This window comes from Tyto alba, unplaced genomic scaffold, assembly GCF_018691265.1.
Source record: "Tyto alba isolate M040663 unplaced genomic scaffold, T.alba_DEE_v4.0 Super-Scaffold_38, whole genome shotgun sequence".
Lineage (NCBI taxonomy): Eukaryota > Metazoa > Chordata > Aves > Strigiformes > Tytonidae > Tyto > Tyto alba.
In genome coordinates, this window is record NW_024881313.1 from 13526199 (window position 1) to 13642539 (window position 116341).

The 116341-nt window shown below is 37.9% G+C and overlaps 3 protein-coding genes across 10 annotated transcripts in view; 1 reads left to right on the forward strand and 2 right to left on the reverse strand.

Moving 5' to 3' along the window:
- Positions 1-12829: 12829 nt before the first annotated feature.
- Positions 12830-98492, reverse strand: UMAD1 (UBAP1-MVB12-associated (UMA) domain containing 1). Of its 5 annotated transcripts, XM_032991754.2 has the most exons (5): positions 93506-93571; positions 92540-92757; positions 90077-90190; positions 33236-33321; positions 12830-14427 (listed from the first exon to the last, which is right to left on the reverse strand). In XM_032991754.2, the coding sequence occupies exons 3-5, from the start codon at positions 90156-90158 to the stop codon at positions 14170-14172; spliced, it is 426 nt and encodes a 141-aa protein (XP_032847645.1). In that variant the 5' UTR covers positions 90159-90190; positions 92540-92757; positions 93506-93571; the 3' UTR covers positions 12830-14169. The 5 variants fall into 5 exon arrangements, with proteins under 5 accessions (XP_032847645.1, XP_042658173.1, XP_042658175.1 ...); XM_042802239.1 differs by lacking the exons at positions 92540-92757; positions 93506-93571 and adding an exon at positions 98318-98492; XM_042802241.1 differs by lacking the exons at positions 92540-92757; positions 93506-93571 and adding an exon at positions 97977-98034.
- On the forward strand, positions 98046-101822 carry RPA3 (replication protein A3). Its single transcript, XM_042802242.1, has 4 exons — positions 98046-98234; positions 98527-98601; positions 100673-100781; positions 101296-101822. The coding sequence occupies exons 1-4, from the start codon at positions 98136-98138 to the stop codon at positions 101370-101372; spliced, it is 360 nt and encodes a 119-aa protein (XP_042658176.1). The 5' UTR covers positions 98046-98135; the 3' UTR covers positions 101373-101822.
- Positions 101823-104556: 2734 nt separating this feature from the next.
- MIOS (meiosis regulator for oocyte development) overlaps positions 104557-116341 on the reverse strand; it is a 14128-nt gene continuing 2343 nt past the window's right edge. For all 4 annotated transcript variants that reach the window (XM_032991750.2, XM_032991749.2, XM_032991752.2 and 1 more), the window contains exons 2-11: positions 116261-116341; positions 115947-116045; positions 114734-114991; positions 113349-113518; positions 111638-111703; positions 110887-111045; positions 109991-110143; positions 108483-108687; positions 107267-107396; positions 104557-107019 (exon numbers count right to left, since the gene is read on the reverse strand). The exon at positions 116261-116341 is cut by the window's right edge. In XM_032991750.2, the coding sequence (XP_032847641.1) occupies positions 106923-107019; positions 107267-107396; positions 108483-108687; positions 109991-110143; positions 110887-111045; positions 111638-111703; positions 113349-113518; positions 114734-114991; positions 115947-116045; positions 116261-116341 (1418 nt within the window). In that variant the 3' untranslated portion in view covers positions 104557-106922. The remainder of the gene's footprint in view (positions 107020-107266; positions 107397-108482; positions 108688-109990; positions 110144-110886; positions 111046-111637; positions 111704-113348; positions 113519-114733; positions 114992-115946; positions 116046-116260) is intronic.

Here is a 116341-nt window from a genome sequence, read left to right on the forward strand (position 1 = left end):
ACATAATAATTGCCGTAACAAATCCCTGGTTTTTGACTTCACAAGAACATTCAGCATCTCTTCAGCTCGAGTCCGTGCTTGCTGAGCTCTTGCAGTGAAGTCCTATTTAAAAACACAAGGGGTGCATATATGTTAGCATTTCAGCTTGGGGCCCTGTCTCCAGAAAATTCCAACTTAACTGTATTTCTATTTGAATCACAGAGCCATCTCAGAGTACGCAGGCTGGTTTTGTTTTGAATGAACTTAAAGCAGAAGTTATGCTTTGGAGTCCAGGGGACTTCTGGCTCATAAGGCAAGAGCAACAGTAGTCTAAACTAGAAAGCTTGTAAGAGCGCGTGTTAAGCCTTCAGTCTTGTTTGATTTTTTTACTCTATGCGTCCACTCCTTGGGCTGCACTACTTGCTGTAGTATGGACATGGCTAATGATGAGAACCATTACTACTCAGAGTATTAACAAAGCATCATACCCAGAGTATCTTAAACTGATATCTGTTTAAGAGGATGGATAGGGCTTAGATTTTCTGAAAACCTCCAGTCCTCCACTGATGTGACCATCCTGTATGAATTTAAAACTGCTGTTCCATTGCTCACTGCTCCCACTGCATCCTTGCTCAGTGGGTTAAGAAACCATGATTACACTGTGTCCGCCCTGAGACAGCTTACAAGTTCCCCTAGTAAGCAGCAACTTCACTTTAAGTTGGCTCTGCTGGCTTTCGAAGTGCCGAATGGAGTTGGCCCTAGCAGGATGTGAATGTTTGCCCACGCGCCTCCCGCTGAGGAGCGGTACTTCTACAGCGTGCAGAGATCACGCCGGTCCGCCCACAGCACGGAGGGCGCCGCGGTGTTGCTGTGGTGAGCCCAGGCGTGTAGAAGTTGTTTGCCCATGACATCAGGCTTAGTTCATCCTTCACTCCAAGCAACACCTGGAAACATTTGTTTTCCAACGGTGTTTTATTTTGACTATGAACAGGCTGTACTCAAATGATCTTTCTCACGTTGTTTTTCTTAAAACCTTCTGTTCGTTACAGCCAGCCTTTAAAGGTAGAACACACACCCCTCTGCTTGAAACAGAGGAGGAAGGCAAGGATTTAACCCTGAGGATCAAGAGCCCCGCTTGAAAGCCATCAGACTGCGGCTGAATTTGAACTTTGGGAAAGGATGCTCTGGGATGTGAGATGCTGTGTCCTGCAGGCCTGGATCTCTGATGGTCCAGATGGGGATCTGCTGAAATGCACCACAGCTCCTCCTCTACCCACACACATTCCTTCCAAATGAAGGCAATGTGGGGAAAAAATAGCAGACTCCATGGCCTTGTCTTGATGTGCACCCAGGATACCATCTGAGTGAGTATCTGAGGCAAGAAGTAAGTCTTGCTGACCCTTGAATTAGATGTAGAATTACTAACAACTGTGAAGTAAGGGTCCATGTCTGTGAGAAGCAGGGTTCAGATGCAGCAGGAGCTTGGAAATGGGAGCAACAACCAGTCACAGGAGCAAAATTTTGCCTTCATAAGAAAAAAAAGCTCCTGGCTCCCAATTGATCTCCTTGCTTGCACTGAGATCAATGATCACTCTGTCTCCAGGATCAGCAGGTGAACCCAGCGAGGGGCTACAGGCTCCAAGTAAGTCAGCGAGACTGGTAATTAGCTGAATGTGCTGGCCTACAAAGCACAGCTCCCACTTCAGCTGCCTTTTAGGAATCCTGCAGTAACAGCCACTTTGCTGAGCTTCTAGAAATACTCCAGATACTGACTATTCCCCTCAAAGCAGCAGAACTCCTATGCTTAGCTTTGCAATCTAATACTCTTTTAGATTATAATTAAATGTCTGAAATTGTCTAGATTAAAGAGAAAAAAAAAATACAACAACAACCAGACAACAGCCCTAGGACAACATGAACCCATCTCTTGTCTTGTCCCCAAATCCATCATGTTGGCTCGCATTGCCACCCCACCTGGGCTACAAACAGCACTGGGGTTCAGCTGCCTCACCAGCCTGACAGTGGAAACCATCATGAAAAAGGTGCAGAAGACTGTACTGGCAAATTTCTCAGATATTTGCTAAGAGCAGAAAAAAGGTGAGACAGAGTTGCCCGAAAATGGAGATGAGATGCAATTGCAGGGTGTGCGCTGTTGACTGGAACACACAAAGAGCAGACAGGCTCCTTGGCAGGCATTGCACACGCAAACAGCAGGTTTTTAAAAAGCATGGAAGGCAGCCACATTTTAATAGACTTTCTCCCTGTCCTTTTTTTAATCTTACTTCAAAGAAGAGGTCACCACAATTCCTTTTCCCCAAGCCTCATTCTTGGAAATATCTAAGTCACTTAGACTCAGAAGAAAAAGTAGGAAAATGTAGACTACAAAAAATGAGCTGGATGTGATCCCCTACCAAGAGGCATCACTGTTCTTGACCAGATTCTGCAAACTCTTTCATTAGGATGATTTTCTCCACATTTGACACTTAAAATCAATCACTAGGATAGGGATGAGAAGGAGGAATGAAGGGAAGGCAGCAATCAAAATAATAAATAATTCCGTGCCTGCTAGAGAATGTGTCCTTCTTTAACTGACAAGAAAAATATAATAATGTGTTTTCTTTTGTGTTCATGAAATCAAGTATTTTCACACTAAGTCAGTATTAACTTTTTAAAAAAGCTTTAAAACATACAACTAGGTTTTGTAGTTAAGATGGGAAAACATTTTAAACTGGAAATGTGAATTTAATCCCCTCAATTAAATGTAAAATATTTAAATACTTAACCTGATTGCTGCCAACTGCAATTTCATATAATAAGGAATTATGAGGATAGAGTACTTCTTAAAGGCACATGGTTCACATTAAACCAGCAAACATTCAGGTCTACAAACTGCAACTTCATCTATGTATATAGCCTCTTCACCTCTTCACACAAGTTACAACTGGGAAAATTTCAAGTACTATATTTACGGGGCATTAATAAAAAAATCTTTTTTTTTTTTTTTTTTCTTTTCTTCATGTGGACTAGCTGGTATCTGTGTTATTAAAAGCAGATACGGCAAAACGACACAGGTTTCCAGCCTGCAGATCATATGAAGCATCTGACATCTGAATTAAGGACATAAGAAAATTCTTCTGGAGAAACTGAAGACCGATGTCACACAATGTATCTCTTTTTTTGAATAATCATATTTTATATCTATCTATACCTACATAGATACACACATACATAATATATATCTACATTCTCTGTATAGGTACCTGAGTTTATGATACATTTCTGTTGGCCTAAAGTTTTACATTAATTTTGCTATAACCCTTAGGACAAATCCTGTTCTCAGTTAGGATGATGTAAATTATAACTTTGCTGAAATCCAAGTTGGTGCAAAAATCTTTTTCCTTTCAGAACTTCTTTTTTTGTGTATGTGCATAAAATATCTCTACACCAAGAACAAGATGTAGGCACCAACTGGCAACTAAGCTTCATGAAAGTTACGTTAACTCACAAGGCCATTTTCTCACACATTTGGAGAAAGCAGCAGATTAAAAAATGGTTTCTGGCCTAAAACTAAGCAGTATATCCTGAATTCCACCTCAATCCATTTTAGGAAGTGGTCATTATAGATTAACTTCCTCTTCATCTCTCTACTTTGAACTGCTGTTCACTTCGTAACAAAAACTGTATGTACAGAATGAAGTTCTATTTCTATCTTTTTCCTTAAATGCTGCATATTCTAATTTCTTCCTCCTCCCTCCATGGCTGGCAACAGACCAGCTCTTTCATTATATTTGGAGCAAAGAAACAGCCCACTGAATCTTTCCCAGACCACATTGTCAAGACTTAAACACTTTGAACAAATCAAAACACTTATTTAAAAGTAAATATATTCCCATTTGTAATACAGCCTTCCATTGCTAATGACAGGTTTGATCTCTGCAGAAATAATTAATCGGGAGGGAATTAGGACAAAAAGGCTGAGATAGATAAATTTGTCCCATTTCCAGGCACTTTACTGAAGCCACCTCTGGCAGCAGCAGTCGTGCTCAGCTCCCTGTACAGACGGCCAAAGGAAGAGAGGACAAGCCAGAAGGTGATTCTCATCTTAACACTGTCTGAAGAGCTCCTCTTTCTCTCCTTTCCTGCAAGCAGATGGAAACTAGGATGACTGGGATTGTAATTAAGCACATCAGCATGAAGGAAGCAGAGAAGAGAGATTTGTATCTCAGAGATTTCCCATTTGGACCTTCTGGCCTGGCCTGAGCCAGCATACCATCAAGCACTTACAAAAGGCACCTACAAGTCCAGGTTGGATGTATATGGGACAAAAGGTTCAAGGGAGGAAATTCTCAGATAAGAATTGTCTCTCTTCTCTGTTTACCTCAAATTTCATCATCTTAATAATGTAATAGACACTGTAGAAGAGGATTTCTCTAGGTCAGAGGAGTTTAAGATCAATGGATATACACAGGGGGAAAAGGTAAATGGCGTAAACCAAGTGTTGTTGAGTTACAGTGTTCTCAAAAACATTTCTGTCAGCTATTACAAAGTAGACTCTCAGTACTTGCAAAAATAAGAGCAAAGTGCCAAGCTGCCACCTCTCGTTTTTCTCTTTTTCTTTTTTTTTTTTTTTTCCCCTGATGAAAAGCATAGGATATTCTAATTCCTGATGTCACAACTCCTCTACATTAAATCCCATTGTGGGGATGTCTTCTCTCATCTTTTAGTGCTCTGGCAAGGCCTACAATGATCTGCTTTGCTGAGATGGTTTTGCGCAGATTACCTGTTCTGATACCAGTTTTTGAATAAGTCCTAAAAGAGAGTGGACTGTTCTCTTAGAGACTGATAAATTCCTAAGTCACAATTTCCAAACCAAAGTGATATATTAGAAGTGAATGGTGTTTCAAATGAGAAGTTTTTCAGCAGTATCTTCACAGTTTGTTTCTCTGGGGAAGCAGAATATTAGTCTGTGTACAAGCCAGGATAACTATTTGAAGCAAGATGAGGCAGTAGGTGCCAGAAAGGCCTTGTTCAGTTAATTGCAATTAATCTAAAACCACAATAATCTATTTGCAAATTTCCAATTAAGATTTTATCCTTCGCTTCAATCACCTCATTTATTTAAGAAGGGTGTACTAGTTGGCTTTTATTCTTCCTAACTAACAATTATTTTTATTTTGGAGAAAGCCTTTGTACAGCTAGGTTGCTGTTGCAATGGACCCACTAGGAACACTTTTCCTACTCTGTGCCACGAAGACAAGGATGTACAAACCCACCCACTACCAAAAAATTATTTTTTTTTTAGTCACTGTGCACATATTCTTATAAATGCCAGAGACTTCCATTACTAGAGGAGATCCTCACAAAGAAAGTCTTACCTGACTTTTTTTTTGATGTCTGTGGTGAACAGATCAGTCTTGGGATGACTTCCTCTTCTAGGAGATAGATTTTAGCATCTTGGCCTAAACCTCTCCTTTTGATCTGATCAGGGTGAGTTGGCTCAGGCAATCTGATAAAATTGGTGGATTACCAGAAGATGATCTTCCTCAGTTTGAAGTTTTTAAAAGGTACGTAGTTTTACAAGAAGATAGAGTAGGACTTCAGCACTCACCTTGTATGCTTAGAGGAATTGTGTCAGGTCTCTGTCATTGCGGGGCTAGTCATGTAGGAGATAGGAATGGAAGTCAGTCAAGTCTGCATTACTTTTACGCACAGGGTATCGATGTGCAACATCATTTTCTTTAAGGACTACCACCCTGGAGATGCCCGTCTACCAGGAAATGCCTCATCCCAGAAACAAACCATTTGTCCAAATCCAGTTGGATAGAGTAGCGTATCCCCCAGGAGGCATTGGACTGATGTTTCTAAAACAGGGTGCAACTTTCTTCTGTGGGAGAGACAGCCATTGGAGGTAGCAGTGAAGAGGGTTAGTTTGAAAAGACTTAGAGGTCTTAAATATGAAGGTGATCAGTCTTGGACAAAACCTATCATCCTGGAAAACAGCTTTATTCCTAGCAATTCTCTTGGATTTGTACAAATAACTAGCTAGAACAACAGTCTGCCATACAAAATTTTTGATGGAAATAACTGCAACATGAATAGAGATAATTTCGCTAGCTAGCCCCTAAGTAAACAAATATACATCAGCCATCTTTGTTCATTCACTCTATTTTTACAGCTGTCCTAAGATTTAAAATTTGTCTTCAATTTCATTTGTGATATTAAGATTCAAGATGAATCTTAATACTGATTTCTACTGTAAAGCATTTGAGAGATCTACAGCAAAACACTGCATTTCCATTTCTCAATCAAGAGCCTCTTATTTGATGCCATTTAAAAACCCGATGGCAAGTTCCAGCTTTGAAGCAGTTATTTTATCATTGAGTGGATGCATATACTGCACACTACATGCAGTAAACACATAAAAAGAATTTTAAGTCCTCTATTAATCCAGTATCAGTTGCCTTTATGACACCTTCCTACTTTGCCTGCCTCCAAAACACAAGTTAAATTACATGAATTGAACTACAACAAAAGATACAGAATATGCTAATCCTGTGTGTCTTATTTTAGCCATAATTATACCAAGATTGATATGTAATATCTGCAAGTACTGTAATAATACTGGAAATAAAATTTGGCAGTCCTTTCTGGGATAAATTTAATGCATATGTTCTCTTCCATCCTATTAAGTAGAGGGAGAAGTATAAATGTTTTTTATTTGAGAGACAACAGAAGGTGAACTAGTCAAACTACAGAAGACATACAAGTCAAATAACAACAAAAAGCTCCTTTGAATCAACTGGTAAGTGTCGTGGTTTGAGCCTGGTCAGCAGCCAACCACCACACAGCTGCTCTCTCTCCCTTCTCTTCCAGCAATAAGGAGGGACAGAGAGCCAGGCTTGGGGTTTGCGATAGGACTGGGATGGGGAAAAAAAAAATATCCCCCTTTATGGGCACGAGCAAAAGACAGACTCGTTAGGGGAAGAGAAAAAAATAACATACATTTATTACAAACACTAACAACACTTAGCAGAGTAGGACAGTGAGAAACATTGCCACATCTTGAGAACACCTTCCCCCAACCTCTCCCTTCTTCCCGGGCTCAGCTCTGCTCCCGATATTTCCACCTCCTCCCCCAGCAGCGCAGGGGCAGGGAATGGGGGGTGCAGTCAGTGCTGCCACTTTCTCCATCTTTGGTAGGGGAAGCTTCTGGAACTTCTTCTCCCTGCTCCATTGTGGTCCCCCTCTCACAGGAGACAGTCCTCCACAAACTTTCTCAGATGTGAGTCCCTACCATGGGCTGCAGCGTTCCCCACACTGGCCCATCATGGGTCACCAACTTTCTCCAAGTGGAGTCCCTCCCACGGCAGCAGCCCTTCCCGAGCTGCTCCAGTGTGGAACACCCCCGCATGCTGCAATCCTCCCAGTGCTGAATTACAGCAGCGGGGCTGCCTTTTCCCACAAGATCCCGGCCTTCTTCGGGCACAGCACCTTGATCAACGAGGTGGAAGCCACAGGCCATAAATCAGTGTCTGCTCCACCGTAGATCTTCATGGGTGGCAGGGGGGAGCCACCCTGCCGTCTCCCCACAGGATACAGGGGGGTCTCTGCTCTGGCACACCTCCCCCATCCTTTCTTCCTCCGTTCTTCCACTGACCTTGGTGTTCATGCAGCTGCTGCAGCTCCTCCTCACAAGTCCCACTGCACATCACCACATCCCTTCTTAAATATGTTATCGCAGAGGCGCAGCTGATTGTCTCAGTTTCCAAACAGAAGTGGAGCTGACTTGGAGCTGGGGGAGCTTCGAGAAGCTTCTCACAGGGGGCCGCCCCTATAGTCCCCTCTCTTGCCACCAAAAAACCCCCACCACTCACTCAAACCAGGACACTAAGAAAAACATTGTCTTTGACAAAAGCACTATCTAAACATAAAATAGACAAAATCGGAGTTACAGGAAGCTAAAGAAGTCTTCAAGAGCAGAATAAGCCAAGCAGATGCACCAGTAGTTTCTAAAAACAGCTGAAAAAGGAAATTACAGTACAGTTTCCAAAACATCACACACTGCTTAATTTTCTTCAGGCAAATAGACAAATAGCAGATCTCTTCATAAAAAGGGTGACACAGTGGTCAGACTAAAGTCTCAAAGTCTTTTTCAGTTCTAACAAGTATCAGTTGCTTTAAGTAACTCCTTTTTCACTGTGATGATCCATTTCACCTGAGTCTTTGTTTTCTGAGCTCATCTGCTTCAGACTTCTTTTCCAGTGAGATTTAGATGGATGCCCAAAGCTGACCTCCTAGAACATTTGGATGTGAGTGGCTACTCTAACCATAACACTGATATCCACAAACAGTTGGATAAGGGATGTTTATAATTGAGGCTCATCTTTTTCTTTGTTTGATTGTGAGCAGTTTCTTTTATGTTCTGTTACTGAAGTACATGTGTTGACTGACTTAAGAGGACAGCCTTGTAAATGAGACCTTTGATCTCAAGAGTTTATTTTATCTTTGCAGCAAGGAAAAGTGAATTGAATTGCCTGGCAGAACTAAGCCCTCTCTTGTCTCTGTTCTACAGCTGCTGCATCCTTCTGGGGTCATCAAAACTTCCACTTCCACCACTCGATACTCTCTTTTGCTACAGAATTTAAAAAAGGCTTCTCCAACATCTCATAACCTGCAGTACAATGCTGAAAGCTGTACAACTCCTAGTTTATTATACAAACCATGCAGCATGCTCAGACTGTTTTGCTTCTGTAGAAGGGATATATTTGACAAACTACTGTGCTGTGATACAGCAAAGCTTTTTGAACTACACTGATACTCAATGGAAAGTAAACTTTATAGAATTTATTTATATAGAAATTACTTTTCTTTTTTTTTTTTTTTTTGAGTAAAGCACAGTCTAGAAAGTCTACTGCATGTAAGGCTACAGATTAAAAAGAAGTATCTGCTCTGAGATGTTGAAAGGAGTATGTGATCCATCATTACTCTCACATTATTTATGTTAATGCACAGATGCATTAGCATCAGGGACCATTGTGCTATCTACTACATGTACAAAAAAAAAGCCTATGGGGCATAATATTGATTTACTTCCTGACTCAGATCACCAATACAATAGTTTCATCATATTCTTACCAACTGCACTTCATTTAGTTTCCATACTTTCATTATGGCCAGTGTTAGCTACTACAGAAATAATGTTCAATGAAAATAGCTTTACATGTCCTTTCCTTCTCCCCTTCCTTAGTTTGATGTAATTTTACTATGCATTTTTTCCATCTATACTACTGAAAGAAGTAATGAACACATGAGAACCTTGCCATTCCATAGTAGGTAGATATCTGTGAAAAACTAATAATTTTTAATGGCCTCAAAGTAATTGTATGTAGAATAGCCAGGCTTAGTCAAGATCTATTGCACTCACCATAAAGGTAAAAAAGCTTTCCATCAATACGTTTCAGAAAATAAATTTCAAAGCATTATTTTTTAGGAGTTCTACTGAATGCTTAAAACCATTTATACATGGAGGAAAACAAATTTCTCTACACAGCCTTGTCTTATGAGAGACTGCATCCACAGAGGTTAAAGTAGTGTTTTGGATCTTACTGCTTTTTAGATCATTCAGCTGGCCCAGCAGCATGTGGAGGAGAATTAAAACAGTCTTACTCAACAGCATCACATAGTGCAAAGAAAAACTTTACATACCTGTACATAGAACCTAAAATGTGTGCTCCAGAAATAAAGAGACAGTGAGAAGCCATACCTAGAAGATTAAGTTTACTTCTTACACACCTGGCATCTGAAAATGATGAAATTCTAAACTGACATAAATCTCAGTTTCATTCTATGGGCAGTAATGCTTCCCAGTTAACTGACTGTCAACACAACGGGAACAAGGTAGCAACTTTTCTCCCCTTCTAGTAAGAATGAATACTTAGATTTCTTCTTTTGGATGGCTGTGATTCAGACAGATGGAAGGCTAAGAAACTGTCTATGGTGACAGATCCCTTTTGCAGAATGAAGCCCAGGTCTCTTTTCAGAAACCAGTCTCATCGCTGTGAAGGATGTTGAAAAGAGTTAGTTCCTCTAGGAGACTGAAAGGATGTAAATATCTAACTGGTAAAGAAAGAACGTGGTCTCAATGGAAGATACAGGGAGATCAATAATTTTCCTTAGTTTATGGAATTTGACATATTGATGGGAAGAAACCAGGCCTAACATACCTCCTTCTAACTTTGTGAGCTCGTTACAGAATGCCAAGCTTAAGGCTGATGAAGAGCTGCAGCACGGCAGGTGGGATTAACCAACCCAACTTGGCTTACTAAACGTTCTTCTTCCTACAGCACCAAACTGCAGCCTACCTTTGGAATTTAAGGAAGATTTTCTGCTTCTCTGTTGCTGTAACAGACACTATCCAGCTTTGAATCAGGTTAATCTGGAATTGCCATGTCATCAGTAGAAGAGTTGCAGTTAGCTAAGAAGGGAAGGACTTACCCCTAGGAGTTGCACTTCTGGTTCCTCTCCATACTCACTAGGCTTAGGCTAAGCAGAGAAAACCCAAAGCAAGATGAGTCGTCATGTCATAACAAAAGGGTGGTTGTGGGGAGGAGAGCAGTTTCTCAAGCACAAGTTTCATGCTATTGTTCAGGACAACCCACTCAGCTTGCCCAGGAGGCTGCTTTAGTGCTTTTGTGAACTTAACAGGTTCTCCAGCTAAAAATGCAATAAACTGTGTTATTTTGAGATACTGCAATTACCGTGGTAAATATGCTCTTTGCCTTTTTCCTATATTTGCTCTAGGGTCAAAACCTCCCATCTGCGACCACACAAGTGTACATCTGCCAGCTGCAGTACTGTAGTATCAGGGTTTGGATCATACTTTACAGAAAACATCAGAAACTGGATCTTAACCACCTCCTTGACTGACCTGCTGGACACGGTGTTGTCTGGTTCCACTTCTGAATTTGCCACCAGGGAGTTGTCTGTAGGGACCAGCTCCCAGTCAGCCTTCTGTTGGGCTGCTCTGGATGCAATTATTCTTTGATTTACCTTTGAACATGTGGGCTTTGCTCCCCTTTTTCTATGTTTAAAATTAGACTTTTCCAGAGCCTGTATTTACAACTTTTCCAGAGGAAATAAAAAGTGTCTTGTTATGTTTGATTTATTAGAAAGTTCCATAAGGAAGCTATCACACAATGCAGAGTACATCTCTTGCAAGGAAAATGTGGAGAACTGCAAACGGAACTCAGAATCTCCCAGGAACTAAAGTAACTCCAAATAAACTTATTTAATAAAGGAGTGCAGGCTGAGTAATATGTTCACTAATGGCAGTGACAAAGCTCCTATTTACAGCATGTCACAGGATCACACCTCGGTCTTTCATTTTTAGTTCTAGAGTTGGCAATCTGTTTCAATTCTGATGTTAATGACATCAGCTATGAAATAACCTCCAGTTCTGTCTAAACAATTTACATATATATGCAAAACACAAAGCAAACAGTTCTATTCAAGTTCTCATTATTATATACAGAATATACAGAAAGGACAGGGCAGTTTACTGTTTTGATATCAATATTGATTATATTTTAATAGTTTTTAAATTTTTAAAAATTAACTATATTCCTTAATCAGTGGTCAAATGCTTTAATGACAATATATAGAACTATCCAGTATTTGCTGACAGTGACAGATACATGTATATTCTTATATACTCTATGCAATAATCACACTTAGCTTATAGTGTTAAACATATCTTACACAGGCAATTCATTTTTTTAAATGAACTAAGCCTCTTTGAAATCTTTAGTTTTCTGAAGATTTTGTGCCATCTTCATGTTATTAGTGGGAAAACAGTAATAACCATAAATCTTACTAATTTATAACAGTTTAAGTATATTTTTTTCTTATCTCAGTGGGAAGAAATTCACCTTTGCTGTCTGGATACCATTAGGCTTCAATCCACTTTTTACAGATGATCTCTAGCAAGGGAGAGGTTTGAGCCCCAGCCCTTGCTAAAGAGGGGGCAGTCAGAAGGCACATTCCCAGTATACTTGCGCATTACTAGTACTCTTGCTAGGTGTAAATTTTACCCTTTACGGAACATGATTAAGGATGAAGGCCAAATGTTTAACCTACCATCCACATTTTTCATCATGGGTGAACACAACCTCCTCCCTACTCTCCTTTGCCTCTCCTTTTCTTTTGAAAGGATGCTTGTGAGTGTAACAGAGCACAATTCTGACAAGATGTAATTATTTTAGATAAATTATCTAGCTTTAAGAAACAAATGAATGGAAAAATTATATGCCAAGCCAGCTAACAAATAAAGAACAAGTATTGTGAGTTTGTTCAGTCTTCAGCAGTGTTTTGCAGTTCTGCTTCTAGACCAGCTGAGCTGCAGAAACATTGCAGATTCAAAATGGACAACTTGAATGGCAACATGCTATTTGCAGAATGATTATTTTTTAAACTATTAAATATAAAACAGCCCTGAAAATTAAGTTTAGTGCTGCAGGTACGTGTTAACTAGAAAACCCAGCACAAAGAACAATTCTAAACAACTCAGTAAAATTAATTCCTCCTTCAAAGCAGTCTGAGTCCTTTTCAGCTCACAAACATACTATCCTCAGAGCAGTGTCATGGATGCTACCTAAATCACCACAAGTCACCAACATAGCACCAGATCAAAGTGTGACATATTTGATTAGAAGGACCCTGATTTTTAAATGATACAGAAAAGATTTCCAAATTTAATTTCCAAGTTCAAAGCTCTGATGAAGTCTGAATGATCACACCTATAGTAAACATTACAAGTGAAGCTGAGTAATAACTCTCACACATAAAAAATAACTCACTCTTATTCAGCATTTTTTTATTGGAGTGCAGCACAGATACTTACCCTGAAACAATAACTTCAAAACATTTATGAACATAGCTGTCAACAATATTAAATACATACATTTAAAAAATCTGAAACATGAGTAACAATCTAAGACATATTCACAATGTAATCTCTCCATCAGTTATAGTATTTATCTCAAATACTGTGAGAGGATGCAAGTCTGAAAATATATGTATTTTAAGCTATCACAGAGCATAGAAAATATATGAAAATATCCACTAACATTTGGCACAATATAAATATTCTACCCCGAGAGAGAAAACAAGTGTAGTCTTTTGTGTGACACAGATCATTATTCATCACAAATCATGATGTTACATCAGAGAGCTGTTGCTCATGCAACAGCAGCTCTGGTTTTAGTCGGGAAAAACATGCTCAAAGCTTGTGAACGGGAGACACAGTGGTCTGTGAGAATGCATGTTTAGGTACTTAGCCATTTAATTTAGCTGAATAAGAAACAATGTAATGTTTTCCTGTTGTTAAACATTGCCATCTGTATCTCTGGCACACAAATTAAAAAAAGAAGGGTGTGACCATTAAAAGTACGTGTCCTGATATTTCCTTCTTCAGGGGGCAAAGAGGTTAAAATGGAAAAGCTGATCTGTGTATAAATCAGGAACACATGTGGTAATGAGAACAAACAGCAGCCAACAGGCAGGCGGGGAGGACTTCTCCAGGCACAAAAAGAGATGGTCAAAAATACCATCTACTGGAAAGGGAGGAGAGATTTTCACTTTGAAATTGGTAAGTTTAACCAATTCTATTAAGTCTTCATAGTTTTTTAAGTACTCATAAATAATTCTAAGTTTTAAAACTTGATTTAAGTGAAAAGCTGTCTGTCCGGTAGTACAAAGCAGCTTTGCTTTAGCATTAATATTGGTTTCTATCTGTAGAAAAACAGAGGTGATCTTAACATGTGTAACAGGATCTATGTGTTTAGTATCTGAGTGAAATAACAAAACAGTGCAGACGTGCATAGACTTCACCTTAAAGTTATGAAATGTTTGTGTCTGCAGCCTACCTACTAGAAGTAGATACTAACAGCCAGTCTGCTACTCAGGCTGAAACAGTTTTGTTTGATTTCTTTGGAAATAAACATAATATTTGACATAGGAAGTTACAGTTCACTTAAAGCTAAGAAATATAACACAGTTGTGAATAATAATCCTTTTGATGCAATGCATCTGATATACCAGTGGCAGGACCCCAAATATTAGTCAATTAAAATAAGTCTTTATCTTTACCTTACGACTTGTTCCTTTACACAGACAGAAAAAATAAAGAAAACATTACGGATCACAAAGCACTGAATTTTCAAGTGTAAAGTCATACCAAAATCTTGATAAATGATCATTGATGTCGTAGGTGAGCAATCGGTCAGGAACATCATTATGGGTGCCCTGTACTGCTAACACATGTGGTGCCAGGGCAAAGGGTACGTCACTCAGAAGATCTGACATAAAAGGGCTGCTTTCCAAATTTTGACTCCTTTCATTTCCCATCTCTGCACTTGATACAGTCAACTGCGATTGGTGCCCCGTATTTATCTAAAGAGAAGAACAGAAATTCAGACACTACAAACCAAGCAGCTAAGGCTTTGTACTTAGAACCATCATGATCTACTAATAAATGAAAATAAAAAATAAAATAATAAATAAAATCAGTTTTAGAGTTTGGTTCAGGTAGATCTAAAATAGCAATTCTTAATACATGTTGATATAATCATTTGACTTGAATTAAGGCTAGAACAACAACAGATTTTCTTTGAACCATTAGTGAGATTTCTCCACCTAATGTTACTCTTCATTTATGAAACCCATAAGTCTGGTGGGACTTTTTGTCATTATGTCCAGCCTTGTTTAGGGGAAATTACCTCATATAAGTCTTTTCATAAACGGATTAAGCTCCATCTTTTGTTCACTCTGTGCCTCATCAGAAGTTGTCCAATAAAGGCACAACTTTGATGATTAAAAACCACTCCTATTCCAGTTATTTCAAAGTATTAATAATGTTGCTTTCCAATTTGAAATGGAATTGCATGACTGTCTGGTGAGGTCTATTATATATGGCAATATATGCACTGCTAAATATGTGCTTTATAGAAAAACACAGTTAACAAAACTTAAAAAAAAAACAAAAACAAAACAAATCAAAAACCAAACCAACCAACCAAGAGCAAAAAAACAAACCACCAAACCAAACCCAACAATGAAATAGAAAACCCCTGCTGTACAGAAGTCAATATAATTTACAATGCCTGCAGATAGGATGCTAGATCCAATAGACTTGCAAGCTTAATATTGGCTTACCAATACGACCTTATTAAGTGTCTATCCTAAAAATTCTACTGTTTAAAAAACAAAGAAATAATATTTACACTGCCTCTAGAAATCAAATCTAATTTATTTTACTCTTTATAGCAATAACAATGCAAACTGACCGCTCTCACATCATCCCAAGAAGTAAGATGTTTATTGTATGGATTTCTATTTTGTATAAGCACGCATACAGAAATATTTAGTATTTGTTCAAAAGTGGTTGACAAGTTATGTCAGAGCCAAGAACATTAAACATGAATTTCTGACTGAAGTCCTGACTTCTTCATTTCAACCCCCCATACTCAGCACACAGATAGAAAAATCCAAAGCTTACACTGTTATTAAGGAAGGGAGAGCACTGAAAGCTTTAACACTAATTTGGTGTTCCACTGATCGTAAGAGCTAAATGGATCTAGTTGTATGGAAGCTGCTGTCATCCTAAATTTTTCCATGATTTTTAGGGGAGCTGTGCTGCTCAGGATCTGACCTATGCTGGAGTTGAATGTTACAGAGAATCTGAGGTTGTGGCTGTTTGACAGGATGACAGTTTGGGTGGTGGGGTGGCGGTGGGGTTGTTTGTTTTCTAGCATGGAAGTATGTAACACAGCTAAGGTAAAAGGCACTCCATCTCCTTCTCAAAGGAAGGACTGGATATGACTTGAACACAACCTGAGCACTAATCATTCCTTACACAACCCAACATTCCATCTAGTAGGACAGATAAATAAACATTAAGCCTTCTATTAAACTGTCAACAATGAAAAAGGTAATCTTGCCCATCTAAGCCAGTTCACAGTCAGTACCTGTCTTAGGTGACAGAGGAAGCTCGCTCCTCCATAAGCTACTGGGACAGAAGGGGTTAGTGATGCTGCACGCTTTGAAATGGATCCTCATTTGGAAGCTTTTGTTTATACTCAGAATGACTAGAAACTTAAAGCCTAAGATAAACTTCCCAAGATTCGTTACTATTATGTCACAGGATAATAAAGTAAAATTTCTTAAGGTTAAGAAGTTTTATTAAAAGGAATGACTGCTAGATCTAGCTACTAACCTTACTGGTTACTCCAATACAAAAGAAGAGCAAATGAGCTCCAAAGGAGGCAAGTGATGAAAGCACCCTTCTGCTGAACTGCTGGGTTTCACTTCCCAGTATAAATCCTATTTGATTTTTTCCCCCTCTCTTCCAGATCACTTTCTGGCTAATACTTATAAAACATTTTATTTTATAGGTATCAAAAAGGAAAGAGTAGTCCCATCTTTGTCTATTCATCTAGGCTACTTCAGAGCCTTCTGGAGTTAGACAGGGTATGTTACTGGATTTCTCCTGCTTTAACAGTATTCTCTAAGCTATTGTAATACTAACATGTTTGTACTACATAATTCCTACAGCTGCAGTTTACAGCTGTTTCTTCATGTTCTTTATTTTCCCTAGCTTTCCTTTTCCAAGTTCTCTACTCTTACGAGTAGCTAACAGTTCTTCAGAAAGCTACATGCAACATCAGAGGCAAGAGTTGATACAGATTTCTTTTGGCTTTCTTTACTGATTCTGGTACCTTCAGAGGGTTGGGAAAATAGGAAAGCTAGTGGAGAAGTCAGGAAGATAGCCTGCATAGTTCTCCTACTACAGCTTTCCAAGTTCTGAGCAAAAAACCAGGGGCAATAGTGCTGTAAGTCTGCAAATTCAGTAAAACCCCTAAAACCTCTTGTACTTGTCTGTTCTAATCAGCACAGTTATCTTCAAGTCAACGATCAGCAGCTCTCACTTTAAAAGGAAGCTTAGCTTCTATAGCTGCTGATAACACTTACAGGAAAGTATTCCTTCTTGTCATGGCCAAATAGGCTCAAGGTGTGCATCATAACAAAATTCATAAACATCTTCTGATGTAGAAATATGCTAAGAACACTGCCAAACACACAGAACATCCACTTATATTAATGATATTTATCTGAAAAAAAACCCCACATTACTTCAAATAAGTACTTAAATTTGTAGCTGCTCTAAAGTTAAAAACTTCCCTTAATTTTCACTCTGCACAAATTTGTTACATTCCCTTTTGAAAGAAATAACCTGTGGAGCATTTACTGAGGTGCTGGTATTTCCTTGTATTACATAAATCCCATATTCTGAAGGGGAGAGCAGAGCCAGAAAGCCCCAAATGAAAAACAGGAAAAGGTTACATCTAGGAATCAATTAAACAAGATCTTCAAAGACCCTTCTGCCTTCCCCCATTCCAGGGAAAAATGAACCCTCACTCACCGTCCTATTCCCATAGCTCAGATGATAATCAGAAATCCCTAGAATCTAATGTTTATTTTGTTTGGCAAATTATACTTTTATGAACACTTGTTTATATCTTAATTGTCCCACAAACTAGATGGATTCAGTGTACAATTCAAATTAGACCATCATGTGACAAAACTAACTTCAAAGAGAAAAAATAAACCAGAGAGAGCACAAAGCACCTTGGATCTTCTTTTTTCCTCCGGAAACCTTACATTTGTTAGAAGCGTGCCAAATGGGCAGCCCCAGAAATTAAAACCCTTTCAGCACCCAGCAGATACCATGCATTGACAATGATAGAGCAAGAACCAGCTTTTCTTGCTCTCAATTTCCAATCCATGTTTCAAAGCAAGACCGTAGTAAGGAAGGATGAATTACATTAGAATTTGTTTACTGTTAAACATCAATTTACCATACTCAATCTCTGCATACTGTCAGCGAGATTCTTAATAGCCTGTAGGTTCTGATACTATTTGAATAGTGAAAATAGTATCATAAATAAAGCCCAAAATGGCTGAGAGCAACATAGTACAGATATGTCAGGAACAAAGGACAGTGTCAGGTCAGTATAACAAATGCCATAAACTGATCTCGGAACCAATGGCCTTTGGGTCCCAGTCTACCCAACCCCTCATGAGAAGGACTTGGGTCCAATAGGACAAAATCAGTTTACAGCATAAATGCGAAAAGGACTCGATATTTCCTGTTTCAGTTTCTCACATAAACCACTGTCTCTCTCATAAAAACGGCTTTTTTTCTTAAAATGTCCACATTCACTTTTTCATTTATAGCAAGTCACACTTTATGTTACTATTATTAGGCTGACATCCCAACAAATTATGCAATAGGAAAAATACAAAACCTGGGGAGGATGATTCTTTAATGCAATATGAAACATCCAAACATGGTAGAGAAATGCTGGCTAAAATTAACCTGGAAATTCAACTGAAGATAGGCTGCTGGAAAACTCTCACGTTTGCAGTTTAACTCCTTGAATACTGTGGAGCCCATCCCTCTAGTACACAGTGTGTCATATGCATTATGGCATGTATCATATTATCTATTAGGTATCTACATACACAGAAAAAGGTTGCTGTCCTCAACAATTAAGGTTGCAAGAGTAATTTTCCAGTTCTGCCTAGCGCAGCCGTTACAGGCAATCACTGTCCTTTGCTATGCAGAATTGTTTCTGAGCGCTCTTGCAGTGATGTTTAGATACTGGTGTCACGAGTAAATCTATTCAAGCTGGGCATATGTTTGTGCTTCCAAATCATAAAGACATCCTTTAAATGGACTAAGACATATTTCACTCATATGCTGAAGAATACACATCAGCGAAAAGACCTTGATGAAGCCAACCTGACCACCGGGCTTTTATAGTCCTGGGGTAATGTAATGAAGAACTGGACACTCTGGTAGAGAACATCCATCACCCATCAGTGCTGAGATTGCCCAACCTGGTTGCAATGCAAACACCAGCACAAACCTATGTGATGAAATTGAAGTCAAGGTTATGAAATGGCTTATAATTTCACACATGCATTCTTCAAGCATATACAGAATTGCAAATCCTAGACAATTTGATATCCCACATTAGTCACACTGGTTTCTACTTAAATGCCTAACTTATTTATCCAGAATACAATCAGAGCATATTCTCTGGACATTAGCTAAACAAAGCACTGACAAATGCTATGACACAATCCTGCTATGAGAAATATTAATTGAATGCATTTTAAAATCACCAAACAATTTACATTTCACCAAACACCAGGGAGTCAAAAAATCAGTTAGGATTACAGAAAGCAAGGTAATCAGATTTAATTCAAATAAGTAAGGTGTTTTCTTCATTCTGGGTTTGCAACCCAAATGAACAGGGATGAAAGAAACAGTATGTAAACATATATGGTATCTGGCCACCAGATACTAATTTCACTCTGACAGCAAGGGTGATATATGTTATTTCAAAACTGACAAAGTATAAAATTACCCTCTGAAGGAAATTCTTCCTTTTGGCTCTTTTTTTTAAAAAAAAAAAAATAAAAAACCATTTCTCAGCTGCATTTAAAAACATCTAATTTGCAGCATCTCTGTGTGCTAACCACAAATCTGCCAAGAGTCTTGTGAGGAAGAAAAAATGCATAGTTTACAACATACTTAGAAGCTGGATTTACAGTACTCTGAAGGAGAATCAAAGATCAGTGCTAGCATTATTATCATCTCAACTATTGAACAAGGTTTTCTAATAAAAAGTTATTCATTCAAAGAAATTCGTACTTTTTGTAAAAACAAAAGGTTTTTTTCCAGAAACAGACAGCCTTTTCCTTAAAAAGACAGCCTTGAGAAACAAACCAGAATATTTAATAACTATTCAGCAATATCATAATTATGGCAGAGATCTACAACACTACTGGTGATACAGAAATACTATTTTCATTTCAGGCAATTTTGTGGTATTACAGCAAATAGTGTATCATAATGTATCTCAATTTATTCAGCATTATGCAGTTATTTCTGATGTATCTAGAAATGGAAATTATCTTAAGGGATAGTTCTTCCAATTGTGTTTCAGTTGATGCTTTTTAGGGTATTCACTGGGCCTTTTTAGAAAATTTGTAGGAATTCCAGAGTGAGCATCTCCATTGATGACAACGATTCACTTTTCAAATAAGAACAGTAATGGCAAAGAAGAATGAAGGGGAAAAGAAAAATTATTCACAAGGTGCTCAGAATGTTTAGCACTTTGTATTCAAAAATTTAGGCTAGGAGAAAAAGATCAGTAAAACCTTGCTGGTGGGGGAAAGAGTGTTCACGACAGGATAGTTTTAAAATGTCATAAAAAACCCAACCCAAAACATCAACAACAAAACACCCTCACAGCCAACACACTAATAAGTATGTGACCTATATCCTTACAGAACTGTAAGAAGGGAAGAAACACACCCAGTCAAGCACAATACAGATGCCCCTGAGATGGTTCAGAAAATCCCACGTGAATCATGAGAGCTGCTATTCTTTTGAGACTCATGAAAATGTTGAGTCAGGATCCCCTCCAAGGACTCAAGAAAAAATTTATTTCTATCTGGGAGAACAAAAGTAGGTGGAAGAAGTAGTGCTGGAGACCTTGCAGTAGCTCGTTGCCGTATCTAAATGGCTTCTGGTGGCTTGCTTTGTTTCTTAACAGAAATGCAGTGAATGGGACTGTAATAGTAGCCTAAGACTGGTGTTGTCAGTGGTTGCAATAGGGCAGACTTCCACGCTGAAAGCTTTGGGCTAAGATCGAGTCCTTGGAGAGGCTTTTAGAAACAAGAATGGCTGTCAGTGGAAATCAGCCTTCCTATTTGCTTTGGGCTCTTGTTTCCCAGCTTCTTATGACTCTCATTCTGTAATACAGCAGTGATTTGTCTTTCTTAAAGAGCTCCTGCTACCTGTACAATTATGTGTGATTAGTAGGCAGCATGTTTTTTCTCCATTTATCAATATTGCTGTTCAGAGTAAAACAGAACCAGATTTTAAAATAAGCATTTAAGAATATTTGTAGTGGTTTGTGACATACACTTTACATATTTTTCTTTATAATTTTCCTCTTTAAAGCATGCTTTTCAGCCATTTCTTAGACTAGAACAGAATCAAGGTCAGGTTAATGCCGCTGAGATCTTAAAGAAAAAAATTCTAAAGAAACAGTGAAAAGCACCTCTGACATTCTACAGTTTTTCGTTATAATAGCAAGTTCCCCACAAATTATCCTGGCCTGCAAAGAACAGCAGGGGAATCTCTACTAAACCACACTTTCAGTATCAATAATGATGTACATCTGTACATCCTTATTGCCATTAAAGCAATTAAAAAAGTTTAAAGAACTAGCTTTTTCTCTAACACGGGAACAATAAGATATTTAAAATTCAGAATGAACTTTCTGTAATTAGTACATGCTCTGTGCCCTCTCAAACAGCTAAAACTGTTAATCTCTGCAGAAGTGAAAAATTGTGAGCTTGCCATCTGAACTCTGGATACTCCAAATATTCCATGGTTGAAGTGTGTTAGTTTAATTATCCTAGTAAATACTAGAGATGCCTGTGAGTTTTATTTATGTAACACATACAGAATGTAATTCTACTCTGAAAAGTATTCTTAAGCACCACAAAAGACTGAATATCTAGTGTGTAAAGGAACTATCTCATTAGTTCATCCTAGAACAAAAAAATTGTTTTTCTTTGTTAACAATTCCACAAACTCAAACCAGAACAAGATTAAGGTTCTGTTTTTACTCAATCCCCTCTAATAACAACTGGGCCCAGGAAATATTTGGAGAGAGGTTGGTGATAAATTTAGCAAATATATTGAACTTAATATAACCAAAACTGTATCATTATATTTTTGTTCCTAATTTCTACTTTTATTCCTAATTCCTAATATTTAATTATTTAATTCAATAATTGTTTAAAGACAGAGAACTATAACATCTCAAATGTGGGCATCTATAATGATAAACTACAAAACTATGAACAGGGATAAGATACAACATGAAGAAAGACCATAGAACTAAGAGAAATCAGAAATAAGAAGGAAGCAGAAAATTATTCTAAATCTTTACTAAAACTGCTAAGTCTTAATTTCCCACCATAACTAAAATAATTATACTCTTCTCTTTCCTTCTATCACAACCAACTTTAGCACTTAAGAATGTGATAACTGAAGAGCTGTATCAGCATTTTTGCTCCCTCAGAAGCATGCTTCCTGTTCTCGCTGCCTCTCTGGATGCCCCTGAGCTTAGGGCACTATCCTAACAGGTGAATTTTGGACAACATTCCCCTCTGCAACATGACTATTTTGATAAGAATTATCTTAGAAGAAAGAGAGAGGTGTGGGTTCAGTAAGGAACAGTTTATCTAGTTCCTCTGTTCCTTCAAAGTACTATGCAAGCTACTCACAGCAAAGAGCTCACACACTATAATAAGCAACATGAACAATATTCAGCATGTTGTGCTTCTGCCAGTGCCAGGAAATGTTACAAACTAGGCCAAATTTTTTTTTTTCTTTTTTCTCTAGCATGTATGCAGAAAGATTATAAACTTCATGAAAATCACTACACTAACTAAAGTGCAAGCCAGAAGAACTGTAATTGAAAATGCAGGCAGCTCTAGACATCCAGCAGTGCATTCCACAGCCACAAATCAGAAGTGAAGGACAAGTCAATATATTGCAAAATATATTGAGAAATCTGATAAATGCTGATAATGGATTTGTTCTGTTACTTCAGTGTCATCCAAAAGCACAAAGTACTCACATTTATTTTGCTATCTTCATTCCTGATGTAATACAAAACTCAGATAACTTTTCAATACAGCCAGAGAATATACTAAGAAATTAATTTGCTATAAAACTTTAATTGCATATTGAAATAAACAGTATTCAAATAATCCATTTGAATTTAGCAGCTACATTTGGTCAATGTAGTTAGTGACAACAAGGTTTGAGTTTCTCTCTATTGCTCTGAGCAAAAAAAATATCCTGAAGACTTTTTGGGAGGCTGATGTCCTTTATAGGAGGAACTTAGACAAACTGGGTGTCTGCCTCCATGTCTCTACCTCTTGTTCCCAACTCCTGCTATTGTAGAAGCTCCAGCATGGTAACCTGATATGGCAGGAAAAAGATGATAGTTTCTCTGAGATGGTAGATGTCAATGGAGCAGAACCTCTAAAAAAAGAAGGATAATACTGTATTATCTCATTATTCTAAGTGTATGAAAATTCAAGGACTTGAATGGGAAAGGAAGTTGCCTACTTATGGAAAGAACCTGGACAATTAAACATAAAAGTCTAGTAGGAAAATATTTAGCAAACATGGTTTCACAAAAAAATAGTCAATAAATTTTTCAGCAAATTAGAACAATTGGGAAAAGATGCATAAATCAGAAGTTACTGTTTCAAGAATAAAAGGAAATCTCCCCCTGACTAATTGAGGTAGTCACCAACATCCGTGAAATGTCTCCCTAGAACATTAATATCAGTGAGAGGAAAAAGACAGAGGGATAACACTTTCCATCTACAATAAAAGGAAAGGAAAAGGAAATGATCTTGGATTTGGTTTTCAGTAAAAAGCTAATTAAGTAGAGTCAAAAGAAAATAATTACTAGTCTGAACCCAGGTGATGCTTCCTCCAGTGATACCTGTGGACAAGGTCCTCAGCCGTGCTTTCAGAAGCTTTATTATGTAACTAAACCCCTGGATCTTCCTAACTCTCTCTCTCTCCTCAGTCTTAACATAAATGGATTCTCAGGCAGATGTGTGAATAAAAATTGCTGTACTAAGTCCTTTGTTCTGAAGGTTTTATCATGCTGCTTAAAATCCAAGCATGTGGCAAGACTAGAAATATGTCCTATTTAAAAATTTAAAATATTCTAATGCCGAAAAAATGAATTAGGCAAGTATCTCCTAGCACAATACTCAACCTGCTCTCTCTATAGAGATTCAAATCAGTAAGAGAAAGGAAGGATAGATATTTGACTTTAAGTTCCTCCATACACAGTCTGTAGCTGGAGCACCTGTCAACAGCACCTTCAGCAAACGGTTACCAGAAGCCAGAGTTTGTAAAGCTTCAGTCTACAAACAGTAACAAGACTGAATTGTCATCAGCACCTACTGCTTAGGCTTTTGAGATGCAGGAATAAAAGCAGGATGATTCTTATAGCATTAAAGGACCAAATTATTAATGATTAAATAAACAAATAAATTAAAGGGAACACATATTGGTCATCTCTTTCAATTAAGGTGGCCTCTTTCAGCCCCCTGGTTCTCTATGGAGGAAGATAATTGGACCATAATTAAAAGGAAGAAGGGTACTTTTTAGGCTTTTAAAATAGATTAATTTTTATCAAGCAGGACTACTAATTGCATTACAACACTAGAAAGTACTCTTAATATTTGTAATACTGTGGAAACAAAGAAAAGAAATTTGCACACAAATAATTTCCTATAATTGATTATGTGCTACCCAATGCAGAGTTTTTCACACATCTGGTATGACTGAAGAGTGGTGAAGTTTTTTTGGGCCTTTTTTTTGGTTTTTTTTTTTATGTTGTTTGGTTTTGTGTTGTTTTTTGTTGTTGTTTGTTTTGTTTTGTGTTTGTTGTTTGTTTTCTTAAGGCAGAAATTATAGCAGTAGCATATTGTGGTGAAACAATCAAACCACACTGATGGAAAGTACAGCAAAATATATTCCCATCTTATTAATACTAGCATTTTGATTTGAAATGAGGCAGTTTTCATGTCACATCTCCTTTCCATTAGAATGGATTGCCCACTGCTGTTTGTGGTTTTTTGTGTTTTTTTCCCCCCGAAAGTGGCAGTGAAACTAGCCTAAAGAAATAATTATTTTCCTTACTTGGTATTTAGAGTATTTATTAATAAGCTGCCGTATACTACTGTCTTTCAGTCACCATTTTACACTAATGCATCATGTAAATATCACTGTACCATCAGGCTGTATTAGCATACAGTCTCATCAAGTGATGTACTATCTACACTGCATTTTAGATCAATTTTAGTATTTGGAAAGTCTAGAAGGGTTGCTCCCAGAGGCGGGATGACTGATCAATCAATTTGTTGACAGCAGAAAGTGAACCAGCATTACTGGCTTTTAGTCCCACCACGTGTTTGGGCCAGAGATACAGGATAATGAGTAGTTTTATCTGGGGATTAAGCTAGTCAGAAGATCCCAAAATTAGAGAAAGGCTAAAAAATGTGATGGGAACATCTGGGCACCCAATTTGAGCATCTCCTGCTACAAATAACCATCCAGTGTAACTGAATAAGCATGCAATTCAGTCAAGCATATAGTGAGTCTCCACCCAAACTAAATAGGGAGGTATGCAAATTGTGCTTCTGGATACATGTGCCTTGGTCACTATTTGGAGTAGATGTTCCTTTAGTAAAGCCTGGCTCTCAAAATGAAGAGGCTGCCAATCAGGCCAATTTTACTATTTTACAAACTTTTTACATGTGAGTACGTACATTGCTATTTATAGGCACTAAACAATGAAAATACACCATGCTTATGTGTCGTTCTTTCCCTACAGGAGGTGATTTTGTCTTCTGTTGCTCAAACCTCACCAGTTGTACAAACCGACCACAGCACTGACTCCGGACTCCACAGGCAGGGTGTGGGAGGGACAGGTGTTCCAATCCATTTCTTGTGTTTATGTGTATTTTCTGGCCAGACAGGACATTCAAGTCCCATCTTAAAGAACTGTAATGCTTCCACAGTTCTTGTCATAATGATATCTCAACTGCAGTGAAACAAGGGGTTTAACAGTATTTCACACTTGCAAAGTGCAATAGAAAAGCACTTTGTAAGAGAGAGCTGCATTACTTTTTTAAAAATTAACTGTTTCCTAAGTTCAGAGAGGAAATTGGTGACAACCATGTTAATTCAAAACTCTCAATTCCCACTCCAGCTCCCTATGTCTAAAAATACAATGCTTCCTTTTAAGAAAAAGACAATGGACATAGCATTCTGGATGTTACTATGATTACTAAGTATCTGAAGTAACCTCAGCCATGTATCATATTACACAGAAAACAAGTCTAACTATTCACTTTAGAATTGAGAAAAACTCTACAAGGTGGTAGTCTTACAAGACATCCCTGGATTTTACTGGTTGACCCTGGGTCAATAGATTGCACAAATCAGAGTTGATACATTGTTGTTTGTGAGGCCATTGCAACTAATCCTTTGTGACAAGCAGAAGCAGATTTTCGTATGGATGCTCACATTGCTTAAATTTTACATATGCATTTATTTATACCTAATACATTTTTATATAATATGTACATACACCCTTCCCTTGCCCCTAAACTGCCCAACTGTTGAGGGCAGACAGAAGTCCACTGGTCCATATGTTCTGGAGATCTTCCTCGTATGAAAAGACATCTTAAATATTTTGGTCAGTTACCAAACAGATAACGATTTGAACATTACAATATAATGAAGCTTTATAAAGCTTGCATAGTAATAGCTGTAATATACAATAGTTGATTTTTTTTAGCTGACTGGGCTATTTATCTTCGTTCTCAGTAAGATCACAACCATAAACTGTGCCTTTCTTATCATATGACAGCTCTACTTTATACACACATTTGATCTGTGGCTACGCATGAATCCCCAAGAGAACTGCCAGCTATTGACTATACGTCCAAAGGATGGAGGGAGCTTAGAAAGATGATGTCCATTGCAGCCACCAACACTGAAAACTGTTCATCCTTCTTTAAAGGTAATGTTAAAACTTCACTTCCTATAGCTTATGATCATACACAATAGTTGAGTAAAACATAAGAACTTTCTTCTGAGAGTACCAGCATTCAGAGAAAAGTACATGCTTGATGACTTGCTTCAGTCTTATTCCAGTCCCTTCTAAGAGGGGATAATTTCATTAAGTGATTATTGCTTACATACCCAATTAAGAAGAGAGAAAATATGGACCGACATGTTTTAAGAGCTTTATATGTGAAAAAGAAGATCTTGGAGTTAATATGACATATAACAAGCAATTAATCTAACGAGGTCATAACTAGAATGTTAGTTTATGGGAGCTTAAAAACAAAAAAGGAAAAGCCAATCTAAGCAGCAACATTTTCTACAGACATTATATTTTGTCAAAATAGAGCAAACTAATCACAAACATTGGCCAATAATTTTTAAATACAAACCACCTTCTCTAAAGAAAATATAGGGAATTTAAAATGATGCAGTAAATCCATCCCAGAATGCCTTATTCGAGATTTTAAATATGGGACCCTCTGAACCACAAACTAAGAGTTGCATGGCTGAATAGCAACATGATCAGTAATAGCTTCTTTTCCAATAACTTGTAAAAATAATCAAGACTAAAGCCAAGCTTTATTAAAATCTGGGCAATAATAGATCTGAAAGAACCATTTTTTTTTTTTTATTATTTTTTTTTTATTTTAAGAAAAGGAAAACAAGATAACAAGGCAAAGGTAAGGACTGGGAGAATGAAGAACTGCCCACTGTATGAGACCAGGTTTGAGACCAACTAAGGAACCTGATGGTGCACAAGTCCGTGGGACCTGGTGAGATGTTTCCGCGGGTCCTGAGGGAACTGGTGGATGAAGTGCCTAAGCCACAATCCATGTTTGAGAAGCCGTGGCAGTTTGGTGAAGTCCATGCTGACAGGAAAAGGAGAAACATAACCCCCATTTTTAAAAAGGGAGAAAAAGAAAGACCCAGGGAACTACAGGCCAGTCAGTTTCACCTCTGTGCCCATCAAGATCATGGAGCAGATCCTCCTGGAAACTACGCTAGGGCACATGGAAGATAAGGAGGTGATTGGTGACAGCAAACTTCACTAAGGGCAAATTGTACCTGACAGATTTGTTGGCTTTCTACAATGGGGCTGGCAGTGGCAGATAAGGGAAGAGCAACTGACATCATCTACCTGGATTTGTGCAAATTTTTTGACATTGTCTCACACGACATCCTTGTCTCTAAATTGGAGAGACATGGATTTGATGGATGGGGCACTTGGTGGATAAGGAATCTACTCAGTGATAGCACTCAAAGAATTGCGGTCAATGGCTCAATGTCCAAGAGGAGAGCAGTGATGAGCGGCGATCCTCAGGGGTCGGTATTGGGACCAGCGCTGTTTAACATCTTTGTTGGCAGCATGGACAGTGGGATTGAGAGCACCCTCAGCGAGTCTGATGATGACACCGAGCTGTGTGTTGCAGTCGACATGCTGGAGGGCAGGGATGCCATCCAGAGGGACCTGGACAGGCTGGAGAGGTGGGCCCGTGTGAACCTCATGGAGTTCAACAAGGCCAAGTGCAAGGTCCTGCACATGGGTCAGGGCAATCCCAAGCACAAATACAGGCTGGGCAAAGACTGGATTGAAAGCAGCCCTGCAGAGAAAGACTTGGTGGCATTGGTGGATGGAAAACTGACTGTGAGCCAGCAATGTGCACTCGCAGCCCAGAAATCCAGCTGTGTCCTGGGCTGCATCAAGAGAAGTGTGGCCAGCAGGGCGAGGGAGGGGATTCTCCCCCTCTACTCTGCTCTTGTGAGACCCCACCTGCAGTGCTGTGTCCAGCTCTGGGGTCCCCAGCATCAGAAGTACATGGACCTGCTTGAGCAGGTTCAGAGGAGGCCACGAAGATGATCAGGGGGCTGGAGCACCTCTACCATGAGGACAGGATAAGAGAGTTGGGGGTGTTCAGCCTCAAGAAGAGAAGGCTCTGAGGAGACCTTATATCGGCCTTCCAGTACTTAAAGGGGGCTACAGGAAAGATGGGGAAGGACTCTTCATCAGGGAGTGTAGTAACAGAACAAGGTGTAATGGTTTTAAACTGAAAGAGGGTAGATTTAGATGAGATGTAAGAAATAAATTCTTTCCTGTGAGGGTGGTGAGGCGCTGGCCCAGGGTGCCCAGAGCAGCTGTGGCTGCCCCCTCCCTGGCAGGGTTCCAGGCCAGGTTGGACGGGGCTGGGAGCAACCTGGGCTGGGGGAAGGGGGCCCTGCCCGGGGCAGGGGGTTGGAACTAGACGATCTCTAAGGTCCTTTCGAATCCAAACCATTCTATGACTCTATGATTAGCATCACTGATGCCCCAGAATTACACCAGGTGATCGGCTCAAAAGGATATCTTAAAAGTCTATCAACTTCAGCAGTACTTGCTAATTTCCCTAGAAGAGTAAAAAGAAAAATAATTTTTTTTTCCCCTACTCTGTGCACTCGCAACTCCCATTATCTCTTCCTTGATATTTTATATCTCATAGTATTTCTCTCTTTCCAATTGACTAATATGACCCCTAACCAGATGCCTAGGAAACTGTTATTTGCATCTATTCAGAATCCCTACATAGCAGCTTTACAAAGGATCAATTTAATGAGAATATTATCTGCCAATTCAGATATAAAAAATTTGTTTCTGATTTATTTAGATACTTGCCCAAGACAGTGCACACTAGTATCTATATGCAAAAAACCACATATAGTTTTAAATTTACTTCAGGAAATGGGCTTTCTATCTGCTACTTTCTCAGGTTTTAGTAGTAAATTATGAAACAAAAGGGCACAAGAACCATAACAAAACTATTGCAATATGTTCTATTTATAAATTTAAAATATTCTAATGCTGAAAATGTGAATTAAGGAAGTATCTCCTAGCACAATTTTCCACCTGCTCTCATAAAGAAAACTATGTCCTATGATGGTAAGTATCACAGCAAGGTATATAATTAAGAGGGACTATAACAACAACATATAAATTAGATAATTATGGATTAAGAAATCCCTTGAGGGATTCTCTCTTGCCCTAGAAAACTTATAACAAGCTCCTGAGATAGAAGGCAATAGCTATTAAGTATCTGAGGGAGAAATAGGAATATAAAGAAAAAAAAAAGCAGACAAGCAAACCCACACAGCAAGAGAAAAATTTTAATTTACAGTCGAAAGATGGCTCTCATTTTTGGTAGTTTAATTTAATACATTTACTGGTACGGTTTTCACCCATTAAATATGCTGACATCTGTCGGCTAAAGAACACATCAGATTATCAAGAAGTTCAATATCAAATAAACATGAGCTGCTTCTTAAGGTGACAGTAGGGAGACACAAAACACTGCAGCTATTACCAGAAATGTAATTTTTTGTTGTTGTTATTTCTTATATCAATTTAATAATCCTAGGTGTCCCAGACACCAGTCATACAATAATCTTCATAAATCCTAATTCACAGTCATACCATCTGTCAAAAATATTTTTTATGTCTCCTAATAGATTTGCTACATAATTGCTCTCACAGTAGGACAAAAATACATGGTTGCACTAATTTGCTTTACCAATGGAATAGCTCATTATCAGAAATAACCCAACTACATTACTAGGGTTTCTAGCACTTTTCATATATTAAAACTAACATTTCCATTCTGTTATTTTCTATAACGTTAACTTCCCAGTAAAAGCAGATAAAGATTGAATTATCTGGAAATTGTACCATAATAATGGAAAACTCACGAGCATGAAAAAATAAAACCGTAATATCTCTATTATCATGATGTTGCAGTTAAAATTAGAAGCTTTGTATTTCACAGTCACAAAGAGATTAATTTAAGTTATCAGCCCTGCAGAGTGCTAAGTATTTTGGCCCCAATCCAGAAAAGCACTTAAATGTGCATATGACTTTTAGTTCATGAGCCTAAAACAACTTCAGTGGGATCGTACATGCTTGATTAGGCCCAGAGCACTCATTACCCTGCCAGACAACACATCTCCCAAAGACTGACTCAGCATCAGGAGATGACCCTCCCAAACCTTCATCCGCACTTGTGGAGATGGAGAGGATACCCCACATGGGACCGGTCAAAGCAGAAGCTTTTTCTTTCCACTCTCTGCAGCAGAAAATGAAATGTTTGGACTGAAGTTGGCCTTTGAGAGCACCTTTCCTCCAACAAGTTTCTAAATATCTGCAGTTCTTCTAACATGCATGCAATATCAAAACCTCTTCAAATAATGCAGACCGCAGGTATGGCAGTGGTTAAAAGAGGTTCTGTTACATGTTGCTAGTTGCAGCAATATGATCTTTGTGTAAGCTTTTATTTGTGCATTGGTTTAAATAATTTATGCAAGATTATATAAAAATATGTACTGGAGAATTCAGTAATTGTACAGCAAACAACTCCAGCAGCACCTAAGTAAATGGGAAATTCCAAAGATGATGACAGTTACCAAAAACTATTCCCGAAGATACTTTCTTCAAAATATCAGACTCAAGCTCATTTCGCTTTTGAATAAGTGACCCATGAACAAAGCATTACTTCATTCCTTAAATCACCTTTCTAAAAGCACTTTCCATGTTTCACAAAGTTTACATCTAATAAATGGGAAGATATTTTATATTTTAAAATAAAAGCAAGCTTCCAGCAATTGAAAGATGCAGTTGAAGAACTAAACGCTCTTCTGTTCAACTCTGAATGACAAATATGTAATACTACTTTGCAGTTTAGCAATTTTTTTTAACATACTGTACTATTTTGATGAAGTATTCTTGTTTTAATGCTAACAAGTTTATTATTTCAGTTAAAGTTCTATGTCTCCATGACATATTGAATATGTAATACAATGCTTTTCCAGTGTCACTAAAATGGTAGAGTTCTCCACAAGTTTATAAAAATATACTCACCACCGCAAATAGGGATATTGCTTTCCTAATGGCCAGAATTATCCATTTAATTTCCATGATCCTCAGTTACTCTATTTAATTTGAGAAAACTGAGAATTCCTTCGAGTAAATGTGAAGTCCAAATACCAAAATTTAGAGTGGAATTAGTAACTTAGATACTACCAAATGCTGTATCTTAATTTAAATGATGTCATAAACCAGTTCATACAAGTATTTTTGCGACATGTCTTTTAATAGAAAGGTTAAAATAAATCTGTGTATTTTCACTGTAATATCTGTTATTTTGAAAACTTTGCTTATTTCTTCTAACTTATAAACACTTAAAATCTACACAAGTTCCTATTTTACCAAAATTCTGCAGAGTTGAACAAACCACTGACGCTACAGTAACTGGTAGCTCACAATACCTAGCGAGAACATCACATTAAGGGGAATTATGTCTGTGCAGTAGGTAACAACATCATTCCGTTATACTGCCTCAAAACTGCAGGACTTCAGTCGCAAAACACCCTGGCTCAGATGTGCATGGATCCAGAAGTCAGACTAAAATTTTGCAATTAATTGTAACTAATTCATACTTCCACATTATCAGAAGGCAAAACATTCATTACTTTATGATGAATTAAAGATTTCTGTATCAGAGTTTTTCATTTGAAATTTAGAAAGGAGACTACAGATTACACACACATGTTGACTACTTTTAAAGATGCAACATTATCACACACACCTCTGATAAAGCAAGGGACTTAGCAGTAATAAATATTAAAATGGCACTGAGAAGAGAGAGACAGAGACATGGTTCCAAGGCTAGATATGAGAAAGACAGAAAGTATAGGTTAAAGAAAAAAAACAAGCAAAACACCACAAAACCACAAGAAGTCCAAGCAAAATCTCTCAGAGTAAATATCTAAAACTTCCATTTCCATACGGCAATGGAAAACAGGCTCATACTTATTGCAAAAATGTTTTCAGAGGAGGCAGAGAAGAAAATACATGTACATCATCTGTAGAAATATTCCAAAAAGCCCTCTTTGGTATACATGGATTAAATATTAAATAAACCACATGAAGTAAAAGAAGTCCAGATTTAGAGCCACATAGTACTGAAACAGAAAGCAAACACACAATAAAGACAGTCTACTATACTCACACATTTACAACATGCTACTTATAATGGTAGCCGTGGAAATAAATGATATGTAAATGTTTGACATTTTCCATCACCACTCATCAGGCTAATGCTTCTATGAAATTTATTAACATTTTAGCTACAGTTTCATGCTTGCATATTTCAAGTATAAAAATAAGATACTCAGCAATACCACACAGCTCAGCCCTCTTATTATTTCTTTTACAAATTTGTATCAGTGGCCTTGATAATATTGCCATCTAATTACTAGCAGTGCTTCTTTTATGATAGATGACAAGACAAGCTGAGTGGCCACTCAGTCTATGGAGGATGTGAATATGCTGAAACCTTCTCCTGCAGGCCATTCATGCTTCTTAAATGAGCTGCTATGGAATTTTCATCATGTGTGCATAAGGAAATAGTCTCCTACCTGTGGGGGTTGGTTGTACATTGGTCTGGTCTCTGGAAATGAAGTTTTATCCTTTGACTCTCTACTTTGATCATCAATTGTGTCACCTAGCAAAGTAAGAAAAAAAAAATCTTAATCACTGAAATCCTTCATATTTTATATAGAATAAGAAAAAAATATTGAGTCTTCCTGAAATCAAATTATACAATTCCCTGGGAAAGGGAGAAGTCTGTTGCTACATTTATATTTTACAAATTTGAACACAAAGAAAAGAGAACAACATTGAGAAGTGGTCTGCAAAAGCCTGTGTCAATTAGTTAAAAGGAAAAAATCAGAGGGAAAAAAAAAAAAAAAAGAGAAAAAAAAAAAACAAGGCCCCTATTTTTGCACACTTTAGGACCATCAAGTTCCAATACTGGCTAAGTGTCAAACAAAGGAGACAGCAAGACGAGCATCTGGTGCGAAGGCGATACCAGATACACACATCCATCACATCCCAATCCCATGTCAGGCTAGGAGGACACGTGCACTGTTACTCTGTCCTCATTTGTAACCTCGTTTCCATACAGAGGATATCTCTGCAGGGGTGCTGAAAGAGAGATGTAGCATACTGAGAGAAATTGCCTGGTTTTGACTGTACCAGGACAATGACTACTTGGCAGGCTGGGCATCCTCCCATTGCATAGGTGTAGCTGCCTCTGCCCAGGATTTTACTGAGGAGACACGATTCGGTTTATCCCAAAAGCTGCAGCTGGTACCAATCTAAAATGGGCAGATCACAGCAATAAACTAGAGACAAGAGTATTTTATTTTAAAGACTCTGCCTTTTTAAAGACAGAGGTACTTTATTAAAGGTACATTAATAATTTTATTAAAAAGGTAGAGGTAGTAAAACAAAAACCCCAGCATTTGTTTCTCAGATATTGTAAAAACAAATATCCACCTAGCCCATCTTCTCCAATCTTTGTCGGTGGAAGGGTGTACAAGAAGTTGTAAAGATTTTGTGGATTATCTCCTTCTGCTGTCAGTGCTACTCAGTAAACAGTTTGTAAGAGGGCACAATTTAGAAAACATAATTTAGCCACATAATTCTGGATTTATTTTTATTTGAACTGATACTACTTTCTGTAATGGAGTATTTTGGAAGTCTGTATCCTTAAAGAGTCCTGCAGCAACAATTCTAAATGAAAGAGTTCACGTTACTGTAGTTCAACCCCTTTGCTAAGCCTGTGGTTCTGGCTGTCCTGTTCCATTTTCTCCAGAGATTTAGTTAGAGCAGGCACACCTGGAAGAAGACATGGGAACAGCAGCCAGCTTCTGCCAGTGCCCAGTTAGCTTGGAAGCCCATGACACCCAGGTCCGTGCATGCCTGCTCCACATTGTCATTGGCACCCAAGGACTGACTGGTCAGGTCCCCTGCGTATAATGCAATGTTTGGCAAAGTACCTCATGAAAACAAACAGTAATATTTAGTCATTGGGCATGCTTTTTAATATGCAAGTATTATTCCTAACAGTGTATTTTGAGAATCAGCAATAAATTATCTTTGTTATAGGTCATTAATGCCTATTAATTCCATTAATGTCTGCACTTTTCAAGATCTTTTCTGGGGTTGAAAAATGTTTCTCAGTAAACTAGTAAGTCTCTACACAGAATACTTCAAAGCACTTGTATTCACACCAGCTCTTAAAAAAAAAAAAGCAGTGGAGTTGGGGAGAGACCAAAGGAGTTGGGGGGTCAGTTAATCTTCAGTTTCACCCCACAAAACTGTGAAAAACAGAATTTATAATCATCTATAAGATAATGAGGTAACAGCCATGAAAATAAATTGTCAAACCATTAGTTTACATTTGTAGTGTAGTAATGAAGTAAAAAAGCCTGCAAAGAAAACTTGGGGAGGCATGAAAATGGTTAACAGATATATGAAGAGGACAGTAAAACATAATTTTGGTATGTCTGATGTGGATGAGAGTGCAAACAAGTTTAAATTGTACCAAATTTAGGCTAGAACAGTTTCTCCAGGAGTGCCTTACTTAAGCACTTGAAACAACCTAAGGAAATAGTCTCTCTAAACAGTGGGCCATCTCCAAAAGATTTCAGAGGTAGGTTGAAGAAACATCTGCCATAAATAGTTTCAATCCTGCCAAGACAAGGAAGATTAATGACCTTTTGTGTTCCCCTCTAGTCCTACATTCCATGAAGGATAAGGAGGAAAGACTCCACAGGATACCCCTCCCTAAAACCAGGATTTGTCAAGGGATCTTATTCTGTCTTCATGGAGACTTGCTAACATGTAAGTAGACTGCAGCGAGCTCGACAAAGACCCATCAAGTGTGTAAGGGAAGAGCTGCATAGCCAGTCAGTAGCAAAGGAACAGCTAATAGAAGTCAGTGAGATGACTCACATTGGCTAAAGTTGGGTGTATGCATAATCATACTGAAAGAGAGTTACACCAGAGATTTAAGAAACACAGGAACTAACATTTTACTCCTTGTCTTTACATACTGTTCCTGAGAAAGCACTGGAAAGTTTTTATATGCAAAAAAACAAAAGACCAAATTCACGTGTGTTAATGCTATCCAGAATACACTTTTTCCCTGTGATTAGTTTTCCTTAAGATGAAAAGAAATCTTTGTTTGAAATCAAGACCAACAGGTTAAAAATGTAAAAATGTTCACAGGAAAGGAAGAATAAGAACGGCTCATTTGGAGAGAAATTAAATTTTTTGACTTAGAACTTTGACATCCAACTCCCACAGGTCATAAGTTCTTAAGGAGGCTAACATGTAGCAAAACTGAAAGTGTTTCAAAATTCAAATTGTCTTTGTAAACTGAAGTTTAATGCAGAGCTCTTTTTTTGCTAAAAAAACAAGCAAACAAACAAACAAACAAACAAACAAAAACAACAACCAAAAAAAAAAAACCACCAAACCAAACCAAATAGAACAGAAGAAAATAGCAAAACCCCAACATCTCACCAAATTTCAGGAATGTGGTCCTGCAAGGATAAGCCATGAATCTCCCTATAAACTCTTATTATTTGAGTTAATGGAGTCAGAACAGTTATAGCGAGCTGCACACCAAGCTGCCCAAGATGTCCACTAGGACAGAATAGTTTTCCAGAGAAATCAGTATTTTCGTTGTACTTCTTTCACAGGTTTCTATCTAAAATATCCAAACAGATTATTCATCCTTATTTCTACTAGCCCAAACAATGAATTAACTCTCACATACCTCCCCAGCTCCACCAGTTCCCAACCTTATCAGCTTGCCATAGCTGACCCATCTAGTTTAGCCACCCCCAAATTTTTTTTCTTCAGCTTGCCATTATTTCCCATTGACCTAAATTCTAATCTCTTGCCCTAACTGGAAGTCATAGTTTTTCCTCCCTCTTCAGGCTCTGCCTTTCAAATGCTTCCCTCTGGTCTGGCCTTTCCTCTTCTCCACTGTAACCCTGCAACCTCCTCTTCCCACCTACCTACATGTTAGGAAGGTGGATGAAGGTAAACACTGAATAGACAAACATCCCATGAGGGCACAGACCTTTGGGAGCAGGAACTCATGTGGGTTCTTTTGAGCACTTTATACATTCTCGTTGATAATTTTTGACTGGGGAAAAAAAAATAAAAAACTACCACCAAACCATCCTCTCCCCCCAAAACAACCTGAAATAAACCCCAAACCCAAACAATTTCCCTTACACAATCTTGATGTAAATAGGTATATAATTACAATTTTGCCAAACTAAGCAACTGAAATCTTGGTCTGAAAAAATCACAAACACATGACCTTAGTAGGAAGAGCTACCAAATACCCACCACCACTCCCCAAAAAAGTCTTTCATCAGAACTGAACTGCAAATATGTTCATGGGTAAGGCCAAAGGGACCACTGTAATCATCTAGCCTAAACTCCTGTCTAAATATAGGCCATAAGATTTCTTGAATTAATTTGTTTGAACTACAGCAAGTTTAAAGCTGTACTTTAACTAAGAGATAACAGACAAAATGATTCATTTTACAGAACAATTAGATTCTGGCTTGTATATCCCTTGGTCTAAAAGCGTTATTCAAAGTTTTAGTCATAAAACTCCTATAAAAAAAACAAAACTCAGTCATGTATATATAAAAATGTCATATACTATTTAGAGACTAGAATTAGAAATGAAGGGTGGTCCATGCAGTGCAATATGGTTTACACATCAGCAGCATAATCTGTAATATGCAGGACATCACTGGGAAAATTTATCAGGAAAAAAATAATCATGCTTATTGCTTTAAAATATTACCTTACTTATAAATGGAAAAATACTTTCAGGTTTGAAAGGAGAGCAGCAGACATATTTATACTACTGTCCAGATAAACTCTTATTTCAAATCCTCAGTCTTGGCAGGCTGTTTTTAAGTTATATTAAGCCTCTTCCAGGCCCAAATAAATGGCATTGCACTCAAAGGCCAGACATACGTTTCTCCTTTGATTGAGTTGGTGCTGGATATACACCAACATTCTCCAAGTTCCACTGGTATCTTCTTTTTCCAAGAACTGCAGCCAGGTGTTGCACAGAAAAGAAATACCCAATCCAGTCTTCAGTATGTACTATGTATGTCCCCCCCTCTCACCTGAGAATTTTTGGTTTCTTCAGAAATCTGCATTCAGCTGCCTATGTGGACCTCAGCGAACTCTCGTATAAAAAGGTTCAACCACAAGTTTGGCTTCTACTCAACAAGGAAGTGGCGTTTCTATTTATACTCTTTCCTCTCCAGCATTTTGTTATCCTCAAGCTGTGTAGTCTCTTGATCAACAGACAGCATTTAAAAGTCTATCCCATCCTCAGGTTAAAAAATTAAAACCAATTGTAAATATATTTTAGAGTCTTCTATAAATTAGATTGCCATTTGTCCTGGTCTATGCAGGAATCCTGTGAGACAGTGAAACATTTGCAACACAGCAAGCAGTAACTAGCTACCAAAGACACGGATTTTCAAATGTCAACTTCAGCTTCAAAAGGAACACAGCTATTTTCCATTATACTTCAGTTAGTTGCTTAACTCATTGCCTGTCATTATCTTCTTTATCCTGCATAGAAATGGCAAGAACAAAGACTATTCTGGCTTCTACTTGGAATCAAAAAGACAAAAAGTTTTAAGAGAGGATTAGTAGGTTCTGAAAAAAGGAAAGGCTGACTTTGTGGAAGTATCAAGGTTTTACTGCAGTTTCTTGCCCCCCCTTTCTTACTCATAAATCTTCCCCTCTCTCCCTGAGATAAGGAAGAAAGACAAGCCAGGCACATCAATTTTAAGACACCCTGCTCCAGAATAAGCTCACAGAACTTCAGGCTTCAGTCCACTGATAGTGGCAGTGCTTTCAACCTAGGGAAGTATTTTAGAAGTACTGTAATTCCCTCTCCCCTTTGAATGTCTGAGTCTCAGCAGTCTCTACAATCGCACTTCCATGTAAAGGGGTTTGATAGTATCACTTTTCTGAGTCCTGCTCTTCTCTCAGCCTTAGCCTCCAGCTCCTTCAGCAGGGGTGAAATACGTTTCTGCTCAGTCTCTCCCCAGCCCTGCTTGCTTCTCCAGTGCTCACTTCCAGGGTCTCACAGCTTCCATTTACTTCCAGCACCACTGCAAGATTATTAGCAAAAGTTATTTTCCTTTCTTTGTGCATACAGCAGACAGGCAATCAGCAATGGATGTCAAGTGGCTGTTATTCTGCTCACTGCCATTTCCATCCTCAAGTCTCATCTCAGTTGCCCTGGTTTCTTTCAAAAAGAATCCATAGATAATTTAGTACCAAAGAAGAGTGCTGAGCTACCAATACAGAATATCAGTCAAACATGTTTACCTGCCAATTCCTACCCAATGAGTGAGCTGAGGACTACAGTGGAGTGGTACCAGGGAACACTGATGGCAGTACCCAGAACACAAAACTCTGCTGGTTTTATGGGGTCAAGACAATTAACAGAAGACAGAGGGAAGAACTTTAGAAATCTTTGCTAATGAGCATAAAATCACAAAATAGTTTGGGTTGGAAAGGATCTTTAAAGATCATCTGGTCCAACCTCCCTGAATGGATTGTATAAAATTATAGCAAAATATAATGAACTGTAAGCAATTTGACAGTTCCCATTGGTGATTAACAGGCCACTCAGTGATCCACCTGAATCAAATCAGGCACTGGCCAGTTGCAGCCCTCTTCAATGGGAGAGATGGGACATTATGAATGGTGGTTCTTTTCTTTTCTTAAAAGCGGGACTACCATTCTATCTAGCACTAGTGCTATAAAACCTACACATTAATTCTCATTAGCTTCCACGTGCACATGGCCAAGGCATAACAGCCTTATAAGAATATGTATAGTTGGCAAAACAATGAAGTCATCCTAGTTTCAGGTCACCTCATCCTGGTTTCATATTAAAGCTTTTTGTATCAACAGCAGTTTCATTTCAACAAGCTAATAATACCTCCTAAAAATCCAATATATCAGCAAAAAGATTCTCCACAGCTGCAACTTTCAGCAAAACAAGAGTTTAAGAGTTTATGCTGCATAAGGGTGAATGAGAAGGAAGTCTATGTAAACCCATGCTAAGGCAGAGGTCTGTGTTAGCCTAAGCAGGCTCATGGCAAGTATTTGACAGCCTTATATTGAGTTTCAACAGTGTTTTTATAGCTGGGTATTAAGGGGTCTTACAAATAAATCTTTGATCAGGAGTAGATTTTACCAGTATCTTCTCTAAATATCCTAATGAACTATGAGAAAAATCTATATAAACCCTGCAAAGTGAGAACACTAAAAGACTGATTTCTTCAAACTTGTAAAAGAGAGGGGGGGAAACTAACAAGGAAACATTATCCTGAATGTTCTTGCATTTACAGACACGAAGCAACAAGGCCCAGTCCTTTCCCAATTAAGAGAAATAACAAATCCAACTGCAGCATATGCCACTGAAGATTATGGAAGTGGCAATCCAAATTGTCACCTAGTTTCATTTTGGTATCCCATCCTTCTGCAAGTGATCTTAATGTAGAATCTTCATTTTCCAAAACAGTTCTGACAAGGTCTTCTCAACCCGCATCCCACTATCAAGATCACAGTAAAGCCACGGATTAAAAATTCCCCTACAGAAATATTTCTTCCCCAAATGAGAACTATTAGGAAGATGGCAACAAAAAAAAAAAAAAAAGAAAGGATTAGAGGTTCCTGTAGAGTTTCAGTATCCCAGATCTACATACTTCTAAGATTGCAAAAAGCCTTCTATTTCTGTGCTTTTTTGTATTTCCAACTTCTTAAAAGTTTGACTTAATTCAAAGCTTTCATGTATCCTAAAACAAAGGACCCTTAGAGTTTTAAATCCAACTCCATCTCCAACCACTTCACCGAGGCTAAATCATTCTAACACCCCCAACACGCCATTTAAATGGCTTTCTTTTAAGAGGTGCCCCACTCTTTTCTGAAAGAAAGCTGATGAATCAAAAGCCAAAGTTTCATAGCAACATTTTGGTTGGAAGGAATCCCTGGATGTCACACTAGTCCAACCTCCAGTTCAGCTCAAGGCTAACTTCAAAGTGAAACTATGTTCCTCAGGTGCTTGACAAGATTAATTTGGTTCCACAGCCTTTCTCGTCTCTCAGTTATACATATCCTTCTACTATTTGTTACCTCCAGGTCCACGGTCATGTTCAACGAAAGCTGTAGAATTCGTTCATCCATAAGCCAGGATCCCCGATGATGAAATGTTATTTTACTTTGGTTTTAACTTCTTATACTTTCATGTCAAGCATAAAGAAATGCTGAAGATCAATCTCATTCTGATTTACTGGTGTGATGCACCCATGCAAGTACTTTCTCCTCCATTACACGTGCATACCAGCCTTTCTAAGTAGCTCACAAAAATACTGAACCCCTTCACCACAGCACATCTTTCAGTAGATCTCACTTTTCCATTTTCTATTTGGAAATCCTGTCCTAGAGTTCATTACCCTAGATGCTGCCACACCTCTCTTATCTAGTTTTGCTATTGGAATGAGCAGTCAATATGATTTATCAGCTACTCAATACAACCTTAGTACTGAAGCAACCAACATAGTACACATCCAACTAAGGGCTTATGACATGTTCAATCAATTTATAAGAAAGAAGTTGAAAACAAAAGCTACACAGGAGAAGTGTACATCCTCTAAGTTTTCTGACCCAACAATCATGCTTATCTGGGTGGGTGTGCCAATGCCTCAGGGGGAACCTCAAAACTATTCACTACTCCTCCTTTGTTCAACTGATACTGTTCTGTGGATAAACCCCCAGCATATCTATTATATGTTTGCATGTATCATGAACATTGTCCCTAAAAAAAAAAATCTGTAAAACTGACTGGAAGGCATAGATTAGATGCTATAGGCCAGTCTCTACACGCATTAAGTCACAGTTCTTGACATTCCTAGAGAACCTTTAAATCTTCCTGTCATTCACTTCATCTGCCAGTTAGGCCCCTCCTCTTCATACGAAAACAAATGCAACCTTCCAAACACCAATAAACCATACTTTTCTAGGGAAGCAAACCATTTAAACTACTTTTTTGAAAAATAAAAGTTTTATAAGCTGATTACCTCTTTTTTTAGGTTTATTGTTTACATAATCACTGAATGTTACATTACTGTCATGGTCATCTAAATCAGCTCAATCATTCCACAGAATAAGTATATTGTTTTAAGCTTTAGAATAAAACAATAAATTCCTTAAATTTTTAGATGTTTGGAGAAGTTTAGTGTTAATTTATATAAACTCTTTCCTCTCCACTTCACTCTCAAATCTGCTTCCTGGGTAGTGAAAGATGTCTACACTTAGCATAATCCAACATTGCTATATGGATGGGCTGGTGTGCAACAAGTGCAAAAGAAGCAGCAGTTTGCAAGCTAGATTTTCTTGCATGGTTACAGTCTCCCACTAGGTCCTTTTTGCTTTTCCAAGGGAGGGAGATAAAGACAGTATTATTTGCCTTTACTTGTTCTGTTTCTCTTGCCCAAATTTGTCTTCTTTACCTTTGATGAGAATATAAATCATGACCTTCAGAATCCTTCCTGCGTTTTCTTATTTTGCTTGGAAGGATGATAAAAAGTTTAATCTCAAAACAATAGAAGTTTTTACCTCTTCAGTTCCTGATGAGCAGTAAAAGTCTTTGGGGAAATATTAGTAACAACAACAAACTCAGCTGAAGACAATAGTACAACTCACACAGAGTACTGCTGGCAGGCAACCTTCTCTTAAACACATTCTAGCAGTATCATTTTCTTGTCACTAGCTAAACCAACCTATAAAACCTGTCTCAGATTACAGGTTCAGGTGTTGTTCAAAAGGTAAATATTTATTTTAACATTCAACTTTTGACTATGAAATTAAGATCATTTCTCTATAATCACTTAAGTAAGAGATTAGGGCTCCCCTCCTCCTGTTTTATTCATGATGTGGTTCGAAAGGCAATCCTGTCCAGAATTAAAACAGCAAATTGAAGCCCACTTTGACAAGGACAAAGATTTTCCTAGCACTTAAAAATCTGCAGTGTGGTCTTCCTGTTTAGTCTCTTGGTTACACTGTGTAACTTGCATGTCAGTGGGTCCAGCATGCATTAAAATTATTTGCCTGTCAAAAACTGAGGTGCTGATAGCTTAGTATTTGCATATGAGGCCTGCTACATAAATACAAATTATGTTAGAAAACAAATAATGCAAATTTAAGCTGGTTTCCTAAGGAATTAGATTTACATGACCAATCTTCTGTCCCTGATAACACAGGAAAACACTGTCAAATGTGGCTCAAATTGGCACAGAGATCAAAGACTTGAAGATGTTCACAGATTATAATCATCTGCAGTTAGGTAGTGAAAAGAGACCAGGAGTAATGCCCCAGCTGAAGGAAAAACTCCTTGCTCTCTGTTCTTGGCCTGCTAGCAGGTCAATTGGCAAATATTGCTGGAGTTGGTCACTGGGAATGAAGGCAAGGGAGGCCACTATAATAATGCAAGGAAATAGCCAGGGCTATTGTAATGGGGTAGAAGGACTAGGAGGTACTCAAGGAGGTCCTTGAGAAACTGAACGTCATCATTTCTCCTATTCCAGGAAACGCCATGTTTTTTTCTATCTTGATAGCTTTTCAGGTTATGTTTGAAGAAGAAATAATTTTTACATAATGAAGAGGGGAAAATGCCACAGAAATATTTGTACATCAGTCACTCGGTGTACCAACAGTAGGGTCACTTACATCTCTGTCCCACTAGCTGCTGTGGGATGCACTATGATGAGCAGATGATCATATACCACCTCATCCCAAAAACTAGCCTTCATGTGTGAGCAGCTGCCTACAACATTTATGTTAGTTATTAAGAACTTTTTGTCATATCTTCTAGAAACTCTGAAAGTACCAGAAAGCTGAGTTAATACTCTGTGGAAGAAGCATTAATGCATAAGACAGAACACTCATTTAAGGTAACTTTCATGTGACATAAAAAATCTTTTCCAAAGTAATAATTTCATACTTAAAGTGCTACCATTTAGAGGCATGGAACACTCCTCTCAGTTCTTATTCAAAGTTAAGCCAAATTAATTTAAATCATAAACACCACACACAAAGTTATACAGATATACTGATACACAGCTTATACGTGTCTGTGTGACATACAGGCACCAATATACCTGATGCAGGAAGTTAAACCACAATATCTGAGCTTCCATCAGAAGGCTTACAAATGCTGCCATTCAAAAAACTTTCCTTGCGACATTTTTCTGAAAGTTATTTCCTAGACAGCACCCTGGCAGTCTTATGTCACTGTGTCTATATAGTGTCAATTCTGAGCAGAAAACCTTATGGTACATCCACTGCTGCTTTTGCATTCCTGACACATGCTTGCAGAATGTTTCTGAACACAGCATATTTTGTTTTCCTCTAAAAACAAGTATAAACTCTCTGTTTGGATTTTGTGTAGTAACAAGTACAAGTTTATAAACGTACCTAAAATTGTTACACAAAGGTTTTGAATATTAAAAAAAGGAAAACCTACATCCAAAAGCAATCTCAGCAAATAATTCAGTAAAGCAAACAAAATACCCCTGCTTCCATAACTCCCTGAAATATTACTTTTGATTTACACTGTTAATTCCATTGCATTACTACTATATTCTGATCTACCTCAGACTTATGAAGGGGATCTAAAACCAAAAAACCAACCAAACAAAACAGGTTAAGAAGTAGGCAGTCTCCTTACAAAATGAAACATAAATCCTTTTAACCTGTCCTCAGAAATGGCAAAAACCAGCATGATAGCTAATCTCTGGAACAAATCTCTCTCATGAATAACCAGCTCCACACAGACAATTAAAGGACTACATATATTTATTTATTTATTTATTTATTTTCTAGAGCACATAGGTCAATAATATGGATTAACTAGGATTAAAGTGTTATTTTCAGATTATTTTTGTGCTTTAAACTGGTTTACTATTTCTAGGAACTTTATTCTAAAGCTAGCTTTGTAGAAGAAACTACACTATGGAACTTCTGGTTTACTTTTGATTTATGTTTAAACAACATGGAAATGTTCAGTTCAACATATTAATGCTAGATTGCTTGAATTTAATGGCACTAAAATAAATAGCATTAAATATTCACAGATTTTTAGTATTTCTGGCTTCAGTATATTAAAACATTTCTAACCATTGTATGAAACTTCAATTGCATTTTCATGCTACACAAATGTAGTAGTGGAGATCTGGTAGGAAAAAAAATTAAGTATCAGCACAAAAAAAGCACTAGCAGACTTCTTTAAAAGAATCTGAAGAGCAGGGCAGAGGTTATTTTGGGGAGAACGAGAGATGAATGAGAATTTCTGAACAGAGAAATTTAGTTTACAATGTCTAAAATAGCCCCACCATGTTAAAATATCCATTTACAAAGATACAAGGGCAATGGATGTGAAAGTCCTGCTGATATGTTTTTGGCTGCTTCTTTCACCGAAATGTCCAAACATTTCTGTGTACACCAAAAAGTGACATTAACACTGCCCACAATGCAGAGAGGGAAAAAAAAAAAAGTTCTTAAAAAAAAAAAAAAATCTGCCAGGAATATGTACCATATTCTTATCATACATGGAGAAAATGAAGAAAGGTCATACCTGGCTGTAACTTTTATCAACAGCTGTTAATGGTGTGAAACTGTCTGAGGGCTACAATCACTTATGCCAAGTTATGCCTCCATCAGTCCCTTCCCTATAAACTCTGAACAGTAATGGCATTTTCCAGCTGAAATGAAAACATTTCAATTTGTCAAAAAAACAACAACAAAACCTTCACGTGGGATTCACGTCAACTTCAAGAGCACAAAGGCAGACTGGCAGTTTTCAAAAAAGAGCATTTCTTGTTTCCTCAGATGGCAACCACCCACTTCCCCAGAGGCCTTGGAGAGCTGGCGGGGTGAGCTGTGGTGGGTTTCAAACTTTGCAGCCAACGTTTCAAGAGAACTCCAGGCTTTGGGGCACTCAAGATCCATGGAGATGTGTCAGCTATATTAACAGGGGCCACTAGATCTAAGAAAAACTTCCTGATATTCAGAGATGAAAGCTGCCTCAGGCTTTTGAGCTTGCAATGTTCAGCAGACCAGAAGCACAAGGATTTCTGAATTCCCCAGAATCCAACAGGCAGATTGTCCCAGAGGCTTAAATACATTTTTTTTCCAGGTTCTGTGGCTCCTTACCCACTTGCTCAATGTCAAGTTCCCAGACAGGTCCACCCTGCATATGTAATTTTTCTGCAGAATGTTTTCATGCAGTAACACGATTAGGATAGAGTAAGTATCTGTTTCAAAATACAACACACCAAAAACAGACAAGGCCACCCTACAAAAACAAACTGCGCATATCTGGTAAATCCCTTCTGGCTACTATTTGAAGAACTGTCAGTCAACCTGTAGTGTGAACAGTATTACCTAAGGGTGAGTTTTCACAACATGGCTGAGTCAGGCTAGCAGCTTGGTGCTGCCAAAAGGAGCAGTCCTGCCTCTCCCCCCAGCCCCAGTGCTCCTGCTGTTTCCTTTGTGGTGGTGGCTCCCAGGGTCTCCTGAGCTCACTAAACTGGTTTAAAAAAAGGATAAAAACATACTCCATTTCTTGCTGGGCTAGTTTTCTGACAGTTTAGTGAACTAAATCACAGATGTCAAATGAGCTTGGAGAGCTGGCACACAGGTGATAGAAAGTAATTCTACTTCCAGGAGCAAGAAGCAGGATGACCCATTCTTTGGGCAGCTAAATGGCTCAGCTGCCTTGTGGAAACATAGCCTATCATAGCACCAGGTTTGCTTTCCATTGTGAAAAAACAGAAGGCAGTATTTCGGATCTAAAGGTAATCTCCACTCTAGACATTGTACAAATCAGCATAGGAAGTTTCAAAGGTGTGCTAGCACTCGCATATCAAAAACATGATGAAATTCTTAAACATGCTAAAACCCCCAAACAATTATATTGGGAAATGCTCCTCTGTTATTATCAATAGGCTGTAGGAAACTAGAGATTAATATGTATTTCTAGTTTTCTTCCTAAGCAGTCAACAGTGCAACTAGTTTTCTGTCTTTTGCTTTCTCCTCATGAGAAACTTGTATTCATTTTACTTTGCCAGCCCCAGGAAATCAGACAAGTTAACACCCACTACACTAAGCTGAATTGCTGTGTTCAAGGAGCCATCTCGAGAAGCAAACAGCATTAGTCTGGATGACAGCTTTTTCAGGACTTCCATAAACTAGCTTTAAAAATTACCATGGGCAAAGTAATTTTATGAGAAATCTGAAATCTTATGTGGTCAATGGAAAGAATCCATCCAAGTATTTAATTTCTTGCAGGTACAGTAGTAAAAAAGTAGGTAAGGTCATGCAATTTTTATAAATTTTGTTGAAGATGCATGTACCTGAACCTTGAACATGAGGAATTTTGCAAAGATGAGACCCAAACCAGTCATATTGATATTCTTTCTCATTTCTAGCCATACTCCTTACCATGTCCAATTTGAACTCAATACTGAGAGAAAAGCACTGACCAACAATGTCACCCTGCTGTCTCCCTATAAAACAAACCATCCCATACACAAAGGGCTGTGTTACCAGATACCTATTCAACCAGTTGAAAATTGGCAGATAAAATTCTAGGTCACAAAGACCTGAGCTCCTGTATCTGATAGGCAGCTGCTATGGTAGAATAATGATTTTCACAAAACAAGAGAGAATTCAGTTTCCATGATGCAGTTACTGCTTTACGTGTGCTCTACTCAGGAACATGTCCTATATTCAGAACCTGAAATCCTCATACTGTGATCTGCCCATAATCATTACGCAGCCTGATGTACAGAAAAACTAGAAGGAAAAAAAAATCCAGGGCCATGAACACAAAATGACACTTTCTTCCCCAAAGACACAGCCTCTGTCTGGAAGACAACTGATATCATATCTCCTTTGAGAAGAGGTAAGGGCAACAGACTTAGTGCCTACAGTTTTACACACACAAGCACCGCAGCAGGACAGACAGTGTATGTGGTTGACATCACACCAACTCAAAGTTGTTGAATGTGTAGAGCTGTCTTTCCTCTCTGCTCTGAGCTGTTTGCCCCTGCCATTCCCCTTGTCAGTTCTGAGGCTAGTTTGGCTCCTCAGGGCATCCATTCAGCTTTCTAATCCAGAAGAACTGTTTCTGCTGGGTGAATTTGCTCTCACCCTAGTAAGCAGGCCTGGCTCCCTATCAAATATCTGAATAGTACTGAGTGATGAGACACTAAGAGTCAATTGAGCAGCTCACAAATGCCCAAGGATGTGTTTCCATTCATACCTTTCATTTCTGCCTTCCCTCTTAGAATACCTGGCTCCATCACTCAACCCCTTTGAAGCAATTCACCTTACTAGAATGGCACGACGCTAATCCAGAAGAAAGTTCACAAAATTGCAGAAAAATTAAATGGCAAGTGTAGAGTCTGGAGTGGGATGAAGGAACTGGCCCTCCTTCAGAGGGGACAAAAGATCAGCCCAGCCACATACAGAGCTAGCCTAAGACAGGGTGATTTTCTCAACAGAGCAACTATTTCTGAATGCAATATGATCAGTCGTCTTTAATTGTTGCCTGGATAAAGGTGACATTGTGTGAGACCACGCAAGCTGATCGAGCTGATCTAATCACTCACCACCACTAAAGAGGGGAATTCCTGTTCCCCTCACTCAAAGCGAACAAACATCAGACTTTCCACTTATTAACCCATCTTTTTCTGCAAATTGAGCTGATTGACAAAGTCCAGCAAACACCAGAGTCCAGAAAACACCTGAGCTGGAAGAAAGTAAAATTCACTGAAGTGGAAGAAAGTAGCACCTTTGCTTTTGGGTGGCAGCAAGCTGATAAAATCAGATAATCTTCACCCTCAAAACTGCTACTGGCCAAACAACTCTTAAATGATCAGACATGGGAGAAGACAGCATATAGAATTTTGCCTTTGAGATATCCCATACTACTCAACTTTAAAGCTTCTGTGGTTAGAAAAAATTCCTTTGCTTTACTGTCCTGCCCCAAAGGGATTAATTAGGAACAAAGCCCTCAAAAATAACCAGTCTCAATCTTTCTAAGCAATTTGGAGGTTAGAAGAATGTGCCTGTTGTGAGTTTGTCAAAATGTGGTGTACAAATGCACAGTGTTTTGGGGCTAATTTATTGGGAAAGGGGAACAGCTGCAACATAGACCCCCTAAATTAGGAGATCAAGCTCCCCATGCAGCTATTGCTAACAGGCTTTCCCAGAAGGCACCTAATATTAAATGCCTGCTCCGTATGCAGGGAAACATCTTCCCATCCAGTGACTAAATTGGAAGAATTGCTCCCAAATGAAGACATCTGAAGTCAAACACTCCTGTAAGCAACCTAATCCATTATTTCTACATCATTCTCCAACCTGAAGGGTAGGCCGAATCCAGGCAGTTGTTCTGAAAGGTTGAGATCATACGAAAAGCTCTGCTACAGCAATAAGAGTTTCAGATATGGGATGTGAGCATGCCTCTAAGAGCATCCCAGCAAGTGAAGAGATGTGGGAAGGAAGAAAATGCTCTGGGACAAGAGATGCTCCAAGCACCCTCTACTTGCCTGAGGTCCAACCCATATTGCAGCCACCCTGCACATGTTTTCTTTTAGGCACCAGTGCAGGTGAAATGATGCCTGCAGTGAAGGAATGAGGTAGGAACAAGGGTATCTGCCTTATTCATGGGAAGATCAAAGCCAGAAGCACCAGGGGACGGCAGTCGAAGCTTCACGTGGACTTCAGTGTATATGTTGAATGAAGATGTAAGAGAGGGATTCTGAGTTTGCCTTAATAAAAAACATTGTAAAAAGTAACTGGACTACAAGTGTGTTCTAAAGCATGATTTCTTTCTCCCCATCTGCTTCTTTGATCAATTTACAGTTATAGTTGCAATCACAAGTAATGAAAATACAATAGATCTTAGAATAATTGTCTCTTTATTACTGACCCAAAATCCCAAAGTAAAATCTCAGGACATACCTCTGTATCCATAGCCAATCAAACCTTCTCAGAACTTTGTCACAGGGGGTCTCGAGTTTAAGAAAGGGGCTCTCAGTCTCACACCATCTTACTTCTAATACATGGGTTTCAGGTGAGTATAACCAAAGCTTGAATTCCCAGCAGCACATCAGAGAATGGAGTTCAGAAAACAACCTGACCACCTTTTGATCTACCACGTGCGATCTTAAAATATCCCAGCCCTACCAACACTCTCAGTGTTCCCAGGGGTCCAGCAGGAAAACAGGATTATTTTCTTATCTCAACCCACACGGCATGGATTTATTTACCTGTATGAACCTGAGACCAGGCTGTTCTCATCTGAGGTCTGCATTACCTACCATCCTCCTAGCTTGCTTCCCACAAAACTAAGCGTCATTTGTGCTAATCGGTGCTAAGTGAACCAGAAACGAGAGAATGGCAGGGATCCAGCTGACTCATTAATACCAGTGTAACGGATTAACCCTTTTACATTGTCTTCCCACCCCCCCCAATTAGTCAGCATCAAAGAGGTTTGAGACTGCACACACTGGAAACATAAAATGGGACAAAGTGTTTGAAAACAAAGGAGAGCATCTAGGAGCAACACCCTATTCTGCCACAAGGACCATTATCTTCATATAACTTGGGAATAGTATTTTTTCAAAGTTAAACTAAGCTTTATGTAAAAGGCAGCAAGAGTGAAACATTCTGATCTGTATAATTAATCCATAACAAACTTGTCACATATATGAATAATATATAGGTTGGCATGAAACATATAACCAGCCACTCCAATTTCAAAACAGGTATTAACTGTGACTATAAAATTACTACAAAATGTTAAAACTCAATCTTTTTTTTTTTTTTTTAACATATGGGCAGCATTTTTTGATTTGTGATGCGAAACAAGATATTTCTGGTTTAGTGAAACTGCTATTTAGAAAAATCCCTTCTAAAACAAACTGTCAGTCTGAGGTTTTACATTATACAAGATGGAACACTTATTTCCATAATACTTACCTGCTTTAAAAATTTTTTCTAAATGTGTAACTGCCAGAACTGCCACCAAAGATTCCTGACTCCTCCCAGTGACTCCAGTAGCCTTCTATTCAACTTGATAAAATACAAGCATCTTTATTTTATTAAAATAAGCATACGTATGAACATGTGATGTATAAACCTACATTCAGACAAACAACACATCCCAGACAATTCAAGAAAGAGACCTCAACTATACTGTAATAATGTTTTTGGAAAAGTGGGGCATGGCTCATTACGCAGTTACATACACACTTCACCAAAACGTGGAGTATTGCACTGTGTAACTCGAATGCTAATGCTGAAGACTTAAACCCTGTTTTATGCAATATATGTAAGAACATCACTATACATAAATGTTTCATCATGCAGTAAATTCTTGCTTGTATAAATGCTTCTCATCCTTTTAAAAATTCGGTTACAGTTTAGTGAATACTCTGCTTTTAAGACAGGCACCCAGCATTTATATTTGCTTCACATAGCCTGTCTCAATTATACTACAGCTGTCACACAGGGCATAGCTGGCCATCTCCATCATGAACAACCACCACAGAATCTGAAGTTCTTGATTAAAAAGCAAATGGTTTTGTGAGCCAAGCTAAAACTACTGCAGCTGCTCCATTTCACAAACCAAGCACCATTCAGCTGGGAAGAATGGCACCGACTCTGAATTGTTCTTCCTGAGAGTTTTCACAATAAAAACAAACCACACTACTTCCAAATTTTCAAAGACTTAAAAAAAAAAAAACAGTCTTCACTATTCTGGAAACAAGTGTTTTCTTTTTACTCCGAGCTTCTGATTTCTACATCAGTGTTCCTCTATGAATAAAAAAACAAAACCAAAACCAACCCCTCCCCCAAGCATTCACACACCACACGGGTTCCTGTAGATGCTTTTAATGACCATCTACAGAAAGTTTGCAGATGTATTAAATAGAAACTGCAATGCTTAGCTTTAAAAAAACCCAACACACTGAGATACTGCTAATAAGCTGATCACTACTGAAACTGTTAAATATCATATTCAGTGACAGGATAATTCATGGAAATAGTAATAATAATAATAATGTATATCAATAATAATAATTATTATTATTAACACAATTATTTAAAAATGTCATTTTCCTCATAAGACAAAATATCAATAAACTCCTGATAACTTGCTCTCCAAGAACATACATTTCTCTACAACATATGAAATAATCTCATTACAGTGAAGGTGCAGCAAATTAAGTCATAATATATAATTTGAATAAAAGTAATGTTTAGTACAACTTTCAATGCACAGCTTCTGTATGTGTCACATCATTTTTTTAGGTAACCACAACAAAATGTAACTGTTCATAATAAAAAACATGACACCCAAAACACCCACAAAAATGCTGACAGAATTTTTTTCTGCTTTGTTGAAATTGATTTCATTAAACTATCAGAAACAAAACCATTACATAGGTTTCCTACAATATCCTAATAACACTTTCTTGGTGGTCAGGCTACCATGTGTCCAGGAAACACTTTATAGCTAAGTTAACTTTTATACTTCAAAATCAGTGAATGGCTAGTCAGATTTTTGGTTTTTAGTTATTTGGCTATATGAAATTTATTTGATGTCTTAGCCAGAAATAAACTGGATGTAGCTGAAAACACTTCCCATTTTATTCAAATGAAAATATTCAGGAGTTTTCCCTAAGCTAATGCTGACTGATGCAAACATGAGAACCAACTCCTTCAAGGTATTTAAATTCACTAATTTCCCAGTAATGAAAAAAAAAGCTGAGCTGCATTAAGGAATTGTATTTAAAATATTGTCCATAGCTTCCCTTTCACCATTTCATTTATTTTGCCTTTATTCCTACTGCACTTGAGCTAGATTAGAAACATCAAGTATAGACTAGACATTATACAAGGCTTCAGAATATTACAATTTTTAGCATATAAAAAGAGGAAAACCCCAAAACTTAGTCTACTTGAATTTTCATTCTACCTTTAAGAGCTGGAAAAAGTTTGATTTTGTGTTGCCAATTAATGAGGACTGGTTTTAGGCTACATGATCACTGCAGCATTTTAGAATGATTACAAGCAAATTTTACATATTTCTTGGGGTTTTTAAAATAGAGTCTGAAAGTAATAACTCAGGATAACAAACTAGCAACACTGAATATATTTTGAGTATTTCTTTAAAAAAAAAATCTTAATATTTTAAGAATTAGTTGGTGGATTTGGCTTCACAAGTCAACACACTCCATATGAAAAGGTTAACAGATTTGTAAATTGTTTTTTAAAGGGTATTTTTTTTAATCTATTCTGTAAACAAAAAAAACCCCACTGCAAAATATAAAGTAAATGTTTATCTGCAAATCATAATTTCCATAATTTCCAATTTCAAACACAACTTTCAGTTTGAAACTTGTATTTCATATATTTCACAGTACAGAACTGATTTGTTCAGGGCTTTTTTTGTTTGGGTTTTTTTAATTTGTTTTTCTATAGACAAGTTCTGACCTTAAAAATAAGGATTTATAATGATCTTCCCACAGTTCCTGTCACAAAGTTATTGTGCCACTTCCAGGATGGTTTGGGGGGCTTTTTTAAGGTCTTTGAGACGGTTAAATTCAGCACAACTTTCTAACTTCTTGAAGCAAAACTACTAGTTTCATTTTAGAAGTTAATCCTTGATAACTGTCAAACTGTGTGTTCCCTTCAGTAGAATTACATACAAGATAGTGTAAGTATTGAAAATTCATACTTCTAGGAGCAAAAGTTAATGATTTAAATCTACTTTTGATTTTGAGTCTAATATACACATGTATCCAAAGGAAGAATCCTGCCTTACTTCAAATTTTCAGTTCTCTTACTTTAGAACACAGAGTAGACACAGGCTGTCTGGAAGCCACGCAAAATGTCAGGGAAAAGTCTTCCATTTGTTACAGCACCTTCTGAGTCCAGGTCAATGGACCTGAGGTACTGGTGTTCCCCAGCCCTTCTTCTAATATGAAAATGTATCTGAAATTCAGGTGTTTGGAGAACTATATGCACTTCTCTAAACACTGTAACCCCATCAAGAGATTACTGTTTAAAATTTTCCCCAAGATACAGTTTCCAGCAATTTTCAGGCCAGATTAAAAATGAGAAAAGCATTCAGTCTGATCTTCTAAGAGGAACAAGCAACTCATTTCAACCAAACAACACAAGGATATAACTCTCAGAAATTATTACATATTCACATATTTCATTAACAAGGCAGCTGTGCAGACAGAAATTAAACTTCCAACTGTAGAAAAACCTTCAGCCAGATTTTGCAATAAATGATGAAGAAAATCCCCAGAAGTCAGGACTACAGTAATTCCATCCCTCCCAGAAACAACAGTGTAATTCTCACTCTCAAAAACTTTTTCTTGGTGTGTTTCAGGATAACTGACATACAAGGAGCAGGGGCAGTAAAAAAGAAGGAATGAATGGACCTGCATATTGAGCCTGTATTCACCTTTTTTTTTTTTTTTTTCAGTTTCTTCAGCAAGTCATTTCTCATATTACTAGATCTCCTAATAATGCCTACTTGAAAAAGTTCTACAATCTTTGTCTCCTCCGAGCCCTCCAGTGCTTTTATAAAGAGGCAAAGTTACTTCTTTGCTGGCTGTTCCCCCATTTGGAATCCTTATTTTCAATCACAGATGGGCCTAGGCCTTCCTTTTATCAGCAGAAAAATGTCTCACTTGAATTCATCAGGGGAGAAGGTGCAGGGCAGAAAACCATTACAAGTTTTAAATGAAAAACCCATTTGATGTCTATTATGTGTGTATATCACGTTACCATTTTCTTACAACAACTGAGTATATCTAGATGGGGAGAATGAGAAATTTAAAAGAAAGTCTAATCTTTCTATCTAATCTAATCTAATCTAATCTAATAAATGTTTCATCAAGAACATTATCCGGTCTAGAGGTATTGAATTAAAAGATATGCAGAATCAGCTTTAGGATGCAAAGTAAAAAAAAGTTGTTTTAACCATAACAGATTATTGTGAAACTCCTTTTGTAGTTTTTACTTTTGATAATACTTTCCAATTCACTCAGATGGAAGACCTGCTACTACAGCAATGTTAGTAAAGATAAATCAGGTGACATTCCTTAAGGGCTCAAAAGAAAGCTAGTAAGGAGCATGTAAACTAAGGCCAAAAATCTAAGTAAGACCTCAAAACTTTTTTGAAGCAACATTTTCAAATATATATTCTTCATACCTAGCTGCTTCAAAAGGAAGCTAAGCCGAGACATTTAGATATGTAAAATAAAAAATAACCACAATCAATATACTTCCACAAATACCAAAATGCACTATGCATATACAGCAGTCATTGTGTTAGTCATGTAGCAGGTCTGAAAGTTTGTACTGGGTAACACAAGGCTATAAAGTACCTTTTCTGAAATCCCAACTATTTAAGATTGACAGGGATTTTGTGACAAAGTGCAAGGCACAACCTGCAAAGTATAGATCAAAAATAAGATCAGAATCAGAAATAAGCAGACCTAACAGTATTTCAAGGGGCTAGAAGCAGTGTTCAGATTCAATTCCCAATTTGATAAAATACGCTGACAGTAATGGAATCAACTGGATACTATTATAACCTTTGTTAGGAAGTAAATCTTGATAAATGTTTTAAACAAGCTAGATATATTGTCATTTACTATGAAAAGCAGTGGAATCCCCAGCATCTCCCTCCCACTTAGTATTACTATATTTTAAGGTTGAGCTCTGACTGCAATAATCCAGGATTAATACCATTTAAATCACATGAACCCTTTGTTCTCAATCATCTGCACCTCCATTAATTTGAAAGTGGCAGTGCTGATACTGATATTTGAAAGAGTATAATACCACCAGATTCAAAAGCTACAACACGTTTTCCATTACAAAAACCCCTTATAAAAGTCCTTTTCAGTGTGGACAACTGAAAGAAAGATATAATTTCAAAAGGCAATAGATTAGCTTCAGTACTACCACACTAATATTATCAATAAATGGATATATAAGGAAATGCAATGACCATTTCTTCTTACTGCAGTGGAACATTTTCCATATTGCATAATGTTTACCCTCTCCTTCCCTTATTGATCTCCTACCAGGGATTGCAAAATTCTGAACATGGGGAAGCAACTCAGAGCAATGGCTGTGTAGAAAGTCAGGATGCATTTTATAGCTTTCATTTTTTATTGATAATGGTAAGGTGATAGATTTGGGGTTTTTTTCCACACAGCATTTACTGACACAAGTTTGATCTTAAAAGGTAAATCAATCTAGAAATAGGCACTGTGAGTGGCAAGCTGAAGAGCTGGAAGACAAGACTGAGAGGCTGAACTCACTGACATACAGGGCAGTAGAGGAAAGAAAAAGCACGGTGCCTTTCTAATACAGCTTGCGTGTGAAGACTTTGGTCTGTGTTATGCAAGTCACCACCCTGGACAGGTTTCCACTTTCAAATTTCACAAAGACACTCATCACACAGTATGTAGTGACCTCCTTTCTCCAGCATCAGATTGGTGGCTAAATGGCTTCTGCACACCTTTGTTCATACTTCTCACTAAATTTGCAGCATTTCAGAGAATTGGCAAGAGCTGATTTTAGCATGCACTCATTTTAGAGATTAGAGAAGTGAAGTAACTAGTATACAGAATCAGCAAAGCACTGCCTGCAAGCTCCCATTTAACTAATAAAGAAAACATTTGTTCAGTGATCAATTTATGTTTTAAGCCTCTTGTTTAATGAAAAAATGCAAACATGAAGCTACTGGATTTGGAACGGCTAAATGTTTTTTAAAAATATGTATATATTTATGGTGCAGCAGAAAAATGTACGATATTACTGCTTAGACCCAGGTAAAAGTTAAGGCAAAGGGGAATTGATATTTGGAAAGACCATGTTCCTTTGGACTACAGATTAAATAGGCTTATCTTGATGGCAACATTTGTCTTTAAAGGCAATTGTTAGTAGAACAAAAAAGTCACTCCTTTGTTCAATACCTTCTGTCTTATTTTGTTCTTAATTAAGATCTTCTATGCATTTTTATCTCCCAGTTATGTCACTTCCTTTCTACACTCTCGCTACTACTTTCCATCTTTGCTCAAAGATTTGTTCAACAGCAGCAGAACGTCTTTGCATTTTTACTGCCACGCAAAACACATGACCTCTGAATGGTATCTCAAGATGATTTTACAAAGTATTTATTTGAAGTAATGTGGTTCTGTTTCATATAAATTATGTACCATATAGTCATTCCTAGACTGCAGTTTTAAGATAGCTAAACCAAGGTAAGACCTCGCTAAAGGAATGGGTCCTTCAAACTGTTGCTGCTGTTCCTCTAACACTTCGGTGAGACAGTTTAGTTTATTAAGCAGGCAGGAAACCCCAAAGCATGTGTGTGTGTGTGGGGGGGTGACTTGTTTTTCACCAGTTTAGTGAAATGAATCAAGTCGCAAAGAAATCAGACAAATGGCTAGACTGACTCATGTGCAGGGAGAAGCAGCCAGCCCCTTTCGGTGACAGTGATCTGTTAAATGAACCCATCAGTCCTATCTGCACCTTAAGTGGAAGCCTCTTGGGCAAAGCCCCATGAGATTATTCTCCCAGTATTCATAAATTATCTCTCCTCTTTTTATAAACAGAAGGATGTTATAAGAATGGCTCTTGAAGCCAGTACTAGGCTGTGCCTCAGAAAGGGGGTGTGTGCGAACACTGACAGACATTTATGGCAGATAAACTAAAAATCAGCAATTCACTGAGCTCTAAAATTTCATCATTCATCACACATAATGCAACACTGTTTATTGCACAAAGTTGAAATATGCAAATATACCAATCAAGAAGCACCATGTCTTTGGCACTGGAAGTCAGCCATTTTATATTAAATATTTGTTGTGTATCTCCAGTGGCTTATATGAAGGGTCGTTTTCAAATTCTTCCTCTTGTTTTGAAATTATTCCTTAGAATGTTTCTTTAAAATTCTTTGCAGCAGAAGCTACTGACATTTTAAAATTGCAATGGCAGAGTAGTATCCTCACAGAGAAAAAAAAAAAAAAACAACAAACTATTAGAGATCTGCTGAACATTAAGTAAGAGAATTTAAAAAAAAAAATCACTTTAAACATGTCCAATAGAATCCAAATTACTTTTTAAAATTGCAGCCTGGGATTTAGTACAAAATGTCACATTGTGTATACTCTATATTTCATTTGCATTTGACTCAATTTTTCAAGATATCAGTACACTATCAACCTCTTATTACCAGGTGTTTTGGGGCATTCACAATTTCCAAGATGTTGCCACTACTCCTCAGTGTTACACTTAAAGTACTTCGGTAGTGGACAAATGTTTTACAACATTGCAGAAGAAAAGAAACAGTTGCAAACATGCAAACCAAAGGCAAATCAGTAAAGTTAAACATTAACTGTTGGACAGTGTTTGTATGCGCATGTCTGACTGGAGCACCACTGGATCAAACATATTACAGTCTGTGTATGACTGTCGGTAGATTGCCGTGACTAACGAATACTGTGTTGCTGCATTGGCCCAGAAGCAGATATTAAAAACACTGAAAAAAACAGCAACTCAGACATATTTTACTTTTTTTTTTTTCTTTTTTCTCAGAAAGATCACTTTACTTAAATTTCCAGCAAGTCCATATTCTTGTTGGCAACATTCCTCTGTGGGTAAAAGAGGCGATGCAGAGTCAAGCTGTTCTGGAATTGATTTACATTAGCCTTCATCTCTTTATTTTAAATGAGGCCAAGTATTTTCCTTCTTTCTTTTTTTTTTTTTTTTTTTTTTTTTTTTTTTTTTTTTTTTGGTTGGGTGGGGAAAGAGAAGAGGGAAGGATTTTTTCTTTTTTTCCAAATAACCAGAGGAGTAATACCAAGTTACATATGCTTTGTAACACAACTTTTGAAATGCTAAGTAATCAAGAGTAAAAAGCAGCGCCATCAAAACCCATGGTATCACTAGTCAACTTAGCACAGTTATTAAAAATCTACTAAATATCTATTTGGCATCAGCCTTTCTCAAACCAATTTCAAAAAATTGCTAAGCAGATCCCCACATGCTCTCAGGAACTAAATGGAAAGTTGTACCTTTCCCAACAGCCCTGACACGTGGCATTTGGAAAAGCTGCAGAGAAGTAAACCAGAAATTCCAGATAACAGAACATTCCAGACAATGACAATGTTATTTCTTCCCTTAATTGTGTTACTCTTAAAATATTCTTGTATCCTCTCATGGGGTTTGATCCCTGTCCTATGAAAAGTAATTAGCTTCGGTGATGCAAGATCAAGCCTGCTATAGGAGGAGAATGGTTCTACTGTCTATATACTGAAAATAAGCTTGTCATAGATATCCACATGATCCAATACAAGGAAATCAATGAAGGTACCTAAATTGGAGCCTAGTGAGCTTACACGGTCACCGAAGCTTTCTGGGGACAATTCAAGGTATTTAAGTAAAAGTGCCAAACGTTTTATTACACTATTTGACTTTATTACAAGAGCTTGAGCTCTTGATTTGTTTATAACTGCTTTCTCTCTGCACCTAACACAATGCTTCTTTGCCTGTTTATCCAACTTAGATCACTTCCACTATTCTGGTACTGAGGAAAAGGAAGGGAAGAAACATTAATCATATCCTTACTAGCTAACTTTGAACTGATAATCTGAGTTTTTTACAGTTAGTTTGAATAATGATGGCTATGTCTAGGCTATCAAGCCTACAGTTACATTGTACATGTTGTTTACCACAACATACACACCTAGCTGTGCTGTGTGTGTTATTGTCTTATATAAAATAGGATCATTCATATAGTATTTTTTAAAAAATTAAAATCTATCGATTATTAAAATGTAGAGACAGATTTCTTTGCAAATAGATATGAAGTCAGCCCCTTCTGTTTTTTTAATTCCTGACTTATGATTGTCTCAGTTTTGTGATTCTTTGTATAGTCTTTATGCTGTAGAGACAGATGATGTTTCTTTGTTAAATGCTTTGCTGTTACCCGTTGTGAGAAATTAATTGACTGTTACTATTCAAGTCCTAACAAACAACATTTCTACTGTCCTTTGCTAATTATGCTATCCCTGCATTTTCCATAGCATTTCACACTACATTTGTTTTTCTACTTTATATTTGAGGACAACTTATTTGTAAGAAGGTGCATTTATGTTCATATTATCTTGACCTAACAGACCAGATCTGATTGCTTTTTAAACGTATGCGAATAATTGGCTTGGAAACAACACACAAATAGAAGTGCTGCATTCAGTGTGAATGCAAGAAAAGTTAAATTGGGCTGGCACTTTAAATAAGCTCAACTTGCCACTTTAAGTGCATGTTTTGCTTTGGGCCCAGTAACAACACAATGGACCTATATTTGGGAAAATAACAATTAAGTCTACTTATTTCACTGAAAAACAAACCTAGCCTGCTGGAGAACCCAAACAGTCGATTGTGTGAAATGTAAAATGGTGGTCAAGAAAGAGTGAAGGGGAAAATATCCAAAATGACCTCTCAGTATTCCCACACATAGTCTCAGACAACTACCAGAATAAAATAAATCTCTGTCAGAGTACAGACAAGTAACAAGCAACTTTAAAAAATAACTATAGTAGTGGTTTGTTGTAAAGGTCTAGGAACTCAAGCAGGACAAAGTCTGTAAGCAAAGGCAATATATCTTACTAGATCAACTAGAGTAGACAGAAATATTAGGCTTTGGGTCACAGAAGTCCTTTAAGCCTAAAACCAGAAGCAATTAAGCTTTGAAAATGGAATGTAAATGCAGAAACTACTGTCTGGAGTTGACTACAGGTTTGCACATCTGGGTCCCTATCACCTTTTCTCCCACCCCACTAGCTCTTCCTCTCCTCAAAAGCATCAACTCTCTCTTTTTTTTTTTTTTTTTTTTTTTTTTCCCCAGGATGGTTTAGTTTACCTACATTTTGAGCAACTGTCTCAGATGCTGTCTGGCTGAAGAGCAGCAGCAGCAACTTTCATTTTCACACATGAAGAAGGGCTTGTGTCTCCAAAAAGCTAGTCTAGTTTGTGTAACGATACTCATGGTTAATAGGAGATACTACCTCTGCCTATAAAAGTTGTCCTGCCTAAAGGCATTTTACCAAACAAACACATAAAGTATGTAAAATAAAACCTAAATGAAACAAAAAGTAATTCTGAAAGACAAACTCTATACCAGTTACTGACAGATCAGGTTACCTCAGAGTTATCTGTTCAACATTTCCTTTGAGAAGCAAAGGAGAAATACAGAAGCTTTCAATATATCATGTAAGTATGTTCTCATGTACTGTGGTTTAGGGAGAGAAAATCTGAACTAAAAATTCAAAGACTAATCTGCTTTTGAAACACGAGGCAAACTCAATTAAATTTCTGCAATTTTAAGTTCAAAGACATTAAAGGACCCATAGCATAAGGCAAATATCATTTTTAAGCACAAAAGGCAAAATACAGTCACATCTTCAACATTTCTTTTTTAAAATAGCCTGTTGTCATTAATTAGACATGTTAATATGATGTGTATGGATAAACAGTTAACACAGTCTAATCAAGCCTTAACTTCTGCATTTCCTGAGTTTGGTTCTCGGTTCCATAACTGACACCATCTGGCCAAAACCTCAAATACAGTCTTGCACGTTATTGCAGTAAGGATATCTGACACCAGTTGGAGCAGCTCAAGCAGTTCCCATCCCCACAGCTGCTGGTCACCAACCCTGCAGAACAGACAGAAGAAGAGACCATACTAATGTTCTTCACCACTTTTCAAAGCAAAACATTAGGCCTATTTGCCCTAGAAAATACTGTGACTATGACTTGGAGAAAAATTAATAACGATTAGTACAACTAATTGAGTTTCCTGCACTTTAAAAGGCAGTAATGGCCTTAATATAATGGCTGGTTAGAAAAAACGTTCACAGGTAGCAAATCAGTCCAAAAATCTAGTATTTGAAGATCAAGCATATGCTGGTTTGGGGCATGATAATCCAAGGCCCATGCAATGGACAGTTAAACCTTCTGCTGAGATGATGATCAGGTTGACAAAATTGTTTTTAAATCTGTGACAGCTAGCAACTCACTTCATCAGTTAATATAGTAACTCTATAATTAAAAAGTCTCTAGCTAATGCACAAAAATCAGTAGTCACCTCTAGTCTCTGAAAGTTGCCCCTATGCATGGTGTGGGCATCATTTTAGCTACAACCATGAAGATTTGGTCCAGGTAACTCTATTACCAAATTATTGCTGGTGCCAAAATAATTCTGAGCTGCTTTTCTGACTAGACCTCACTCTCACCCTTTCCACAAAAGCTCCTTATTCTGAATAAGCCTTCACCATTTGTATTGCTGCTATTTTTCTTTTCCAATGTACCAATAAAGTTAACATCAGCTGGCTTCTCTGATGAACTCCTAGAAGGCATCAGTCATGTGTGGGAAAAATAAAAAATAAAAAAAAATTCATAAGATTTTTCTAGAAAATTCCCAAAATTCTGCTCCCTGGAACATGGATACCAGGTTGTCATTTAGCAACAACCCCCCTAACTTTATTTTTAAAAAATGAAAGAAAATCCCCACAATCTTTCATATTTTTCTTGATTTGTGCAACTCTCCTCTATCTTTCAGATGATAAACTCTTGGGATAGGGACACTTGCCATAGCACTGCATCATAAAGTTGGCTACTAGACAAAACAAAGTTATTACCAAACAGGAATTACTACTATGCAATGATTACATTTAAATCAGAGGTGAAATATAGCTTTTATTACAAAGACTAAAGAGATGGAATGAAAAAAAAAGAGAATAAGTAACTGCAGCTGCAATTTTCTGAAAGCTATGTACAACTTCTTTTATTCCATCCCTAAAGTGAAAAAAGGTCTTGCTCTGGCCTTTAACAAATGCATGTCCAAAGGAGAAATTAAGCCAGTTTATTACCTTGTATTTCCCTCTAATGGACTGTTTCTTTTCAATCTATAGTCCCTGTACTAACAATAAAATTCTTCCCCCTCCAAAATTAAAGTGTTTTGCTTCAGCAAGGACTTCAGAACTAGATGCTCAGAAAATAATCCAATGTCCCTTCCTCTAATGACTAGCCAGCAGGAGTGTTCCGGCACAGTGTAATCATTTCTCCACTATACCCAGCACTATTGCATTAAACTATCATTTATAGTTGATCTACTTCTGGGAGTCATTTATTACATTCTGAGTTCAGTGGATAGTGATAGGGCCATAAATGAAGCTATAAAAACCAAACTCTTATCAGCTGGACATCTATTTCTATTACATGAAAGTTTGATAAATGTGAAGATTTATTACTTGAGCAATGCTCTATGAGAACACCGTTTATACTGTAAAATGGAGGTGATTTTTCTTTCATTCTGTAGTTTCTTTCATTTCCTATGTGCACATTGTTTAAAAGTTGAACTGCTTACAGATTTTTAATGTACATGTATTTCTCAAAGTGAGACCTAATTCTTGACAAACTAATATAGTCCTTTAAAGCATGTCTGGTCAAGATTAAAATGACGGTGTCAGTATCTGCATTGTTTCTTTAGGTTAGCGAGCAGTGACAGCAGAGGAGAAATTTGATCTGCCATGCACCTAGTCCCATGCTTTGTGATCAGAGCTTTGTGAATGCTGGAATTTCATATAGAGGACTAGATCAAAGCCCAAAGCTTTATAATGATCAGTTAAAACTGTGCATTCTATATGTGTCAAATAGATATTAAAAAAAAAAATCTGCTTTTTCAATTTTAAGGAAAAAATTATTTTTGCTCTGTGTTTAACAGAACTTCTTGGTAAAAACAGACTTTAAAACAATCTGTCATTTAACAGGAAGATGCAATCAACTAACTAGACAAATCAGACAAACTTTTTCTTTTTAAAAGCATCCAAAATATTGATTTGATATTCTTCAAAACATCTCTACTATCACTGTAAAGAGAGGTATAGTACCATGCCTATGAAAAGTGTATGAATCCATACATCTTCGTTGACATTTAAGAATCTGCTCCATTTGCGTGATTTTAAGCAAAGCTGCAAGTTATAAATATATGATTAAAAATGGTTTTGAATAAATGTGCACAAAGCTGATTCCATGCAGTAGATTTTAGGAGTAGAAAATTAAAATGGTAATGAAATAACTCCACTAGTACAATACAGCAGCAACTCTTTTTTGGTTGAGATGGGGAGGACCCTCACACATATATACATACATAAATCTTATATCTGCCTGGAAATATGTGATACAGCACTGAAGCATGGTGTAAGGAAGTAGTTAGTTTTACTAGGGTTTTCCTACATACAGCTCCCTAATCTTGCGAGATTTTCTATGAAGCAGTATGTCCTGGTTTTAAACTGTTAAGTGTAACTGCTTGAAATCTTTACAGTTTAGGAAAAAAAAGTTTTCTGAAGGTTAAGAATGTTCTAATCTTTACCCAGTTTGGTGATACTCTATTGCAACAATAAAACAAGAAGAAAAGCAAAAAAAGATACTGCATGAAAAACACCATAACTTAGTCATTGTAATTGACAAAGTGAACCACAAGTTAATGACTCAGGACTTTTCAGCTGGTATGAATTTTTATGGAACAAAAATTTCTGGTTTCATACCAAGAATCTTGCAGCTGCTTAAAATATATTCCTTACTAAGAAACCAAGATTCCTATTTGCCTCAAACTGTGCCAGGACAGAATTTTGCACCTACAGAAAATGCTGACCAAGCCTCCTATGGACTCAAAAGCCCCTCAGAGATGTGCATTCAAATATACCATGTTTTCTACCTCCTCACTGATTTAAGCTCATGGATCTATCTGGCTAGTACAAAACCAAGGAAATTAAGTAAAAGCAGCAAGTCAGACCATTAAGAGAGCTAACTACTGAATAACTATGATTTTTCATTGATGTTAAATATATTGTCCACTTAATTTTAAGATATATTTCTAATTACTTTTTTCCATGTTGTTTTAAATGTGACCAGGTTTCAGAAAAAGAACTACTATTGAAAGTAAGCCTCCCTTGCAATGCCTACACACATTTTCTGATTCACACTTGTGAAAAACAGCAACATTTACTATCAAAATTCAGAGAACTGTAATAATCATTTTATAAGAAGCACTAGATTTTCCTCACTGCATGTTTATTTACAAAAACGCATTAAGGACACATATGCTCTATAGGTTTACCTTGAGGGCTGGTTTCACAATCAATTCAATGAACATTAAGTGCAAGCTGGAGCTGAAATTGGCTGAGGTGTCACCCCTTCTCCCTCCACCTGCATCCCCATCCCAGCCAGACTGCATCACCGCCCTCAGGCCAGACTCTCAACATGTACCTGATTAGTTGATAAGTTCTCTGATCCAACTTGTGTGCAGCCACACCAGCAATGTTGGCACATGGCATGTATGTGGCTGCCACTGCTCAGGGGATACACATCTAGGCTTGCAAAAAGCAACCACGGAACCATGGACTAACGAAAGCTATCTGCCAGCTTATGCCAACATAGTATGCAAGATAGCAAATGTTGTCGATAATAGTAAATTATATACATAAATTTATATAAATTGTCATATATGCTGTTTGGCAAATGATATATTGATTTTCTTTATATATGCTCCACACCAGCCCCACAGTCCTTTTACAGAAAGTTTAACATTGCACATTGCATGTACAAAAATCTTACTTATAACAGGTCTCTCTTGTTTGCCGAAGTCTAGATTCTAGATCTCTTCTCACAAAGCACCAGAAGTGTTCTTAATTGGTACAGTTCAATGAAAATTCCTGTTTAATTTATTACAGAGTCTGTACTAGGTCACCAACACTATCAATGTTATTACTGATATAAGTGTTGAGCCTTTACTGCAGAAAAAAATGCACTGTAGCTTACTCCTGATATTTTCAGACAACAGATAGATATTAGGATTAGTATTACACAGAGATTTAGACTTCAATAAATTGGTAAGACAGAAATCAGAATTTTCAGCATTCAATTACTTGTTTCCAAGAGTACACCACATGGATGTATGATTAAAAGCCAAAATAGATCTTAATCATATAGCAACACACTACAATGACTCACTGAACACAAATGTCAACAAGAGATCTCAGTAAAGTTGGTTTATTTTTAGTATGTTATTCAGGAGCAGCTGAACACAAAAGTGAAAGAAAAGATCAAGGATGAGGTTCTTTGCTAACTAATCCTGCTTATCACAGGATGTAGTATAAAACTAATGTGGTTTACCATAAAAATTTACAACAAAAAACCCCAAAACATAGAAGTCACTAATCAGGATAAAAGTCTAAGAGGGAAACAATTAGTGGTAAGAGCCTGGATTCCCCCATAACTTCCAAGTTGATAAATGCAGTCCTTTATATCAAATAATAAAGAACCAGAAAAGATCTGTAGCAAACACAGATTTAATTATTACAGATAAACTGTACAACCATTCACTAGAGCAGATTTGTGCTATTTGTCAAAGAACATACCTCCTGAGCAAACAAAGAAAAAAAAAATCAAACCCAAAAAAGTCTTTCGAAATATTCCACATCTGCAATTTTAGTGGCTCTCCTAAAATCAGCAGCTGGCCAGAAATACTATGGCAAAAATCAAATGTAAGTATACCAGACAACTATTTACGACATATTGTATACAACTTTAACTATTTCACCTTTAAAGTTGACATCTACAGGACTTTCCAGTTAATGAAAAACTTCTCATAAGACTTCTACATCAAGCCCTGCCAACCTGGCTAATTTTGCAGTTTTATGTTAAATGAAATGGGAAGAAAAACACTGCCCTCCCTCCAACTTGAAATATTTTTTTTGTTAGTTACTAACATGAAAAACTTGTAGATCAAGATAAAATGGAAATGACAATAGTCTTAACAGTGTTAAAAATCAATCTTTAAAGAAAATTACAGCACTTATGGCTAAATATTCCTAAGTATCCCCAACCAGCTTGTATTTGGAACGCCATAGACACATCTGTAAAAAGCAAGCACAGTCGTACACAGTGGTATCAGAATCACACAGCAAGAGAATCCCCGTCTTTTCAACTTCTCCCAGTCAAGAAAGTTTCTATATCCAGCATATGCAGCCATAAAATCTGTGACTTTTTTTTTTATTATTTTTTAAGGAAATGTTAAACATATCCTTGAGGAAAAGTCAACAATTTATTTTATTGGCAAGTCTGAACATCCCGAGATGTCAATTTCCATTCTATCCCAGACAATCTGTTTTTCTGATGAGTTGGCCAGACCTGTTGCATCATTACTATAAAACCAGCAGATCTCAGGTAAGCAAATATGAAGAACAGGAAAAGATATACAGATACACTGCTGTGTAAGATACTAATAGCATGCCTGCATAATATGCAGGATCTGCCATTAAAAGTAGAGATCTAAAATGCTGTAGAATCTACATGTAAGCGTTATTTCCTATTTCTTATGTTTATCAATGCATAGGAAAAGAAATGGTATGTGCTAAAAATCAAATGATCTGTCTCTGATCAGTTGATCAATTATAAGATGCAATATAAAACAACAACAAAAAAAACTTTAAAAAACACAACTCTGCTTTCAGTTTCTAAAGATGGGTCACATAACCGAAGGAAGAAAGTTTATCACAACGTATGCTCTTTAAGAATGAAAAAACTGTTAGAATTGTTTGAGTTAAATACTAAGCTTTAAGGAAAGCTCCTAATTGCAATTAAAATGCTTGACTGAAAATAACCACCTCAGAGAAAATTACACCATTTGACATGAGATTTAAGTGAACTTATTATTAAACTAACGGGTTTAAAACAAGACTGATGCCCAAAAAAGGCATTTAATAGGACTTCCTTTTCTTGTACACGCTCAAAAGATTGTAAGGTATATGACCTTTAGTTCAAATATAGTCTCCCTGGGTTACATTTTACTGGACTGACGCTGTAAAGAAATCATGCTGGTTTTGGCTGGGATAGAGTTAATTTTCTTCATAGTAGCTATTATGGGACTACGTTTTGGATGTAGGCTGAAAACAGTGTTGGTAATACAGGGATGGTTTAGCTATTGCTGAGCAGTGCTTACACAGAGGTGAGGTCATTTCTGCTTCTCACCCCACCAGCGAGGAGGCTGGGGGGGCACAAGGAGTTGGGAGGGGTCACAGCCGGGACAGCTGACCCCGAGTGACCCAAGGGATACCCCACACCATATGACATCATGCTCAGCATATAAGGCTAGGGGAAGAAGGAAGGGGGGGATGTTCAGAGTTATGGTGTTTGTCATCCCAAGTCACCATTACGCGTGATGAAGCCTGGCTGTCCTGGAGATGGCTGAGCCCATGCCTGCCCATGGGGAGTGGGGAATTAATTTCTTGGTTTGTTTTGCTTGTGCGCATGGCTTTTGCTTTACCTATTAAATCATCTTTATCTCAACCCATGAGTTTTCTTACTTTTACCCTTTCACTTCTCTCCCCCATCCCACTGTGGGGGGTTGGCATGGGGGTGGGGGGTGAGCAAGTGGCTGTGTGGGGCTTAGTTGCTGGCTGGGGTTAAACCATGAGAGAAACTTACAGTATAAATTCTCTAGCAGCCACTAGCCATAGATTAAGGTTTTTATAAGTTCTATTGGTCTCTTGAATCTAAGGAACCACTTCATCTCAATAGTCTTTTAAACCATTCGTTTTACAGACAGGAATGAGTAACACACTTGCTCTTCAGACCAAATAAGTGCCCATATAGCTATATGTTGACAGACAAACTCCCCTGCCAACCCTTCTACACTGGCAGAAGTCAAGGCAACTCCATCCCAGACAATGTAGCTCCATTGCTGTATCACTAGTGTCAAGGTAATCGAAAGTTTCCTCTCAGCCAGGATCAGCTCAGGCACAGTTCAACACTGTTGCATTTTAAAAAGTACAGGTGTCCCATGTCCGGACAACCCCACCAGTTCAGCCACAACGAATTGGAACCTCCCTGGACTCGTCCATACAGACAAACCCAGACACACTGAAGATACAACTTTAAGTCAAAGCAATCACAAAAGCCACAGGATATCTGGGCTGAAAGGTTTAAGCAAATCCACAGCAGTATCACTACCACTCTCCTTCCTACAAGGTTTTACTAGGGTAAAGGTATAGCAGCAAAAAGTTAAAAATATAGTGATGGCCTTGCTCTTTATTCAAGAGTACAAGAAACAACCGTCATTACACATCTCTACTCTGCTCTGGTGAGATCCCACCTGGAGTACTGCATCCAGCTCTGGGGTCCCCAAGATAAGAAAGATATGGACCTGTTGGAAAGGGTCCAGAGAAGAGCCACAAAGATGATCTGAGGGATGGAACACCTCTCCTATGAAGAAAGGCTGAGAGAGTTGGGGTTGTTCAGCCTGGAGAAAAGAAGGCCCCAGGGAGATCTTATTTGTGGCCTTTTGATACTTAAAAGGGGCTTATAAGAACAATGGGGACAAACTTTTTAGTAGGCCCTGTTGCGATAGGACCAGGGGTAATGGTTTTAAACTAAAAGAGGGTAAATCTAAACTGGATATAAGAAATTTTTTACAACAAAGGTGGTAAAACACAGGAACAGGTTGTCCAGAGAGGTGGTAGATGCCCCATCCCTGGAAACATTCAAGGTCAGGTTGGACGGGACTCTGAGGAACTTGATCTAGTTGAAGATATCCTTGCTCATTGCAGGGGAGGGGGGTTGACTACATGACCTTCCAACCCAAACTATTCTACTATTCTGTGATCTTGATTCTGACACACAGGAGCGGCAAGACGGTAGTGTACTCTCAGATGCAAAAAGGCTGGCCCAGCCAAACGCTCTGCTGGTATGCTCTTCTGGCAAATTTTGGTGTTCATCTCCCCCTGGTGGACTATGTACAAAGAAGGGAAACTTTGCTCCATCTAGAAAGTCCCCCTCTAGAATCAACACAACTCCACTCATCATCCAGTTATTAGGCAATCCTCACCTCAGCTGCATCAACAGGCAAAACCAGCAAGATCATCTAGAGTAAGTGGGTTCTGAGACACCAGTGTGGCCAGCATGTGGCCAAACGGGTAGGTATATCTCTCTTGCTCTGGAACCCACTGTACTGAGAATTTAGATTTCTCTGCACTTACCTGCTGTGGCATTGAAAGACAGAACTAGAGTTCAGTTTGTACTTGGACAGGATGGAACGGAACAAGGTATGCAAGAACATCTGTAATTAGTAGAGACATAGCATATGCAATCTGGATCAATAACGCATGAGAGTATGCAGGGCCAGAATTCCTAGCAGCCTTTCTTACATTCTTTGAAAGATGCCAAAATACCACACTACTACCATTGTCCAAATGCCACAGAACACTTCATCAGCAGAAGTGCATAGCAACAGTGAAAGATAAGTCAATGAACCTTTCTTGGCTGATACTAGTATTCAGCTTTGGTCAGCAGAGCCAACAGAAGCTCTCTAAGCCAGACCTACACTCAACTTCTAGACCTACTCAACACAATCCATCTCATGAATTGTTGTAGCTCCCTCACTTGTATACCGAGCATTTCTTTATATTACTTTGCCTCCAAATTCTGTCCAAAAACTTGAGGACATGGACAATCGTTTGGCGTTTGCTCTGCCTTTACTCAGCTAATTTCAAAAATCTACTTTCAAAGTGTGGGTGGTACACTTCAAGGTCTCAACTACAGGTACATTTTAATTTACAGCAGAAATAGCTACAGGCTTCTATTCTGTGTCTTCTAGGCCCCCAAAATTAAGCAATGTTTACACACTAGAAGGACATATAGCAAAGTAAACAATGTAGATGGATGAACTCCTTCAATATTAAACCAGAACTACCAACCACAATGTTTTGTTCCCACACGTCGCCATGGTGAACAGATAAACTAAAAGATATGTCTCCTCCCCTGTCTGAGTTAGTACAAGCTAAAACTCACCACTGTAAACTTTCAGGGTGACAACTAATCTGTTCAGCACTTGAGAATTCTTAAGAACTTACATTTTACTAAAAATAAACTTGAAGGTACTATCTTTAGGTAATATTATACACCTTATCTCACTGTCTCAAGTATACAAAACTGTTTAACTTTCTAAAAACTTCACTTAATCTTAGTGAAAGCTAAGTTGGTCAATGTGGAAGAAGAAGAAAGATGAGTCTGCACACAGAGCAGAAATACAAATGACGACTTCTTGTTTTTGGAGACTTACAGAGTTTTTTGCAGCTTTATAAAATGTTCTAACTTTACCCGAGTCTGATGATAATCAGCCATCTTTCTTACTAGCACTGGAATACATTTCCCAACATTCTTCAACCTGAGTTCACTGTGGGACACAGCACATGTACTTAATTCAATGTGGAAAAAATTGCTTTCACTCCACTTGTGAAAAAGTTATGATTTAAAAACCAGTAGTAAGCACTTAGTTAGTAGATGTAAAGAACAGTAGTAAATAGCAAGTATATACCAGTAAAACTACCAGAACTACAGTAGAAAACACCCTGGAATCTATCAGCTTAAACAACAAATTTGCAATAGCTATGTAGATGTATCTGCATACATCCAGGCATTATGTCAGTATTTTCTCCAACAATATCAACTGATTTAAGGATCTACTTTCTTTGGATGATGGTTGGCTTTAATAGTAAGGTGACTCTGAAGCTATCAAGCAATACCTCTGCAGACTTCACTTCTTTCTTCCACTATGTACCACACTTCATCCTTTTACTGTCAGTCACCTTCACTACAATTCCAGGTGGCAACTTGTGTTTTCAGGAACAAAGCAGTGGCATCCTGCTGCCAATTTAAGGGTCTTCTAAAAACCAATGCTGCTTTTTTTGTGTGTGCTTCCTCCCACACACCCCCCGCCCCAAGATGTTTCTCTCGTATACTCGCCTTTCCGCCCTTTGAAAGGACTCAATTTGAGATATCAAACCATCCTCCAGGTATCTAACTGGCATAGATATTTGCAAAAGCAAGCAACTTTCTTTTACAGAAGACGCATCTGTGAAACATCATGCTTAAGTCAGCTTCTGGCATATGGTTGCTCTCAGATAGGTTGCCTGTCATTGTTTCTACTCAAACAAGTGAGTTCACCAGTGACAGATTCTGAACTCACCTAATAAGATGCTTTTAGGGACAGCAAAGTTCATAGCTTTATTTCTGCAGAGTCACCTTGATTCATCTACATTCCAGCACAGCATACTCCCTTGTTCCGTTGTCCTTGATGTCTTGCACACATTCTCATCTACTTTGAATTTGGGGATTGCAGCAAGTTTTGTAACAGGAAGGCACACCCCTTAACATCCAGCTTTTATATAGCTAGATGGCTTTCCATCTTTCCCTGTCATGGGCACAAATGATGGAAAACTTACTTGTCATGTAGACCAGTGAGAATCAACTCCATGGGAACAACTAATGCTAATGTTTTTATTACCTTTTTGCAGTTCTCCTGAAAGTTACTTTCTTAGTAAGGTAAGTCAAGTATAGAAAGTATAGATTTGACTGCCTTTAATTAAAAAAAAAAAAAAAAAAGAAACACCACATGCATAAACCCAACAAACTAAGCCCGAGGTAAAACTCACTAGAGTTTAGACAGTTACACGAAATCAGTCCAAACAGCAGATAAAAATAGTATCAATCAAAAAAACCCAAAACAATTAGTATCAATCCAGTATCATAATACTTCAGTTGTGTTTGTGAAATAAACTAAGTTACAGCTACTTGAGTTTTTGTAAATGTAGAACTAACCTACCAAGTGTTGTATACAGAAATGACTGCTTTACCAAGAAAAGAATACACTGATGAATCATCCAATTTTGAAAGCAAAAATAGCAGTGTCTCAGCATAGAAATCTAAGACTTTTCCTATTTTTAATGAAGTTTTATGTAATGGTTACAACAAAGGAAAATATTTTTAAAAGGCTGAAAAATATTTTTAGAAAAAGTTAGTTCAGAGCAGCAACTCATACACTTTCACAGGTAAGGGTTACAAAAAAATGCTGGTGTTTCTAAAGCTTCAATCTGTATACAGCTAAAATTTCTTAAATAAATTTTTTAAAAAAAAGCAGCTTTTGCTGTTGGATGGCCTGTGTATTTTCCTTTCTTATTCATTAATAACTTCTGTGATCATTGGTTTGTGTCAATTAATCTTCAGTCAAGTCCCTAACTCAGCTAAACCAGATCAGCACAACCAAGGGTTACATGGCTGCGAGCAGCCTCTCGGGTCAGTCCTTACCCACCAGTGGCCCAAAGCCAAGCGCTCCATTAGGCTTATCTGCAGGTGGCTACGTGACTCTGGACCAGCATGCCAGCTCGTCTTGGAAGTGCCATTCCTTGCCAAGCCCTTAAAGGAGAGATTTGTGGGAGAAGGGATGGGACTGAAGGAGCGTAAGGGAGGAGGGCTAAGGCTAGTGGACAGTAAAGCCATAGGAGAGCAGGCTGTATGGGGTTTACTCATAGTGGAACAACAAGTTCTTCTGAAAGGTGCTTCTCCTTTCACATGCGTTATGTACTGTGTGTTAGTGCAGCCTGCACTTATCTGACTCACAAAACGCATGATTTTCATACCTAGTTAGAAGCGAGCACGTCACGTTAGCTTAGCAGATGATGATACAATTAGAAAGTGTAACTATCCTCTTTAAAATTTCAACTTTTTCACCTAGAAATTAATATTAAGTTAGAAATACTGTAGTTTTTATCTAATTAGCTACCACTAGAAGAAAAAATCAAGAGGACCGAAATTTATACAACTTCTTATTAATGCAGAAATGTACTATTTAGCTCCAATAACTATTTTTGTTCCAAAAAGTTCCAAATAACTTTTTACGGTTTTAGCAAAAGAATATATTGCATTCTTTCTTTCATCACTATTATCTGCAATAATTAAATTATTTACCTCCCTAAAAAACAATGAGCAAAACATTTCCAAAATTTTTGGATAAGATGGGCTCTATTCTATTGTTAATTTTCTCAAGTACGGGCACCACTCTGTGTCACAACTTTGAATTTTTAAAATAAAAATATAACAGCTTTGATTACATCATACAGATTTTTTAAAGAGTCGGTAAGACATATGACAAAAATAAATGTGGAGAGGAAATGAAGATATTTTCTAGAACTATTTATAGTAATCCAGTCATGCTGAACTGATTGTATTTCCTCCTTTATTGAAAATGCACAAACAGCTGCATACAAAATAGAGGTCATCAACTTTCAACTTACAAACAATGCAAAAAATAACAGGTAAACATACTCGTAAGTAGACTAACATTGCTTTCAGTTTAAAAAGGGAAAGAAAACTTTACCGTGGCCGAATCTTTAAACCAACAATTTCTATAGATAATCTTGTATCTCCGTGAAATATATTCACATATAAGAACTCCTAAAGATTAGGCTCATTCTTATGAACTGAATTTTCACATTGGTACAATATTTAGTTTAATGAAAGCACTTAGACACAAGTAAATTGTTAGCAACATGAAGTAGTTTAATTTTTTTAATTAAAAGAAGCTGTGAAGTGTAATTATAACCTAAAGTTTCCCCCAAGTGTCTGGAAACTGGCTGCCAAGAGCTATTGGTATCTGTAAGATACAGGTCTTATAAACAGCAGAAGCTGAATTCTGCACAGGGATAGCTAATACTTTCTATCATGTCTTTGATGCTTTTTCTATCTGTCTACCTCTTAATTTTAAAATTTGTTAGCTTTGGGGTCAAAAGGGCACTCTAATTTACATGGACCAACAACCCTACGAGACAGGCCACCTGAAATCAGTTAGTTCAAAGGTAAATTAAAGACATATTTGGTCCCTCTCCCATTTCCTCTCATGTTCTAAGGCATTAACAGAGAATTTAGTTGCAGTGGTTCCATCACACACAATGTTTAACGTCCTGAAACTCTGTAAAGGAGGCATGATAATGGAAGATTCTAACACACCTGACTGTATCCTGGTATTCCTTCATGAAGAATACCAGGATACAAGAATTAAATGGTGTTATAAACCAGACCAGTTATTCAATCTTTTTTGCTACTCTGCCTACCTGTTATTTGACTCCTTGAGGATCTCCCCTGGAAGATCTCACAAGAGAAGGTCAAGAACAGTGGAGCTCTGCTTCACTTGATTAACTCCACATTTAGCTTCGAAACTTTTCAACTTTAATACTATACTGAATTTATCTCCAGTGCACACACTCAGTTTGAGGCTATTTCTTCAACTCACTGTTCAGAAAATAATTCACTGGCAATAGATAAGCATACACATATGGCTTGCTAGAAGTATTTTATTCAGAAGCAGGTGGTGCACATGCAGTGAAGTTTTAGTAGTGTTCCATAAGAATCAATTCCATAGTCTAGTATTTCTGCTACAGTGTGTAAGCAGGGGAAAAATGGCAACAACTGACCCTCCCACACTAAAATAGGGACAGAACTTAAGTGGGAAAAAAGGTAACCAGACACTCAGTTTACAATAAACTAAATATAACAAAGTCTCCCCCATCCACAATGCTGTTTATTCAAACTGTATTTATTTGATCTACATACAAAGTTTACATCAAGATCTAAAACATCCAAACACTTCTACCATAACTACAGCATGAATTATGCTCACTGGCAAGAGAACCTCAGTTTTATCAACAAAAATAATTGTACATAAATCCATTCTGGGAAAGTAGGAAGGCCACAGACAGGACCCCAAACAAACACATCCCTAAGGTTTCAAGAGACCTACAAATCGCGCCTGAGCTTCTTCATCACATCTCTTAGAAAGAGTCCATCATGCTTAGCTTCAGGGCATATGGTAACATGTACAAATAAGATGTTTCCATTTAAGAAGAAAAATTACTTTGCACTAGTTAGTACTCCACTAGAATGTGGGGAATGTAAGAATATAGAAAGTTCTTCATTTGGATATCTTTGTGTCCATTAAGTGTACAAGCCGAGACTCATCCGTCTTTTGTTAATAAATACATCAGAAGCTAGGAATATCTAAAAGTAGATAGGGTTTTAACAAATGGCAGAAGTAAATGCACTTCAGGACATTTCTGCCTCTGCTTGACCAGCATTTCAGTGTATTTCTAAAGCAGTGAGGGTCACATTATTTATCCCCGATTACCTGCACACTGTACTTCACAACTAGGTTTCATACACATCATTCAATTATAATTCAGAATATGAGTTCCCAGTCAGAAGCTTGTTTTGGAGGAAAGAAAGGAGGACAAGGACCATGTTACATTATGTTCTGACCTTCAAATGATTTCTGAAGGCAGTTTATATAGAATTTATCTATTTAGTTATCTTAAAGAATACACTCAAAATCCTGACCTTCTCAAAAACTGTATGCTTCTTTCATTTTAACACCAGTTCTATTATTCTGGTTGGTTGAACAGTAATAAAAAGCATCCCAGACATACTTACAAAGTAAAACTAAAAGCAAAAGTCAAACAATATCCCCACAGTATACCAGCTATCATCTTCTGTTTGCAATATGCCAGCGTAGCACATGCTTCAATTCTCACAAAGGGGCAGAATACACTGGACTCCTGAAAGACTACACCAATAGACTGGTCCTTAACACTCCAGGTATCACGGCAGAGCACTTACGCTACTTTAATTCACACAGACAACAAAATTAATTGTTGGTTGCTCTCCAGATGGCAAAAGTAATGGAGGGTATACATGAGGAAAGTCATCAGTAGTAGAATGGAAATAGAAGTTTGAAAGCAAGAGTCTCTGAGAGTGTGTTCATTTGCACCCCATATTAAGCCTGATCTCCAGAGTCAAGATCAAAAGTGCCTACATGTGTTCTCACCAGAAATATCTTAACTTCATAATTCATTCTCTGCACAAGAAGTTCATTGACTTTAGTTACAGAATGTAAGCAAACAGATGGCTTATGCTGCCAGGAATGTGCTGAAGACTTAAAGAAATATAAACCCTGAGGATTCTGAAGTTTCCCTGGATCGAAAGGAGAGGGTAGAAAAAAAGAGAGAAGGAATAGACAAGACCACTTACACATATCACACCTTCTGAAATAAGAACACAAACGAGTAACACAGAAATCCATAGATTAACATCTGATTCATCAGAGATTAGAAAAGAAAGCATTTCTTGCTCAAGTGTAGCTGTTTTGAAGATGTGTAAAATGCGCAACTGAAAAATACCTGCTGACATTAAGCAGGTATGAGCCTGTACTGCTTAATGAGTAAAAGGTATCACGAGAAATTGGGGGGAGTCTTTAAAAAAGAAAAAAAAGCCTTGCCTTTTTGTTTTAAAATAGAAGACTGCAAAAAAACCCAAACACTGCAAGATAAATAAAAAGTATAAGGATACAGAGTGGCCCAACACTATTGCACCATGGCCCTGATTAACTTTAATCCAACTTCCACTGCAGTACTATGTGCTTCAGGTTTAAAAAAAAAAAAAAAAAAAAAAAAAAAGCAGGCAAATAAAATTTACAAAGCATTTTCCAATCTGAAGTTCTCAATAACTTCTTATAATCAAACCTGGAATCGGAATGTGCTGGATAGCTTTTACTATTATTTTGCACTGAAGAAGATCTCATTTCTTCTACCAGGCAGCGTTGCCAGCCCTAGCCCCCCGGGGGGCCAGGGGCCTGTGCCCGCCGAATCGCTAAGCCGGCAGAAGGAGCACACACAAACAAAACGCACCCTCTGCCGCTGCACAGCTGCGCCTGCAGCACACCTCCCCGCAACAAAATAGGGCTTTTTTTTAATCAACTTTTGATGGATCATGAATGCGTCTGTGACTGTGACGAGTATCACCCAGAAGTATGATCCTCAATTATTTCTCTTAGAGTTCTCCCTCTTTAAGTTTCTTAATACTCCTAAAAATGTAATTTAGTCTAATAGCAAAGGCTTGCAAGTATAAAATTTGACTGCTGTTTAATGCTATTTAAAATGAAAAGCATATTGTAACAAACCATGACTCATTGTCTTCACACAGTATGCGTATTTTGCTATCAACAAGATTAGAATGGGTATGGTGCCTGGAAAGGCGTACTTGAAACATTAATCTAAAAAAGCAGCTGTCTCAGAAGCCACAAAATGCATTAGGGACCTAAATTCATTAGCTGTTGCTTCTGTACATGAACACAAGCATGCTGGATCTGATCGGGAAGCAGCTTAACTCCTGCCTTCCCTCACCTCCCCCCACAGCATGTTCCAGGCATAACAGGCACCTTTTCCCTGGAAATTACATCGGGGGAAACGCGAGCAGATCCCATTCTTCCCCTCACCCTCTAACTGGCCCACTCAAGAAGCAACGGACCCGAGATCTGGTCCCTGTAGTCTGAAGGTATTGAAGCTTCTGCCTCCCACAGGGAGCCCTCCCAGTCAGCTACACTTTAATTTCCTTGGGGCACCTTCCTTCCCTTTTTGAAGCTGGACCTGGTTCACCCAGAAGGGAATGGTAGCCTGAGGCAGAGGTAAATCAGAAAGAGTCTGAGCCTGATGCCTAAGAGTTGGTAACACCTTCTTGTCTCTTCACGGTGCTTTTTTGAGGGGGTGGTTTTTTTTTTTTTTTAACCTTTAGTCATTTCAATTTAAGAAAAAAAGCACAAACCCACAACACACAGAGGCTAGGGAGTAGATACCAGTATTCCAATCTCCTTACTCCCAGGTCACTGCAGTTCAGTGATTAAGGCAGTATCACAGAAGCTCCTACATCTTGCATTACTGAAGTAGAACCACTGTGCAGCCAGTATAAATAGCAGAGGTCCTCCCAACTGGACTATTTTAGACTTCAATGCTAGCTGTGCATCTGACTGCACTAATCCTATGCAGAACTAAATTTGAGGTCTCCCACTTCTCAGATGAATGCTTGAATAAGCACAAATACACACCAAACAGATCTCAAGAAGAACATGATGTAACTTTAGCTTTTGGTTTTGAATCAAGGGGTCCGACGTGCTTGCTATAACGGCGCCTTGATTCAGACACTTCAGCTCCAGAGCATACCAAGAATTCAAGGTTACTGCCAGACTCTGCTTTTGCCAGCGGGTCATTTTAGGCAAATATGCTCAAAACACATTTTGTAAACCAAATTTCAGAGATTTTCAATTCTACATCTTGGTTCACTCTTTCCTATTGTTTAAAACACATTGCACAAGTTGGAAACTAATACTGCTTCTTTCCTGGGTCTCACCTCTGTTGAGTAAATTCTTATACAAGTTGGTGTATCCAACTGAAGTTTACATTCAACTGGAGTGTATATTAAATTTAGTTTAAATCTAAGAGAAGCTTTTTGTGCATCTCTTTATAAGTGTTGACATAACTTGTAGGTTGGTAAAAGAAAATTCTAACAAAAAAAAAATCTCCCCCCTAATTCTCTCTCCTAATGAAGGGTGCATTGGTACACATATTTAATATCCATGTCTTAAAGATAATATTGGCTGCTTTCTGCTATAAAAGCTTTGCTAATGTTTTTGTAAATCAAATCTTCCTTAGTCATAGCTTTCCCCCCACTTCTGCAGGACCTGAGGATGAAATCATTCAGTAGAAATTATGTAGGCAAGTTCCCATTGAAAAAATAAAGTGTCAAAGAAATAGCCATAAAGTCCCCTTCCCTCCCTCAAAAAAATGATGTTTCATACAAACTGAAAGAAGGATAAAAATTAATCTTGTGGGTTTTAAGTTGTTCTCCTCCCCTATTCAACCTGAAATTAGAAAACTATGAGCTCCTGAACAACTGCAGTATATTGCTGGTCTAGACAGATCTCAGCAGAAAGAGATTTAGAATGATATGGTCTAACAGAAAATTTTAATTTTTTTTTTTTTTTGTTCCAGGAAAGGTCTGGGACTCCAGATCATTTTAAGGAAGCTTGCCCATTTTAAGTGAAAAAACCCCAAGAAGTATATTGTACATGTTTAATGGTGGTCATGTGCTCAAATACCTCATCATTAATCTGAGGGTAATTGAAAGACAAAAAAAAAAAAACAAAAAAACACCAAAAAACCCACCAAAACAAATGAACCCCACCACTGACAACTTAATACTACCAATTGTGAGAGTTCTCTCTGCAGTTTGTACTTGTATTCTTATAACAAAATATAAAATCCATATTCACCTAATTTCACCTAGACACCCTGACAAAAACAAAAAGGAAACGGAGAGGATGTATATATCGGCTGAGTGTATTTGAAGTCCCACATTTATGTCAACTGCTGGGAGGGGGAAAGACAGAGAAACACTCACACTGCATCAATGTTCCTGAGTTAAACTCAAGTACTTAAGTTTTTGAATGATTTTCTGTCCATTATCATTTTTGCCCCATACAGTTTTTGTAGCAAATAACTATGCACAAATTGAGGAAACAATATACAGAATTGAGACTGTGATTACATACTGTAACGTACATGGTTAACTGTAACAACAGCAAACTGTGTATACTAATTGTTAGAGAAACAAACTGCACAAATGAAGCAGCCCACTACTTCTCTGAGGTCTTTGCATTACTCTATTTTTTACTGTCATGTAGGACATCCCCATGACAATGGAAATAGTACTAGAATAATTTAATAAAGGATACAAAAAGCACCAAGTGATCACATTCACAAAAAATTATGACTGTATAATTTCCCCAGCAATCCATGGTCAATGCTGAGAGCAAATGCTTATTTTTGACTGAAGGAAGAGAGAATAATTTCAGAACTGACTCCACACAGCCCTCATTTGTGGGGGAAAAGCAGCATGAAAAAGCTGAAGATCATTCAGCTGTGTGAGCAGAGATCAGAAAGCACATTACATTTTTGGCAACCACCAAAGATGTGTTATGGCCGAAGTAGATAAAATAGCACTGAAGTGCAAAACAATTGACTGGATAAATCACCTATATCCTTTGGTCCTTACTGGAAGGTACTTAACCTAGCATATCAAGAAAAAGCAGCTAAAGAAAACGCACCTTTAGGCACAAGATAACAAGCCATCTTTCATTTTATAAAGAAAAGCCTTACACTTATGTTACTATTTCATATTGAGGCCTATGATGTGACTGAGTTGAAACACTTGTGAAACACAGCATAATCTTCTTGAGTTTCTTTATACTACTTAATTAAAAATAAACAAGACAATATATCTTCGGCGAAGTAATTTTTCTTTTCAATTGAAAAAATGTACAAAAACAGTTATTTGCCAGTGATAGGGAAGGATGCGTGTAAAATTAGCTCAGTATAACGTTTCCTTCAGAGAAAATTAACATTGATTAACATCTGTGGAAGACTGAATGACTCCAACCAGACAGGCAGTGATTGCATGGGCTTATGACTAGGGCTCTCTTTCCAAAGAACAATCTTCTAACTATGCTGTAAATTGCTGAAAGAGGGACTTCAACGTGAATTTATCACTTGCCAGAATAGCAACTTGGCCTCCTGCAACACATTTTCCACTTCTTGCTTTTCAGTTAGCCCTAGCTGTAAGTTCACATTATATAGGAAAATCAGACTTGGGCTAACAATATATTATCATATCTTGAACTACTTTCTTTGCATCATAAAGCAAACAAGCTTTTAATTCTAAAAGAGATTTAATGACCAGCATATTCTGGGAAACAAAGTTTACAACTAGCACTTGAAATTCCCTACTTTTGCACTACGTTTTTTATACTCTGTTTTACAATAAGCAATCAGTATTTTCCTTTCTTACATTCCAACTGCAAATTGCTTTAAGAATGCTATACGGACCAATAGACTAAGGCACTACTACTAGAAAGTAAAATAGTATATATGGGAGTAAAATTGTCAGAACAGAGGTGTCAAAAGCGATCATGCTACTATGAGCAAAAGTTAAAGAATACTATGCCAACTCTGTAAATACATCATTGCAGAATAATCATGCTCAAGAAATGCCTTCATCTTTTCTGAGGATAAATTTCTACTAAATAAAAGGATTTTCTTACTTCAGCATCTTCTACTTCCATCATTATTTGCAAGAGTTAAAATTAGTAGGACCAAATCTCTCAGGAGTAGTTTGGAGATCTGGACATGTAGAAAGTGACTATTATACATCAAGTCAGAAGGCAGTTAATATGAAAAACAGGAACGCAACTCCAACCAATATTTTCTTAGAGGGCTGGCAGCAAACTGTCAGATGCATGTGTGACCTCAAAACAACCTTTTGCCAGATGCCTTTTTAACCTCTTACAATTACAGCAACTTCTAAAAAGACTGGTACATTTCACCATTTTCCTCCTTTAGTTATGCAAATTAAGAAGATGTGCTTACAAGACAGATTGAAAATGTTTGGTTCTGTGCATTTTTGTCTGTCTTAAAGCCCCAAAAGAAAGCTGTCTAATACAGCAGCACATACTTCTTTTTTCTCCCCAGAACTGAAACTGCTGCAAGAAGTCTTCATCTTCTTTTGTTCTCCTCCCTTGAGTCCATGTTCAAAACCAGGTAACTTTCTGAGATATCTGTGAGTTAAGGGGCCAAGCCAATATTCAGCCAAAGCAATCAATAAATCACTTTTAATACTATTTACCATTTTTAAGTAAGTAACTTTTTTTTTGTTTTCATAAAAAGTATGTTTTACATCTTATGTTGCAATCAACAGAAGCCAACAAAATGATTCATATTATTCAGATTCAAAAATGGCCTGTATACTAACATTTAAAGAAGGGCATTTCTGCAAATTTTAAAACAATCAAATTCATAGCATGGAAGCATCATGAATGTATTTCAGGAGCTCAAGCCTTAGAAAGCAAGAAAAAAAGAGAAATGTTACGGAATGAAAAGTAAGTAGGTCATGTATACTAAAGTGCTAAAAATACAAACATCTGATTTGTGGCTGAGAGAACTATTTTTAAAATCTAGAGGCATACAAGTGAATGAAGTATTGCACAGTCCTTTTTCAACAAAAACATGCTTTGATGAGGCATTAAAAAGAAAGATTCCCTGTGCTGTACAGAATCAAAGAAAAAAAAATTTCCCTTAAGAAATATACCTCCTTATACAGCAAAACAATGAATTTCAGTTGTTCTGTAACCCAGTTCCTTTAATCTGCATAAGAGATGCTGACTGAGTTCACTCAACCAAATCACTACTGGCTTTCAGAATACAATCAACACATGCTTTTCAACAGTATTAATATAGCATGAAGCTTGTGCTCCTAATTATTCATGTTTTTGCATTCTGTTTTTTCCCCCTGCTGTAAAATATGCAAATTTACTTCTTTGTGTTATTTAGGTCCCACATGGGCCTCAACAGATCTGTTTGGAAGGAATTACAAGCCAACATCTAGATACATGCTGTCAACATTTCAAGCTTCATTATTTTTATTAGGTTGGAATGCCATTATAGATTTAATATTAGGCTTTAAAAAGGTTTTTATAAATCTGTTGAAAACCTAGAGTCTAATAAAATGGTGTACTGATAATTACTACTACTCTACTTTGTGTGTGTGTGTGTGTGTGTGTGTGAAAGGGAGAGAGAAAAGCTCTACAACTCTTGAATACAAGAGAAATCCCCATCTAGTGGTACCATTGAAAAACGCAGTTTGTTTTTGTGCAAAATTAGTACCCAAGAGGATTAGTTTGACTTCATTACTGAATGAAGGGTAGCCATTACCTCCTTATGCAACTAAGGATCGGTAACAGGAGAGGACTGTTTCTTCTGAATTCCACCTCCTCCCTTTTCAGTCAACTCTGACTGTAAAATCTGATGCCCAAATGAGCTACTAACGATTTTTAAGTATAAAAACCATACAAAAGCACTTCAAGAAAAAGGTCATTAGTACAGTAACTTCTTGGTGTGCATCAAAAGTGTTCACCTACAGTGGCACAGGCTGACACATATAACGTATTCTTTAGATAAAAATATTAAAAGATTTCCCCAAATCTCAGGTAATTATAAAGTTAGTATTTTTAACATTTTTAAACTTAAACAACATAATGAAATAGTAGCTTGGTTATTTGAAAACTGCAGGGTTGGAAATAACTACACAAGCACTTACTGTTATATAAAAAATATGTAATATAAGCCCACTGATGCAGAAAGTGAAAGGACATTGAGACACGGCTTTTTTCCAACTGGCACAAAACCTTGTGCATTTCTTTAATGTAATAGTATATTTTAAAACTCTGCAGTAGCACAGATTTCCTTACCAGCAACACTAAAATCTCCTTAAAAATTAATGAAAAAACAATGTAAAGATTCACAGGATTGTACTACACATTACTACAGACTCTTAGAAAACAAACAGCAGAAGTAACACCAAGATTTTACAAATCTCTTGACACTTTTAATCTCTGAGGTCTGTACACAGAGAGGAAAAACTAAAAAACTATTTGAAATGCAGTAATAAACTAGTATGGGGTTAGTCCTTTGATTGGGGAGGATCAGTATATTAAATTTCCCCTTCATAACAGACTCACTCCTGAAGACTTTAAAGTTGCACATTTCTCTCAGAAGCAAACATTTAAGTTCTTCTTCAAAATACATGTAGATATCTGTATTAATAAGATCAATATGGAAACAATAAAGATCTTATTGTAAGACCTTTTTATATGTTGGGTGACAGTGGGGATGTACCGTAATTCAAATATGCAATTTATCCAAGTCTTCCTTCCATAGTAAAAGTACCCCAAAAACTATCTGTATGCAGAATATTCATGGGGAGTTGGAGGTGAACGAGTATATGTAAAATTGGTCTTCAGAAAAACAGTAAAGATTTCCAGAATTAAAGACTGACTTGCATTGATCATTTTACTTTTTTACATCTTCAGTACAGAATTCCTGATTTGTTAGGGATGTTCTTTTGCAATATAACTGCAGTTAAAAAAGGGAAACATTCAGCTGGCTGTAAATCATACTTTTCAGTCTCACATCTGAGTAAGGATGCTCCTGCCTACAGATGAGGATGATCCCATACAAAAGAATTATAACACTGAATTAACTCAGTAATACATATACTGCATACATTGGAGGAAGGTTCAAGGACCTCATTTTAAGATAAAGCCAAAGTTCAAATGCCTTGCAGAAATTAGCTTAAAATAGTAAGTCATACCTGATCACCAAAATTTTGAGATAAGAATATCTGCTATCATCTATCATAATTTATCAAAATCATGGCATACTCTTCTTGCATCCCGTTATGTTCCCAACTTTGTCATAGCATACAGTAGTGATGAATTCTACAACACCTTGCTTCTTGAAAAAAAAATCCCTGAACTTTCCATCTTTCATCTAATACCAGTTCTCTTCTACTTTCTTAGTAAAAGTGAAGTATTTGCCATAAGGCAAATCTCACAGGATTTGCCACAAGGTATCTCACAGTATGAAAAACAGTAGTTCCCACCTCCTTTTCTGTGAGGTTTTTGATGTTGGTGCAAGCTTGATCACTTTTGTTCTGTATAGCTCCTTCTCTTCAGACATCAGCATTGAAACAGAAGGTATGTGTTGGTTAATTTCACAGATCCAAGACTCACTTAAATACCACAAGTCCTTCTCCTTATTGGGCAAAGATTTCAAAACACTTAATTTCTTATGTCTGTGACTGCTTATGTTCTCTTGAGAGGAAACATAGCAGGCAAAAATCACGGTTGCTGCAATGGTGAGAAGCATAACCAATAGGTGTTAATCCAAAATTTCCTTACTAGTCCTAGATGGCTTCCAAGGATCTAGGAAAGTACAGTACAGAAAAGGGAGGTTTACAGAGGAGGAGTATATCTTCATTATAAAATTCCTGTCAACCCCATGGCCACGGCCTCCCTGCATCTGTAACAGTCACTCCACTCTGATGAGAATCCTGTGCCAGTCCGTTTTTCCTTGGGTACTTACTCCTGAAACTTTGAAAAACTCTACAGTAAAATTGCTAGTTCTCACAAAACAACCTTTAAGTGACAGTTAATTGCTACCTGTAAGTCAATAACAATACTCCCTACCACCTGTTAGAGATCTGCACCTGAAGCTGAGAGTAAAGTTCTGAAATAATAGCCATTGGTCAGTATTGAAAATCCATTTTAATTTAAATCTAAAAGAATAAAACAGGAAACTCTCCTAAATTCCAGGAAGAAACAGAAGTTAAATACATTCACAAATCAGGTTTATAAGCACCAGCAACTGAGCTGCTTCTCCAATCCATTTACTCCATTCCAATTTACGACATAAAAAGATCCCTGAAAGAAAACAAAAGAGAAACCAACAACACTTATATCCATGAAACAGATTGGTCTTTAAAACACAAGCTAAAAATAAACAAAGCAGACTTGAACTTAGGCATGGTCAAAAGCTCAGATCAAGAGCTCCTCAGAGAACTGTGCTGTCTCCAGACACTAGTGAAAGACAACACAACCATCATGGTTCTTCAGCCCCAGTGCACCACCGGCCTCAGCAGCCCCTTCCCCAGCCCTGGGGGTTTGGCCACCCGTGCCCATGGCCAGCACTGACACAATGCAGCCTGAGTACGTCCATCAGGGCCCAGGCAAAGAGCTGCAGGAAGAAGCCTCATCTCAGGTTCTCTGTCCTTACCCAAGCCACCCTGCAGGGATGCCTGAGCCTGCCCATGCACCTTGATGACCCCGACCTTCTGACCTGACTTCCCAACCTGGCCTCAGATCTGCCTCGTCCCTGCAGACTTGTCTGGCAATCGCTGGACTCTTGGCTGACCCGGTCACTGTCACCAGACCTTCTCTGTTGTCCTTGCTCGGGTAGTGTGGGACTGCACCCCTTGCTGGTGAGGTCTCTGCCCAAGCTCCTGCCCTCTTAGCACCCTGGCTCGCCTGCAGGCTTGCGTGCCTGGTGGAACCACCAGCACTTGCTGCTTCCACACACTGGCTTACTTCAATTTTTTCTGGAAAAGTAATCAAGACCCTGCACATCAGCATCTTAAACTAAACCTGTGAACAAAATTAACATTTAACAATATTTTTTGAAGAGCATGTACAGAACAATATTCTGTAATAAGTGGTTTGTTTTGATTGTTTAACAATGAGGGTGATGAGACACTGGAACAGGCTGCCCAGAGAAGTTGCGTTCAAAGTCAGGTTGGACAGGGTTTTGAACAACATGATGTAGTGAAAGATGTCCCTGACCATGGCAGGCAGGTTGTACTAGGTGATCTTTAAAGGTCCCTTCCAACCCAAACCATTCTATGATTCAGTGATATTTCAGTTGTCTTCAAGCAAAAAACACTCATCACCTACCCCAGTGGAACCATCAGCACAATGTGGATGTTTGAAGAGTTTCTGACCTTCCTGCCAAACCCATATGGAAAGCATCATTGCTGTCTCAGTTTTTCAATTCTTGGTCTTAGACTGAGATTAGTACTACATGCATCTTTGAGATCTGATGGGAGATTTTCAGCTGTGTGCCAAACCAAAATGCTAGCACTAACCTGTCATCTTTTCTGTAGCTAGCAACAATAGGAATGGATGGTAGGCTGGAATTTATTTTATATTACAATAGCCACAGAACATGAGAAATTCCTGAAGAACTATTACTCTTCAAGATCCCTCAACTACCTGAATACTTACTAGTTCTCTGAACTCTGGCATTCAGAATGTTAACTTCAAATACAATTTGTCATGATCAGGCAAACCTCTGAAATATTTGTCATATTTCTGCAATTGATTCACTGATCAAAACCAATCGCATGCGTTATGTGTATTTCATAAGCCTCTTTTCCCTTTTCAGAATAATAGTTCTGCTTGTTACAGAACAAGTACCACTTTTACAGCTTCATGAACAGATGAAATGACCAGTATCTGGAAAATAAGTGAACTGGTAGCTACACATAAAAATGCTTTAGTCCCTGTTAGAAAATTACATTTTACATTTATTTTGTAGAGAGTGAATTATGAATTCTTTCTTCTGGACTCCCACACATGCAGTATTTGCCCCAGAAGCTAAAATAGAGAATTTTTCAGCTACTATGCTGCAAAGTTGGTTTTGTTGCCTCCAGTGTTTTTATGAGTCACCTTTGTAGTCAAAAGAATATGTACTCAGATATTGAAATTCCAAATGCATTGATATTCTACAAGCAAAGGCAGACTTAAAATATAGCAATATAAAAGAAGACTTGGGAGGAGTTATGAAAAAAATAGAAAACAAAAAAAAATATCCTCAAGATTTGACAGGGTTATAGCTCTGGCAGATCTTTCAATAAAGTGTTGAATCTTCTTCACCTCTTTTTCAAATATCAGATGATACAGAAAGAGATTAAAATAATTAAATAGTTAGGAAAATCATACTTATCTACATTTAATTGTGACGCTCAGTAATCTCACTACATTACTGCATAGATTTCTTTCATACTTTAGTGGATATGGGATTTGATCCTTTCTTGATAAGTCTCATTCAGACTTTCATTAAGACTCCTGGCTGCCCTTATCAGTGGTGCATGGTGTGAACAACCTTGCAAGAGATTTCCACAACAGTGGAAATCAGGATCAAGCAACCCTTGAGGATGTATTTTCCCTCTTCTTTCTCTAGGAAAGAAAGGAAAGCACTTACTCCTACATCCATAGAATACTGGCAAACTAGGATTTTTGTTCTTATATGCTTTGAATGAAAGACTGGGTTTAGGAACCAACTTAAAACATACAAAATTAAATTCTCACTCCCTTCAAGAGCGTTCTCTGCCTACAGAAGTATTCACACTAATGGCCTTATAATCCTACTGATATTTGTTAAAGACATTTAGCGCTGGTATTCTAGAGTATTTTGCACCTAAGTTTAATAAAGCTTCAGAACCTTCCATCTGAGTAGTAAGAAAGTAACTAGCAAACCAGCTAGGTGTTGTGATTTGTTTGGGTTTTTTTGGACTGCCACTATTCCTAAACAAAGAAAACTTATGGATAAGTATCTGCTTAAATGCTGCCCTATAATTCTGCAGTCACATCCATCTAGCAAGACAGTGATATGCTCCACTGACAAGGCTGACAGCAATTCTTTGGCCCAGAAAAAGTTAGTTAAGACAGTCCATTTAGCTGCAGTTTTCTAAATTAAATTCTGTCTGAGCAAAAAATAATATAAATAAAGTAAGAGAAGATTCAAGAAAAATTGGTAGTTCCTGTTTATATTTAACAGATAATTTGAGTTTATATGAACAAAGTTTAAATAGTCACTGACAGCATTTCAGGGAAAAGGAATTAAGTTAAATTGAATGCAGAATCAGAACCAGCAATTGTGGGACATAAGTAACATTTAGGTGCAGAACTCTCTGCCTGTTGCAGAATTTGAAACTTTAAATGGTCTCCAGACTTTTTTGGGATGATGATGTTCTTCCTTTGACCCTTCCGCAATGTAAGTGGCTAGGGTGATTTGATGTAGCCATCAAAACCAGTTCAGATGAGCAAAATCTAGTGGAAAGCAACCACTAGACATGACAACACAGAGTCACCAGATTTTTTTTAATGAAGAACTTACAAAGAATGTAAGTTCTCCTTAGAAAGAGTTCCGGTAGTCTCTCATATTGTTAGGTTTTGATAATCTAGAGGCTTCCATGATTTGAAAATGCTCAGGAAGAAGTAATACTTGAATAGAGAAACACTGTAGAATTCCTGATAAGAACAAGTCAGTAAATCAGAGCAGCAGAAGCCAAATATTGATGATGACAGATTTACAAAGAAGAAAACACAAATTTGCAAAAGAGGAAAAAGGATCAGTTACAGCATGACAGCAATAAATTCTTTCTTTTGCATGCTTGAGCCATCCTAGAAGACCGTGAAAAGATCTTGATTAAAGCTACAAATTTAGCCGGTTCACAGGTGAATGCACTTCAGATTAGTTTTTGAACAACAGACTTCAAAAACCCTAAACTGCTTAATTCTCATCAAGCTAAGCAAGAGTCAGACTCTGAGAAAGAATATAAACATTCATCATGTGACCAGAAATACACTGATGCTTCTTGGCTTCTAATATAAAAAGACTTTGTGGATAGCATTAAAAGGAAGGAACCGGAATAAAACAAGTCCTCTAACAACTGCAGTAAGATACTCTTCCCACAACTCTATTCATAAAGCTAGAAGCTGCAAATTTGAGCTTTCTTGTTTTATAAGGACATAAGGTTCACAATATCAAAAAAATACATTTTCAATGCTCTTGAATAAGAGTTCATACCCATATAAATAAAACATCAGCTATTTAGTCTAAATGATGAAGAGAGAGACTAGGAATATTATCTCCTTCAGGAAAAGTAAGAACTCTGAACAATTTTTGTCTTGGCTTCTCTTAACATTTCATTTGGTCTAAGCATCTCAAAGAATTTTTTACATTTCAGAGATTATAAGAATCACTTTATACAGAAGCACCACTTACCCACAATAACAAATCCATCTGCTTCTCTTTCTGGCACTGTAACCTTCTTTGAATCCTGACTTTTTCGAAAGAAGCTGAACATAGCCTCTTTTGGTTTTTCTTCTAAGTCGTTATCTAAAATGAAGACAAAACATGTTAAATAAATATAAGATAGCAGAATTTACCATAACAAATTCACACCATGCCAAAGGCCACACACCTGATACTGTTGTTTAATCTTTATTAGCTGATTTTAAATCTAAGGCATTTGTACATCGGACAGGTTACCTTGTTGATGTAGCGACTGACTTCAGTAGGCAAAAAGAGAGTGAAGGATAAAGGCTTTTCTATAAAGTTATGGAGTGGAACCATTTGAAAAAAAAACAAAACAAAACAAAACAAAAAACAAAACAAAAAACAACAAACCAAAACTTCAACCTTTCTAAAGGAAGGAGAAAGAAGGAAATGCCCTTCAACATTTATCCAGCATGTTTCCTTATTTTTCTGCTACTTTGAACTGTTACACAAACTTTCTCATCAGTAAGTTCTAAAGCATCTAAACTTCTAAGCCCAAAGCATGATCCTATAGAAAATGCAGCTTTAATGCAGGAATACTTGAATAAAGCAAATTGTACCAGAGATTTTTACTCTTAAGTGTCTGTGCACCAATAAAAAAAGACTAATCCACCCAATCCCACAATATTAGCCTAGTATCTATTTTCACCTTTCCAGTTTGCAGTCTTAGAGACAGCTTAACACTTGGGGGTACTTGATTAACTGTTACCACTAATTCCCTTAGAAACTAAACAAAATCACACTGCAAATTTTTCGTAACAATAATTCATTGAAAGAATCTTCCAAAGCAGATAAGAACTCCTGAATTCACAACAGCTCAAACAAAACAAGGAAAGCAGTGGGATAAAAACATCAAGTGCAAAAGATTATGCTCAGTATCTCTTCTCTCTCAAGACTGGAAGATTACATAGAGACAATTCTAAATAGCTTAAAAAGGACAAATTCCTATTAAAAACCCCATGGGCGTCAGCCAAAACAAAGGCACTTGGGCCAGCTTTTATAAAATTAAGTCCTACATAAACATGGATACATCATGAAACATTTTTCTAAGCAAATTCTCTAATTATTCTGAACTTTTACGATGTAGGCTCAAGGAAGTTTCTCTTCTTCCAATAAAAGTTATAAGAAAAGCTTTATAAGGAAGCATCATTCTTGTGAAAAACCACCAACAGAACTACACAAAGCACATTTTCATAGGTTCAGCTTATTGAGAGGATTACTGATGTACCACCATCTACTTTTTATTTTCTACCTAACTGGCACCACTGAATGAAGCAACTGACTCTCCCCAGCCTCTTCCCACAACAGCAGCTCTGTCTGTAGCACTGGGAGATGAGAAAAGGAAAGAGGCACTGCAGAAGCAGTCACCCCCTGAATGCGCGCTCGCCTCCAGCCCCCCAGGGCAGAACTTGGACTACTGGACAACACCAACCTATGGAGCAGCCTGCAGTCAGGCTGAAACACGCTGTGTGCCAAACAGGAAGGTTTAAAGAAAGGTATGTGAAGAACTTTTCTACTAAAATACCAATATAAAATTGGGGAAAGTGGAATAATGTAATTTTAAATTTGAAGTAGGGTTTGAAGAACAGAATCCTGCTGTACTTTGCAGACACCAACATTTAAAGGGGAAGGGACTGACAAACTGATAGCAACATCTAATATACACTTCCAACAGAGGAAGGGAGTCCAGTCTAAAGAAATGAGGTATAGAGTGTCAAGTTTCGACAACATTATTTACACTAAATTTAACAAAGAAGAGTCTTTAGAAGGTGGGAAACAGAGAAGAGTGTTACCATGTAGTGTTTGGATTAAAAAAAAAAAAAAAAAAAAAAAAAGATAAAAGTCCTGGATTCACTATTTGTTAGAATTCCTCCCTTCCTATCCAAATATTCATGGTACCATAAGCAAGATTTTTTTTCTTTCCCTAGCCAGAGACCTGTGGCAATTAACTGCACAATCAGAATTGACTATTCGCCAGGTACAAACTGCTTCACACTCTGCTGTTACAGTGATAGCAAACACTTCCATACTCCACAGAAAGTCCTATATGAACTATAAGCACTGGCTTTTGGGAGCAGTACATAAATAGAACATGGCAAAAGCAGCAACGATTCAAACTGTGGCCTGATACCTGAGACTTAAAGACTGAACACCCTGCAGGCTGGCCAGCTACTGCTTGCTTATGCTGACACAGTGCAATTTCTAGCAACTAAACTACACTGAGGTACACAAGAACAGAACAAACCATCCAATCCCAGGTATGCAATAATTAAAAAAAAAAAAAAAGTTACTTATCTGCATTTGACTCCTTTTTTCTAGTTTTCCTACCTTACCACGTGAAATACTGATATTTCCAGTTCCGTGGAGATTACACAGTAGAAACTCCTAATTATCTCATTTATTCCTTACCTTCCCCCACACCCAGGCTCAACACATGGCGCCAGCAGCATATTCCTTTTTCAGCCCTTGGGGAATATGTCTTCTCCTGCTACCAATTAGGGTTGTCAGTCCCATAGCTCAAGTGGTAAAAACCTGTGCTGTAATGCTCAAGAGTCAGGTTTCTGCTCCAATGATGTATGAAGGAGAGGCAGTTGTGGAACAGTTTAAAATGCAATTTTACCTTCATCCTAAGTGTGCAACAACAAGAAGCAAAATCAACTTGATGTATAAAATCTTACAAATAGCTTTGGGAAGAGCTCAGATTCCAGCCAACCACTTCAGGTACCACAGCTGTAGTTGCTCCAGTCACATTTTTTTCTCTTTGAGATCTGCATTATTGTAGTTTTCAGCTCTATCATATAGTGTTCCCCCTTCCTTCTCTCTTGCACAAAGGAAAGCATCTTAATCAGTATATACGTGGCACAAAAGAGGTGTATAGTAAACCATGCATTTGTCATGTTTTAAATCCTGCATATTTAACTTATCTAAACATCAGCCCTTAAAGGACAACAGACATTTCAATTCAGAGTAAATTAACAGTAAGTACAATTTGATCAAATTAATGTTACAAGCACTTTCACATACTGGAGTTTTTCCATTCATTGACAGAAGGCAGTCTGATTACCCCATTTTTTTCTAAAATCCCACAAAATTCATCTTATCTACATACATGAGGGCTGATCTTTACTTTGTAGTTTTCAGTTTCTGAAGTAGCTTTAACTTAATTCCACTGCCAAGAAGTATTTCTCAAACAGAAAACAAAACCAAAAAAGCTCACACGTCCCTTTGCTTGAAGCAGGAAAACAAAGCTAACAAAAGTATCGCCTAAGCTCGGTCGTCAGGTTCTTAAGCTGTTAAAACCACTGGCCCAGCAGTAAGAAAACAGCATATGTTGTATCTTGTGATTGTGAATGTTGGGGAGGTGGTAAGACTAACCATGCTTGCGGAGGCTGGTTCCTTCTTTGGGTGTTCACCACTTAGAAACAAAACTCATGTTTGTAGATCTCAGGCCTGCGTAACTGATGTGGAAGAGAGAGCTCACCAACTACTACTTACGGTATTTCAGTACCTTTGCTGAACGCAGTATTAAGTTTAAACTAAATAACAAAGAACAACTAACAATATAAGAGGGGAAATATAAGAAGCAAAAAGTACAGCCATATACAGGATGGCACAGGTGAAAGAAAAGATGTAGACAGGCAATGCTGGGACATTTGTGATATTTGCACTCTCAAGAATTTTATCAACTGTGGTACTTCAAAAGTAAACATAAATCTCTCCAGCAATGGGAAATGCAACCATTAAATTTCTTGAATTACATGTTAAAAACAGAACAAAGCCCCTGTCCAACAAAGAAACACAGAGCTGAATGGAAACACTCGTGCTCTTGAAGATAAGAACACAGTTTAAGCATTTGCAGAATCAGGCTGGATTATTACTCTTGCAGATAAGATGAGGTTTCAGTTAACAAAAGCTGAGAACAACCAGTTTTCGCACAAGTTTCATTTCAGAGTAAAAATTAAATTTTAAGTTTGTGGATCTGGACACATGGTCACACAGACTAGTGAAAAAGCACTTAGTTGTGTGTGGTTTTTTTAAAAGCTGTCAGCACAAAATCACAGAAAATACACCCACCATTCAGAGATAGTACCACATTCCTGCAATAATTTCTCCTATATAGCACAGCACTTTTCCCTTCCAGATGGGATTAATTTTATTTCTATAGGAGACCTGAAATTGAATTCAATGCCTAAAGATAAAAATCTCCCTTGGTAGGAAAATGCAATTCCCTTCTCCTCATGTTTCTCCCTCACCAAAAAGTGAATACAATTTTTTCTTTCTCCATTCTCAACCGTTGATAGTTAAGAATAACGTTTCTGGCACCACTTCAGTCATTAGCAAGTAATAAACTGTGAACTATAGAAATTTTGTGAGGCTGCAAAAAATATTTTCTCTTTCTGCGAGGCTCTGAGAACATACATGGGACTGGACAAAGATAAGTTACAGAGCTCCACAAAGGGGTTAATTTATTTCTCCTGCATTTTGTCAGTCTCCTTTGACAAGAAGTATGGGTGACCTTTGAGCCAAACCAATATGGTAAATTCGAAGTTTTTCTGTACAATGAAGATCTTAGCATATCTAGCATTACTTTTCAGCTTTTTCTTGCATGTTCACAAGTGACAGGAGGAGAAAAGTAATCCAATATTAAAACTACCAAAGACACAGACTAAGATGAAGAGAGGATGCCCAGGAATACAGAAAAGCAGAATCGCAGTGGCATTGATGATAATAACATAAATTATGAAATGAGGTCAGAACAAAATATAAAACTAAGCTTAAAGAAAGAAACAATGTCACACCTAGCAGTTTAACCTATATAATCTATGGAAGGAAAAAACAGCATCAGCGCAATTCTCTGGTTCATATTAGCATCTGCTGTGATTCACCAATAAAGTAGCAATCAGAAAAACAGAAAGATGTTTACAGCCCTGCTTATCACATGAAAACAACCAACTTATGAGTCAAGAACATGCATGTTGGAAAGATTTTTGTGTGACAAACAACAGTTTAAAAGCTTTTGGCCTAGTGTAAGTAACTACGTGAAGAAGAAAAAAAAATACAACATAACATTTCTTTTATCTGGTATTAACATTATTCATATTGCTTTAGTTTGTGCTTCTTGAAAAAAGAAAGGAAAATAGGTGTGAAGAGAAACACAAATACAAAAAAGAGATATACATATAACAAAACACTAACAAAAACTTTTTTACTTACATAAAATGTGAATATTTAAAGTTTTCATAAAGTTTAAAGGAAGCAGAAACACCAAGAACTTTGCAACCCAAATTACCATAGTATAAAAACACTCAAAATGCTGAATCATAAAAAAATGAACCACCATCAAGTTGGACAATAAAAGCATAGGTGACAAAGGCAAAGCCAGGAGTGAAATGACAGTACTCAAACTGATGTCAACATTTAAAACCCTGAAGAAGATAGAAGATGCTAAAATAGAAAGCTAGGTGTTTATTTGATACAATATTCAGTAGGTTGAAACCTACTTCTTTCCCTTCAAACAGTTCTCAACCCCAATCCTTCAATGGCTGCTAAACATGATACAGAAACGTATTTGTAAGAATGTGTTTTTCTAACAGCTGACTCTTTAAATGTGGCAGACAAATAGCCCTAAAAAAGCCACTCTGCAGCAGCCTGCTGCACCGTGATCCAACTGTTACATTTATGAGACCTCTCCTTTAAAATCTCTGTAGATATGCTAAAGAGATGAGGATATTCTCTTGCAAATAAACTACTGAAAATGTGAATGGAATAGTGACATTGAGATGACAACCAGCTACACCCCATCAAAGATAGAATCCCACAGGACTCCCCTTCCTGGCCACATGCTGGTTCTGCACAGCTGGCAGTAGCTTGTTTCCTTGGCAAGCTAGTTCAGCTTGCCGAGCCATTACAACACTAGCCCAGACAACTAACAAAACCCACTCTTTGCTGGTTAGCAAGCTGAACTAACCCACGGCTGGTTAGAAGAGACAGCCAGCACATCAGCAATGTTGGAATTGCCCTTTTAAGCTCGAGTAGTTAGATTTTCTCAAGTATTTCCTGAAAAACCGGTCCTGGAAACTGAAAGGAAATCACAGAACCACTGAATGGTGGAAGTTGGAGGGGTCCTCCAGAGGTCACTTTGTCCAACCCCCAGCTTAAGCAGAGCCCCCTAGAGCTGGTTGCCCAGGATCACGCCCAGATAGCTTTTGAATATTTCCAAGGATGGAAACACAACCTCCACAATCTCCCTGGACCGGTGCTTGGTCACTCTCACAACAAAAAAAGTGTTCCTTGATGTTCAGAGGGAACCTCCAGTATTTCAGTTTGTGCCCATTGCCTCTGTTCCTGTCACTGGGCACCACTAAAGTGCCTGGCTCTGTCCTCTTGTGCCCTCCTTTCAGCTATTTTTATGCATTAATAAGATCCCCCTGAACCTTCTCTTCTCTAGGCTGAACAGTCCCAGCTCCCTCAGCCTTTCCTCATTTGTAAGATGCTCCAATCCCTTAATCATCACTGTGGCCCTTCACCCGACTCTCTCCAGTATGTTCACATCTCTCTTGTACCCAGAACTTGGGACCCAGCACTCCAGGTGTCACCTCACCAGTGCTGAGTAGAGGGGAAGGATCACCTCCCTCGAAGCACTGGCAATGCTGTCTAATGCAGCCCAGGATACCATTAACTGCCTTTGCCACAAGAAAAACCGGGAGGAACCTCTCCGTGCAAGGCACAGTTGGGTAAAACACACAGAAAAAGGCAAGACGGGGTGAGAGTGCCACATCCAGAAGCTAGCTCTGTCTTACATCCACCAGTCACTCTAACCCTGGGGATTGAGTGTAAACTCTTTAATGGTGAAATTAAATGGAATGGAATAGAACAGAACATAACAGTTCAGTTGGAAGGGACCTACAACAATCATCCAGTCCAACTGCCGGATAAATTCAGGGTTGACCAAAAGTTAATGCATATTATTATGGGTATTGTCCAAATGCCTCTTAAACACTGACAGGGTTGGGGCATCAGCCACCTGTCTAGGAAGCCTGTTCCAGTGTTTGATCACCCTCTTGGTAAAGAAATGTTTCCAGTGTCCAGCCCAAGCCTCTCCTGATGCAGCTTTGAAACATTCCACGCATCCTGTCACTGGACACATGGGAGAAGAGCTCAGCACCTCTCTCTCTGCTTCCCCTCCTCAGGGAGCTGTAGTGAGCAATGAGGTCGCCCCTCAATCTCCTTTTCTTCTAACTAAACAAACTCAAAGTCCTCACAGGCCTCACGTGCCTTCCAGACCTTTCACCAGCTTTCATGCCCTCCTCTGGATGCAACTGCAGCGCACAGAACTGCCCACAGTTCTCAAGGTGAGGATGCCGCAATGCTAAATACGGCAGGATAATCACCTCCTTGCAACCGGCTGGTTATGCTGTGTCTGATGCACCCCTGGATGGGGTTTGCCCTCTTGGCTGCCAGGGCACGCTGCTGACTTACACCGAGCCTGCTACCAACCAAGCACCCCCTGCATCCCTTTCTGTAGGGCTGCTCCCCAGCCGCTCCTATCCCGGTTTGTACTCGCGCCTGTGGAAATGTGTGGGTATCGCAGCCGTCACACGCCACGTCTTGAGCATCTACCACAGCCTGCAAAGCGCTGGCTTAACAGCCCGGTGAACGGGCGCGCTTGGCTTGGGCAACGGTGAGCTGAGTGGAGTCAGTATCTAAAAAGGGAGGGGAAATATCGGGTAATTTAAAGGAAAAGGATTAAATGACAGGGAAAGGGCCAGCCGCGGCAGCAAGCAACACCCACCCCGCCATCACCCACCGGCCCCACCGCCCGAAGCCGCCGCCACCGCTCACCGACCTCCGCCTCCGCTTCCGGGTCGCGTCAAGAGGAGGGGAAGTCCCGCCCCCTCCCCCCCCCCCCAAAAAAAAAGAAAAAAAAAAAAAATCAATTTCCCCTGTTGCTAAGGGTAACGGTGCCCTGCCCCTCCGCTAAAGGGCGGGAAATCGCGCCGCCGCCATGGGGGACGTTCATGAGGTGCCGCGGCCGCGCATCGCCACCGGGCAGCTGGCGCAGCACATCGGGAAGCCCGTCTGCTTCGTGGGCCGCGTCGAGAAGGTGCGGGAGCCCCTGGACGGGCGGCCGCCGCCCCTTGGGGCGGGGGGCAGGGGGGCGGTAGGGCCTTTCCGCGCGGTACGCACCGGGCGGGGGCCCTGGGGGTGGCGGGGCCGTGGTCTCGCTCGTCGCGGCCTGGCGTGAGGGAAGCCGGCGGCTCTGGCCGGGCCGGGAGGCGGCCGTTAACGGTCGGGTCTGCGGGAGGAAGGCCTGCTCTGCGGTTCTGGGTGTGGGCGGGCAAACCCGTTGCACGGGCAGCCGCCTTCTGAGCGCGCAGGCCTGGTGTGTTTTGTAGATTCATCCTACTGGGAAGCTTTTGGTGCTTTCGGATGGAGAAGGAAAACATACGACTGTGGAGCTGAGCGAACCTGTAAGTTAAGGAATGCTTCGGGAATACTTGATGTTGCCTCTTCTGTGTACTGGAGGTTTTGTCCCTTCTGAAAACCTCTGTGTGCCTTGCACGTATTGAGTTTTTAGGCAGGAAAAGAAGGACATCCTTGGTTTCTTCCTTTTCCACCTGTGTTTCATTGCCACGTCTAACTTGCAGACATCATATTCTTGAACTACTGTGGTCTTCATCAATTTTCAGCTAGTATTTGAGAGAGTATTCACTCCTTGTCAGACACATCCCTGTTTTTTGGCTACTTTGTCTTAACTCTGTTTGTTTACAGTGTAATATATTCCACTGCATGTATTAGCTCTACTTCCTTTCACTTTTTCCTCCCTTACTTTATTGTCTTTATATGCCTAATGGAACATTTTGTGAAGATAATCCTAAAGATCTAAGAATATGATATTCTCAAGTGTCTTTTGAGTTGACATTTCTCTATACTCTTGAGACATTTGTCATAGGATTTCAGTAAACTTCATAGTTAGCTTGAAGCATTCTTTCTTTCTTTAAAAAGCTATAAATCTAGCAATTAATGTAAGGAGTGTAAGATATGCTATTAACTACTGCACAGAAATATTGCTTCCTTTGTTACCACATACCACTAAGGGAATAACACCCTGCCATTCTCCTCTGTCTATGTATTTTTTTTTTCCTCTAAGAAATGTTGTAATCAAAGGATTGTTTTCATTGTGATGGCAAATACTCTAGCTTAACTGAACATGTGTTTAGTCTTTCCATCTTTCTCTCAGAATGAGTTATTAAACACGGAGAAATATGGCCATTTCCATGTGAAAGAATTGTACGTGATACTCTCTGACTTTCAAGACAGGAGCATCACCTTGTCGATCAAAAATGCAGTTTGTTCTCGCTGAATTTTGTCTTACAAATGTGAAGCTTGATGGCGCAATATTCAAACTGCAAGAAAAAGTCTTTCCTACAAGTTCTGCCTGTACCTAAACTCTTTTTTGAGCTACTGAAAAGGTTTCCTGCCTGGGGTTGTTAAATTTTCAGATGTCAGCATCTGACCAACAATTCCACAACTTTCCATAACTGGAAATTTGGAATGGCCGAATTTTGTAAATGCATAGCTGCAGTGTTGGGCACTTTATCATTTGTATTGGTGTGTAAGGGAGGAGAAACTGATATGTGCAGGAAAAAAAAAAAAAAAAAGCCAGGTTAATATCTGTGGCTTGCCTGATATAAATGGAGGAACTTCTAGATTTGCTAATCGAAATGCTTTTCTAACTTTGCCCCCCACCATTGTTTGCATGTGTGTAGTTCCTTCCTCCTTTCAACAGAGAAATGCAAAATTATGGAGAAGGGAGGGAATCTATTGCTATGTTTCAGGAAACTTGCTAGAACTTTAAAAGTAAGAGTTGTTAGATATTGGAAGAACATTACTGAAGTAGTACTGCACTCCTAAAATCAGTATCTTGAAAAAGAAAGAAAATGTATTCAAGCTATATGATTTTGGAGTAAGACAAAGTTTTTCACTTTTTTTTTTTCTCCTTGTTCACCCAAAGGCTTGTTATTGTCCATGTCTTTGTATTCTGAATGCTTACTGACAGATTACTTAAGAAATAATTTCCAGTTATGCCTGGAATCGGGAATATTGGAACTGCTCTCTGGCATACGTGATACCTCCTTAGCTATTACAGAGTTCTAGAATTTATTCAGGTTTGAATACTTTGCATTAAAATCTGTATTATTCTGCCCACTGTGTCCTAGATTAGTCTCTATTAAGTGATTAAATGACAGTTTTATAGACTTATAAACTGGTATCTTCCTTCTGATGCTTCTTCTTATATTTTTTTGTGTCACTACTGAACTGGCTGTTACAAAACCAGTATATCTAAGTGGCTCAGTGCTTTTGTGGGTTTTTTGGGGGAGGGGGACGGGAGCATTCAGTAGTACTGTGTTGTTTGGTGTGGAACAGATTTTGTTGTCATGAACAAACCATCAGTTATGGATAGTTCCTGGCTGAAGTGCTGTGAAGTAGAGAGAGCAGCTAATGTAGTGATACTAATTTCATATTTGGTACATTTTCTAGCTAGATGAAGAGATCTCAGGAGTTCTTGAAGTCGTGGGAAGAGTAACAAATCAGGCAACCATCATGTGCATGTCATATGTCCAGTTCAGAGAAGATAAAAGTCCATTTGGTGAGTAAGAATATACATTAAACATTATGTCAAATTCATACTGTTTTCTGAACTCTTCTTCAATAAGTAAGAAGGGAGAGCCTGATTGATAATCTTTCCTTACGGACAAGGTCTGTCTTCAAGCTGCCAGACATGGAGTGGAATGTAGAAAAGGAGTGTGTCATGGGAAACATTCTGTACAAAATACACTGTTTTACTGTCATACTGTAGGGACTGACTTGAAGCTGGAGCCAGTCTGGGTTGTGGTCTGATGATTCTCCTACTTGCAACCTGGTGGTTCTTGCCTGGCCATGTGTGGCACTGGGTCATGTGTGATTGTGCAGCTAGCAGGCCAAAAAATAACCCTCCAGACAGCAAGCAGCGAGTGTGGCTGCCTCAGGAAAACTGAGGAGAATGAGGGGCACTGGGAATGCTCAGCTAACACTGCTTTAAAATAAGCAGTGCTTCAATGCTGTCATTTGCTTGTGGGGAATTTAGCTTCTGTGTCATAACCATTTTCTTTGCCCTGTTTCAGATCTGGAACTCTACAATGAAGCACTAAAAATTATTCATGAATTCCCTGAATACTTTGGTACTGAGAGGAAAAACTGATTTTTCTTAGCATACATTTAGAGGTTCAGAGGGGAAAACAGTATTGTAACTTTTTATTCTGACAGAATAATGGCAGTTGCATTTATTTCCAACAAATATACTGAAAAGTTGCTGCTGTTACGTGTGCCATGTATTGCCAGTGAAGAATGTTTTCTTTTGAAAATGTTTTTATTCAGCAATAAGGAAAATGCCTCTGTGGATATCTCGCTGTCTGTATATATTTAACCCTTTTGCATCCAGAAGGAATATTCTTTTTCAGGATTAGACTTGCTAGAAACTGAAGTTTTGTTGGCATCTTTTTGTTGTTGGTAGAGGTTCTAGAATATGGGAAACTCATGTTGAAGACATTTCGTGGGGTTTGAATGTAAAGATTTTTTTTCTTCATTGAAATGGGGGGGTATTTTACATCTTGAAAATGGTCTCCAATAAAAAAGATCTGACTACATTTAACTATTTGTGGCAGTATGACATGTTAGTGTGCTGTTTTCGGTGATATACGATGACTCCTATTTTACCTGACACAGGTAATTTTAACAAAATGGAGTACAAGGTACTTGCCTTTTGCACTGATGTTAAACACTTGGAAGATGTCTAGTTAGGCTTGGGGATTTCAAGCGCAGTTGAGTTCCCATCACAACCTTCATTCTTGGTGGGAGTCTAAGCAGAAGTACCACATTCAGCCAGCTTGTGATGATTACTTTAACCATATAAACTTCCACAGAGTTCCCAATTTTGTTACTATCCATGCTACTTACAGCACGTAGCAGAATTCTTGCATCTCTTAAGGTAACACAATCAAAGTAAAACCTAATGGGAAATATTCTCTGTGAATTAATACATAGAATATTTCAAAGTCTTTTAAATAAACCCTAGCTGTGTTCATTAACCTTTCATACAAACAGGTTTCAGGTTTAATAGCTAGATTTAGTGCCTTATGAAGATTACTAGCTTTGTGCTATCCATTTCAGTCATGGAATTTGTATTAAAGACTTACTAATTGGAGTTGCTACAAACTGGGTGGGAAATCAAGTTAATAGGTGATCTGTTTTTTTCCCCTCTACTTAGAAGACAGACAGTAAGAAAATTCCCGTCACTGGGAAGGAGGAAGATTTCTGAAGTAGGAGTCAGTCTCATACAGCAACCAAGAACATGAGGTCCATGTGACATGATACCATGCTCCATGCTTTAGCGCTATCACAGCTATATTTTAGTGCTCAGTAGAATAGAATGTCATACTTAATAACTGCATGCATGTATTCCTAGCATTTAAAAGTCTTTCATACTATTCTACTTTAAGAGGTTGGTATTTTGAGCATGTATATATATTCTATAAAATGTGTACAGTTAGTCACCAGGACTAGCCAGGACTAATAAAATAGTCTACCACCAGATGGCTATAGTGTTTTATCCCCATACAGAGACCATCCTTGGATATGTGGTTCTCCATGTAAAAGTTTGAACACATCTGAGTGGTAAATGCTCCATGTTCCCTTCCCAGTCAAGATTCCCCTTGTTCATCCAGTCCCACAGCAACAGTTTCTGCTATGTGCTTTTCATTCATCTGCTTCTCTACAGACTGAAGGTTTGTGAATAATGGCCTACCTTGGCTCTATAGTTATACTAACAAGACAGCAATGCAAGGAACTGTGTTAAAGTAACAGTCAGGTCATGTAAGTGCTTATCAGGATAGCAACTGGGGAACCTGCCAGCCATTCCAGATACCCTGGGGAAAGGAATAACCATGGGACCTGCTAACCCCCAAGTTAGGACTGTGCTAACAAGGTAAAGATGTGAGAAACTGGCAAACCTTGTGGAAAATAGAAGGGGAAATAGTAGCTTCGTGGGTTGCTGACTAAAGAGGGATGTCACCAAAACCAGGGCCAGTCATGGAATGTGTGAATAGGAGCTGGCAGCTGCTTTGGGAGGATGTGAGGGCAGTAAAGGGTGGGATCCTGGGAGGGGAAAGGAGTATATGAAGTGAATGATTTAATCCGGGCTGACTGGGAGAGGTTCCTGTTGTTTGAAGCAGGACAGCAAGCCTACTGTTCCCACCACACGTGTGACCAGCTTCTGGGATCTGGTGCTTTTTCCCTGCCCTCACTAAGGAAATGTTTGGAGCACCCTTCCTAGCATTGGCATGGGGGACACTGTCACATTGCCTCCTGTAACATGTGGCAGTTGATAGGATCCTGACTTAAGGAAGCGTAACTGGAAAAAACAAATTGGTATAGAAGGGGCATCTGCCAGAGGAAGGGGGAAGCACACATTGGGCAAGGTAGGTGGGATGGGATTGAGCCAGTCCCAAACTGCAGGGGAGGTTAGGCTTTAGCAGAAGCTGGTTTACTCAGCCTTTCAAAAGTTGGAAGCAATTTAATGGTGCCTGCCAGCCTTGTTTGCAGGGGCTGGGAGGTAGTCCAGTCTTCTTTGAAACACTGTTTAAAAGTTGGAGAGCTAAGTTTTAAGGAACAACTCTTAAACCATCAGTATGGTTTAGCTGTCCAGCAGGCTAAACTGCAAATAAAAATTAGGAACCAGAGGTGACAAAGAGTTTTATTTAGGAAAATTAAACGATAAAAGAACCTCTGCACACAGCTGCATCCCACCCATCCTTGGGTGGAGTGCTTGCTACTGTAACAAGGGCCATGCTGCAACCCAGGAGCTCCTACATTCTCCAGCCAAACCTCTTCTTGGTAAGCCTGATGGACATAGAAATCATCACTCAATGGTTAAGAGTCACTCCTGCTTAAAGCCCTGTAGCAGTGGGGCAGAAGGACGCCCAGGTGAGGAAGCTGGGAGCAGCTCTCCTTGTGTGCCAGCAAGCTATTGTGACCAGAGGGGAAAGGGGTTTGTATCCCAGGTAGTTAAGGTACAGAAAGCAGTCCATGAGTCTGAAATGGAGGAACAGACTAAAATTTGGCAAATTCTCTTGGGGAAATTTAGTTCCAGTGGGAATGGTATGGGGGGGGGGGGTGCCCCAAATGCAGCTGTGCTACAAGGTGCTGCAGGAACCTAAGGCTGCACAGGGAGAAGTTGCCTCAGGGGTGTCACTGCAGACTTCTCTGGCCAGCACTGGACTCTGAGCTGACCCAGTCACCACCCCCAGACCTGCTCTGCTGACCTTGCTCCAGCATGGACACGTGTACAACTTAGGTTATGCTCATGTACAAATAGCCAGTGCACAGGATGAGAAAATGCTTGTGTTTAATCAAGGAAGGGAGGCAAGGCTGGAGCATATAATGAAATGAAAAGAATGAAATGTAATCAGCATGAACCATTGGGTCAAAACATTTTAGCATGCAAGGCCACCTTCATCTAGTTAGCTCTACAGAGCAGGTATCAGAAAACAGTAAATATAAAAGTAAATGCAGCTAATAAAATGTCTGTAGCTATTCTTTTTGTTAGAAGACAACAAATCACCCCAGAAATATTTATTAATTTAAAAACAAGGAAAAAAATCTGATCATTAAAAAACATACCTCTTACTTAGTAAATTTTGCAAATAGTGTAATTGCTGGCCTGAAAGCCTGATTACCAATTACAACAGCCAAAACATAATTATACTGTGCCAGAATATGCACACATTCATAATTCAAAACATTTCAAAGACATGCTGAGTATCAAAGTAAGCATTTAAAGAAATTCTAAAATTTGATGCAAACAGATATAGTCAAGTTGAAAACATTATAGATGAGTTTTCTTTACATAAGTGAGACATCGTAAGTTAGTTATATTCACCTGGACATGGAATTTATGAGGAAAATTTACTAAACTGTATTACTACAGAGGAATAAAAACATACCCTTGACACTTACAAATCCTCATTTCCATAAAGCAGAAGTTTTATTGCCTGTATTTATATAAATAGGGTAGGGTATCATACATTAAACCCCAGTTTACATTTATAAATGAAGAACATTTCGAAGAGCTCTTCAACAGCAACACGAAGTGTGCAAAAATACTGGAAAGAGAAATAAATATGCTAACAAGAAACAAAAAGTAACTGCTCTCCCATGCCCACAAATATCAAGTACCTCTTTTAAAAAGATCTCTGTCAATTAGGCAAGAATTTTAGATCAGAAAAAATGCAGCAGATGTATTACAGCATTAATGCTAAATCAGAAAATATAACCTCAAGTCCTGAATGTAATCTTGTGCATCTACAGAAAACATTTCCACATTCTATCCTGTTGCAACTACACTAGAGTACTTAGAACTAGTGGTATATTACAATATATTCTCTTTTAAAACACCAATTTTCACAGTCCTGGCAATATGGTACCAGTTTATTGCTAGCATTCCATTTAGTATTTCATAGCACACAAGTGTTAAGTAACTCATACTGTTTCTATCAGTAAATAAACACACACCAAGTAAACTGATGTTATTATCACATACCTTAAAACAGGTTTTTTCCCCCCTAATTTGTGTCAATTTTGTTGCCTACAAAGTCAAGGACAACAATACCGATTAGCTCCTAGCACAGTATTAGCAAAATACCATTGACTCTCAAGTTAATAAATAATCTTAATTCCAGCTGGTAACATATCTAGAACTACTTCTGGTCAATGACCTAATATTGTGCAGTGTTTTGGGAGCAGACTGGTACCAGCTAGTGACCAGAAGCAGGAGTTACATAGGTTGATTTCACACTTCCCAGCATATTTCACAAGTACAAGGAAATGTTGATTATCCAAAAGTCTTCACATTTTTTTGTAGTCAAAACTCAGCATGTAGTTTACAATTTAAATATTTACAAGTCTCCAGTCCTTGAAATTTCAAATCTTCATAGTACTACTTTAAAAATTAATCAATCGAATGAAACCTCCTATAGTTTACGTGCACTCTGCATGAAACAGACACATGATTTTTCTGGGAACTCCAGGATATAAACATCACTAGGAGACAAACCCCCCAAGTTCTTAAAATTCATATCAGCTAAATATGTAGATAAATTAAGTAAGACCTTGAGTTGCAAAGATATTGCTTTACTTTTAACAAAACTTAAGAACAGAAATAAATTGATTTTTCTTTTCTTTTGTTTCAAAACAATATTGTTTTGAATACAATTAACAGTGGCACTTTGGATGAACTTACAAGGAAACAATTGCTTGCATACAAGAAAGAGTGATCAAACAAGGAACAGAGGAATCCATAGCATCACTTTGTGATCTTCTAAAGAATACTTTTCAGGTGTTTCTTTTGAAGGCCCTCTTTCACAGCATATAAACACTGCTTTGTTTGGAAAACAAAAGGGCCGATCAGCATTACCCTGAAAACATTATTAAAAGTTCTTTGGATTTTAGCAAATCCAAAGAGTCCACAGTTCCAGGAGTGCTTTTGAACTGAATCGCTTCAATCCTCTGAACAAGGACCACATACTACCCAGAGGCTCATTTCAGAAATACCTGTTTCTACCAAGTACAGTCATACACACATTTTACTAATCTGATAGCAATTTATTTTTTCATAGTCAGTAACTTTGTCCAAAATCTATGCTTGGGCAGCGATGGACATCCATTACAGAGAGAGCCCCCCATTTTCAAACATTATTTATGCCTGGACAGTCTCTGCTGGAATGAGATTCCCTGTTGTATCCAGCTGCATACACTTACAAGAGCAGGCAGAAACCGGGCACTCAGTATGGTCTCTAGGTAGCAACAGGAGAAAACAAAACAAAACAAAAACAGGTAAAATAAAACTGACAAGAATTTTGTAACCTATACATTTAAGTACGTGCAGGGACATAGCATCTTAGAAAAACTCAGCACCATAGTTAAGTTTTGCATATGTTCTAAACCAACAAAATATTATCATGGTGGTTAGTCATAGCAAAGGAGGCATGTCCTATTTGGTGCAACATACCCATGTGAAATAAGATTTTAACGTGAACTTACCTGAACCAGCTAAGCATATGCCCAGCGTGTCCACCATGCCTACAGTTGTGACACCAAGTAAACCAGTTGTTGAACTGGGCTAACTTCTTGTCTTTGCTAAGATCCACTTTTTCATCTGATTTGGATCCTCCTGTGCAGAGGCAAACCCACCCCCACAAATATGCTTGTAAATCATTATGCTTCATTTATATGTCAGTCCCAGTAACACTATTAGAAGAAATATGAAATTAGGATCATTACGTGAAGAACTGGCCTGATTTTAAAAGAGAAGTCAGTAAAATTAGTAACTACTGGCAGAATGCCAAAACAAGAATTACATTGCTGAGCTGTTGTTTCACATCTTACAGATGTGCTAAACTTGCCTATCAAACAAATTTTACAGAATCTTTTTCAACAGTGATTTATGTTTCAGCGATTTATTTATGTTCCAGTGAATTATAGGACTATTTTACTGCACATGAGATGTTCTGCTTTAGAAAAATCAACAAAATCTAAGTTATGAATTGGAACAACTACAATATAGAAGTCGTAACACAGATCAGTGAAAACATGAGATATATAAATAGACAACAGCTACACAGCTGCTCGTGGCTATGTAAGAAGACTGACCTTAAAATATGGACAAAAACAGTTTCATTTAGTCCTTGTATAATGCTGAGCCGAAGACATTTAGAACCGAAAGATTCTAGTCATAATATTTAACTGTGACAGCATGACCCATACATTCATTCATACTTAGTGAAAGTATACCACATTAAGTTTAAATTTATTCTTTCTTCCTCTTCCAGCTAAAAATCAATTAATTTACATTCCAAGATTTCTATAGCATCCCAACAATTCATCTCAAAAAAAACCCCACGCTTCCCATTTCTCACAGTTTTAAAGCTCACAATACTGACCACCACAATACTTGAATCTGTCTAACCATGGTATTTCACTGACAATCTCACTGGGAAAACTGTCAGAACCAAGTAACTGTGCATACTGTCTGACACTAAATAACCAAGACATAGGTTTCATTGTAAAATCAGATGGGATGTAAACAAATTCTTAATTATGGCCTTCCTCCCTCCAAATGATGAGTGCGAGTATTTACAGGATGAGTACAAATAGAAAGAAAAAGGGGCAACAGAAGATCTTCCAACTAATTTGGAGCTGCTAATTAGGTCTCTAACGAGTACTCTAGCTGGATAAATTCAAACCCACTGCATCATACCTGGACAGCTGGAAACCGGTGTTCCCATATTTATCAAGCAAAGTGCACAGCGAGGAAGGGGTTTACGGCAACCAGGACAGCTTGTAACTTTTGACTTAGTTGGTGAACCACTAACTCCATACTGGCTAAAACCTCGCCCCTGATGAGGAATAGCTGAACAGCTGTAAGAGATTGATTTTCCACAGAAATTGCAACTCACAAACACCTAAAGAGAACAAAAGCCCATTAATTTTTTTTATTTGGTTCCACTTTTGCTACACCTATGAGTGAATTTGTTCAAGCTAGCACACACTTACTTACCAGATATTCTAGAGAATGCCCTGGAAAGCCAAGGCTAACATCCTGACTTATAGATGTGGCAGATGGTCCTGAGAAGTAGGCCTTAATGTTGCTCACTTACCTCAAGAGCACATAAAAACATGCACAATCGCTACAACTTGGAAAGGTATTATTTAAGATAATAAAAAGCTATACCTACAGTAATTAAAGAAATGAAGTTTACTCTACTTACTGTATAATTAAATCTGGTCTTTCCCTCCTTATAGTCACGTGACCCACTCTAGAGTCCCCAAAATGATGATTTTCCTAATAATCTTTACCTGCATACCTTAAAGCCACAAGTTGTGACTTGATACCAAGGAGCACATATTTTAAACTCTTTAGGGGTTATTTATGTTGATAACATAAGGAAGGAGCAGTAAACTCAACTCTCTCCCACTTGGAGCAGTACAGATGCAGCTCTCCTTAAACAGCTGTAATGGATACATGAATTCAAAAAACAGCCTTCCTCAGAAACCCTTGGGCCCTAAGGCTTGTTGTAATGCACATACTTAGCAGACATGAGAGAGTGGGAGTTGTTGTGGTAAGACCATGTCAGCTAAAAATGCCACCAGATGTTCAACAGCATTTGGACAGCGCATTACATTTTTGTTTTGGTTTATGCTCAGAACTGGTAACAAAAGTTGCTGCTGTTGGCTTTTAGTTTAAGGTTCAAGGGCTTCAAAGTAGCTTTGAGGTTCATGTCAGTTAAAACAGAGACAATTTTAACTAGTTCTTGGTTCAATTCCCTGTTTTCAGCATCATCCTCACCCTGATGCCAAATTCAGCTGGATGATATCTCTTGGATTTTGTTTTTCAACACGGGAGGAAAAAAACACCAGCTTTGAAAAGTTAGTTTCAGAAAGATAACATTATTTGAAAGAAAAATGTTTAAGAAAAAAAAAAGGACACAAATAAAATGGTAGGGAACTGACTTCCTATATTAGATATGAAGATGTGTAGATTTGTTCACCATATTTCTGTAATCTCTTATCAAAACAGTTCAAGTAATTTCTAAAAAAGTATTTGGAAAAAAACACAGCTACTTTTTTAGGGCAGCCTTAGTTGAAATCTTTCATATGCAGATGAATCATCATGAAACCCCATGTGAGGTCAGCAGCTTTTTTCTACAGAGGTATTATGCCACCCCTTTCTAGACTGGTCACACTTCATACAAGAATTACATTTACCTGGGCTAAAGGTTTTGAACTGGGATCCAGCTTACTCCTATGGATATCAAATTCTGCACGTTTATGCCAAAATCTCCAAGCATCTAAAAGATTCCTGTAGTTCTCGATCCAGTACTGAACCCTCTCATCCTTAAGTACATCTGATGGAGAACCCTAAAGCAGACAGGAAAAAATGCAAGACACGCTGAAGATACACAATACATATTACTCACTTTGTCTAAAGGCTTTACAAAGCCTTTACAAGTTATGAGAAATAATACAGTGTAATTTGCTAGAAAAATATTAGTTTTTTGTTAAATTATAATGCAAGTTTGATAAAAATGTTCTTCAGTCTGCCTCTCCGGTTAAAAATAATTGTGCTGTGACATCCTCCTAAAAACTCACGTCTGTCAGATGAAGGATTATAAAATTCTGTCACATATCACAATCTATATCACTGTTATGATTACATATGCAGTTAAACACAGTGCTGGCACTAGCTGCAAATGCATAAGGGTCAAGACAGGTCCATCATAAAAAACAACAAACCCAACACCTACAGGCAAAACAAGGAACCTCACTTCAGTTCTCTATCAAAATCCTGGGAAAAAAAAAAAATTAATTTGTCAGGGAACACACCAGCAATAAGCAGGGGAATGGCTATTCCCAGTTCAGATAATGAAAAGGACTGTATTTTCTTTTTGCCTTTTTCCCCTACCAAGCTATCTCACCAAGAGAGAGTGAAGATACATGTTTATAGTTAACATCGAGTGTTTTAGATGATTTCACAAAACAAGCATGATATATATTGTCCCAGTTTATTACAGAAAATACTTTTTTAGTTCGCAGGATTCAGTACTGTACTGCTAAAGAAACTGTTTAGTTCTCCTCTACAAAGATTTGAGTGAAACACTAACCTGTAGCATGCAGTAGCTTGCTGTCTGGACATCTCCAGTTCTGTCAACGTAACTTTCCATCAAGTCAACTCCATCTTTTGTCAGCCCTGTTAACAGTATTCCCTCCAAATTCCCAGCATCTTTCATTTCATTTGTCAGCTTTTCAATAAACCTGTTCAGCTATAAATAAAACATTACTTAACTTTTGCTGTCTGTTCATCTCTTCCTAACTCATTTATGTCAGCATATGACAAAGTTTTTCACAATTTGAATAGCTTTGTTTAAGTGTGTCTGCTGCTTCCTGAATGTTACACAGAAAAAGTTATATAGCTATATCCACCATATTGCAAGAATTTAAGTATTTATCAACAAATTTTAAGCCTCCTGATAGGAAGTGCAGAGAGAGAGGTTACATACTCTTTAAATACTTCAGTGAATTTAAAAGAAAACATTCCTCCTGCAAAACCAGGCCTTAATTTGAGAGAACGTAAAAATCTGGAAATAAATACTGAATAAGTACAAATACACTCCAGTAAAGCAGACCTAAAGGTAATGCAATAGCATTCAACAAACTAGCACGTAATAAAAAAAAAAAAAAAACAATAAAACCAAACAAACAAACAAGGAAAAAAAAAAAAAAAAATCAAGCTGAAGGTACAAATTGAAGACCAAATTATTGCTTCCACTGTTCACCTCTCCACCCCAGAGTTTCTTCTGCGTCTAAACAAAGCCCAGCTTAACAGTTTGCTTAAACGTGCAACCACAAACTTACCTGAGCATCATTGAGGAACTTGCAAGCAAATGCCACTCTGTCTCGTACAGCTACATTATTTTCATACTTGGGAGAGAAAAATGGAAGTACTACCATCACATGCAAGTTTCCATTCTTTCAATACATTGTTTGTAAAAGTCAAAACATTTTCACTACTGTATAACTAATACTATGAAATTGACTATGTACAAAGAAAACATCGCATCTGAAGAAACCTGACACTAAATATCAGCTTGTTTATACTCAGATACAGGTATCAGAACAAGACTCTGGCTACTGGAACAATCTACTCAAATGGCAGGAAAGCCTGGTACAATACATCCGACATGGTTTATGAAATTCTAGAAAAATAAACTTTGCAAGTTATGTAGACCTGGGCTTAGTGCTTCTAGAACATATAGACAAGAGTCTTACCAAGTCACAGGGGGAAGAAAAACAAACTTTCATTTACCATATTTACAAAATAACTAGCCTAACCACTCAATTCCTTCCTAAAATCACAACTACAAAACAAACAAAAAACCCCAAACAACCTAAAACTAATTCCAAACACCCAGAACATGCATTTCTCATAAGTATATTGGCACTCAAGGTGCAGAAATGCAATAATATTTACTTTCTTCTTTTTCATCCTTCTATTAGATGTGACACTGAAGAAAAAAAAAAAAAAATCCTTGACTAGATTAATTCTGGTACTTAGTTGGGCCCCTATTTTTCACTCTTGATAGTCTCAGAATAGAAACTGTGGTTGACACTGCCAAAACAAAGATATGTGCTTGGCTAAATCTTTTTCATGCAAACTTCAACAGGTCTGACTGAAGTAAAAATTAAAATTAAAAACCCCATACCTTATGATCTGTCAGTTTCCAATTCAACAATAAAAAACAACTATAAAATTATTACTAACATCCAGAGAACAAGAACGTTGTCTCTTCAAGAAAGAAAAAGACTCTTCTCTGGGATTCTCACCTTTTTTTTTTTTTTTTTAATACCCTAAAAGCATCATATTATGACAACTTTGTTTTCCACAGGTTTAGGCCAATTACCCTGTTGCATTATAGGAGACCTTCCTTGGGCTAAATAATTCCTACTGAATGAAGGATTTCTGTTGTTCTTTAACCAAGGATCAAGTATGTTACTCCTCCAAAGAGCCAAAGTATCTCATAATTAAAGGTTTAGTTTGCTCTACACATGGCAATTTTATACCAATTTCAGAAGATGTGAAACTATTCTGTTTACTGTCCCAACACAGTGAAATTATTTTAACAAGTAAACAAGGAAAAATAAAATATAATTAATGAAAATATAGCTTGATGAAAGTTCTGCAAACTCCCCTGCACTTATTCTGTTTTATGCATTTCCATTATTATGCCCTCTCCCTTTTTCCACTTGCTTGAATTATTTTCATAATGTATTTCTAGTGGTTTAATAATTCCATGCTAAAAAAAAAATTTCCTCTAAAAAAAAAAAAAAAACGTGAACCATATTGGATATTTTGGCTGTTTACGCATGTTTGTTCACTAACATAACATTCACTAATATGAGATGTCTTTTTAGCAGAAAAAAATGTTTCCTGCCAGTATCAGAAGAAAATAATACACTCTAATCTGATTAATTCATAGGCATACAGCACTTTCCCTACATATGTGTGTGTGTATATATATATGTACTTATTACTTAAGGAATTTTAACGTAACAGAAATTTACTCACCAAAACACCATCATATGAACCTGACTCACTTGTGAGGAAAGCAAACATAGCACACAAGTAGGGATTGTTCAATTGCAGTCTTAGAGTACTGCACATTTCTCTCCAAAGCGAGTTCTTCTCATCTGTGTAGCCTGATAGAGCCATTGCTACTACATTAAGGTTCAGATCACCTGATTTATTAAAAACAATCAGTGAAACAATATTCAAGTTAAGGACTTTAAAAAAAATCCAATTAAAGCTGTAATTGAGGGCATCAGTTTGAAATGGAACATTTTGTCAGGATGCAAGACAAAATGCAGTAGAATTAACACTAGCTAAAATAAATGCGCATATACTAGCATCTATTAGTTTCTGCTTTAAATGCCTCTGTTCATTTAAGTTAACAGCTTTAAAAGTCACAAGCCCACATGCATGACAGCCTGAGTTATACTTTAAGCAACATCACACTGGTTCTGGTATTTTGAAATAGTTTTGAACTGCTAAATGTGTTCCTATCGCTATCATAGAAGACTGTCATTACCATAATTCACATCCACAAGAAGTGAAAAGATAGGACTGTATATATAGACATCACTTAACAGGCCTAGCTGTATGATGACAACTGCATATAGCAGCTTCAAGTTAACAAGTCTCCTAAGAACGTTAAATCTATTTAATCTGAATATTCATTCTGTCAGAGAGTTCAATTTTATTTTCGAATTTGAAGATAGCATGTTTCCACTCTGAACCTTTCCTATGGAAAGCACACATATACTTCCCACCACCTAAAAGGGGCAATGTTAAAAATAAAAGAACCTTAACAGCTCCCTTCCTGTCTTACCTACCCACTTTCACCGCAATATAGTCTTTTAATTGGAGCTGTAGGAGGAATATTAGCAAGCAAACAGAACAAAAATACCTCCATCTCCTGGCTCCAATATCTTAATTTTTCCCTCATACACTACAACTCTTACCAAATATTACTCCAAAACAGAATTATCAGGGTCTGCAGAAAACATCTATTTCAGTTATTCCACAGCCATCGCACTGGCGGAAAGCTGCACACAGCCCAGTGGAAGCAAATAAACATGACATCCAGCCAAGATGCAATTCCATTAAAATAAAAGAATCCCACTAATTATCAGTGTAACACTTTCCAGGGTATGTATCAATAGGAAATTCTGAAGCATACAATCTATTTTAACTAGACAGTAAGGCATATGATAGTCTGAGGAGTGAAAGATCAGGATTTGTCAGATTCTCAGGCTCCAATACAACCACTTCGAGTAACGATTTTTAAGAAAATGGGCATCTTTTCCATACAATCTTCTATAATTCTGCTTACAGAAGAAAATCTACTAAGGTGATATAATGCCAAAATAAAAGATATTAAACACAGTGCACACCTTTTCCCGAGGAAGCCCCTTTATTTAGAATTTGTATTGCTCGCCGTATATCCAAGTTGAAAAGTGCTACAGCTGCAGCTCGCTCCCAGTCTCCTTCCTGTTCCAATGAATTTAAAAAAGGTTCCACATCTAAGTCTGTTCCCTTCTTTATCCACCCACAGAGCTGCAAAGCCAAGGATCTCTCCTCACTCAGATACTGAATAATATCTGCCTGTCTATCAGATCCACTCCTGCTGTGCCTGAGGTTCTCTGTTGTTCCTAGAAATGGGAAATAAGTTAGATTATGCTTAAATCACAGTTTAAATTTCAATCACAATGCAATGCTTTGATTACAATCATAAAGCAGAGTATGAGAGGTGAGTGTCATATTTTAGTACTTTAAATAAACATCACTAAAAACTCCATGGTAAGGAGCAGCATACACAAAATTATTTTGATCTGCTAAAAATCATGCATCTAAACTTGACACATCCCCACTAAGTCTTTTTTCTTTCCTCTACCTCCTAAGATTTTGGAGGTTCCTGTTACAGTTGACAGGAGTTATCAGTACATTCAGTTTGAAAATACATAATACACACTCAAGCACCTGCTCTACCAGTTCTCTTCCTAGCAAGCATCAACATGCCAGAAGCTTTCCCACCACTGACGAGTTATTTTTTGCTCCAAGAAACATAAATATTAATAAGACAGATCATTAATAGAGAAGGAAAGATTCAAATAATAGATTATACTCATAAAAACTTCACTGAGCATGAAATGTATAATGTGATGCACCAGGGGTGATTAACACTTCAGAAGAAGACAGCTTATTTAAACATAGTTCTAGAAATGTACTCAGTACATTAGCAGTGACTACAGTAAAGTCAGCTTCCTAGAGCTACACGCCTATGTGGAACTTTGAAAATATAAGTTATGTGGGGAGCAAGAATTTTCAGTACCATAGTCAAAACCCAAATGTTTGAAATAGTTCAGCTGAAGATTTACTTCTGAGGATACTTTGTTCTTCTGATCATTGACTTTGCAAGAACACGGAAAATTCTGGAAACTACTGTAATATAAACTGTTAACTAACATATACTAAAACACAGAGGGGAAATACTTTGTTTCTGTATTTTAAAATAGTCTCTTTCAACAATTTTTAAAGACAAACACATGAGTGCATCATTCTATAAACATACTACAAGAGAACTTATCAAAGTTGGAACATTCTTACCCAAAGATGACTTCACAATTGATTTAATGCCAGCATAAACTAAGGGACCTTTGTTTCCTGTAAGTTTTTGATCCATATCTTCAGTATACTGCTTCATAAGTATTTTCATGTATAGGAAGCTTGATTTTGCCAAGCATTTGAAAAACTTTTTTTTTTTTTTCCCTTAAATTTAAAGTCACATCCTATTAACATATGCAAAGTATTTACAGGATGTTGCATTATATTTAAAGATTTTCATGCATTTCATATAGCTAGTTTATATATAAAGGTATATTATTTCTTTAGGATATAAATGACAGTAGAATAAAGGATATAATGCAGAGTGTACCAAAGCGATTTCAGCTGAGGATCTTCATTTCCAGCTAGGAGGTGATTCCTCCAAACTTGTTCAGTAT

What these genes read in the sequence shown, in the direction of transcription:
- UMAD1 (XM_042802239.1), bottom strand. Translation starts at nt 90,158, where the DNA reads ATGTTCAGCTTCTTTCGAAAAAGTCAGGATTCAAAGAAGGTTACAGTG. An exon ending in AGATGGATTTGTTATTGTGG is followed by an intron (nt 33,322 to 90,076) that starts GTAAGTGGTGCT and finishes TTACTTTGCTAG; the next exon opens with GTGACACAATTGATGATCAA. An exon ending in TGTACAACCAACCCCCACAG is followed by an intron (nt 14,428 to 33,235) that starts GTAGGAGACTAT and finishes TCTTCTCTTTAG; the next exon opens with ATAAATACGGGGCACCAATC.
- RPA3 (XM_042802242.1), top strand. Translation starts at nt 98,136, where the DNA reads ATGGGGGACGTTCATGAGGTGCCGCGGCCGCGCATCGCCACCGGGCAG. An exon ending in TCGTGGGCCGCGTCGAGAAG is followed by an intron (nt 98,235 to 98,526) that starts GTGCGGGAGCCC and finishes TGTGTTTTGTAG; the next exon opens with ATTCATCCTACTGGGAAGCT. An exon ending in AGAAGATAAAAGTCCATTTG is followed by an intron (nt 100,782 to 101,295) that starts GTGAGTAAGAAT and finishes GCCCTGTTTCAG; the next exon opens with ATCTGGAACTCTACAATGAA.